Source organism: Anolis sagrei, chromosome 6, assembly GCF_037176765.1.
Source record: "Anolis sagrei isolate rAnoSag1 chromosome 6, rAnoSag1.mat, whole genome shotgun sequence".
Taxonomy (NCBI): Eukaryota; Metazoa; Chordata; class Lepidosauria; order Squamata; family Dactyloidae; genus Anolis; species Anolis sagrei.
Window position 1 is genome coordinate 26,462,267 of NC_090026.1, and position 144,179 is coordinate 26,606,445.

Sequence of the window (144,179 nt, forward strand, 5' to 3'; positions counted from 1 at the left end):
ATAAGGAAGAAAAAAATCTCATGCAAATCATTTGCAGAAATTTCTATTACATTTACTCCACACTTACAGATTCACTCTTAATTTTTGTGATTGGGTTACAGGTACACCCAAAAGTAATTATAACCTGTGTTAAAATCATCCCACTGACTGCCAATTAATTTCCTGGGAAAGGCTAAAGGGTTGGTTATCACCTTTAAAACCCGACTTTTAAGTCAACGACTTAAATCTAGAAATAATTTCCTAAGATCTACAGAGACACTCACTGGAACACCTCAGCAAGTGAGAGTCCAAAAGTGGCAGGCTCAAACCCAGAACCTCAATCCATGGCTGATACCAAATGAGAAACTCCCCCCTGGACACATAGAAAACTGGGCAACTTGGAAGGCACTGAACAGACTGTGCTCTGGCACCACGAGATGCAGAGCCAACCTCAAGAAATGGGGCTACAAAGTGGAATCCACGACATGCGAGTGTGGAGAAGAGGAAACCACTGACCACCTGCTGCAATGCAACCTGAGCCCTGCCACATGCACAATGGAGGACCTTCTTGCAGCAACACCAGAAGCACTCCAAGTGGCCAGATACTGGTCAAAGGACATTTAATCAACTACCAAACTCCCAAATTTTATATTTTGTCTGTTTGTTTGCTTTGTTCTGTTAGAAATGTAATATAATTGACTGGTTGCACTGACACGACAAATAAAAATAACAAATAAACCTTTAAAACCCTACATAATTTGAGTCCTGGCTCCCTGCACAATTGCCTTCTCCTGTACAATCCATTCTGTACAGTTAGGTCCACTGAGAAAGTTATTTCACTCAGAAGTCATGAAGCAACTGTTACCCAGAGGACCTTTTCATCATCCACTCCTAGGCTACAGAATGACGTGCCAGGAGTGCTTTGACACTCTTCTCTTCTGGCAGACCTACCCAATGAATCAATAAACTATAAATCTTCAGAACCTCTGAAGATGTCAGCCACAGATGCAAGCGAAACATCAGGAGATTCCGGCCATGAAAGCCTTCGACAACACATCTGAATTTTAAATCGATATTTTATCAGTCTGAATTTTAATATGTGTTTTTATCATGTCTATGTGTTTTAAATTATTTTATCTTTTTATGTAATGTATTTTACTTACCATATTTACTCAAGTATAATGCTCACATTTTTTAGCTAAATTACATAGCAAAAAATAGACTGTGCACTAGATTCAATGGTGTGTCAGAATCACTCATGTAAATCTGTCTGCATTTCTCTGTCAACACGAGGCTGGCAAATTTGCCAGCTCCAACCTGATGGAGGGGCATGGCTTCCCAACTGGCCTCATTCATGACACCTTCAATCCCTCCCCTTCTTGGTTTTAAAGACCTCATGAATGAAACTTTAGTTTGGAAGCTACGGTTTGGCCTGATAGAGAGACATGGTTTCCCCTTGCATGTCAGCCATTCCGAGCCAAATGACCAACAGCATTAAACTCAACTTTTTTTTTTTTTGTAATACACACCTTCAAAATTGAGATATGTGTTACAATTGATGGTGCATTATACTCGAGTAAATATGGTATGTCACAACCCATCTCAAAACTTGGGGAAAGGTGAGTAAGAAAGAAATGTTAGTGATGGAGAGCCATGGAAGTTTTTGTTTATTTAGTGGTATTTTGTGATTTTTATCTTCCTGTTATTAAGAGGTTCATTGTAAATATTATAATGCTACTTAAATTCAGTCATTCTTGATTTAAGTTAATATCTCAAACAGTTGGATGGCATTAATTAGACAAAAAGAGATACAAGTAGCCTGAATGTAGTGATACCATTGAACTACTTACAATCAAATGGATTAAATCCGCATAGTCCTTTTCCTCCTCTTTGTATTTCTTTTATAATAATAGAAAAAGCAAAATAAAGACAGAAAACTGTGAATATTCAATACCCAAACTGCACTTTACAGATTTTACATGGAAATGACACATTCACTGTCTACACACATATAAAAGAAGTAGTTGATCAGTAGTAAGACCAAAGGAGTGGCATTAAGATATAAGATAGACCTCTTCACTTCATCACACAAATGCCACACTCTAAAGCAGGGGTCCTCAAACTGTTGGAGGGCCAGATTATAATTTGAAAAAACATGAATGAATTCCTATGCACACTTACTTACTTAGGTGATCCCTCATTGGCCGAGTAGGATAGTCTTCCAGGATCAATATTCTGGTGGGTCTGTAGGTGGCTGTGGAGCCCTATTCTTGATAAGCATCTTCTCCCGCAGTGAGGGCATTGATTTCCAGGTGGAAGGTGGTCTCGGTCAGTGTTGGCTTGACGCGCCTTCCTCTTGGCACATTTCTTTCTTTCACCCTCCATTCGTGCCTTTTCGAATTCTGCAGCACTGCTGGTCACAGCTGACCTCCAGCTGCAGAGCACAAGGGCCAGGGCTTCCCAGTTCTCAGTGTCTATGCCAGAGTTTTTAAGGTTGGCTTTGAGCCCATCTTTAAATCTCTTTTCCTGTCCACCAACATTGCGTTTTCTATTCTTGAGTTCGAAGTAGAACAACTGCTTTGGGAGACGGTGGTCAGGCATTCGGACAACGTGGCCAGTCCAGCAGAGTTGATGGTGGAGAACCACCACTTCAATGCTGGTGGTCTTTGCTTCTTCCAGCACGCTGACGTTTGTCCGCCTGTCTTCCCAAGAGATTTGCAGGATTTTCCGGAGGCAGCACTGATGGAATCATTCCAGGAGTTGCATGTGACGTCTGTATACAGTCCGTTTCGCAGGCATATACCAGGGTTGGGAGGACAATAGCTTTATAAACAAGCACCATGGTATCCCTACGGATGTCCCAGTCCTTAAACACTCTCTGCTTCATTCGGAAAAATGCTGCGCTCGCAGAGCTCAGGCGGTGTTGTATTTCGGTGTCAATGTTGACTTTGGTGGAGAGATGGCTGCCAAGGTAGCGGAAATGATCAACGTTTTCTAATGTTATACCATTAAGCTGTATCTCCGGCATTGGAAAGGGGTTGGCTGGTGACTGCTGGAACAACACTTTGGTTTTTCGATGTTCAGTGACAGGCCGAGCTTCTCGTATGCTTCTGCGAAGGTGTTTAGAGTGGCTTGTAGATCATCTTCTGAATGAGCACAGACAACATTGTCATCAGCATACTGGAGTTCTATAACAGATGTTGTTGTAACCTTGGTTTTGGCTTTCAGGCTGATGAGGTTGAATAGCTTGCCATCTGTCCGATAGATGATTTCCACTCTGGTGGGAAGCTTCCCATCAACAAGGGTGTCATAGTATACCCATAGTATACACAAAGTATCATAGTGATGAAGATGGAGAATACAGTTGGGGCTTTCTATGCACTTTCTATGCACATTGCACATACCTTATTTGTAGTGCAAAAAACACTTAAAAACAATACAATAATTAAAATAAATACTACACTTATTGGTATTTCAATGGGAAGTATGGGTCTGCTTTTGGCTGATGAGATAGGATTGTTGTCATTTCGGACTTAGGTTGACCCTGAGCGAGGGCAGGGTAAATGAACTTAGAGAGCCCTATCAGGCCCCTGGGCCTTAGTTTGAGGACCCCTGCTCTAAGGATTCATACTTAAGGTTGCCAGACTGAAAACTGGAAAATAAATGATTGTATAGAAGAGAGAACCTCAGCAGTTATTTGTTATGAACCAGGATAGGTTCACCAGTTTTCACTCTGGCAAATGCATTCAAATAAAAGTTCCTTGTGATCTGCGGCCTATCTGTCAGTCTCAATCTGTGACACAGAGACACATCTGCTCATTGAAAGTACAACACACTCTTGTAATAATGGAAATTTCATTTGTTTCCTCTCAAGCTGTTAGTGTACTCTGTTGTATCAGCCAATGCAAGATTTTTCACATTATGCAAGAGCAATAGGACGTAAGTGCTAATTTTAAGTAGTAGCAACATGAGCACAGAACATCTACATTCTGTGATTTAAGAATTCATAGATAGCTAGAAAGGTCTTGAAAGTTTCTGAAGTTGCTTGTGTATAATGTCTTGTGAGCTCTAAAACTTTACTTCTTTTATCTGAAAATAAAATAACCCACCGGTTATTTTAACCCATGGTGGCTCAGTGGGTTAAACCGGTGAGCTGCTGAACTTGCTGACTGAAAGGTTGGTGGTTTGAATCTGGGGGGCGGTATGAGCTCCCGCTGTTAGCCCCAGCATCTGCCAACCTAGCAGTTCAAAAACACACAAATGTGAGTAGGCACTGCATCTGCAGGAAGGTAACTGCGCTCCATGCAGTCATGCTTGCTATGTGACCTTGGAGGCGTCTACGGACAACATCAGCTCTTCGGCTTAGAAATTGAGATTAGCACCACCAGCACCACCCAGATTTCGACACAACTCAACTTAATGTCAGGGAAAACCTTAACCTTTACTTTATTTGCATCCTTATTAGATTGCAATCTGGCATAGTACCTTTTAACTTTCTGCAGCAAGTTCATAGTGCAGAACTTTTCAAGTTTTTATATCATTATTTGACTGAAGTTTGACATAGAACCACTGTCTTTTTATACATGTTTGTAGTAGAATGGCCAACCGCAAAAGCAGTCGGAACCCACTTGCCTTCAAGCTCTCTGTCCAGAGATTCATACAGCTTTATAAATGTTTCCTCTCTTGTTTTTGCATCTCCAGACAACCAGGCTTTGTCCAGTTTTCTGAAAAGCTCATAACTTTCACTGCTCCCGTATCCTTCATTAAAGAGATAAAGAAAAGATGAAAAATAATAAAATAAAATAATAGAATTTTACTTATATTCCACCCTCTCTCTCCGAGGGGACTCAAACAAAGAATCAATGTGAATTTTCAAAATGAAGTAAGACTGTGATGCATTACATGTAAGAAATAGGACTGGTTTGGGTTCTTCTTTGTGTTTTTTTCTAACTGTATTTACGGCAAGAGGCAGAGACTCATGAGGTTCTCTTAGAAAACTATAAAGCATTGAAAGTAGAGATTAATAAACACCTTTTAAAAAAAACCTTTCCTAGCCTGAGTTGTTTCAACGGCATGTATTATAACTCCTATCAAACTTGGAAATATTAACTATCAGTGATGGCTGGGACTGAAGTTCATCGAGATTTGGCTGTTTTTCCCAAGGGATTATGTGAAAAGCTGCAGAAGAAGATAACTTTTAAAAGGTCTGGGCATAGTAGATAAAGCCCTATGGCAACCTAGCTATGGATGGCACCTGTATATATGTTGTTAGGAGACCTCTTCTTGCTCTTCCCTCAAATCAGTAAACAGCTCAGCTTAACAATGAATAAATCAGAATCATTTTTGTTTCCCAGATCTATTTGCATAGGATAAAGCAATGGGCCACATTTCATCCAACTAATCATATCTTGATAACAGATGGATTGTAGGAACCAGTTATGGTGACAGTGTTCATTAAAAGTGTAGCATATTCCAAGCAAGTAACTAATGCAAACAGAATCCCAAAAGGCCACTCTTCTCTGCTTTGTGATTAATATTAAACCTAATAAATCAAGGTGAGGATGTCATATAGAATGCAGTCCTGGTGTCCTGTAATACATTGTAATCATCGGGGTGGTATGTAGTACTCATAGAGGAAAAACAATCAGATGTTCAGATTTCACTTACTTTGTAAAATGTTTCCAATGAAATCAACAACCTCTCTTTCCACTGTTGTTTTGTCTTCTAATGCAAGAAACTGCAGTTCAACAAGGTACTTGTAAACCTGTTTAAGCTCCTCACATTTCATGGTATCTTGATAATGAGACAAAATGAGAAGAGTAACCCAACATTATCTTATTTATTTACTGTATTTATACTCCACCCTTCTCAACCCCGTAGGGGACTCAAGGTGGCTTACATATATAGGCCACAATTAGATGCCAAAAACGCACATAATAAAAATATAAGTACTAAAACAATCATTAAAACACCATAAAACTTTAAAACCAATTATTTAAAATCATGCAATCCAATATCGTAGTCAGTGGCTGATCCAATTTGTCACTGCACTATTTCATCTTTTCTCATTTCACTGATAGATTACTAATTGAATGCTTGTTTGAACATCCACGTTCTTAGCCTTTTTCCTAAAGGGATGGGGCTGATCTAATTTTACTCAGAAGGGAATTCCATAGCTGAGGGGCCATCACTGAGAAGGCCCTGTCTCTCATCCACTCCAATGAGGCGGGATCTTAATCTCCTTGCCGGCTCATAGAGGGAGATAGATTGAGACAGGTAAACTGGGCCAGAACTATTTAGGACTTTATAGACTAAAGTCAGCACTTCGAATTGTGCTCAGTAGCAGACTGGCAGCCAGTGGAGCTGATGCAACAGGAGGGTTGTGTGCTCCCTGTACATTGCTCCAGTGAGCAGCCTGAATGCCTCCCGTTGGACAACTTAAAGCTCCCAAAAAATCCAAATACATGATCATCATTCTTCAAATTTCAGTAGTTCAATAGGTGATAAATACAAAAAAGCACAGTAGGAACTTGGAATTAACTATAACTGAATAGTTATTAATTCTTCACTTATATGAAGAAATCCAATCTAATCCTATGGGGGAAAGTAGCATGAAAGTGCCTGTATCAGAAAGTATCAGCGTAATTTTGTTGCTGCCTTATGCTAATATAACAAAACACCAGCATAAGGCAGAAAGAGGTAGAGAGGGGTGACAATGAGAGACAAAGAAAGATGTTACCTTCTGAATTGTATGAGAGTCAAACGAAGCCTTTATCAGGTTGTTATAGGTTTTTTGGGGCTATGTGGCCATGTTCTAGAGGCATTCTCTCCTGACGTCTCGCCTGCATCTATGGCAAGCATCCTCAGAGGCAGTGAGGTCACAGATGCAGGTGAAATGTCAGAAGAGAATGCCTCTAGAACATGGCCATATAGCCCGAAAAAAACTATATCAACCCAGTGATTCCAGCCATGAAAGCCTTTGACAATACAAAGCATTTATCTTTGGGCACATGGTTTGAAACCTTTTTGTCTAATTTCCCCATCTCAAAGCCTCATCAAGATTTTAAGTTGCTTCCTTCATCTTTCCCTTCCTCAGCTTCTCACTATGAAGCCTCAAGTGAATTTTACACCCCTTCTTTCATCACTTACGGCAAGAGACAGAGGAAGGAGAGGAAATGAAAGACAAGAGAAGGGGTTTAAAATCCTTATGAGTTTTCATGGAGTTAAGGTGGAGAAAGGAGTGTGGGGATGGCACTGTTGGCAGGATAGCAATGGAGAGGAATAGGAACAGCATGTGGAGTGGGGTGAGGAGGTGAATAAGAGGTAAATGGATTTAAAATTTGGTGTGGTGGGCTGGGGCAGTTGCTGGGAAAGACTATTGAGTCTTGAAATGTTTGTGTGAGAGAAGGTGTGTTTGCAAAGCTTATTTTTGCAGGGGTTCTGAGTCACTCTAATCCCAACACATGTACAGGGCTGATTGAACCAACAGTGTCCTTCCCTTCCTCTTTTTCTATACCTACTCATTATCCTATATTAATTAGTTCAGGGGGAAATCCCACGTACACAAAGGACATCTAAACTTTGGACTGTGTGGCAGAACATATTCAGGTGAGGTGTTCCTCTTGAACCAGGTTGAGTTGATACCTCTGGATAGACATCCAACTATAAATGCCCATATTGCTTCTATTCCTGCCACCCTGTCAGAGGGAACTAGAGAAAGCACTGTTTGAATTTGTCCATGACTAATACTGTATATTTTCCATACTTGCTACAGACTCCCAGGCATCAAAAGACAAGAGATATGTTTGACTTACTTGTGATGCTGCCATGATGAGAGTATGCTTTCTTCTGAATGCTATTTTTCATTGCCTCATTCATTCTGATCACTTTCAGATCACCTGCAAAATCATCCAAAATGTTAGCCTTGATTTTAGTGAAGTTATCTACTTTTCTCTATCTTGCTGATACTTTATCGAGGCCTTTAGCTTTTTCAAGAGCACTTAATTGACTAATTAAACATTGATAACTGAGGGCTTGTCTACACTGTCTCAGAACTCCATTTTGAACCAGAAGTCACTCCAAAACGTTCTTAAAGCCTCTATGCTACCTAATATCAGGAAGCATTTTTCTCTCCAAAGCCTGGCCTGTGCAGTCTTTATGGACTCCAGTGACACTCCTCCACTCTGTTTTACTTTCAGTTGTCCCAGCATGTTGGTAAATGGAAAGGTAAAAACAGCAATACCTGACAATCCTACCATTCTAGACACAACCAGACCATGTGCCTATAATAGCCGAAGGCTCATGGTAAAGATGCAAATAAATATTTTAAATTTTCATTCATAGAATCATGGGTTTGGAAGATACCACAAAACCCATTCAGTCCAAACAGTCTAATCACCTATCATGCAGAAATAGTCAGTCAAAGCCAGAACAGGCAGGACAAATATTTTACTATTTTTTCTATCCACCATGTGAAATAATTTCAAAACTGCAATTTTTGAGGGCTATCTGCTGTATCAGGACTTATTTTGCCAAAACACACACATATACACAAACATGTGGAATTTGTACATAAAACATGATTGTCAGTGCAGAAATGCACACACTAAACACCCAAAGCCCCTCAATCCTTATATTTGGGGAGAAGCACTTTTCAAAATTTTGATTGGACAAAAATATAAATTATTTTCAGTTTTACTTTCAGCAGGTTTTGATGGTGGCCTGTATACTCCACAACTCTATATCAAAGAAGAAAGAAAAGTGTGTTAGGGAGTCAAAACATATATAAAATATCCTAACCAAATAACTTACCTACATTTGTGGTAGAATAAGTAAAAGGTCTTCCTAGCTTTTCTTCTATAAATTTCCATAGAGTATCTAAAAAATAAATGCAAACTTCAATGTGAGGATTTAGTTCCAAATTACAAAAAAAAACAGGCAAATTACACATAGCATGGCATTTTCTCTTCATGTTATATCCGGATATCACACTTAATTGGCCAATTATATAGTCAAAAATCATCAGTTGTGTCTACTGATATCATCCTTTCACGATATAGGGATACTGTATCACAGGAGAAACCAAACTGCCACTTCATTGTATATACGTTATTTTTTAAATCATGATAACAGTCTAGCTTTCACAATAAGCAAAATTCTCATGTACCAGCAAAAAGTGGCATTGATAGAGCTGAGTACTCTAGTTATGAATCAAAACTTTACTTACAATTGATTTCCCCATCTACCAGATAAATGTCAAATCAGACCAAATGGAAAATCAAAGTTCTCATTTTGGTGATTTCTGTGCACCACCATTTGGAATCCTGTGTTGAGCACATCCCAACATGTCATGTATGCACAATGCCTCCTTGTATAGATAACACTTGACACTGCATGATACTCATGAGCCAGCAGAGTGTAGTGTAGCAGTTTAGTATGGAAGAAGAAGCCCAGGAGACCAGCCCAGCCTACTCAGTGATGGATGACTATGGACAACTCATTGGGTGCCCATGGGCAAGTCACAGTCCCTTAACCTCAGAAGAGAAATGGCAAAGCCTAAGTCAAAACCAACTTGAAAGCAGCAACAAAAACAACAATGGGGTCTCTTGCTAGATCTACTTGTAACACCAGACTTCATAGAAACAGATCCATTGCAACACTCATGGCAAATACATCTAGAGCACACATATCAAATGCAAGACCCTGGGGGCAAGTCCAAATGTAAGTCCAGTCCCTTGCATTGTTTTATGTGGACCATGAGACTTTCAATGCCAGGGCAACATAGGTAGTTTTGTACGGTTTTACAATTACAAATGGCCCTTTTAAGGCAACCATAAGGGTGATTCGCTCCTTGGTGAAAATGAATTTGACACACCGGATCTAGAGAAATCTGCTCTCTCTTCATCATTCATCTCAAACTTTGCAATAAAATAATTTAAAACAAATAAATAATCCTAAAAAGAGTAATACCCCATGCAGTCTTCATAATTTCTTTTTTACTTCCAAGAGCACTTCCCCACAGACCTGAAAATAAGAAAGAAACTATGTTAAAAACTGTTTGTGTTGGCAAAAGGCTACATTTTCTTTATCATTTGACATACTCTTGGCATGGATGAGGTGACAATTAGTGACAATGATGGACAGTGGAGAAGACTTAACATTACATATCCGTTCTTTTGTAGTCAGAATACCCTGTGGGGTTTTTCTCTTATCAGATATGTTGATATTTATTTATTTATCTATTTACCCTATTTATACCCCACCTTTCTCTACCCTGAAGGGGACTCAAGACGGCTTACATATAGGCAATTATTCAATGCCTCAAAATACATAAAATTCCAATAACATTAAAAATAAATTTAAATTAATACATATTAAATATTTTAAATATTTTAAACATTTCATTCAATATAAAATCATGCCATCCATAATCTTATTCCAAAGATAATCCATAGTCATTACACATATTCCAAATCTGGTATTGCACTGCACTATTATCTGAAAGCCTGATCCCAAAGCCAAGTTTTTACTTTCCTTCTGAAGGCCAGGAGGTAAGGAGCTGATCTAATGTCACTCTCGGGGGAGTTCCATAGTTAAGGGGTCACCACTGAGAAGGCCATGTCCCTTGTCCCACCAGTCACGCTTGTGAAGAAGACGGGACCAAGAGCAGGGCCTCCCCAGACGATCTTAATCTCCAAAGTGGTTCATAACAGGAGATACGTTCAGACAGGTAAGCTGGGCCAGAACTGTTTAGGGCTTTATAAGCCAAAGCCAGCACTTTGAATTGTGCTCGATAGCAGACTGGCAGCCAGTGGAGCAAGCACAACAGGTGGGGTGTCCTCTCTCTGTATTCTGCTCCGGTGATAAATCTGGCTGCTGCCCATTGGGCCAATTGTAGCTTCCGAACAGTCTCCAAGGGCAATACCAAGTACAGCATGTTGCAATAATCTATACAGGATGTAACAAGAGCATGGACCACCGTGGTCAAGTCTGACTTCCCAATGGGTGCAGCTGGCACACAAGTTTTAATTGTGCAAAAGCTCCCCTGGCCACAATCAAAATCTGGGATTACAGGTTCAGTAATGAATCCAGGATCACTCCCAAGCTGCAAACCTATGTCTTCAACCCCATCCAACACAGGATAAACACCTGGAGTTGCAAGTCCATCACACATTCCAAGACTTTGCTCAAAAGGGGGATATTGAAAACTGGCCGAAAGTTGTTCAATTGAGGGGGGTCCAGTGATGGTTTCTTCAACAGCGGTTTTATTATAGCCTCTTTTAGGCTGGCTGGAATCTTGCCTTCCTGTAAGGAGGCACTAACCACCACCTTCACCCCTTCTGGCCTCCTTTACCACCCAGGATGGACAGGGGTCCAGGACACATGTGATTTCTCTTGCTTCCCTGGGGATCTTGTCTACATCCTTGAGCTGCACCAATTGGAATGAATCCATCAAAGCTGGACAAGCAGGTGCTCATGTTACATCTTCCGAGACTGCCATTAACATGATGTCCAGGCCAAAGCAAATCAGAGCGAATGCTTTACAGTGAGTTGTCAAATGGCCAAGGGTCCTGTCTTGAGAGACAGGATTTAACAACCCTCTGACCACTTGAAACAACTCAGCTGGATGGTTCCTTGCAGACACAATATTGGCCGCAAACAGGGGTTTTCTTTGCAGCATCTATTGCCATGGCGTATGCCTTTGGATAGGCACGCAACCGTGTTTGGTCTGACTCCTTACGCTTGGTATGTCGCACGCACTCTAATTCCCTTCGCTTTATCACTACCCGCTCCTCATTGAACCAAGGGAGAAACAGGAAGAATGAAGGAGATATTGATAAGAAGAAAAGGGGAAAGGGTTTGGAGAGATCACTAGGAAGAAAAGGGGAAGGGGGGTTGGAGAGATATGGATAGGAAGAAAAGGGAAGTGGGGGTTTGGAGGGATATAGGTAAGAAGAAAGAAGAATAGGTTTGGAGATATATTGATAGAAAGAACAAGAAAGTGGGGTGGAGAGATACAGACACACTTTGGCTCAGTGCTTTCATGGCAGGAGGTGAGGCCTCTTTGTAACAATCAGTTCATAAGTTGGCTGTTCGGAATTTAGGGACCGCCTGTTTATATATAATAGGTGCTTGTATATAGTGTTGTTTTAGTCAAATGCCTAATATTCATTCACAACAATGCAGAGTAAAGGACCACAGAAGAGTGTAGCAGAGAGTATTCTTTTCATGCAAAAGGTACTAAATTTACCTGTTGCTATCATTGGTACAGTGTAGAAGACAATGCAAAGAAACTAGCAACACAAGAAGCCTTTTCTTGTGGCAGACTTTTGCAATTAATATTATTGCACACATCAGTTCAGCGATCTTGGTCCTAATGACCATGGTTAGATCTTTCATTTGAAATGTCCGATGTTCTGTATTTTAGCTGGAAAATATTTCCATCTGTATCACTAAAGAGCTGTTTCCAATCAGCAGACACATTAATGATGTAGGGTGCACCTACACTACTGAATAAATGCAGTTTTGCACCACTTTAACTGCCATGGCTCAATGCTTTTGGAAACAGGGGGATTGATCTTTTCAAGATCTTTAGCCTTCTCTGCCAAGGAGAACTGGTGCCTCACTGTAAACCTCAGGATTCTACAGCAATGAACCATAGAAGTTAAACAAGTGCCAAACTGCAGGAATTCTTCAGGATAGATGCACCCAAACATGCATGTACCCCAACATATATCAATGATTCGAGTCAATGTAACTGTGGGCCCATCCAAAGAGGATCTAAAACATGTGAGCTTGCATGCTTTTACTGGAGGTGTCCAAATGATGCCTCTGGTAAAAGCAAATTAATTTGGGACAAAGCAGGAAAACCCTGCTTTATTCCAAATTAATTAGGTACTGGATTAGACCCAGGTCTTCCTGAAAGACCTGAGTCTAATCCAGTATGGGCCCTATGTGGACTGCCTCCTCGGTAGTCCTGGGACTACCTAGGGGTCAGTTTGCACATTCATCTCTGGTTTTATGGGCCTGGAAAATCCAGAGGTTTGTAAGCTCCTCCCCAAAACCCCTTATTTATTTTATTTTTATTTATTTATTTGGAGTGCTTCTACCCCGCCCTTCTCAACCCCCTAGGGGAGACACAGGGTGGCTTACAAAAGGCACAATTCGATGCCCAACAATTCACAAAATACAATTTACAATTTAACATCAACAGTTATTACTAGTTAAAACAATCAAATCAATACAATAACAGCAATAAAATCATTTTGTCATCAATGTTTGCCGATTTATAAATCCATAATCCATCCAGCATTGTCATTGTCCTTTCCTACTCTGGTCGTCATTGTCTTTTGTCCATCTGCCAGCTTACCCAAAGGCCTGGTCCCAAATCCAGGTTTTTAACTTCCTCCTGAAGGAGAGGAGGGATGTTGATGACCTAATTTCCCCGGGGAGCGCATTCTACAGGCGAGGGGCCACCACCGAGAAGGCTCTGTCCCTCGTCCCCACCAATCTCACTTGTGATAAAGGTGGGGCCGAGAGCAGGGCCTACCCGGAAGATCTTAAACTCCGAGGTGGGACGTAGAAGGAGATACGTTCGGACAGGTACGCTGGGCCGGAGCCGTAAAGGGTTTTGTAGGTCAAAACCAGCACTTTGAATTGTGCTTGGAACTCGATCGGCAGCCAGTGGAGCTGACATAACAGGGGGGTGGTGTGCTCCCAGTATGATGCTCCAGTGAGTAATCTAGCCACCGCCCGTTGAAGTAATTGAAGTTTCCGAACAGTCTTCAAAGGCAACCCCACGTAGAGCGCGTTGCAGTAATCTATTTGGGATGTAACAAGAGCATGGACCACCGTGGCCAGATTCAACTTCCCAAGGTACGGGCGCAGTTGGCGCACAAGTTTTAATTGTGCAAAAGCTCTCCCAGCCACCGTCGAGACCTGGGGTTCCAGGCTCAGCGATGAGTCCAGGATCACTCCCAAGCTGCGAACCTGCGTCTTCAGGGGGAGTGTAACCCCATCTAACACAGGCTGTAACCCTATGCCCTGTTCGGTCTTACGACTGACCAGTAAAACCTCTGTCTTCTCTGGATTCAGTTTCAATTTGTTAGCACTCATCCAGTCCAACACAGCAGCCAAGCACCAGTTTAAGGTCTGGACAGCTTCCTTGGTAATAGGTGAGAAGGAGTGACAGATTTGGACATCATCTGCATAGAGATAACACCTCAATCCGAAACTCCAGATGATCTCTCCCAGCGGCTTCATGTAGATGTTAAACAACATCGGGGTCAGAATTGAACCCTGAGGGACTCCACACAACAACGGTTGTGGGGCCAAATAGGTGTCACCCAGTAACACCTTCTGGGACCGTCCCTCAAGAAAGGACCGGAGCCACTGCAAAGCAGTACCCCCAAGTCCCATATCCTCGAGGCGTCCCAGAAGGATACCGTGGTCAACGGTATTGAAGGCCGCTGAGAGGTCCAGCGGAACTAACAGGGACTCACTCCCCCTGTCAAGCTCCCGGCGAAGATCATCTACCAAGGCGACCAAGGCTGTCTCAGTTCCATGTCCCGGCCTAAAGCCAGACTGTGCTGGATCTAGATAATCAGTGTCTCCCAGAAATCCCTGGAGTTGTGTTGCCACCACACATTCCACGACTTTGCCCAAGTAGGGGAGATTGGAAACTGGCCGATAGTTGTCAAATTGAGTGGGGTCCAGTGATGGTTTTTTCAACAGCGGTTTTATAACAGCTTGTTTTAAGCTCACTGGAAACTTTCCTTCCTTTAAGGAGGCATTAACCACCACCTTTACCCACTCCGCCAATCTCCCTTTGGCTTCTTTTATCAGCCAGGATGGGCAGGGGTCTAGGATGCATGTGGTGGGTCTCACTTCTCCAAGGATCCTGTCCACATCCTCAAGCTGAACCAATTGAAATGAATCCAATAAAACCGGACAAGCAGGTGCTCGTGTTACATCCTCAGAGACCGCTGTTAACATGGCATCGAAGTCAGACTGGATCAATGCAACTTTATCCGCAAAGAAACGACCAAATGCTTCACAGTGAGCCGCCAAGTCATCAGGGATCTTGCTCTTAGGCGGATTTAATAGTCCTCTGACGACTCGGAATAGTTCAGCTGGACGGTTCTTTGCGGATGCAATATTGGCAGCAAGAAATAGTTTCTGTGTCGCCGTTATTGCCATGTCGTAAAACCTTAAAAAGGATTTCACACATGTTTGGGTTGATTTGGTAGGCCTCTGACGCCACACGCACTCTAGCCTCCTCTTCTCTTGCTTCATCTCCGCCAGCTCCTCAGTGAACCAAGGAGCCGGTTTAGCTCTATTGCTCGAGAGGGGGCGCTCCTGAGCGATTCTATCAATTGCCCGAGTCATCTCACTATCCCAGCGAGAGACCAGAGTATCGACAGAGTCACTAGCCAAGGAGGTGGGAAACTCCCCAAGAGCTATCAAGAAGCCATTTGGATCTATAAGTCTCTTGGGGCGGACCATTCTAATGGGTCCACCACCCTTGTTGAGAGTAAGAGGCACAGTGAGTCTAAACCTGATCAGGTGGTGATCGGTCCATAGCAATGGAGCGATGGTCAGCTCCTCCACCCTGTCACCTTCATCCCATCCCTGGCAAAAAAATAACCAAGTCCAGTGTGTGCCCGGCACTATGGGTGGGACCAGATACTAATTGGGACAGGCCCATGGTTGCCATGGCAGCCATAAAGTCCTGAGCCGCACCTGATGGGGGAGCCTCGGCATGAACATTGAAATCTCCCAGGACTAAAAGCCATTGGGAGTTCAAAACCATGTCCGAGACCACCCCTGCTAGCTCAGGTAGGGAGATTGCTGTGCAGCGGGGTGGTTGGTACACTAACAAAATCCCTATCCTGTCCCGGTCACCAATCCTAATGCTGATACACTCAAAAGAGAATGACTGTGGGATGGGGCACCTGATCAGGGCGATAAAATCCTTATAGACTACCGCGACTCCGCCTTCCCGCCCTCCAGGTCTTGGTTGGTGCTGCACAGAGTAACCTGGTGGACAGAGTTGAGTGAGGTTCACCCCTCCCCCCTCGTCCAGCCAGGTCTCTGTGATACAAGCAGGGTCAGCTTGTTCTTCTAGGATTAGATCTTGAATGATAGGAGTTTTCCCATTTACTGACCTTGCATCGAACAGCACAACTTTTAACCTTAAACCCCTTAAAACCCCTTAAAAAGAAAATAACTTAATTGTCCTCCTCACTCCGCCCCCATCTCCTGGCACATCATTTCTATGCAACAGGACGACTCCAGCGCCAAGTTACTGTCAGCCAGGTAAGTTATTTTCTTTTTTATAGGGTTTTTAAGGGATTTTGGGGTGGGAGTTGCAGCTGGATGTCTGAGTGTTCTCCCGGAAGGTTCTCCCGGAAGGTTCCAGGAGTGCATCTAGACACTCAGTACCAAAAGCACAGGCTTTTAGGGCAGTGTGGGGACAGTGGGCCGGCCACCCCAACCTGGGTTTTTTAACCCAGGTCAGCACGGACTTCTTCTCTGTCTCGAATCAACCTGTGTTTCAAACAATCTGCTTTTAAGATTCTCACAGGAGCATGAATCTTGCATAAAATTTGACATTAGGAAAATGAAGTTTGGATGCTGTACCTTGAAGGAATGAAATATCTCTTTCTTTCTTTTTTTCAATCATTTTTCCTTCATTAAATTTGCTCCCAAAATTTTCGGTGGCAATGTATGCTCCAATGCCGGGATGGTTATGTACTTCAATAACTCCTACTTCATGTGGTGTAAATTCAAACCAGCTGCCTGTGTGGAAACAATAATGATTTAAAACAAATGAGTAAATCCCTAATAATGACTGAGATCCCAAGAAACCAATGAATAAAGAAGATTTCAGGAACTGCTGCCAGCAAATTCTCTCATACAGGAGAAACTTTAAAAAAAATTCAATAAGATAAATAGAATGTCTAGTCTAATGAGCTCCACTGATTTTTGCTATTATGGTTGTCTCATTCAAGTTCCTGAAGTTGAAATACTTGTGCTGAATATTTCTGCAATTCAAAAGGATTAAATAGGGTTAGTAGACTTTGAAAAAGCAAAAAAGGACACATTTTGACTCTCACTTTCTACTAGACTCAGGCACCTTCCACACAGCTGAATAAAATCCCAAATTATCTGCTTTGAACTAGAATGTATGGCAGTGTGGACTCAGATAACCCAGTTCAAAACAGATATTGTGGGATTTTCTGCCTTGATATTCTGGGTTATATGGCTGTGTGCAGGCCCGTAGCCAGGATTTTGTTTCGGGAGGGGCTGAGTTTGGTTCGGGGGGGGGGGGGCTGAGTCTGAGTGAAAGAGGGTCTACCCTAGCAAACCTTTTGTATCGTTACCCCAATACCCCCATGCATATGGGATATATTGAGCATGGTGATCAGATCATGATATGAATAAACATAGCAGTTTAAATAATGTACCAGTAAGGCCTTCTCGCGGACCACCATCAGAATTTCGGGGGGGGGGGCTGAAGCCCCCCAATCCCCCAACCCTCCCCCCCCCCCCGGCTACATGCCTGGTTGTGTAGAAGGATCCATATTCTACTAGAAATATTCCAAACCTTTGTGGTGTTTGAATAACAATGATTTCATAGATTATTTGGTAATACTTACTAATACCAACAATTACAAGCCTAACATTTGGAACATTTGAAAAATCTGCATGGACTTAAATTTTAGCTCTGACAAAGAGGACATGCGCTGGAAAAGGGAGGCAATTATAAAGCCTAATACATTAGGCTGGCACTTTTTAATTCAACCTGAAAAAAACTGGTAGCCAGTGCAGATATTGGATTAGTACGATTTCATTACAGACTTACTTGCTTTGTGTTCTTGGTAGGTGTGTTTGTCCACTGCAGCATAGATGGGATAAGGATTTTCCCCATTCGCGCAAGCTTTTTGTTGGTCAGACAGTGTACTTTCATGAAACTGAAAAGGAGTATGCTGATTTCATTTATCTTTATTTTGCTCACCAGGAATGCTTTAGTATAGGAATGCCCTACTACTGGCCCATAGGGTTTGTCTAGCCCATTGATTCTCAACCTGTGAGTCCCCACATGTTTTTGCTTTCAACTCACAGAAATCCTAACAGCTCGTAAACTGGCTGGGATTTCTGGGACTTGTAGCCCAAAACACCTGGGGACTCACAGGTTGAGGATCACTGATCTAGTCCATGAAAAAATAATACCCTTCATGACTGGTTTTTCTTTTTCCTGAAATTATGCAGTTTCATCACCCCAAAATACTGTATATTGGTTCTCATTTCCACAGCAATTGTGCATAAGGAACACAGAATAATTACTGTATTTCTTTTATTCTAAGACACACTCCCTCCCCGATAAACATCTCTAAAAACAGGTTGTGTCTTAGAATCATGAGTGTACCACATATTTTTGTAGGTGCTAGATGTATCTGAAATTCTCCCTCCACCTGGTACAGTCTAATGATAATCTAATGAATGTTATTTTCTTTCTTCTTGGCATGGGATTGGACTGGATGGTCCACGAGGTCTCTTCTAACTCTATGATTCTAATGCTTGCACTTCTAATGCTTGCACTTCTCTCTCTTCCATTTCATCTTTCTGTTCTGACTGTGGGCTTATCCACACTAGCCAGTTGATGGACAACCAGACCAGAATAGCAATGCACTAGACTAGACCATGTCCTTATCTTTCCTACAGGTGTCACCCCAAAGCCCTGGGAAAGCTCCTGGCAAACTAATCTGTTGCCTACATTCTGCCTAAAAGTCTGTCAATATTCAAGATATTTCAGTAAAACTCCAGAGCATTCCCCAACATTCTTTAATACAAGGAAATCCAGTTCACCTTGGTTTACCCTGCATTAAGGACTTGAAATCCCTGGATGTCATGTGGACTTCCAAAAGCAACTTTTGATCCATTTTTGGATTTAGGGGCTTGTGTAGATTTCAATATCAAATCAACCTCTCCCATCACTCTCCCTTTTCAAAATCCTGAGTATATTGAGAGATCTAGAAATCTGAAAACGTATACATTTCTCAAGAATGCTTAATTGGCCTAGTAAAAATATTACTGTAGTCTGGATTTGGAAGCATTTCATCAGATGAACTGGAAGTTATAATAGAACTTGCTGAGTCATCGCTGTGTGGGATCTTTTTATTAATTGGAAATCTGGTTTACATTCAAATTCAGCTTTTGCCTCCTTTAACTTGATTTTTTTTACCTCTTTCAACATGTCAGACACAACTAAATAGGCCCAGAAATCAGTTAGTGAATAACATTCATCTTCCGCGCTCTCCATTAAAGCTTTTATTGCCTTTCTTAAGTCCCAATGTGAAGTGAGGATTTTATATGGAAGTGTTGCCAAATCCTCAGTATTTTTTGCCCAGTCTTCATTTTTGTAGAGAGCTGACATGCACCTTTAATGAAAAAGGACAAAACAGTGAGAAAGAACAAGGGGGTTCAGCCAGTATCTTAATTTGAGACAGAATAGGGATGGAAAATCTACCAAATTCACTTTTTATATTCAGATTCATTAAAACTCAAATTCTTTCCATCCATGCACAAATCAGTGAATTGTTGGGGTTTTTAAAAAAGAAAGAAAGACAATTCCTCTCATGTGTCAAATCTAAATTTATTAGATACAGCTGTTAAGAATTTTATCTAGATCAGACCTGCACAACTTGCACCGCCACACCCCCCGATGTTTTGGACTTCAGTTCTCAGAATTCCTGACCATTGGACAAACTGGCTAGGGGGGCGCAGATTTGCCAGCTAGCGTAGCGAATCCGCAGACATCGAAGCAATCCTGTCACTCCACACCCCGCCTTTCCTGCAATTATGATTTCCCATCTCATGTGGAGAAGTGCTGTCACGCAGTATCCCCCCATGCTGTCCCCATTGCTACCTGCTGAACACAGGAAGCCTCCTGTGTTCTGGACAAAGCATCCTAGGATGCTTGTGGCACAGTTAATCTACTTAGCCCTGCTGGAATTGAATGCTTGTCATGTGATGGGCAGCATGGGGATCCATTGATGAACTGTGCTGCAAGCATTCTAGTACGTGAAGACCCATGTGATGAAGTTGTAATTCTTACATATAGCTTATAAAAAAGAGAAGGCTTTTGTTTTGTTTTTAAAAGAAAGCAAGGACAACCCAAATTTCTTGCCAAAAAAAGACTCAGTATTCAGCTAGGCTTTTAATAGTTCAGGATTATTAATCATCCTCATTGTGGATAGGTGGGCTATATAAAATAGATTGGCCAATTTCCTTTTCTCCAATGCTCAGGGGGTTTAAATCTCAAATTCCTTCCATCCTGTTCATGGAAATATTTCAAAATTCTGGAAAATTGAAAAATTGAAATTATAAAAATGAAAAACAAATCTCACCCATCCGTAACTGATTTCAGTTTCTGAGAACATGGAATCTGAAAACTGGGATTAAAGACTTTACTATTTCACTTTCATTTCAGCTCAGGGTTCACTGATAATAAACACATAGAGACCATTTTGCTCAGCACACTGGGTAAGAGTCAGTTCTAGTGACTTCAGCCTTATCTCGTAATGTGTGCATGTGATACAGAGAAAAAGCTTATTATGTTACTGCATTGAGTCTCTTCCCACATATGATCTAGTTATCTCACTAGAATTTGAGAAAGGTGGAATATAAATACTGTAAATAAATAAATAAATGCATTTTACAATTTTAATACATTATGATTTTTAACACTTATAAAAAGAAAGGAGGGATGTTGTGGCCATTTTCCATTGCATAAATCAATTGTATGCAAGAAAGCCTATGCTGAAATAAACTTGTTAAACTCTCCAGGTTGGTGTTGTGTGCCGTTGTTTCTGGCTTCTGATACCTCTAAGGTGCACCTATCATTTGAGTTTCATGGCAAGATTTGTTCATAGATTTGCTTTTGCCTTTTCTGAGGCTGAGAATGTATTTTGACAAAGGCTCCTTCTTAGATTTCTTTAGCTAAGCAGAGAAATCCTTGTCTCCAATTTTATAACAGCTTTAAAAAAAAAGAGTAGTTGAAGACTGCTCCATATATGCTAAAAATAAAAAGTACAAAATTGGGAATTAATCCACACTAAGAATGGGTGAAGTTTTCAGTTTAGTCCATCATTTCTTTTTATAAATGGTGAAGGAAGAGAAAATGTTGATAGCAGACCAAGCAGAATTGGCAGTTTTTCAAGTCAAGCAGACCTCAGCTTTGAAGAACTCAGGTCTTAAACAATCAGGTTTTGAATATCTTGACATTCAGGCATGTTTATGATTATTGCTATTTCTTTTTAATGATATTTTTCTAACAAGAATAGATATATAGTTGCAGCAGTGTTTTCTATGCTGAGAATTGTTGTAATGGTTTAATTTACCAAAAACCGATATTTTATTTGTTTTATTTGTCACTTCTGCTAAGGACTTAACCAAACTTTCAAATGTAGTCACAAATAGAATTGAAAAACTTGAAATCAAATTTGAGAGAAAGCAAAAATACTTTCTACATCTATTCTTGGTCAACTTAATATACATTTTTTGCTTAAAAATAGATATTGTGTTGTATTTTTCAAGAAGCTGTCTTGGTTCTTTTTCTCTTTTTTTAATTGAGCCTAAAATTGATCTTTAGGTATCACAGTACTTGAATTAGCCCCCTTTTCCATGATAATTTTGACTAGTGTTTTTGCCAAGAATGGTTATCTCACTATTTGTCACTGAATGTGTACAGTTATATTAATATTAATGGCAAATGAGAAAATCTGATGCTGGCAGATTGGTTTGTGCCATCAGCCAACAGGAGACAAATATAAAGACTGCTTTTGGCATATGCCATTGTAACATTGGTATTCATATTAAGAGTTCGTCTCTACTTACCAGGTAGAAGCTGACACTCCACATAAGTACATGACACAATCCAAGAGGCCGCATTTCTTTAGTTGTGCTAGTGTGCCATAGAGTGCAATCATGGCCCGGAGGCCGCCTCCTGATCCTAAGATAGCAATATTGGGGATTTTAGCCTAATTGATGAAAAAAAAGGGACATAGTGAGAAATTTCTCTTTTGTCTCTGGCAGATGTGAAGAAAGTGTAATGCTCCAGATACTTATAGTTAAACTCACCCGTAGACATAGCTAGCACACTTAACAGTTTGGAATTATGGAAGCTATATTCTAACATCGTTCTAATACCTTTTCATTTGCTGAACCCAGTTTGGACATCAGATACTTTTAAGCATTACTTTACTTGCATGGGAAATTAATGCAATCATCCTGCAATCGCACCGGTGTATCTTTTCTTTGGGATTGGAGTGCATATTGAGATTTCCAATCTATTGAACATTCTTTTGTCAAACTTGTTGACAGATTTAAACTACAGTACTAGAATTGTCTGGAAGAGAAATCAATATACTTCTGAAACAAACATTCCAAGGTTCCATAGGATGTTTCCAAAGCAGTCTAGTGGGCATCAAACATCTATAACTGTGCAGTCAATGGAAAGGTTCACAATGAATATATAAGGCAGAAAACAGAGAAGAAGGAAACCAGTGACATGAACAAATAATCATAAACAAACCTCAAGATCAAGGAGTAATTAGGGTTGTTGAACCCAGTCAATCACTGTTTAATGAAAATAACTACTAGCAATAGTTCACAACTGTTTAATGAAAAGGGATGTCCCAGGCCTGTGATATATAATCACATCAGTGCACTTAAAGAAATACAGCAGAAAAGGTAGGGATAGCACATCCCCAGGGATATGGTCTAGAACAATGGTTCTCAGCCTGTGGGTCCCCAGAAATTTTGACCTTCAGCTCCCAGAAATCCTAACAATTGGTAAACTGGCTGGGATTTCTGGTAGTTGTAGGCTAAAATACCTGGGGACCCACAGGTTAAGAACCACTGGTCTAGAAGGTGGCAAGAAGTATCTTCTTAGCCATTCCTCTCACACGTAGTAAGGGGAATTAACAACATAGGGGAAGGGAGGGAACAGTTGAGCACAACTTCAATATAAGAAGAATTGATATCATGAAGAGTTCAAAAACCAAACAATTAAAGATATATGGGTGAACTAAACATTATGTCAGTTAATCTTAATGGTCTGGAGTCATCATTTAAAAGGCATAGGCTATGTAGACTCCTAATGGAAAATTGTGGTGATGTACAACAAAACACAGACAATAAGATCCTTATGTTTATTAGAGCTCCTCTGCTGGTGTTCCAATGCACAATGGGACTGGTGCACATCAGTCACTTTCCTGGCTCCCCTACTTAGTAATGTAGCAGCAGCCCCTTCACTATGGATATGGAATGGACAACTTCTAATTTCCACAGACATAAGTGAGAATACAAGTCCACAACATGATTCAGAACATTGTGTTCTCTTTGAAACAGACACATTGAGGGAATTCTACCTCATCAAGTTTAAGTTTAATGCCATCTTTGGCCAGGACTTCCTCTATCTTCTTCGTTATTTCCTCCTTTCGAGAAGCAGTAGCTTTCTGTTCACCTTCTGAGAGCTCTTTAGAGATACGGACATTTTCCTGCAAAAACCAGACAGAAAACAAAAATGGGAAAAATGTAAATCACATACTAGTAGGTCAGGAAACAGCACACTAGAAAATATGTTGTGGCATCCAGCCATGGAAACTAAACTATGGAAGCTAAAGCATAACATAATTTATTACTATAATTACTGATTCTGCTTCACATGACACATGAAGACAACCTTGCAATATCGCGCAAGATTCAGTATTGTACATTTCCTCCTCTGTCTTCATTGCACACTCTCTATGACTTCATTTTCACATAAAACCACAGTTTGCTCTTACATATTAAATGAATAAGCTATGACTTGCATACAACCCATTTCTTCAATGAGTCAAAAATGTTGCTTTAATTTTTTTAATTGTTCCAAAATAGGTTCAAAGGAAGCCTATCTGAAACCAGAAGTAAATGCCATTTCTTTTTTCCTTTAAAGCATCTCTTGGGCCCAGAATGATCTCAGGTGGCTAAAAACTTTGCAGAAACACAGCAATTCCCTCATATTTGGGAACAAAAAGCAGTTTTGGCAGTAGGCAGATGAGGTGGAGGTGGCCCTCTGCTCTCAATCCCTTTATTCTTCTCAAATATAAAGTGAGTCTGAATGTGGTACTTTCCTCCCTCCCTCCTTCTCTTCCTTCTCCCTCCCTCCCTCCCGCCCTTCCTTCCTCCCTCCCGCCCTCCCTCCCTTCCTTCCGACCTCAACTATGGACAGGCTGAGTGTCTATACATAGAAGAAAATCCTCTGTTCAGACTGTCAATTTCTACTGTGGTTCTTTATTTGCTTATGATTGAATGAACCTCAGCAAAAAAATTACATAGGGATAAATTTTCAACAATATATTTTCTCATACAACACAAACAATAGGCCCATTAACAGTAACAAACTGGAACTCTTCTTGCTTTACCCACTTATCTCGCTCTGGTTGTGGAACAATTAGATTATCAAGAAGGAGAATAAGAGTTTGCCTATTCTAGCAAGAAAAAAAAACCAGGTGAAAGGATGACTTACCCCAGCAACTTCCATTAATATCCCAGGGCTTTTGTTTATTTGTTTGTTTGTTTTTGCTTTTGCTTTAAACCAAGTTTTTCGTGCAATCAACAAAGCCATAGGATAATTCTGGAAACTGGAGTACACCACAATTTCAGGGCAGTCTGGACAGTGGGATTGCATCTAATTTGGCCTGTTCTATTCTCAAGACTAGACATTGGTGCTGTCACTCTTTTCCTGCACTCATCAACACAGGGAAGGAGATGGATCATGCTCAGGTCACCAGCACTACCACTCCTATTAAATAGGTGGATGTCTGTTTAATATGATAAATTTTATTGTTGTCCAGAGACCCTTATTATGCTGTAGCATACAAGTAATGCAGGTAATGAGAATTAAGACTATCCAGAGGATAAAATTTGCAAACAGTAACAGCTGCTTAAAATACATGTTGGCTAAAAACAAGGAGAAAAAACTACAAGAAGTGTTGGCGTGTTTCAGCCGCAATAAGATTAAGAACAACCAGTTGATTGGGTGATCTGGCTGCGACATCTGTCACCCCATTGATTGCCAGGGTTGATTCGGCTGATCTGGCTGGCTAGGCGGGTGTACCCTTCTTCCCTCATCGCTCCATGTGCATCCCAAAGCTGTGTGCTCAATAGAAGAAGACAACATCTCAGGTATAGAAGGAGTGTACCGAGGTCTTCATTCTGTTTAATAACAGCAATGACACAGAGGAAGCTAGATGTTGGCCACCCCAGCAGGTCACATAGCACTCTTGGACTGACTGAACAACAGAAATGTGCCAGATGTGTGGCTGCTCTGGGTCATATTTACATGCCTGGTGAAAATGAGCCCTAAATGAAGAAGGATTACTTTTGAGAAACATACTTCTTTTAGAAATAAGAAGATACTTTTTGTCTGATCCTAAAAGAAATATATTACCTTGCTTTCTGAAGCTGCCATATCTTCTTCTTTTTGCACTGTCCGTTCAATTAATACAGAAAAGGGAATCAGTAGTGAGGAGTTCTGGAGATAGCAAAATTTAAAATTCCTGTCTGTGGGTATATTTCTGTTGTTACTCAGGTCGTTTCTCCTTTTGCACACTTCGGAGAATTACAAACGTACTCTGTAAAACAAACCAGTACACCAAAGTAATTTGCTTTTCAGTATCTACACAGGCACCAAAATCAGTATTAAGTCTGAAGAGTTGCTGTTTTGGACTAGCCTCGGATTCTGCTGGTGTTTATATTTCTCCACTCATAAACTATAGTAGTGGTGAGAGCAGCAAACTGACCATCTAGTTGCTGGATGCCTATCTAGATGTCAGCAAAGGTAACCACACAACACGGAGAGAAAAAGGAGGAAAGGTCATAGTAATCCCCTTCCTACCTCCAGGTATGTGGGTTCCTTTGCTGACCTCAGCAAAAGTTCCCAGTAATGGCCAAGTTTTGTTTTTGTTTTGTTTTTTTGCAAACTTCTGCTTCTGCAGCAACAAAATTTGCAAAAGGTATGTGCCATTCCCCTTTCCTCCAGTGCCCAAGGAAAACAGGATAGTAGCATAATCCCATTTGAACAGTAGCACTGGTTCCAAATTAGAATTGGCTCAGGTGTTCACACAAACCCCGGGCAGGATTGTTCCATAGCTTTGGGGAAGTTCTGCAGAAGTCCCCAGTTTCTGGTATTACAGGATAAAGTTGGGTTAGCTTGTATTACCCTATGAAAGGAGCCAGTTATCCTTGGAGGTCATCTGGATGACCAGGAGTGCCTGATCTGGAGTTTGTGATTCATGCAGATACAATTTATAGATGCTGTTTCTGACAAAGTATGCATCTACATGGTAGAATTAATGTAATCTGGCATCACTTTAACTGCCATGGATCAATGCTGCGGTAGCCATATCATTTTGTTGGATATTAGCACTCTTTGACAGAGAAGACAAAAATTTGTAAAACTACAGTTCCCATGATTTCATAGCATTGATGAATGGCAGTTAAACTGGTGCCAAACTACATTAATTCTACAGTGTAGATGTATCATTTGACCCATATGGTCACATCGAGCCACATTCCTAATATGCTAATTGAAAACTTCTGCTGATAGTGAGTTGATAATAATGGACCAAAAACTGCAAATTTCTTTATTTTCAGTGTGGAGTGAATATGACTTTTCTTCATGAAAATGATAGAAATTGAAACCGATAGACAAATCTGTTCAGTTAGTGTTTGAGCAATGGAGTGAAAGTAAGCTTTGATTCTTTGTATATCCAAAAACTTTTATAGTAGTGTGTTAAACTTACCACTTTATATTTTCCAATGTGATCTTCAAATTAACATGCTCCTTAACTTTAACGGGTTCTTCGTTTTTAACAAAGAGTTAAAAATATAACATAGTTCCTTCCACAGATAACTTTTAATTTAGTGAATTGAATAGATGCATTAAAATGCTGTTTCAGTTTAATATAAATCAGAAATTGTCGGGGATGCAAAATTCTGAATGGCTATAGTAGAAGGAACATGAGATTTAAAACAATTCTATGAGAGAGAAAACAAAATGGACATGTCTATTTCTTTGAACATTTCCATTTCGCCTAAGGCAGAATGCAGCTGCTTGCAATGTATTTCAGGCACAAAATTAAAATACACCCAGAAAGTAACATATTGCATGCTAATTTTTCATAGTTAATTAGTTTTGACAATCCACAGTTTTGCAGTCTGTATTTATCACACTAGAATTAAAGATAGAGGGAATATGATTGCTAATGACAATTCTTTTTTAAAAAAAATATGTATTGCACTGGAGCCAACTCACAAAATGGCTCAAAGTGGATGGTAAGGGGGAAAAAACTCAGATGTAATTTACTCACCCAATGAAGACCTACAGTCATCTGCTGTTACTCGTGTCTCTTGAATGTGTTAAATCAAAGCATCACAGGATGTCAATTTATACAAACCAGTTAAAATTATTGTGGTGTGATAATGAAGTTATATGCAAATTATTACTGTGGAAGAAGAGGAGTGCAGTAACCTTGGTCGGGAACAATAAATGTTTATCTAGAAGATTAGGATAAATATTCTGAGGAACACTACAAAAGGAACTGTCATATATTTGTAGACATTATATTGCTGGACTTCAAAAAAAACCTTTTAGCAATGTGTCCACAAAATGCCTATCAGTAAACTTAGGACTCATAATAAAATAAGAGTTGTTTTATTGAATTAATGCAGCAATAAAAATAAGGAAGGAAGGACAACAAGAAGGTTGTAATCAATTATGTTATATAAATGCTATAAACTGGAATCAATGGTATTTTTTATGACACATCTCATGTTTGTGAAGTTGAAAACTCAAGAAGGCAATTTTCAAAAAATGATGGCATAAGGCAAAAGGATGGACCACCAAAGGGAACCTGTAATTCATTTTAAGTATCAAACAATCCCCATTCGGATACTAGATAGGTAGATACAGTGGTGCACATTCACACTGACTAACCAGAAAAGTTAACTTAGGTTTGGAGAACATTAGGAAAATTGTTAGGAAATTGTGGGAAATATCAATTTAATGCAATCATCAAGAAATAAATTTAAAATTAAAGCACCACCAAGTTAATTTATTGTTGTTGTTTTTCTGTAACTTTGTGTCATCTCCATCTTACAGTGACTTTATCGGGGAGGGGGGGATTTGGTAAAATTTAGGCATATGATGTTGGCTGTTTCTTTCCTCTAAGGCTGAGAGGGTGTGACTTGATAAAAGTTATCTTGTGGACATCCATGGTTGAGCAGGATTGAGACTCAGGAGTCCTCGACCAACACTCAAAGCACCACACTGAATCTCAACATCTCAAAGGGACTCTAAAGCCTTTAACAATAACAAGGTTTTGCCAGGATGTGAAGAGGGTCACATAAATGCCCTGCTCCCTAATTCCTAGAGTCCATTTAGAATACAGTCTGAGGCCCTATATCAACAAAACTTAAACAATGCAATGTAGGTACCTCTGCAACTTCTTAAACCAGGTAGTGCCCCAACCAAAGTGTTTCCAAGGCACTATAGATTGTGATTTTAAAAGAATAAATTGATCCACCTACAACCACATAGAGATCACATGGAGATCATGGAGATCATGCAGTGGCTTGTAGTGAATCAATTTTGCTATCATCTTTCTGTATTAATTATATACAAAAGCTGGCATTGCAGAAACAAAAAAAAATAAATAAAGGCTACCAGAAAGTGTGTGTAAATGATTCCACAAATGAATCTGTGTCAGAGAGAGAAAGAGAGCTCTGGTTTCCTAAAAATGAAACTTTTCAACTAGCGTATTTTCAAAACAGGCAAAAATTCAGTTAATCATTATCCAAACACACAAAACTCAACAAAACACGGATGTCTTAAAAGGATAGCATTGTGTAAAGGAGACTTTATTTTTAGGTTTTAGTTATCAGTTTATGAAGAAATTTCAAACAGAGGTACAATGTCACTCCGTATAAAGTCAAAAGATGCTTCTGTCTAGTCTTACAAAACTTTTCTTAGGATGAGCTTCAGTACAGGTTAAAAGAAACAGTAATACAACACAAAATAATACAAGGAAGGAACGGGGAATGAACAGTAAATATGGCACACAACCTAACACCTGGGAATACTGAGAATACTAATAGAAAATTGCTTTTTCTTCTTTATGAGCAGCATATTTTTTTTAAAATGATGACAAGATAGTACGTCCTGGAAACATTACCAGAATAAGAACTTTAATCCTTATCATTTGTTTTTCAAGCTGAGTTTTGCTGTTACTTTTGAGTTTTGACCAGAGGCACTGAAGTAAGTGTCTCTGAGTCCTTTTGTTTGCTTTAATAAACTTTCTTTTGGACATACTACTGAGTCTGGCTCTTTAAAGGCTTTTCTGGTAACTTTTTTTTCAAACTACTCTGTAATATTGGAAGGTACTACTATTGCGGACAGAAATCTTTAAGCAGTTATTCTAAGGGTGCAGACTTTTTCACTTACTAAATGTTTATATTCATGAAATGAAGCATTTCAAAAGTTGTCTCTCTGCTGGGTGAGTTTAAAATATTTTTGCATATATTTTTTCAAAGATTCACACTCTTCATTTTGTGATAATGTTCTGCAAAAAAGTTTGCAAACAAAAAGGGCCCCCTCAAATAGACCTGAAATAAAAGAAGTAGACTGACAAAACATCTGATAGAAATAGCCACATAGGATCACAATAGTGGATCGAAAGAGGCCCCTTCCACACAACTGAATAAAACCCACATTATCTGCTTTGAACTGGAATATATGACAGTGTGGTTTCAGATAACCCAGTTCAAAGCAGATATTGTGGGATTTTCTGCCTTGATATTCTGGGTTATATGGCTGTGTGGAAGGGCCCAGAGAGTGTTACTATTGGATCAACCTACATTATTTGAGATGCCGTATTTATTGCCAAATTCCTGGATAAAACCTGAATCACTGAGGAACCTGTCTCCAGCCAATGACTCCTCGTAGACTGTGAAACCAAGATGAGACTTTCAAGTAAATTTTGCAATTAACTATATTTTTCATATTGGTTCAGACCACTGAAAAAGCTTCTGAGTATTGTAAAGCACATGGAATCCCATTTCCTGAGATAAATGAGAGGGAAGTGGAAGACACAGATAATCCGTCTGATTGCTACATCTTCAGAGGAGAAAAGGGTCCAACCGTCATGCATTGTCCACTGTTCAACAAAGTGAACTATCCAGGTAAAAAAAAGAACAGTATTCATGTGGGAAATATTGTGTTGAGATATTTCTGATAAAAATTTGTGATTTAGTGCTGTAGATTCACTGAATCAGTGAATTGTTTCCTTCCTAATGTGTGAACAAAATTTATCTTTTTGTACCTGTTGCTTCCTTTGCTCTTCAACCTTTTATTCATCTCATTTAATCTTTTTCTCATTTGAGGCTGGTACAACATCTGGCACAGCAAACAAAAACCATTTGATAAGGTTTCGATAAATGCCTTGTCTTTTCTAACTGTGGACAATTGGTAACCAAATATTTGATAAGATGAAGTCTCCAAGTGCAGAAGTTCATATAGCAATATAAACTTATCATAGGAATGGCTTATTATGAGGTTTGGCTTCCTGAGTCAGTCTTTTATTTTATCATCTAGACTACCTAGCAAACATAGCTTTGGAACGGTTAAGAGAAATAGCGGTCGAAAAAGTTTACCAAATTAGGAAAGACTTGACAGTCTGGTATGTTCCCCCAAGCATACTCTATAGCAGTGTGTCAGGAACCGGTTTCCAGGCCTTCAGTTTTGGCGCTGAAAACCAGGGATTTACCATTTGGCGGGAAGACTGTTTTCAAATGTGGGGGTGGATATAAAGGAGATGACCAGCAGCCGCAGGTCAATCTCGGCTTTTGTTATGTCTGAGTATCCTGCAGTAAAGTTTCTAATCGATTACGGATCGGAGTCCTGTGTCGTTATTGGGGACGGCTGCTGTGAGCTGACAGCAGTGGTTTCCAAACTGCTAGGAATTACCTTTCTATGCTTCATTCAATTTGAATACATACACAGTAGTGACAACTTGGAACTGGGCCTTTCATAACATGAAGACTTCAAGCTCAGAGTTTCATACAGCATTACTGGTTTGGCTTTCTGAGTCAGACTTTTGTTTTATCTTCTAGACTACCTAGCAGACTCAACTTTCCAAGTAGTTCAAAAACTTTACAGAATCAGGAAATATTTGACAGTCTATTGCTCATTGAGATCCATATTCCTCCTAAGCATTATTTATAGTAGTGGTTCCCAGACTGTGTTCCGCAGAACATTAGGGTTCTGCAAAAGCATTGTAGAGGATATATATATATATATATATATATATATATATATATATATATATAATATAATCTTTAAATCTTTTAAAAAGTTTTTTTAAGAAGCCAGTGCTAGGGTATGGCAATCTTATTTTAATTCAGTGTATCTCTGTTTTCAAAATGAAATTTGAATATCTGTATTTTCAAATCTACTACATTATTCAAATACACAGGCAATAAGAGTATATGAAAGAAGAAATAACTTAGTAGGTTAACAATGCTTAGGGAAACAGTTAGGATTCTGTGAAAAAATCAGGAACAGAATTAGTGTTCTGTGAAGGAATAAAGTCTTCTGAATGCTTCTATGACTGAAAAAAGCTTGGGAACAGCTTTTAATGTACTTTCCTAATCTATTAATGACTAGCTGTTCCCTGCCACATGTTGCTGTGGCCCAGTCTGTTGATGTGGAAAATAAAATAACGAGAAAGTGTTGGTTTCTAATATATGTAATTTCTTTATGCTTGTGGGTAAACAGTATTTTTTGCTGTTTCTTTGTCACTGTTGATGTGGAGATTGTCTGGAACATGCAACACATCATTGTCCTTCTTTAAGGGTCCCTTTCATATCTCTCTGTGTGTGAATTATATCTATCTATCCATCTATCTATATCTATGGCTGGATGGCTCTTTGTCAGGAGGACGTTGATTACCTTTTCTTGCCCTGATGAAGGGAGTTGGACTGGATGGCCTTACGAATTTTTTGTTGGTCATGGGGGTTCTGTGTGGGAAGTTTGCCCCAATGTTGTCATTTGTGGGGTTCAGAATGCTCTTTGATTGAAGGTGAACTGTGAATCCCAGTGATTACAACTCCCAAATGCCAAGGTTTATTTTCCCCAAACTCCATCTGTGTCCATATTTGGGCGTATTGAGTGATTGTGCCAAGTTTGGTCCAGATCCATCATTGTTAGAGTCCACAGTGCTCTCTGGATGTAGGTGAACTACAACTCCCAAACTCAAGGTCAATGCCCACCAAACCCTTCCAGTATTTTCTATTAATCATGGGAGTTCTTTGTGCCAAGTTTGGTTCAATTCCATCATTGATGGAGTTCAGAATGCTCTTTGATTGTAGGTGAACTATAAATGCCAGCAACTACAACTCTCAAATGACAAAATCATAATTTTTTGAGTGATGGTCACTCCTTGTGTTGTGAGACGTTTTGTTGCCAAATTTGGTGTGATTTCGTTCATTGGTTCTTTTGTTTTTAAGGTACTCATTATGCACAGAGCATTTTTTATATATAGATTGTTCACAAAGAACACCTCAAGGAGTTAATGAGTAAGCCATGAGTAATTTTAATAGTGGCTTCCTGATGTGAAAAAAATCATGAAAACCTGTACAGTTTTCAAAGTCTATTCACAGTTCAAGATTTATCCTGAGCAAATTTTACATGTTGTTGTTTTGCACAGTAAACAGCATCTCTGCACAGTAAAATGTATTTTTATGCAGAAAAACTTGTTTACTATGCAGAAAATGCTGTCTTCTTTGCAAATCATACACATGCAAAGTATGCACAGAATAACATCCTTTTGTGTGGATAAAGTACTATTTCTATATAGAAAAATTATTTTCTCCATTGATGATATTATTTTCTACACAAAACAACACAGTATGGAATTTGGACATAAAACTTCTTGAACTTGGGAGATTCTTGCTGGTTCAAGCATATCCTCAGAGTTTTGTAACACTTTGAAGTAAATTTTAGTTGTTGGATTTTTTTACAATTTTTCAAATATTTCAAAATACTATTTTCCTTACTAATCTGCAGTATATTCATTCATGATATATCTTTTTAAAGGCAAAATTGCTGAATATAGAGAGGAATTTTCAACATTTAATATGAGCTACTCAAGTGAGGAGATTGAAAAGTTGCTCACTGCAGCAAAGAAGAATGTAGCAAATGTTCAGGAAAAGATTCTGGAAGAAATCGAGCGTATCATAGGTCCATCTTCACAGAAGGCTTAAGCAAACATTTCTGCTCTAATGGAAAATTTACATCAAAGTTATTTTCTCTACCAGAGAACACTCCTATATCATAATTATGTATCCAATTTATAACCGTTAGGTTTTAAAGGCTTTGTCCTGGAACAAAAATGATTAATTCATAATTTCCAATTTTAAAATTTCGATATTTACGAAATTTTGTAAATATACGAATCGATTAGTTAATGGCAGACACGATTGCGCAGTACGCGCAATATGCGAAAAAGACCTCCAAACGGGACAGGGGGAACTTCTGAAGCTAATGAGGGATCTCTCATTAGCTTCATTGGCACATAAATAACATGTGATGTTCCTCAAAAGGCATATGTATTTTCTTTTTCCAATATGTACAATATGCTACACATATGTGAATGATACTTTGAAGGTTTGAGTCACTAAATTGGAAAATTTCAACTCAGACATGCACCTGAGACCTTAAGCCAGAGAAGATATATATATAAAAATTTTAGATGTCTTTGTCTCCATAATTGTTGCCACTTCTGTTTCATTTATTTTTATTTCTAAATCTTCTTCCCAGACCTCCCCGAGGGTGTTATTTTTTTTCCTTTCTTTATTTCAATTATTATCTTTTATACTACTTTACTACTTAATCCTTTCAAATTTTCATGCTCCTGTACAACCCTTCTATTTTGTATTATTTGTTCAAATTGGTTAAGCTTACTTCAGTTTCCCCCCCGATTTTTAAACCATTGTTCTAATTGTATACAATGGAACCATGTCAATTTAATTTCTCTAAATTCTTCCATAATCATTTCCTTCTTCATTCTAACCTTTATTCAATCCCCTATTTTGTCTATTTTTTCCCTTAACTTTTTATCCATTATTTTTTTTTTAAAAAAAAATGGAAATTTCTTTTCCATTACAATTGGGGTTATTACTGAACCGTCCATTATTAACATTCTCCTATATTTGTTCCATACTTCTAATATATTGCTCAACATTGGGTTTCTAATTTCCCTAGTTTCTTTTCTCGTAAACTGTTTAAAAATATATTCCACTTTTTCCGAATCCTTCCTTAGCCAATCTACTCCCTCTTTTTTTTTATCATTCCTTCTATAGCCAATCTTAATCTGCTCACTTCAAAATATTTTTCAATATTAGGGAGTACTAATCCTCCCTCTTTTTGCGATCTGTACCATAGCTGTTTGTTTAATCTATTTCTTTTACTACCATTACAATATTTATTTATCATTTGTTGCCATCTATTTAGCTCTTCTTCTGTAATTTGAAGTGGCAGCATCCTAAATATAAAATTTATCTTTGGAAGTATTTTCATTTTTACTAATGCTATCTTTCCAAACCAAGATAAATGTATATTTTCATATTCTATTAATTTTTTTGAACAAATTTTCTCAATGCTACTACATTTACCTCTTCCATTTCTTTTAAATCCTTTGTTATTATTACTCCCAGGTATATTTTAATTTATTCTTAATTCTAATTCCCATTTTGCTCTATAAAGGTTTTTCTTCTTTCTTTGTATAATTAAATAGTATCATTTCTGACTTATTCCAGTTAACTTGTAGACCTGTTATTTTCCCAAATATCTCTAAATGATCCTTTATTTTTTCCATTTTACTTACTATATTTCAATAAATAACAATGTATCATCGGCAAATAAGCTCACCTTCTGCTTTTCTTTATTCCTAGCCCTTCTAAATTCTTAACTTTCCTAATGGCATTTGCAAATAATTATATCACCATGGCAAACAAAATTGGTGATAGAGGGCAACCTTGTCTTGTTCCCCTTGTCATTTTTATTTCTTTTGTCACTCCATCATTTATAGTTACTACTGGGGAGTTTCTTGAATAATATTGTTCTAATAATCCTTTTATTCTACTTCCCATTCCAAATTTGTTCATAATCTTCCTTAATGTCAACCATTCCACACAATCAAAAGCTTTAAAAATATCGAATGATAATATCCCAACTTTTATCTTCCTCTCTTGAACCACACAAATTTTATTTAATACTCTCCGTATCAAATTTGACATTTGTCTTCCTTTTACAAACCCAAACGGATCTTTTTAATATACATAATAATAATAATAATAATAATAATAATAATAATAAAAAACTTTATTTATTTATTTATTTATTTTACTTCTATACCGCTGTTCTCAGCCCGGAGGCGACTCACGGCGGTTCACAAGACACAGGACACAGCAAAATTCAACACCAATATAAAACAGTTAATAACCTAATCTAATACACAATTAATACACAATTACTATAATAACCATTCACTAAGGTCTCATCACTCATCATTTATATACCGCTCTATCTCCCCAAGGGGACTCAGAGCGGTTCCCAGGTAAATATCACAAAACATATGAAGTAAAAACAGCATAACCATAAGATTAACAAAAGAAAATGTATAAAAATTGTCACCATAACACACATATATTAAAAGTAATCCTGCCTGTTCAAGGCAATTAAAAATTTTTAATAGGCCAGGCCAAGATTTGTGCAAGCCCAAAAATTCATTAAATTGCCAGATGCAATCACTGGCTTATTATCATTTCTGTGGAAACCATGATGGGCTTTCTTAGAGTTTGCTGACTGCAGGTCAGATATGTCTGTGATAGGGCAGAGGTCTATCATTTAGCTATATTTTCAGAAATCTGTGTTAATATGTATTTATGGGGAGATTTCCCTAGGGGCTTGGAATCACAGAATCATGACGCTGGTTTCATGGGCCATCAATCCCAACAATCTGCTGAATGCCGGATCTTCAGCTAAAACATCCCAGCCTTTTTTTGATCCAGAGAAGGAAATCTCACCACCTCTTTAGGTGATTGCTAAACCATTCGTACTGTCAAGACATTCCTTCTAACGTTTAATTAAATCCTCTCCTAATAGTTGCCCATCAATCACTGCTTTCAAGAATGGAGAATTTGCATAGTTATAGCTGCTTCTAGCACTTATTTGTTTGCTTTATTTGTGTTTATACTTTTAATCAGTAAGTATTTTATGTTTACTTTTGCATGAAGATCTTAATCAGTTACATGATGCCAGACTAGGAATACTATATTTGTTCTTATGAACCTATTGCATTTTGCAATTCTTTCCGTAGCAGTGCCAACCAAATTCGATATAGTTGTTGAGACAGTTTTAACTAGTGGATTTTAATGTCAAGATAAGTGATTTTAATGCTTTTGCATGTGTATGGTCTAATATGTTTCGGCATTGAATGTTTGCCGTTTATATGTTGTGCTCCTCCCTGAGTCCCCTTCAGGGTGAGAAGAGCAGAATATAAATGCTTTAAATAAAGAAATATTAGCAATTAGAGTCATAAGCTCTTATATTGATGATTCTATTAAAGCAATTTTTAAAGAAACAAAATATTTCCACCACCACCCTCTCCCCGCTCCACCGCCCCCCCCACCAAGAAGCAGGATCTGATGTATTACGAACATGAAGCAATAAAATGGCTGCCCTTGTAATGACAAATTTTGAATGAATGCTGCCTGGCACCTTTACTAATCAGGTTGCTTATAAATAAAGATCTTGTTGGTGAGGGAAGGGGTTTGCTGGATAATAAACAAGTGTTGCATGGAACCTATACATTAATTCTGAGAAGGTAGCATAGATTTATAAAAAATGTGCAATTCTAAGAAGGAAATTGTTTATAGAGACCAATTTGCAGAAGAGAGAGGGAGCTCTGTGAAGAGCAGATAAAATAAGAGACATGTTTTAGATTTAGGTGGTTTGGCAGTTGAATCTTGAAACATTGTTTGAGGTTGCAAAATTAACCTAAAGGTTAATGTTCATGTCAATCACCCTGGCTGGGAGGGGTCTAGAACAGGCAGGGCAAACTTTTTAACATGGGGGCTGCATTGCAGGCAGGGGAGGGCTGGGGGGAGGGTTTCACACTCAGCTGCAAGAGAGCCTTGGACAGCCACATGTGTCTGCTGGGTCCTCTTGGCAGGAGGACATGGCAACTCACCATGTCCTCCTGTCAAGAGGAGGATTTGACATGCAGATGCCCAGGGCTCTCTGGAGACTGCACCTGGCCCTCCTCTTGGCACGAGGACAGTGAGAGACACTGAGACACACATGCATGTGTCTGCCACAGCCCTCCTCTCATCATGGGGATATGCTGGCTCACTGTGTCCTCAAGTTGCGATGACATGGAGATAGAGGAGGGCCAGAGAAAAGAGCCCAAGGGGCTACATCTGGTCCACGGGCCTGGGTTTACCCATGACTGGTCTAGAGGGATGCATAAAGAATGGATTGGCTGAAGGGAGGTAGCAAGAGAGGGTTGGTCAAGCCAAAAACATGTAAGTTTGTGAAGTATAAAAGGGGGACCGAGTGCCTAAATCTTGTGCAAAAGGCAAATTATAGGGCTGGGGCTGGGGATAAATTGCTGAATACAACCTTATCAGTAAGTTAGGGCTGGGCATTCAAGAACAGGGACTAAACATCACTCAAGTGCACACTGAAACATAAAGGTTTTAGCCGATGTCTAATCCTCCTTATTCCTTACTCCTTATTCGTTATATTCAAGATCAGGTTTAGAGCAGACCATTGAGGTGAAGACCAAAAACTTGCGCATTCTCTATTATGTCAACAAAGACTCTTAAAATGAATGCAAAGGTCCAGATTTGCAGAAGGTGGAAAAAAGTGTGGAAGAAGACTATGTGTCAAACATCCGAAATAACTGTTGAAAATAAAGACAACAAAAATAGATTTACTATATGTAACAAAAGTATACCGAGATGAACAACTTCATAAGAAAGCGGACACCATCTCTGGATAACTACAAAAAACTAGAATGATTGACCAGCCTCTTTCGAGGAGGATGAGCTATATTTTGGGCTGCTCTGCACTGAAGTACACAATCTCTATGTGTTTAGAAAGAAAAAAACTTGTAAACCAAGGAAATACTGTTCTGTCATGGCAGCTAAAAAAGAGGGGTATAAAATTACCGTGCAATTGTTTCCACAAACCGTATCCTGAAGTTCCAATATCATTTAATAGCCTCCTTACTTAGTCTGAAATATATGACAATGTTTGTTTACATCATTGAATTGTTCCTTAAATTTTACTCCCAATGCTTCTGTGAATTCCTTTACAAGGAAGAAGCAGCTCAGATTGGCTAGCTCCACTTATAGAAATACAGTGCCTTTCCTTCTGAAATACTTGCCATATGAATATGTGTGGGGGGAAACCACTAGTGTGTATATAAAAATGTTAAAATCTCTAAGGCATATTTAGTGTCATTAAACTTTTAATCTCATGAATGGAATTGATCTAGATGGGGTTTTTTGTGTTTTAAATCTTTTTGTCAAGGACCTTACAGCACCACAGTAGTAAGTTTAATATATAGGCTTTTCCTACCCTCTGATTGTCCTTTCATGCTCACAACCACTGTAGGCTAAAAGACAGCAATTGGTCTAAGGTTCCATGGAGAAATGTCATGACCAAGTACAATTGGGACTTGGCTTTCCTAATTACAGTCCCAATGTTCTATTCACTATACTAAATTGGCTTGTCCAAAGCACTTATTTTCACAATGTGACTCATGGAATCTCACCTTCTCTGTTTCCCTCTTCTCTTTTTTTCTCTTAGCAAAAGGAAATGGAGGATGCTATTCCTCAGGCCAGTTTTTAGGGCAGTCTGTGGGCCAGTAATTAGGCCGTCCTTCAGGTCAGTTATCAGCTCAGCCTCAAGCATCCGATCTGACACCAGAGATGTCGACACGCTCAGCAATTTTCTAGAGAGGGAATAAGGATATTGCTAAGAGAGGTTTGAGTTCCTAGAATCCGCATCTAGAAAGAATACTGGTTTGGTTTTCTTGTGTTTAAAATCTGTTTGTCAAGGACGCTCCTATGGTCCTTTCATGCTCACAACCACTATAGGCAAAAAGACAGCAATTGGCCTAAGGTTCCATGGAGAAATGTCATGACCATGTACAATTGGGACTTGGCTTTCCTAATTACAGTCCAATGTTCTATTCACTATACCAAATTGGCTTGTCCAAAACAGTCATTTTCACAATGTGACTAATGAAGTCTCCCCTTCTCTGTTTCCCTCTTCTCTTTTTTTCTCTTAGCAGGAGGAAACGGATGATACCATTCCTCAGGCCACTTTTCAGGCCGGTCTGTAGGCCTGTAATCAGGCCATCCTTCAGGTCAGCCATCAGCTCACCCTCAAGCATCTGATCCGACACCAGAGACGTCAACATTCTTGGAAATTTTCTAGAGAGGAAATAAGGATATTGCTCAGGGAGGTTTGAGTTCCTAGAATCCGCATCTAGAAAGAATACTGGTTTGATTTTCTTGTGTTTTAAATCTTTTTGTCAAGGATCCTCCAATTGTCCTTTCATGCTCACAACTACTATTGGCTAAAAAACAGTAATTGGCTTAAGGTTCCACGGAGAAATGTCATGACCAAGTACAATCGGAACTTGGCTTTCCTAATCACAGTCCCAATGTCCTATTCACTATGTCAAATTGGCTTGTCTTCAGGCCAGCTAACGGGCCAGCCAGTGGGCCAGTCTTCAAGCCAGCCAGCAGGCCCGCCAGTGAGCTGGTCATCAAGCCAACCAGTGGGCCAGTCATCAAATCTAATGAAAACTCGCCTTCTCTGTTTCCCTCTTCTCTTTTTTTCTCTTAGCAGGAAGAAACAAAGGATGCCATTCCCAAGGCCAGTCTTCAGACCAGCCTGTGGGCCGGCCAGCAGGTCAGCCAGTGGTCCAGTCTTCAAGTCAACCAATGAGCAAGTCAGCAGGCTAGACTGTGGGCCAGTCATCAGGCCAGCCAGCAAGCTGGTCATTGAGCCAGCCAGTGGGCCAGTCATCAAATGAGCCAGCAGGCCAGTCTGCATGCTAGTCATCAGGCCAATCTGCAGGCTGGTCATCAAATTTCATGAAATCTCAACTTTTCTGTTTCCCTCTTCTCTTTTTTTCTCTTCACAGGATGTTGTTCCTCAGGCCAGTCTTCGGAACAACCTACGTGTCAGTCTTCAAGCCAGTCATCAGGCCAGCCAGGAGGCCAGTCTCCAAGCCAGCCTCTGGGCCAGTCATCAGCCTGTGGGCTAATCATCAGGCTAGTCAGAGGGCCAGTCATTAGGCCAGTCTTCACGCCAGCATGTGGGACAATAATCAGATCAGCCTGCCGGCCAGTCCTCAGGCCCACCTGAGAGCCAATCTTCAAGCCAGCCTGCGGTCCAGTCATCATTCCAAGCCTGCAGGCCATTCATCAGGCCATCCTATTTATTTATTTATTTACTTTATTTGTATACCGCTGTTCTCAGCCCTTAGGCGACTCACAGCGGTTAACAACAGTAGCAGCAAAAATTCAATGCAACAACAGCAAGATATTTAAAAACAATTAAACACAATAACAGTGTGCTGTCGCACGCTGGGCCTGTGCATTAGACTGTAGACAGGACATAAATTCTCTGTGCCCAACGGGACGCCGGGGCTGCCTCAGATTAAAGGCCCTTAGATTCCCCCAAACAGAGTCTTTAGAATGCTTAAAGTAAATCCAACAAAGTTCTTTATTGATGAAAACAAACAGGTACTTTCAAGCTTTCTTAACTGTCTATTGGCTCTTGCAAACTTGTTCACTGGGAACAGGCACTGTCTTCTTAACTGTAACTAACTGATGGGGAAATCCTAGCTTCTAATCTGGGCAGTCTGTACTTGCCTCTGTTGACGTGGAGCCCCTGCACCCGGTACCAACTGCATCTGGCTTCCGCGAGCGACCCTTGCCCCAACAGAGCTTTGTAGACCTCCAGGGAAAAAGAAGGAGTTCAGGTTGCTGTGATGGCCGGCAGAAGTCCCTCAGCCAAGCTGTGGCTGAATGTCTCCCGGCCAAGCTGTAGGGCTGTATAACCCCGGCCAAGCTGTAAAAGACGAAGCTTTTCTACAGGAGCCACTTCGTTCTATGTCCTGTGCGAAAGGCTTCTCTGTGATAACTAACTCAAAATGGCTCCTGTTCCCTACAAAACTCAAAAAGGGGCGGGACCAGGGAATCTAACTATTATTTTTTTCAATATTTTTTATTGAGTTTTCATTAATTAGTGACATCGAAAGAGGGGGAACAATACGTAGATAGAAAAGCTTGGAAATATAGGATATTTGGGTTACAGTGGGTCTTGGAGGGGTGGAACATAAGGAGGGTAAGGAAGGGGGGGTGTGGGGAGAGAAGAGTGACGGAGGGATATTGGGAGGGGGGGCTAGAGAGGGGGGGAGGGGATACTTGACACTTCCGTTTGGTCCACAGATGGAATGCATATTATTAAATACATTTATTAATTCTGGTTCCATATTTTCTCTTGTTTGTTTTGCTAATAATTATTATTATTGGTCTTTTGTTTCTAGATATTCTTTAGGTATTCTTTACAGTGGCTCCAGTTGGTCTGTCTTTCCTTGTTTTGGTTCTCCATTAGGCTCGATAGTCTGTCCATATCTATAAATTCAATCACCTTTTTCATCCATTCCTCCGCCGATGGGATTTCTTCTGTTTTCCACTTTTGGGCTATAAGCGTCCTTGCCAAGGATGCAAGGTAGAAGAAGATTTTTTCCTCATTTTCCTTCAGAGCGGGGACTGTCCTGTTGAGGAGGTAGTATTCAGGCTTCATTTCCAGTTTGGATTTGGTTATTTTTTGTGCGTGTTTATGGACCGTCAGCCAAAATTGTTGGACTCTCTTACATTTCCAGAACATATGATAGTAGCTCCCTGTCTCCTTCTTACACTTCCAGCACAATTTGCTGTGATTTTTATTAATTCTAGATAGTATGGCTGGTGTTAAGTGCCATCTATAGAACATCTTATGACAGTTTTCTATAATAGATGTGGCTTTAGTAAGTTTGGTTTTCTTTTTCCAGATTTGCTCCCATTCTCTGAGCCATATAGTCTTACCTATGTCTCTCGCCCATTTGTTCATACTTTCTTTTATCAATTCCTTTTCGTTGTTCCATTCTAATAGGCTTCTATATAGTGTCGTTATCACTTTTTTTCTTTTTTCATTATCTTATCCCAAGTGGTCTCGGTCTCGGCGAATCCTTTTTTGCAATCCTCCTTATAACGTTCTTTTGCTTGCAGATAGTGGAACCAACACAGTTCTTTGTCTATTTCTCTAAGTTCATCCATTGATTTGAAGCACCATTGGGTGTTGTCTCTTATTAGAAGTTGGTTATAATTGAGCCATTTTTCCCTAGGTAATTCCTTCTTATGGAAGGCCTCTGATGGTGACACCCATTTGGGCGTTTTAGAGTAGAAGTAACCTTTATACTTTTTCCATACTTTTAAGAGTGCTGATCTAATGTAGTGGTTGTTAAATGCTCTTTCTATTTGGTCTTTCTCATACCAGAGGTATGCATGCCATCCTCTTCTTATATTCCATCCTTCTATGGTTAACATCCTTTTAGGTTCAAGATTGGCCCATGCCACTGTCCAAGATAATGCACATGCCTCAAAATAAAGACGTAGATCTGGCAATGCAAGACCTCCTCTTTCCTTCGTGTCAGTTAGGGCTTTAAATTTGACCCTCGGTTTCTTCCCATCCCAAACGAACCTCAGGATGTCCTTGTTCCATTTTCTAAAACAAGTATTGTTCTTGATAATTGGGATCGTTTGGAATAAAAAGATCATCCTCGGTAGTATACTCATTTTAATAGCCGAAATTCTTCCTAACCAGGATAGGTTGAGATATTTCCAATTTTTGAATTTCTTCTGGATGTGTTCCCATGTACGTTCATAATTGTCTTTTAATAGGTTTGCATTTGATCCCGAGATGGTTATTCCTAAATATTTTACTTTTTTAACTATTTCCAGTCCCGTCTCCTCGATGATCTTGGCTTTCTTCTCTGCATTGATGTTTTTTGTAAGTATTTTAGATTTGTTCCTGTTTATCTTGAGGCCAGCTAGTTTCCCGAACTTTTCGATCTTCAATAGCCATTTTGGGGTTAACTCCGCAGGGTTTTCCACGATGCATACAACGTCGTCTGCAAAGGCCTGGACTTTGTATTCTTCGGAGGCGATCTTTGTTCCTTTTAAATTGTCGTCCGACCTTAGATCGTTTAGGAGGATCTCCAGTATCATTATGAACAATAATGGAGACAGAGGGTATCCCTGTCTGACCCCTTTTTGTATGTTGATTTCCTCCGTAAGTTGGTCGTTTACGATTATTTTCGCCGACTGTTTGGTGTAAATGGATTGTATTGCATTTGTTATCTGGTATCCTGCGTCTCTTGTAATGTAGATATTAAGAAATCCCAGCTCGCATTGTCGAACGCCTTCTCAGCATCCACAAAGAGAAGGCCGACTTCCTTTTGTCTGTTTTGTTCGTAGTATTCGATTACGTTTAATATGCATCTTATGTTGTCCTTCATCTGCCTTCTCGGTAGAAACCCTCTTTGGTCCTCCTTTATTCTTGTTTTGAGCACTTCTTTGAGTCTGGAGGCGATGACCGTAGCGAAGATCTTGTAATCGCAGTTCAATAGCGAAATGGGGTGATAGTTTCGTACGTTCGCTGGGTCGGAGTTTTCTTTATGAAGTAGCATTATGTAGGCTTCTTTCCATGATTCCGGTATTTTACTTCCTTCTCTTATATTGTTCATGATTGTGTTTAAGTATGTTACCAATTCTTCTTTGTGAAGTTTGTAATATTGGGCCGGAAATCCGTCGGGTCCTGGTGCCTTATTGCCTGGTATGTCGGTTATCACTTTAATTATTTCTTCTTCTTTGATCTGGGCATTTAGAAGTTCTCTTTCGTTATCATTCATTCGAGGTATTTTTTGTTCTGATATGTATGCGATTATGTCTTCTTTCTGTGTCGGATCTTTTTTGTAGAGTTTTTTGTAAAATTCCCTGAATTGTCCAGCAATTTCTCTTTCCGTGGTGTAGTTTTCCCCTTCTTCTGTTATTTGTGTTATTGTCCTTCGCTGCTTCTTCTTGGCCAATTTCCTAACTATTATTGACAGGTGGCTTGCCCTATGATTGCAGCCAAAAGAAGCCACCTATTTGCAGGGTCCCTGAAACTTAGGACTGCAATAAACATTAAATGCAAAAGCAAACAGAAATGGAGCTCCTGGTACAACTGTACCAGCACAAACAGACTAATCAATTAACGACAATAACCACTCACTGGCGTCTCATAACTGATAACATGATCCAAACTCGTCATCCGTTGTTCCGTTCCTATATTCATTGCACTGCCTACAGGTCAGCCATCGGCTCAACCTCAAATATCTGATCTGACACCAGATCTGAATAATCTTGAACTTGGCTTCCCTAATTACAGTCTCAGTGTTCTATTCACTATACCAAATTGGTTGCTCCAAAGCAGTTATTTTCACAATATGACTCATGGAATCTCATGTTCTCTGTTTTTCTCTTCTCTTTTTCTCTCTCTTAGGATGCCATTACTTAGGCCATCCCACAGGTCAGCCATCGGCACAGCCTCAGCAGACGCAAGAGACATCAACATGCTTGGTATTTTTTTAAAGAGGAAATGAGGATATTGCTCAGGGAAGTTTGAGTTCCTAGAACCCAAATCTAGAAAAAATATTGGTTTAGAAACCTAATAATTTTGAAGCTCCAATGTGTAGCTTCTGCTGTAATCCTAATTTCAAACAGTGGAGCTATTTGGAACTGTCTTTTGTTAGAATAGGAAACAGGAAATGATGTTTTCTGTTTGAATCGATCTGCCTTAAGTCTAACACAGGTTTCAATGAACCTGTGGGCCAAGCCGCCAGAGTCATGTGCTCCCAGAAGGGTTTCCCTGGGCACAAGGGCCGCAGCGGAGGAACCAGGCCAAGCACAATCAGAAGTCTTCAATGGCAGAGCAAGGGGATGATAACATGGTACATGTTTTGCCTCCAGAGGCAGAATTTATAATTTGCTCTCTGTGCCTTTAAGGATATGGGAGAAGGAAGGAGCTCAAGCCTCAGCTGCTGCCTGCCTTAGAATGGCAGTTTTGACAGTTAGGAAATCAGTTAGAGCTAAGGAACAAAAGGAAACAGAGGGTTAGAAACAGAACAGGATTTCATGTCACGTCGGAGATATATTGATAGTAAAATAATATAGTCACGTCAGAGATATATTGATAGTGAAATAATATAGATAGTACAGTCAGAGATAATTAGATAGTTATAATTTAGATACGGGTTAGATATAGTTATAGACATTATAGTTATAGATAATGGAACTACTAGAAGTCACATCTAATAGCTATTTAGTAAAATAAAGGCAGTCACATTTTGGATTAAGTACAGGGCTGCAGAAGATCTCAGATTTCCTTTTCAAAAAGGTTTAAAGTGACGACCAAAGGAAAGAAAATTTGGTTTGTTTAAATAAAACATCATTTTAATTTTCATATAGCCTCCTATTTGTTCTTTGTGTTAAAATTCCTTCCAATCCAACCCAAGTAACACAGAGGCAGAACAGTACATATTACAATGCCTGTGAAGGCAGAAGAAAGCAGCAATAGAAAAGAAGCCACTTGGTTGTTGGGTTAATCATGCCACATGGTCCATGGTTGCAGTAGGATGTCGAGTCGGTCTTGCAGGCTCTGTGTGCCAAGTGTGGTCTGTATTGGTAATTTTCTGACTCAGCCCCTAGCCTTTTCCTTTCCTCTCTTTGTCATCTCGGAATCTTGGAATTGAGGCTGGCCAATCAGAGACCATATGCAAATTTCCTTCTCATGTCCCCGTTTCTGTCATGAACTCTTTTCTCCACCAGGGGCTCCTCTTGAAGCTGGCCAATCAGAGACCATATGCAAATAGCACCGCTGCCCAGCCAATCGGAATCTTGGAACTTTCAGGCTGGCCAATCAGAGACCACAGTGGCAGCCAATCAGAAAGCTAGCACATACACCACCACACTTTTGTCCTCCGCATACAAACTTTCACCTTTATTATATACTAGCTTGGGGACCCGGCGTTGCCCGGGTTATTAGAGAAAGTAGGTAATGGCTGTTCTGTATGCCAAGTTTGGTCTTTATTGGTCTTTGGATAACGGCTGCATTATTTTCAGGAAGTGAGTGAAAGTACTTGAAGTCCCATCATCCATGGGCCATCCTCCTACAAACAGCAGTAGGATATAGACTGGGTCAAGGGGGCTCTGTGTGCCAAGTTTGGTCTTTATCAGTCATTAGATGAGGGTGGCAGTGGTGTCAGTAAGTGAGTGAAGGTACTGCAAGTCCCATCATCCAAAGTCCATCCCCTTTCAAACTGCAGCAGGATGTAGAGTGGATCATGGGGGCTCTGTGTGCCAAGTGTGGTCTTGATTGGTCATTAGAAGAGGTTTGCAGCAATCTTTGGAAAGGAGTGGAGGTACTTGAAGTCCCATCATCCATGGTCTGTCCTCCTCCAAACTGCACCAGGATGTAGAGTGGGTCATTGGAGCTCCATGTGCCAAGTGTAGTCTTGATTAGTCATTGGCGAGGGTCTCAGTGGTCTTAGAAAGTGAGCCAAGGTACTGCAAGTCCCATCATCCATCTCCAAAGTTTTCCAAACAACACCAAGACGTAAAGTGGGTCATGAGAGGTCTATGTGCCAAGTTTGGTCTTGATCCGTCATTGGATGAGGTTTGCAGAGGTCTCAGAATGTGAGTAAAGGTACTGGAAGTTCCATCATCCATGGTCCACCCCTCTCCAAAACTGCAGCAGGATGTAGAGTGGGTCATGGGGGCTCTGTGTGCCAACTTTGGTCTTGATTGGTCATTAGATGAGTTTTGCAGCAGTCTTGGGAAGTGTAGGTACTTGAAGTCCCATCATCCATGGTCTGTCGTCCTCCAAACTGCTCCAGGATGTAGAGTGGGTCTTTGAAGCTCCATGTGCCAAGTTTAGTCTTGATGAGTCATTGGCGAGGGTCTCAGTGGTCTCAGGAAGTGAGTGAAGTGACTGCAAGTCCCATCATCCATTGTTAAATTCTTCCAAACTGCACTAGGATGTAGAGTGGGTCATGCTGGGTCTCTGTGTAAATTGTGGTCCTGATCCATCATCGTTGGCAGTTGTAATGGTCTTCGGAAGGGAGTGCAGGTATTGCAAGTCCCATCGTCCATGGTGCATCCTCCTTCAAACTGCACCTGGATGTAGAGTGCGTCATGGGGACTCAGTGTGCCAAGTTTGGTCTTTATCGCTAATTGGATGAGGGTTGCAGTGGTCTGAAGCAATGGTACTGCAAGTCCCATAATCCACGGTCCATCCCCGGCAAAACCACATCAGGACGTAAAGTGGGTCATGAGAGGTCTATGTGCGAAGTTTGGTCCTGATCAGTCATTGGATAAGGTTAACAGCGGTCTCAGAATGTGAGTGGTGGTACTGCAAGTCCCATCATTCATGGTTCATCCTCCTCCAAACTGCAGTAGGATGTAGAGTGTGTGATGGGGGCTCTGTGTGCCTATTTCAGTGTGTATTGGTAGTGTTCTGACCCAGCCCCCGGCCTTTCCTTTCCTCTCTTTCTCATCTCGGAATGTTGGATTTGAGGCTGACCAATCAGAGACCATATGCAAATTTCCTTCTGTCATGCCCCGTTGCTGCCATGAACCCTCTTCTCCACCAGGGGCTCCTATTGAAGCTGGCCAATCAGAGACCATATGCAAATAGCAGCACAGCGGCAGCCAATCAGAACGCTGGCACATACACCGCCCTCCCTCCGTCGCACTTCCTCTGTCCTATACAAACACTCTCTTTTATTATATACTAGATTGGGGACCCGGCGTTGCCCGGGTTATTAGAGAAAGTGGGTAATGGTGGTTCTGTATGCCAAGTTTGGTCTTTATTGGTCTTTGGATAACGGCTGCATTATTTTCAGGAAGTGAGTGAAGGTACTTGAAGTCCCATCATCCATGGGCCATCCTCCTACAAACAGCAGCAGGATATAGAGTGGGTCATGGGGGCTCTGTGTGCCAAGTTTGGTCTTTATCAGTCATTAGATGAGGGTGGCAGTGGTGTCAGTAAGTGAGTGAAGGTACTGCAAGTCCCATCATCCAAAGTCCATCCCCTTTCAAACTGCAGCAGGATGTAGAGTGGATCATGGGGGCTCAGGATTGGCTCTGAGGGCTGGGCCGGTAGGGCTGGGGCGCGAAGCGGGGCTGGGCGCGCGCCGCGGCTGGAAGAGGCGCCTGCCTCTACGCCTGCCTGCACTCTACATCCTAGTGCAGTTTGGAAGAATTTAACAATGGATGATGGGACTTGCAGTCACTTCACTCACTTCCTGAGACCACTGAGTGTGGTCTTGATTGGTCATTAGAAGAGGGTTGCAGCTATATTCGGAAGGGAGTGGAGGTACTTGAAGTCCCATCATCCATGGCCTGTCCTCCTCCAAACTGCACCAGGATGTAGAGTGGGTCATTGGAGCTCCATGTGCCATGTGTAGTCTTGATTAATCATTGGCGAGGGTCTCAGTGGTCTCAGGAAGTGAGCAAAGGTACTGCAAGTCCCATCATCCATCTCCAAAGTTTTCCAAACAACACCAGGATGTAACATGGGTCATGAGAGGTCTATGTGCCAAGTTTGGTCTTGATCCGTCATTGGATGAGGTTTGCAGAGGTCTCAGAATGTGAATGAAGGTACTGGAAGTTCCATCATCCATGGTCCACCCTTCTCCAAAACTGCAGCAGGATGTAGAGTGGGTCATGGGGGCTCTGTGTGCCAACTTTGGTCTTGATTGGTCATAAGATGAGTTTTGCAGCAGTCTTGGGTAGTGGAGGTACTTGAAGTCCCATCATCCATGGTCTGTCATCCTCCAAACTGCTCCAGGATGTAGAGTGGGTCATTGAAGCTCCATGTGCCTAGTTTAGTCTTGATGAGTCATTGGCGAGGGTCTCAGTGGTCTCGGGAAGTGAGTGAAGTGACTGCAAGTCCCATCATCCATTGTTAAATTCTTCCAAACCGCACCAGGATGTAGAGTGGGTCATGCTGGGTCTCTGTGTAAATTGTGGTCCTGATCCATCATTGTTGGCAGTTGTAATGTGTGCCAAGTCTGGTCTGTATTGGTAATTGTCTGACTTAGCCCCCTCTGGCCTTTTCCTTTCCTCTCTTTGTCATCTCGGAATCTTGGAATTGAGGCTGGCCAATCAGAGACCATATGCAAATTTCCTTCTCATGTCCCCGTTTCTGCCATGAACTCTTTTCTCCAGCAGGGGCTCCTATTGAAGCTGGCCAATCAGAGACCATATGCAAATAGCACCACTGCGGCAGCCAATCAGAATGTTGGAACTTTCAGGCTGGCCAATCAAAACGCTGGCACATACTCCTCCCGTCGCACCGCCACACTTTTGTCCGCCGCATACAAACTTTCACCTTTATTATATACACTAGCTTGGGGACCCGGCGCTGCCCGGGTTATTAGAGAAAGTGGGTAATGGCGGTTCTGTATGCCAAGTTTGGTCCTTATTGGTCATTGGATAATGGCTGCATTGTTTTCAGGAAGTGAGTGAAGGTACTTTAAGTGCCATCATCCATGGTGCACCCTCCTCCAAACAGCAGCAGGATGTAGAGTGGGTCATGGGGGCTCTGTGTGCCAAGTTTGGTCTAGATTGGTCATTAGATGAGGGTTGAGCAATCTTGGGAAGGGAGTGGATGTACTTGAAGTCCCATCATCCATGGTCTGTCCTCCTCCAAACTGCACCAAGATGTAGATTGGGTCATGGGGGCTCTGTGTGCTAAGTTTGGTCTTGATCAGTCATTGGATTAGGGTAGCAGTGGTTTCAGTAAGTGAGTAAACATACTGCAAGTCCCATAATCCATGGTCAATCCTCCTCCAAAACTGCAGCAGGATGTAGAGTGGGTCATGGGGGCTCTGTGTGCCAGGTTTGGTCTAGATTGGTCATTAGATGAGGGTTGCAGCAATCTTGGGAAGGGAGTGGAGGTACTTGAAGTCCCATCATCCATGGTCTGTCCTCCTCGAAAGTACACCAGGATGTAGAGTGGGTCATGGGGACTCTGTGTGCCAAGTTTGGTCTTGATCAGTCATTGGCGAGGGTCTCAGTGGTCTCAGTAAGTGAGTGAAGTGACTGCAAGTCCCATCATCCATTGTCAAATTCTTCCAAACCACACCAGGATGTAGAGTGGGTCATGCGGGCTCTCTGTGTTAATTGTGGTCCTGATCCATCATTGTTGGCAGTTGTAATGGTCTTAGGATGGGAGTGCAGGTATTGCAAGTCCCATCGTCCATGGTGCATTCTCTTCCAAACTGCACCAGGATGTAGAGTGCATCATGGAGACTCAGTGTGCCAAGTTTGGTCTTTATCGGTAATTGGATGTGGGTTGCAGTGGTCTCAGGAATTGAGCAAAGGTACTGCACATCCCATAATCCATAGTCCATCCCCAGCCAAACCACACCAGGGCATAAAGTGGGTCATGAGAGGTCTATGTGCCAAGTTTGGTCCTGATCAGTCATTGGATGAAGTCAACAGCGGTCTCAGAAAGTGAGTGATCCCACCGGCATCCCTGCTCGTGATCCCACCGGCATTGCAAGCGCGCTGGTGGGGACGTGGGACAGGGCATTTTCCGTGGTGGCCCCCCAACTCTGGAACACCCTCCCCAAAGACCTTAGACAGGCCCCTACATTGGCTGTCTTCAGAAAGAACTTGAAGACCTGGCTTTTCTGATGCGCCTTCCCAGATTAGGAAATCTCCACTACCAAGTCCCATAAGCACTTTATCAGAACCAATGATTGCTGCACATCGCACATCGCACTTGCCCTAGAAGTCCTTTATATACCTCCTGTCACATCAGCACTTTTAATCTTGTACCCACCTTCCGGCCCGGCCCAGTTTTACTGTGTTTAGTGTAATGTGCTTGTTGTTTATTTTGCTTTATTCTGTTTTTAATTGTTTGATTTGCTTAGATTGTATTGTTATGTTGTGTTGTTGAGGCCTCGGCCTGTGTAAGCCGCATCGAATCCTTTGGGAGATGCTAGCAGGGTACAAATAAAGTTTAATAATAATAATAATAATAATAATAATAATAATAATAGCAATGTTCCATCTCCCAAAAAGCCACGCAAAAGCACGACCCTCACTCAGTGTTGTCTCGTGTCATCTCAAGTGTGCTTCTATCGCTTTGCAGATTTCCTAGCCTTGCCAAGTAAGGATTGGGAGCGACAGGGAAATCTGCTTTATTACAGCGAAGATTTCACAACTAATTTAATCATGCTTAGATTATTAATTGACTGCTTTTGTGAAGTCTTTCATTTTACAATGTAAAGTTTTGTAAAGTGTACTCAACTCTTTACAAAATGAAACAAAGAAAGTAACGATAAGATCGGTTGCAATATGTAATTCTCCAATGTTTCCATTTAATTGGTAAGGGGAAAAATATAAACTCAAGAATGTGATTGAAACAAAAGTTTTATTGATATGCTTTCAATACAAGAATAGCAGAAAAGTAATCTTCAGGTGTACAATACATAATGAATCAGGCAGTATCAGTTGCAAACACTAAGGAATATATTTTGTTTCTCAGGACTGTTTTCCATTTAGAATTATGGGGTCACTGAGTGATTATCCACACTAAAAAATTATAGCAGTTTGACATCACTTTAATTGCCATGATTCCACTCTATTTACCTCATCACTCTAGTTTCTGCCTATTGTAGAATTCTAGGGTTTGTAGTTTAGGGAAGAGCCTTTTAACAGCCTCACTCAACTACAAACCCCAGAATTCTGCAGGAGGAAGAAACTGGATTTAAAGTGGATTCATTCTCGAGTGTGCTGAAGTCATGTGTAATCCTGAGGTTTGTAGTTTGTTGTGGCACCAGAGCTCTCTGACAAAGAAGGGTAAATTTCTCACAAAACTAGAAATCTCAGAGTTCAATACCACTGAGCTATGGTTATAACCATTAATAATTATTAATTATTAATAATAATTATTAATTATTAATTTAATAATTATTAATTTAGTGTCAATCTGCTGTGGTATTGCAGTGAGGATACAGACTGTCTTTCATGTAGAACTGCCCCAGAAATGACCTGAATGGCCATGTTAACTTTGCCGAGATCATTGCTGCTGGATAAGGACAAACCTGGCATAAACTGAAACTCTAGTGGCACTGAAAGGTATTGCAGGAAGAGTAAACATTTTCACCAATGTTTTTTCCTTCCAGCTTCAACAGTTATGAAAGTTTCTCATAAACATTCCACTTAATCAACATTGTGGTTTAAAATCCCTATGGGTTAGTCTCAACTCAAGTAATTCTGATGTTTAATGGGGAGTCATTAGAAAATTCAGTTGATTCAGTGTGTCCTTTTCAGTTAGATATAATCATAAGAATCAAGCCATCATATTTGCCCACATCATCATATAGTCCCCACAAATTGTACATCCATACGTGATTAGGAGATATGTAGTAAAAGGGAACAAACAAAAAGAAGCTGAAGATTTCTTCAGATTCTTTTACTGAGCATAGAAGTAAAAATTTATTTCTCCAGAATATTAATACAGTAGAGTCTCACTTATCCAACATAAATGGGCCAGCAGAATGCTGGAAATGCGAAAATGTTGGATAATAGGGAGGGATTAAGGAAAAGCCTATTAAACATCAAATTTACTATTTAAGCACCAAAACATGTTTTACAACAAATCGACCAAAAAAAGCAGTTGAATACACAGTAACGTTATGTAGTAATTACTGTATTTACAAATTTAACACCAAAAAGAGCTGTGGATCCCAGCAGGCGGCAGACTGCATTGGATAATACAGAACATTGGATGAGTGAAGGTTGGATAAGCGAGACTCTACTAAGAATACTTGTTTCAACCTTCTATGAAGAATGACCACATAAATGCTTTATCTCTCCCCAGATCTTCTTTTCAACTCCTTCTACATTTTTCTTTGCTGCTTCGAGTAGATCTCTGATCTCTTGCTCTGAATAGCTCATCTTGAAAGTTCCGTAAGTATTCCAATAGTCATCAATTTTACCTAAATATGAGGCATATTAGGGATGAATATAGAGAAATCAATGATTACTGTTAGCATTCCATAAACAGTTCAAGCTCTCTCATGTTAACTCAGAAAGATATTCAACTCACAAACAGGCTTTGTCCCTTTTCAGACTTTGTTTTCCAATTTCTTTCTTTAAGAGGAAGGTAGTCTATAAACATTTTTTTCACAATAGTATAAACGTTTACAAATCCAACCAGTGAAAAGTCACTTTAGTGGATAAAACTTACAAACTTTTTAAACCATGCCTGCAGCCATCAGTTATGACTGATGGATGATATTATCATACCCCTTTGAACATTTATTTAGTTGTTTGTGGAGGTGCTAAAAATGAGGATTTGCCTCATTATCTTTTTAGAAGGGAGATAAGGAGTTGCTCATTATATTCAGAGCCAAGTAACGCAGTGGGTTAAATTGCTAAGCTGCAGAACTTGCTAACCAGAAGGTTGGAGGTTTGAATCTGCAGATGGGGTGAGCTAGCCCCAGCTTTTGCCAACATAGCAGTTTGAAATCATGCAAATGTGAGTAGTTCAATAGGTACCCCTCTGGCAGGAAGGTAATGGCACTCCATTCCGGGCACAAGACCTAGGAGGCATCTATGGACAATGCCGGCTCTTCAGTTTAGAAATGGAGATGAGCACCACCCCCCAAAGTTGAACTCAACTAGATTTAGTGTCAAGGGGATACCTTTACCTTTACCTATCATCTATCACTGTCTCAGAAAAAGAAATATCCTTTGTGATACTCTGTGGAACTCAAAAGGTCTCTCTTTTTCCACATTGGCAGCAATGAAAAATTGTTTTTAGCATTGCAGCTAATTGTTCTGAGAATGATCTTATCGAATTGCACAATCATTGCTTTCGTTTGATGCATTTTAATCCTTTTTTTTAAGAAACCCATTAATTATTTTAGATCTATACGTGATATATGCCCAAATGTACTTCTTTATCGTATTAATTGGTTTTATATGTGAATAGTAATAAGTAATTGGTTTTAATTGTGAATAGTAATAGTATAAGACCCTGTAGGAAGATTTGAAAAAAAAATCTATTCCTGGTTTGAAAGTGTTAGTTCAGGATTGGAAGAATGGTAACTTGTTTAATTATTTTCTAGCATTCTCTTCCAATATCTGATTATTTATATGAATTTCACATCAATAATTAAATCTCAAGTTACCTTTGCAGTTGTCTTTGTTAAACAGTGGAAAATGCATAATGGTTAGGTCTTTTGTTTTGAATATATAGCAGTTTGATGGTTCTTTGTCCGGCAGTTCAACCTTATTGAGATCAGGAAATGTAATGTGATTGCTTTCACAGTATTTCGATGCGCTATATAAAGTCTTCATCAAATTGAAAGAGAAATCAGGACAACTGATGATTAAACTGGCAAATACACATGAAAAAGAAATCACCGACAGATTGTTGATTGGAAAGAATATTCCTTTTTTACATCACATTTATACTCATTTCAGGATTATGTCAGAATTTGATGAAATGATTTAGCCTTTCCCCTCAGATAAAGTGCTGGGTAAACAAAAGAAGCTCAGTATCATATTGTACACTATTTTCATATTGCTGCTACCCTTCCTAGAGACTGTGACAAGTTGTCAATTGAGATGGATCTATGCTATGGACATCATTGAACAACCATAGGCACTGGCATCAAGTGATTTAGTGAAGAAAAAAGCCATCAATTATATTACTGGACTACTAAATTAATGTCAGATATGTTTCACCAGAGCTTCTTTGTTGAGTTCCAGGGCCAGAGAAGAAGATGGCGGAAACAGAAGAATGGCCTGCCTCAGGGGAGCGTGCTTGCTCCATCCATGTTCAACATCTACACAAATGACCAGCCACTGCCAGAAGGGACAGAGAGTTTCATCTATGCTGATGATCGTGCCATTACCACTCGAGCAGGGAGCTTTGAGATGGTTGAAAAGAAGCTCTCCGAAGCTCTAGGTGCTCTTACTGCCTATTACAGGGAAAACCAACTGATCCCTAATCCATCTAAAACACAGACATGCGCCTTTTACCTTAAGAACAGACAAGCATCCCGAGCTCTGAGGATTACCTGGGAAGGGATCCCACTGGAGCATTGCAACACACCCAAATACCTGGGAGTCACTTTGGACCGTGCTCTGACCTACAAGAAGCACTGCCTGAACATCAAGCAAAAAGTGGGTGCTAGAAACAACATCATACGAAAGCTGACTGGCACAACCTGGGGATCACAACCAGACACAGTGAAGACATCTGCCCTTGCGCTATGCTACTCTGCTACTGAGTATGCATGCCCAGTGTGGAACACATCTCACCACACTAAAACAGTAGATGTGGCTCTTAATGAGACATGCCGCATTATCACAGGGTGTCTGCGCCCCACACCACTGGAGAAATTACACTGCTTAGCCGGTATTGCACCACCTGACATCCGCCAGGAAGTAGCAGCCAATAGTGAAAGGACCAAGGCAGAGACATCTCCAGCTCATCCCCTGTTTGGGTATCAGTCAGCACGTCAACGAATTAAATCAAGACATAGTTTTCTTAGATCTACAGAGACACTCGCTGGAACACCCCAGCAAGCGAGAGTCCAAAAGTGGCAGGCCCAAACTCAGCACCTCAATCCATGGGTGATACCAGATGAGAGACTCCCCCCTGGGCACACAGAAGACTGGGCAACTTGGAAGGTGCTGAACAGACTGCGCTCTGGCACCACGAGATGCAGAGCCAATCTTAAGACATGGGGCTACTCGGCATGCGAGTGCGGAGAAGAACAAACCACAGACCACCTGCTGCAATGCAACCTGAGCCCTGCCACATGCACAAGGGAGGACCTTCTTGCGGCAACACCAGAGGCACTCCAAGTGGCCAGCTACTGGTCAAAGGACATTTAACCAACTACCAAGTTTGCAAAATCTGTTGTTTTTTTAAAAAATCTGTGTGTTTGTTTTGTTCTGTTAGAATTGTAACACAATGATATGGTTGCTGATGACACGATAAATAAATACCAGAGCACTGCTAGTCAGAATGTCAGTTCTAAGCCACTGGAGACCTGCCCCGGTAAAGAAAGACACAATTGTACCCGATAAGCACAAAAATAGTGCTGTTTTATGGGAGGGACCACTGACTTGTGAAGCACTGCGAGGGAGAATGAAGAATAAAAATAAATTATTTGTATTCCACCCTATCTTCCTGAGGGGACTCAGGACAGATGCCAGCATAACACTGGTAAACATTCGATGCCTATATAAAACACATGATACTCACATAAAATCCCAGAAAACGCCCACATATAAAAGTAACATTAAAGCCTAACATCAAATTAAGACCTAACATCAATAAATGAAACCTGAAATCAACAAATTAAACTTCCCATTTAAATTCCTGCTGAGACTTAGATCAAAACCAAAATGAGATATCGTATTACAAGGCATAATGTAAAAGTTAACTGGTATAATTTTGCTACATCTCTTCTCTCGCCTCACTTTGACTTCATGCTTGGCCTCCACAGCTCTCCTCCACAAAATAATAATTTGATAAAATGCATAACAATGACAGCATATACTAAAAGACTATGGCAGATTTCAAAATGAGAGAGGATACCAATTCCCACAGTGGCCAAAACCAAAAGAATGAAAGAAAAATAAATAGACATCTAATTTTATATTGGCACATGTCACCAACATGATGTCAACTGTATTGTGATTACGCATGCTTTAATTCATGAGTGGACAACCATGGGAGGTCAAGGAGTCAATTTTCAGTGTAGGCTACAAAGATTTCAGAACCAACCCCCTCCCAAATTTAAATATTTAAAATAAAATAAAAACACTGAAGGGGGCCAGAAATGTGCATGTAGTTCTTGAAACTCCTCCCACCCAAAAATGCAGAAGAGCCCAGCAAGCAAATTACAGAGATATGAAAGCTGTCATGAGACTTACTCCTCCTTCTTTGTATGGGATAAACTAGGGACTCTAGAGTATCTAAATGCCGCAAAAACAAAATTAGGGCTTTATGTGGCTGTAAGGTTTGCATTTTGCTCAATCTTGAAAGATTTGAAAGACTTACCTGAAATGGACCACCTGCACTAAAGTCAAAAGAAAGGATCAGTTTCACATTTCTCTTGGGATGGAGAACAAGTGGATAAGCACTATTTATGGCTACACCAGCATCCATTAGAGAGATGTTTTTTTCCTTATTCAGATGATCTGATTTGACATCACCTAGTAAGATGTAATGAGAAAGCATTTACATGAAAACATGTACCAATATAAATGTGCTTCCGCATATGGCATTAAGGAGAGAGAGAGAGAGCTGGTGAAGAAGCAACCATCACACATTAATCCATCAGAGATGACAGTGAAATCCCATATCCTTCAACATTTCACAGGTAAAAATTGGGACACGTGTAGTTAAGTAACATCAGAGTGTGGCTAAGATTGCAACAGTTATTGCTGAAGAAGAACACACAAGCCAGGTCAGTGTAGATATGGATCAGCCAGTGGCAGCTAATTGAAGTTGAGAAAAGCCTGATCCAGGATCCAGGCTTTCCCCTGACTTTAGGCTGTGAGGACAGCTGGGCACCAGATCGGTCCTGTATCTTTTAATTAAAATAACCAAAGAAGGTGTTTGATCAAATGTGGGCTATCATGGAATTTCAGAAATTTGGGATAAAATGACCAAAATATTATAGCTTTCAGAATTCAGAACTCTCCAGATTTTTTTTTTCATGTCAGGAGCAACTTGAGAAACTGCAAGTCGCTTCTGGTGTGAGAGAATTGGTCATCTGCAAGGATGTTGCCCAGGGGATGCCCAGATGGTTTTCTTTAATGTTTTACCATCCTTGTGAGAGGCTTCTCTCCTGTCCCCACATGGGTAGCTGGAGTTGACAGAGGGAGCTCATCCACACTCGCCCCGGATTTTAAACTCAGACCTGTTGGTCTTCAGTCCTGCTGCCAAAAGGGTTTAACCCTTTGTGCCACCGGGGGCTCCTATCACCAGATTAACTATATACTAACAAAGAGAAATGAATGCAGATGCAATATAAACTTACAATTCTTCATGAAGTTATTGGTAGTTCCCCATGTCCATCCGAAAATGCATGAATTGGTCTTCCTTATGATTTTCAGCAAACTCCAAACATCTAATAATGAGTAAAAAAAAGATCACCTGAAATCTTTATCCTCACCCTTGCACCCAATTATCCTCTTTTGAAATTCAAATTTCCAATTACCACCATAGAAACTTCAAAAATGATTTTATCTGAAATTAAACAACGTATCAGAATGGTTGGTCCCCAGAATTTCCTTCTCTTACATATTATTTGCATTTTCCCACTTTATGTCTTAGATTTTATTTAAAGTCAGTTAAGAAGAAAGATTAGAGCAGTGGTTCTCAACCTGTGGGTCCCCAGGCGTTTTGGCCTTCAACTCCCAGAAATCCTAACAGCTGGTAAACTGGCTGGGATGCTGGAAGTTGTAGGACAAAACACCTGGGGACCCACAGGTTGAGCAACACTGGATTAGAGGATGGAGAAGATGATATGCTCTGTTAAAGAAATATTCAATTGTTGGGAAAGGGGAAATAAAATATCTGATGGCAAGACAGAAGGTTCTCCCTCACCCACTTCCATGGCATATTTAGGATGTTAGGGAGATAAGAGAAGATCACAGGCTCCCCATCCCCCTGTTGCCATGTGGAAGGTGGGAGGAGGACTCAAGAAAGGTTTGTGGTTGGTTATAGCCTTCCACAAACCTCTCTTGGTTTCTGCCTGCCTGTCCCCTACAGAACATTTGGAATGTAAGCAGGAGAATTCTAATAAGGAACAAGAACCTTTCTAGATGGTCTCACCACCCCCTAACTGCCAACATGGGAAATGGGTGGGAAGCTGGAAAAGGAAGCTATATCTTTCCATGATTTACTCTTGCCACCTCCTATTTGTACCCTGCATGATATCCATAAGGTGAAAGGTAGCTAAATGGGGATCAAACAAGCAATAGCTTTCTATGATGCTCTTTTGCTTCCCTCACTCTCACTTCACCCCCTACACACAGCATTAGAAGGCTAGGATGAAGGTAGGCAAGATTCAAGGAAATTATGTCTACACCATCTGTTTTCTGATGGCTAAGTCACTACAGCTGGAATTGTTGGAACATATATGAGCATATCTAAGTCTTAAGTTCTTTGGGGGAAACTTTACTTTGATCCCACTACCCAAAAAGACTCATTTATTAATTAAATTTATTTTACATTAATGAAGTAATGTAATATATATAAATTATTCCCTTTTTCTACTGTATGGGACTTAAAATAGCTTCCATTGTAAATGAAATTTTAAAGAATAAAACAATTGCTAATAGAAAAATATAAAAAACATTAACATCCCATTTAAAACCATTAACCAGGAATAGTTAAAAATACATTAAAAATCTATCACATTTTAAGAACCTGCATATATATTGAACCACTCCAACTAGTTAAAACTAGATGGCCAATTTGAATAAATAGGTCTCTACTTTTCAGTAAAAATAACAGATTCTGCTCTGGGGAAAAGATTGAGGGCCTGGGAGCAGGCAAAGTCCTCATCAGATATCCTTGTGATCATGCTGGGATCCAGAGAAAGCTCTCCCCAAAAATTGTCAAAACCTGGGCAAGTTCATTTAGGAAGATTGGGTTTAAGATAATCTGGACCTAAAGCTGTAAGATAGTTGAGGAGATGAGAACCAGACTTCACAGTGGCTTTTCCTAATCTTAGAACCTCTCTTTGTTAGCCTCATCACTTTTCCTTTTGCACTGGCAGCTTAAGGCCCTTTTAAATATGCAGTCTTTTAGCTCTTATTTTGTTGCATCAAAAGACTTTTGATGGGGGTCTGTAGTTTACCTGCTTTTAAATTATATTTTAAATATTTGTTTTAATTTGAAACATTTTCTTTAAAAATGCCCCTAAGTTACAAACAAGACAAGTTTTGTAAGTTTATTCTTTAGCTGAATTTGTATGTAACTCGGAAATGTTACTTTTAAAGTGTAACTCCATCTATATGTGATTTTTGGATAGCATAGGGAAGGGTTAACAGTACACTCCTTTGGTGTTGGTGTTTGCTCTCTGTACCCCTGTTCAGAAGATTTCGCCTCACTTTCTGTCCTTGTGGTAACTGATTTTTGAAAAAATTGACTTGTTTTGGAAATAGGTATTGGGGATAAAGCTTCAGTGGAGACACCTTTTCCCCATGATAACTTCCAGAAGCGACTCTCCATTCCAAGGGGTGGATTCCTCTCATTTCCTGTTGTCTCACCCCCGTTTTGAACTATGAGTCAGTTGTAAGTCGGATGTTTGAAACTCAGGGAGTGCCCATATGATGTTTTAACTACATTTTGTTTTAATATATACCCTTGAAAGAGAGACAGGATAACATTTAAATAAATAAATACATTTTTTAAAAAAAATTCAAAGACAGAACTTGAAATGGGAAAAAACAGACTGTGAAGATGACAATGTACTGGTGTCCTTTGTTCATATAGCCCACTATGAGTGCATTAGTACAGCTGCATTCACATTCTATACCAAATAAAACTTCTCCATATAGAATGCATGCCTTTGCAAGTATAATGCCTTGAAGCAATCCAAATGATATTATATAAAAACAAAGGAATGCATATTAACATAGTTAATATTCAGCATAAAAAGACGCTTCATGCAGTCATGTTACATCATGATTGCTGTTTTGTTCCAAGATTAATGGGTACGCACAGCCCGGTCAAATTTAAGTTGCTCAAAGATGGAGGCATAAACCCTCCTGAAGATCAGAGCAAATATTTGTCTTACACAGATAGTAAGTATGGTTTCTTATTTATCTACACAAATCAAAACTGCCAGAGTATTGGATCAATGAAGAAAGAAGAAAAAAGATTTTAAAATTTAGTTTCATGTAAATGTTAAAAAGTATTGGGGATAGAATGGTCCCTTGTTGGAGGCTACATAACTCCTTTTTTGCTATCCCCAAGCACCACCATATCGAACCTGCCTGAGAAGTACAACCAGAACTACTACAACACTGTGTCTCTGCTTCCCAATCCCTCTATGTGTTCCAGAAGAATACCATGGTTGATGATATCAAAAGCCATTGAAAGATCCAAAAGCACCCACAGGGACACACTCTCCCTGTCAGTTAAGACAGGGATCATCCACTAAGACAGTAGTTCTCAACCTGTTGATCTCCAGATGTTTTGGCCTTCAACTCCCAGAAATCCTAACAGCTGGTAAACTGCCTGGGATTTCTGGGAGTTCTAGGCCAAAACACCTGAGGACCCACAGGTTGAGAACCACTGCACTAAGCGCCCTTCCACACTGCCATATAACCCAGCATCCTGAATGTAGTGATACCATTGAACTACTTACCACCAAATGCATTAAATCTGCATTCATGTTTGTGTCGTCCTTCTCCTCCTCTTTGTGTTTCTTTTATAATAGAAAAAGCAAAATAAAGACAGAAAACTGTGAATATTCTTAAGATATAAGATATCTTCACTTCATCACACAAATGTCATACTCTAAGGCAGGGGTCCTCAAAGTGTTTAAACAGATGGCCAGGTCACAGTCCATCAAACTGTTGGAGAGCCAGATTATCATTTGAAAAAACATGAATGAGTCCCTATGCACACTGTACATACCTTATTTGTAGTTTAAAAGACACTTAAAACAATACAATAATTAAAATGAAATACTACACTTATTAGTATTTCAATGGGAAGTATGGGCCTGCTTTTGGCTGATGAGATAGGATTGTTGTTGTCGTTTCAGACTTAGGTTGACCCTGAGTGAGGGCCAGGTAAATGAACTTGGAGGGCCGTATCTGGGCCCCAGGCCTTAGTTTGAGGACCCCTGCTCTAAGGATTCATACTTAAGGTTGCCAGACTGAAAACTGGAAAATAAATGGTTGTATAGAAGAGAGAACCTCAGCAGTTGTTATTTGGTGTGAACCAGGATAGGTGACAGTGAAAACTGTCACCAGTTTTCACTCTGGCAAATGCATTTAAAGGAAAGTTCCTTGGGATCTGCTGCCTATCTGTCAGTCTCAATCTCTGACACAGGGACACATCTGCTCATTGAAAGTACAACACACTCTTGTAGTAATGGAAATTTCATTTGTTTCCTCTCAAGCTGTTAGTGTACTCTGTTGTATCACCCAATGCAAGATTTTTCACATTATGCAAGAGCAATGGGACCTAAGTGCTAATTTTAAGTAGTAGCAACAAGAGCACAGAACATCTACAATCTGTGATTTAAGAATTCATAGATAGCTAGAAAGGTCTTGAAAGTTTCTCAGGTTGCTTGTGCATAATGTCTTGTGAGCTCTTTTAATCTAAATCTTTGCTTTTTTATCTGAAAATAAAATAACCCACCGGTTATTGTAACCCACTGGTGGCTCAGTGGGTTAAACCGCTGAGCTGCTGAGCTTGCTGACTTAAAGGTTTGAATCTGGGGAGCGGGATGAGCTCCCGCTGTTAGTCCCAGCTTCTGCCAACCTAGCGGTTCAAAAACATGCAAATGTGAGTAGATCAATAGGCACTGCTTCTGCAGGAAGGTAACGGCCCTCCATGCAGTCATGCTTGCCATGTGACCTTGGAGGTGTCTATGGACAACACCAGCTCTTCAGCTTAGAAATGGAGATGAGCACCACCACCACCACCCAGATTTGGACACAATGTCAGGGAAAACCTTAACCTTTACCTTATTTGCATCCTTATTAGATTGTAATCTGGCATAGTACCTTTTAACTTTCTGCAGCAAGTTCATAGTGCAGAAATTTTCAAGTTTTTATATCATTATTTGACTGAAGTTTGACATAGAACCACTGTCTTTTGATACATGTTTGTAGTAGAATGGCCAACCGCAAAGGTAGTCAGAACCCACTTGCCTTCAAGATCTCTGTCCAGAGATTCATACAGCTTTATAAATGCTACCTCTCTTGTTTTTGCATCTCCAGACAACAAGGTTTCTTCCAGTTTTCTGAAAAGCTCATAACTTTCACTGCTCCTGTATTCTTCATTAAAGAGATAAAGAAAAGATGAAAAATAATAAAATAAGATAAAATAATAGAACTTTACTTATATTCCACCCTCTCTCCCTGAGGGGACTCAAACAAAGAATCAATTTGAATTTTCAAAATGAAGTAAGACTGTGATGCATTACATGTTAGAAATAGGACTGGTTTGGGTTCTTCTTTGTGTTTTTTCTAACTTTATTTATGCCACGAGACAGAGACTCATGGGGTTCTCTTAGAAAACTATAAAACATTGAAAGTGCAGATTAATAAAACACCTTTTAAAAGACCTTTCCTAGCCTGAGTTTTTTCAGTGGCCTGTACTATAACTCCTATCAAACTTGGAAAGATTAACTATCCGTGATGGCTGGGACTGAAGTTCATCAAGATTTTGCCGTTTTTCCCAAGGGATTCTGTGAAAAGCTGCAGAAGAAGATAACTTTTAAAAGGTCTGATCATAGTAGATAAAGTCCTATGGCAAACTAGCTACGAATGGCACCTGTATATATGTTGTTAGGAGACCTCTTATTGCTCTTCCCTCAAATCAGTAAACAGCTCAGCTTAACAATGAATAAATCAGAATCATTTTTGTTTCACAGATCTATTTGCATAGGATAAAGCAATGGGCCACATTTTATCCAACTAATCGTATCTTGATAACGATAACATAGGACCCAGTTATGGTGACAATGTTCATTAAAAGTGTAGCATATTCCAAGCAAGTAACTAACGCATACAGAATCCCAAAAGGCCACCCTTCTCTGCTTTGTGATTAATATTAAAACCTAATAAATCAAGGTGGAGATGTCATATAGAATGCAGTCCTGGTGTCCTGTAATACATTGTAATCATCAGGGTGGTATGTAGTACTCATAGAGGAAATGCAATCAGATGTTCACATTTCACTTACTTTGTAAAATGTTTCTAATGATGTCAACAACCTCTCTTTCCACTGTTGTTTTATCCTCTAATGCAAGAAACTGCAGTTCAACAAGGTACTTGTAAACCTGTATAAGCTCCTCACATTTCATAGTATCTTGATAATGAGACAAAATAAGAAGAGTAACCCAACATTATCTTATTTATTTACTTTATTTATACCCCAGCCTTCTCAACCCTGTAGGGGACTCAAGGTGGCTTACATATATAGGCCACAATTAGATGCCAAAAACACACATAATAAATATATAAGCACTAAAACAATCGTTAAAACATCATAAAACCTTAAAACCAATTATTTAAAATCACACAATCCAATATCGTAGTCCGTGGCCGTTCCAATTTGTCATTGCACTATTTCATCTTTTCTCATTTCACTGATAGTTTACTAATTGAATGCTTGTTTGAACATCCACGTTCTTAGCCTTTTTCCTAAAGGGATGGGGCTGATCTACTTCCACTCAGGAGGGAATTGCATAGCTGAGGGGCCATCACTGAGAAAGCCCTGTCTCTCATCCACTCCAAGGAGGCAGGATCAGGAGCAGGGCCTCCCCTGAAGATCTTAATCTCCTTGCCGGCTCATAGAGGGAGATACATTGAGACAGATAAACTGGGCTAGAACTGTTTAGGGCTTTATAGGCTAAAGTCAGCACTTTAGCTTATAAAGCATGTGGAGTGGGGTGAGGAGGTGAATAAGAGGTAAATGCATTTAAAATTTGGTGTGGTGGGTTGGGGCAGTTGCTGGGAAAGACTCCTGAGTCATGAATGTTTGTGTGAGGAGGGGTGTTTGCAAAGCTCATTTTTGCAGGGATTCTGAGTCACTCTAATCCCAACACATGTACAGGGCTGATTGAACCAACAGTTCCCTTCCTCTTTTTCTAAACCTATCATTATCCTAGATTAATTAGTTCAGGGGGAAATCCCACGTACACAAAGGACATCTAAACTTTGGACTATATGGCAGAACATATTCAGGTGTGGTGTTCCTCTTCAACCAGGTTGAGTTGATACCTCTGGATAGACACCCAACTATAAATGCCCATATTGCTTCTATTCCTGCCACCCTGTCAGAGGGAACTAGAGAAAGCACTGTTTGAATTTGTCCATGACTAATACTGTATACTTTCCATACTTGCTGCAGATTCCCAGGCATCAAAAGACAAGAGATAGAAAATCTCTATATGTTTGACTTACTTGTGATGCTACCATCATGAGAGTATGCTTTCGTCTGAATGCTATTTTTCATTGCCTCATTCATTCTGATCACTTTCAGATCACCTGCAAAATCATCCAAAATGTTAGCCTTGATTTTAGTGAAGTTATCTACTTTTCTCTATCTTGCTGATACTTTATCGAAGCCTTTAGCTTTTTCAAGAGCACTTAATTGATCATGAAACATTAATAACTGAGAGCTTGTCTACGCTGTCTCAGAACTCCATTTTGAACTAGAAGTCACTCTTAAAGCCTCTATGCTACCTCATATCAGGAAGCATTTTTATCTCCAAAGCCTGGCCTGTGTGGTCTATATGGCCTCCAGTGACGCTCCTCCACTTTGTTTTACTTTCACTTGTCCCAGCATGTTGGTAAATGGAAAGGTAAAAACAGCAATACCTGACAATCCCACCATTCTAGACACAACCAGACCATGTGCCAATAATAACTGAAGGCTGATGGTAAAGATGCAAATAAATATTTTAAAATTTCATTCATAGAATCATGGATTTGGAAGAGACCACAAAGCCCATTCAGTCTAATCACCCATCATGCAGAAATAGTCAGTCAAAGCCAGAACAGGCAGGACAAATATTTTACTATTTTTTTCTAACCACCATGTGAAATCCTTTCAAAACTGTGTGATTTTTGAGGGCTATGTACTGTATCAGGACTTATTTTGCTAAAACACACACATATACACAAACATGGGAAATTTGTTCATAAAACATGATTGTCAGTGCAGAAATGCACACACTAAACACCCAAAGCGCCTCAATCCTTATATTTGGGGGAAAGCACTTTTCAAAATATTGATTGGACAAAAATATAAATTACTAGCTGTCCCCTGCCATGTGTTGCTGTGGCCCAGTCCTTGTATATGTGCAATGTGTTTGTGTATATATGTGTGTTTGTGTGTGTGTATGGGGTTTGCGCATGCATTGTAATGGGGTTTTGGGGGGGGGGGGTCTTTTCAAATCTCGTTGGCCTAATACATGTAGTGTCTCCAAATTTGGTGTCAATTTGTCCAGTGGGTTTTTAGTTATGTTAATCCCACAAATGAACATTACATTTTTATTTATATAGATTTTCAGTGTTACTTTCAGCAAGTTTTGATGGTGGCCTGAATATTCCACAGCTCTATATCAAAGTAGAAAGAAAAGTGTGGTAGAGAGTCAAAACATATATAAAATATCCTAACCATATAACTTACCTACAGTTGTGGTAGAATAAGTAAAATGTCTTCCTATCTTTTCTTTTATAAATTTCTGTAGAGCATCTTAAAAATAAATGCAAACTTCAATGTGAGGGTTTAGTTCCAAATTACAAAAAAAACAGGCAAATTACACATAGCATTGCATTTTGTCTTCATGTTATATCCAGATATCACACTTAATTGGCCAATTACATAGTCAAAAATTATCAGTTGTGTCCACTGATATCATCTTTTCACGATATAGGGATACTGTATCACAGGAGAAACCAAACTGCCACTTTCTTGTATATACATTATTTTTTTAATCATGGTAACAGTCTAGCTTTCACAATAAGCAAAATTCTCATGTATCAGCAAAAAGTGGCATTGATAGCGCAGAATACTCTAGTTATTAATCAAAATGTTTCTTACAATTGTTTTCCCCATCTATCAGATAAATGTCATCTCAGACCAAATAGAAAATCAGAGTTCTCATTCTGGTGATTTCTATACATCACCATTTGGAATCTTGTGTGGAGCACATCCCAACGTGTCATGTATGCACAATGCCTCCTTGTATAGATAACACTTGACATTGCATGATACTCATGAGCCAGCAGAGTGTAGTGTAGCAGTTTAGTATTGAAAAAGAAGCCCAGGAGACCAGCCCATGAATTCCCACTCAGTGCTGGATGACTATGGACAACTCATTGGGTGGTCATGGGCAAATCACAGTCCCTTAACCTCAGAAGAGAAATGGCAAAGCCTAAGTCAAAACTAACATGAAAGCAGCAGCAACAACAGTGGTGTCTCTTGCTAGATCTACTTGTAACACAAGACTTCATAGAAACAGATCCATTGCAACACTCATGGCAAATACATACAGAGCACACATATCAAATGCAAGACCCTGGGGCCAAGTCCAGCCCATCACATTGTTTTATGTGGACCACGAGACTTTCAATGTCAGTGCAACATAGGTACTTTTATACAGATTTGCTATTACAAATGGCCCTTTGAAGGCAACCATAAGGGTGATTTGCTCCTTGGTGAAAATGAATTTGACACCCCTGATCTAGAGAAATCTGCCCTCTCTTCATCACTCATCTCAAACTATGCAATAAAATAATTTAAAACAAACAAATAATCTTAGACTATCCTAAAAAGAGTAATACCTTTTACAATTTCCATAATTTTTTTTCCACTTCCAAGAGCACTTCCCCACAAACCTGAAAATAAGAAAGAAACTATATTAAAAACTGATGCCCTGTTTGTGTTGGCAAAAGACTACATTTTCTTTATCATATGACATACTCTTGGCATGGATGAGGTGACAGTTAGTGACAATGATGGACAGTGGAGAAGACTCAACATTACATATCCATTCTTTTTGTAGTCAGAATATCCTGTGGGGGTTTTCTCTTATCAGATATGTTGATATTTATTTATTTATCTATTTACCCTATTTATGCCCCACCTTTCTCTACCCTGAAGGGGACTCAAGACGGCTTACATATAGGCAATTATTCAATGCCTCAAAACACATACAATTCCAATAACATTAAAAATAAATTTAAATTAATACATATTAAATATTTTAAATATTTTAAACATTTCATTCAATATAAAATCATGCCATGCATAATCTTATTCCAAAGATGTTCCGTAGTCATTACACATATTCCAAATCTGCTATTGCACTGCACTATTCTCTGAAAGCTTGATCCCAAAGCCAAGTTTTTACTTTCCTTCTGAAGGCCAGGAGGGAAGGGGCTGATCTAATGTCACTCTCAAGGGAGTTCCATAGTTAAGGGGCCACCACTGAGAAGGCCATGTCCCTTGTCCCCACCAGTCACGCTTGTGAAGAAGAAGGGACCGAGAGCAGGGCCTCCCCATGCACTATATAGGTGCATGTATATAGTGTTGTTTTAGTCAAATGCCTAATATTAATCTCCAAAGTGGTTCATAACAGGAGATACGTTCACACAGGTAAGCTGGGCCAGAACTGTTTAGGGCTTTATAAGCCAAAGCCAGCACTTTGAATTGTGCTCGATAGCAGACTGGCAGCCAGTGGAGCAAGCACAACAGGTGGGATGTCCTCTCTCTGTATACTGCTCCGGTGATAAACCTGGCTGCTGCCCATTGGGCCAATTGTAGCTTCTGAACAGTCTTCAAGGGCAACACCAAGTACAGCATGTTGAAGTAATCTATACAGGATGTAACAAGAGCATGGACCACCGTAGTCAAGTCTGACTTCCCAAGGTACAGGTGCAGCTGGCGCACAAGTTTTCAACCCCATCCAACACAGAATAAACACCTGAAGTTGCAAGTCCATCACACATTCCAAGACTTTGCTCAAAAAGGGGATATTGAAAACTGGCCGAAAGTTGTTCAATTGAGTGGGGTCCAGTGATGGTTTCTTCAACAGTGATTTTATTATAGCCTATATTAGGCTGGCCGGAATCTTGCCTTCCTGTAAGGAGGCACTAACCACCACCTTCACCCCTTCTGGCCTCCTTTACCAGCCAGGATGGGCAGTGGTCCAGGACACATGTGATTTCTCTTGCTTCCCTGAGGATCTTGTCTACATCCTTGAGCTGCACCAATTGGGATGACTCCATCAAAGCTAGACAAGCAGGTGCTCATGTTACATCTTCCAAGACTACCATTAACATGGTATCCAGGCCAAAGCAGATCAGAGCGAATGCTTTACAGCGAGTTGTCAAATGGCCAAGGGTCCTGTCTTGAGAGACAGGATTTAACAACCCTCTGACCACTTGAGAAACAACTCAGCTGGATGGTTCCTTGCAGACGCAATATTGGCCGCAAACAGGGGTTTTCTTTGCAGCATCTATTGCCATGGCGTATGCCTTTGGATAGGCACACAACCGTGTTTGGTCTGACTCCTTACGCTTTCTATGTCACATGCACTCTAATTCCCTCTTCCTTCGCTTTATCACTGCCCGCTCCTCATTGAACCAAGGGAGAAACAGGAAGAATGAAGGAGATATTGATAAGAAGAAGAAAAGGGGGAAAGGGTTTGGAGAGATCACTAGGAAGAAAAGTGGAAGGGGGGTTGGAGAGATATGGATAGGAAGAAAAGGGAAGTGGGGGGTTGGTAAGAATAAAGAAGAATAGGTTTGAAGATATATTGATAGAAAGAACGAGAAAAGGGGGTGGAGAGATACAGACACACTTTGTCCCAGTGCTTTCATGGCAGGAAGTGAGGCCTCTTTGTAACAATCAGTTAATAAGTTGGCTGCTCAGAATTTAGGGACTGCCTGTTTATATATAATAGGTGCATGCAGAGTAAAGGCCCACAGATAAGTGTGGCAGAGAGTATTTGTTCTGTCGCACGCTGGGCCTGTAAAGAATTGTCTTTAAAACAGGACGTTCAACCTTTGCCCAGCGGGAAGCCAGGGGGCCCAAAGAGAATTTCTCAGAGGTTTTCCACCACAAATGACTTTTAGATGGTTTGTGAAGTATAACAAAGTCTTTTATTAATGAACAATCAAACAGAAACTTATCTTGTCTTCAAAAGGTTAAACAAATGCTTCCAGGCTTTAAGCAACTGGTGCCTTCCTAATCTTACCCACGAAGGACAGGCAACTGTCTTCAATAACTTCTTCTTTACTTTAAAGTAAAATCCCTTTTTTTAACTTCTCCCAGGCTGACTGTGAACTTAAACCTAACTGATGTGGGCACCACTACCGGGTTGAACTGCATCTCAAAGCACTGAGTGGACCTACCAGCAAGGCCTGTAGTCTCTTCAGCTGGGGTTCTTTGATCTTTAGGGCTGTTCTCCCCCGGAAAGTCTTCAAAGCTTTGGGGATTCTTAAAAGTTGAAGCTTTTGTACAGGGGAAGCTTGCACACATCCTGTACATAGCTTTCCTTGCTGAGACTAACTAAAAATGGCTCCCTTCCCTTCCCAATTGCCCTGAGCAAGGGGCGGAACCAAAACTTAACAACGATGGACAGGTGACTTGCCCTATCACTGCAACCAAAGGAAGCCACCTATCTGTAGAAACCCTTGAAACCTTGGACTGTAAGCAAACATATAATACAAAGCAAATAAAGTGGGAGCTCCTGTTACAGCCATACCAGCACAGTATTCTTTTCATGCAAAAGGTACTAAATTTACCTGTTGCTATCATTGGGACAGTGGAGAAGACAATGCAAAGAAACTAGCAACACAAGAAGCCTTTTCTTGTGCCAGACTTTTGCAATGAATATTATTGCACACATCAGTTCAGCTATCTTGGTCCTAATGACCATGGTTAGATCTTTTCATTTGAAATGTCTGATGTTCTGTATTTTAGTTGGAAAAAAATTCCATCTGTATCACTAAAGAGCTGTTTCCAATCAGCAGACACATTAATGATGTAGGGTGCACCTACACTACTGAATAAATGCAGTTTTACACCACTCTAACTACCATGCCTCAATGCTTTGGAATCAGGGGGATTATCTTTTCAAGATCTTTAGCCTTCTCTGCCAAGGAGTGCTGGTGTCTCACTGTAAACCTCAGGATTCTACAGCAATGATCCATAGAAGTTAAACGGGTGCCAAACTGCAGGAATTCTTCAGGATAGATGCACGCCAACATGCATGCACCCCAACATATATCAATAATTCGAGTCAATGTAACTGTGGGCCCATCCAAAGAGGATCCAAAACATGTGAACTTGCATGCTTTTACTGGAGGTGTCCAAATGATGCCTCTGGTAAAAGCAAATTAATTTGGGACAAAGCAGGAAAACCCTGCTTTGTTCCAAATTAATTAGGTACTGGATTTGACCCAGGTCTTCCTGAAAGACCTGAGTCTAATCCAGTATGGGCCCTATGTGGACTACCTAGGGGTCAGTTTGCACAGTCATCTCTGGTTTTATGGGCCTGGAAAATCCAGAGGGCTGTAACCTCCTCCCCAAAACCACTTAAAACCCCTTAAAAAGAAAATAACTTAATTGTCCTCTTCACTCTGCCCCTGGCACGTCATTTCTATGCAACAGGAAGACTCAAGCACCAAGTTAATGTCAGCCAGGTAAGGAATTTTGGGGCGGGGGTTACAGCTGGATGTCTGAGTGTTCTCCCGGAAAGTTCTGGGAGTGCATCTAGACACTCAGCATCAAAAGTACTCAGCACCAAAAGTACTGTCCCCACACTGCTTTTAGGGCAGTGTGGAGACAGAGGGCCGCCCCAACCTGGGTTTTTTTTAAACCCGGGTCAGCACAGACTTCTTCTCTGTCTCAAACCAACCTGTGTTTCAAACATTCTGCCTTTAAGATTCTCACGAGGGCATGTATCTTGCATAGAATTTGACATTCCAAGAATGACTGTCTTTAGCAAAACGAAGTTTGGATGCTGTACCTTGAAGGAATGAAATATTTCTTTCTTTCTTTTTTTCAACCATTTTTCCTTTATTAAATTTGCTCCCAAAATTTTCGGTGGCAATGTATGCTCCATTGCCTGGATGGTCATGTCTGCTAAGAACTCCTACTTCATGTGGTGTAAATTCAAACCAGCTGCCTGTGCGGAAACAATAATGATTTAAAACAAATAAGTAAATCCCTAATAATGACTGAAATCCCAAGAAACCAATGAATAAAGAAGATTGCAGGAACTTCTACCAGCCAATTCTCTCATACAAGAGAAACCTTTTTAAAAATTCAGTAAGATAAATAGAATTTCTAGTCTAATGATCTCCACTGATCTTTGCTATTATGCTTGTCTTGTGTTGGATAGTTCTGCAATTCAAAATGATTAAATAGGGTTACTAGACTTTGAAAAAGCAAAAAAGGACACATTTTTGACTCTCACTTTCTATTAGACTCAGGCGCCTTTCACACAGCTGAATAAAATCCCAAATTATCTGCTTTGAACTGGAATGTATGGCAGTGTAGACTCAGATAACCCAGTTCAAAGCAGATATTGTGGGATTTTCTGTCTTGGTATTTTGGGTTATATGGCTGTGTGGAAGGGTCCATATTCTACTAGAAATATTCCAAACCTTTGTGGCATTTAAATAACAATGATTTAATAGATTATTTGGTAAGACTTACTAATACCAAGTATTACAAACCTAACATTTGGAACATTTGAAAAATCTGCATGGACATAAATTTTAGCTCTGACAAAGAGGACATGTTCTGGAGAAGGAAGGCAATTATAAAGCCTAATACATTAGACTGGCAATTTTTAATTCAACCTGAAAAAAACTGGTAGCCAGTGCAGATTTTGGATTCATATGATTTCATTACAGACTTACATGCTTTGTGTTCTTCGTAGTAGGTGTGTTTGTCCACTGCAGCATAGATAGGATAAGGATTTTTCCCATTCTCACAAGCTTTTTGTTGGTCAGACAGTGTACTTTCGTGAAGCTGAAAAGGAATATGCCGATTTCATTTATCCTTACTTTGCTCAACCAGGAATGCTTTAGTATAGAAATACCCTACTTCTGGCCCATAGGGTTTGTCTAGCCCACTGGTTCTCAACCTGTGAGTCCCCACATGTTTTTGCTTTCAGCTCACAGAAATCCTAACAGCTCGTAAACTGGCTGGGATTTCTGGGACTTGTAGCCCAAAACACCTGGGGACTCACAGGTTGAGGATCACTGATCAAGCCCATGAAAAAAAAATACCCTTCACAACTGGTTTTTCTTTTTCAGAACTGCCACATTTATCCTGAAATTATGCAGTTTCATCACCACAAAATACTGTATATTGGTTCTCATTTCCACAGTGATTATGCATAAGGAACACAGAATAATTACTGTATTTCTTTGATTCTAAGACACACTCCCTCCCCCTATAAACATCTCTAAAAACAGGTTGTGTCTTAGAATCAGAAGTGCACCACATTTTTTTGTAGGTGCTGGATGTACCTGAAATCCTCCCTCCACCTGGTACAGTCTAATGATAATCTAATGGGTGTTATTTTCTTTCTTCTTGGCAGGGGATTGGACTGGGCAGCCCACGAGGTCTCTTCTAACTCTATGATTCTAATGCTTGCACTTCTCTTTCTTCCATTTCATCTTTCAGCTCTGACTGTGGGCTTATCCATACTAGCCAGTTGATGGACAACCAGACCAGAATAGCAATGCACTAGACTAGACCATGACCTTGCCTTGCCTACAGGTGTCACCCCAAAGCTCTGGGAAAGCTCCTGGCAAACCAATCTGTTGCCTACATTCTGCCTAAAGTCTGTCAATATTCAGGATATTTCAGCAAAACTTCAGAGCGTCCCCCAACATTCTTTAATACAAGGAAATCCAGTTCACCTTGATTTACCCTGCATTAAAGACTTGAAATCCCTGGATGTCATGTGAACTTCCAAAAGCAACTTCTGATCCATTTTGGATTTAGGGGCCAGTGTAGATTTCAATATCAAATCAACCTCTCCCATCACTCTCCCTTTCAAAATCCTGAGTATATTGAGGGATCTAGAAATCTGAAAACTTATACATTTCTCAAGAATGCTTAATTGGCCTAGTAAAAATATTTCTGTAGTCTGGATTTGGAAGCATGTCATCAGATGAACTGGAAGTTATAATAGAACTTTCTGAGGCATCCTTGTGTGGGATCTTTTTATTAATTGGAAATCTGCTTTACATTCAAATTCAGCTTTTGTGTCCTTTAACTTCATATTTTTAAACAAAGGTTCAACTTACCTCTTTCAGCATCATATACACAACAAAATAGGCCCAGAAATCAGTTAGTGAATAGCATTCATCTTCCACACACTCCCTTAAAGCGTCTATTGCCTTTGTTAATTCCCAAGAATTTGAGGTGAAGATTTTACGTGGAAGTGTTGCAAAGTCCTCAATATTTTTTGCCCAGTCTTCGTTTTTGTAGAGAGCTGACATGCACCTTTAATGAAAAAGGACAAAACAGTGAGAAAGGACAAGGGGGTTCAGCCAAAATCTTAATATGAGACAGAATGGGGATGGAAAATCTATCAATTTCACTTTTTATATACAGATTTATTAAAACTCAAATTCTTTCCATCCATGCACAAATCAGTGAATTGTTGGGGTTTTGTTTTGGTTTTTTTTTAAAAGAAAGATAATTTCTCTCATGTGCCAAATCTAAATTTATTGGATACAGCTGTTCAGAATTTTATCTAGATCAGACCTGCACAACTTCCCCCCCCCCCAGATGTTTTGGACTTCAGTTCCCAGAATTCCTGACCATTGGACAAGTTGGCTAGGGCTTCTGGGAGTTGGAGACCCAAACAACTAAATTTACCAGATGTAGTAGTTCAGAAGATGGAAAAGATTAAGAGTAGGAACCTCATCAGATTGATGATGGCGGGGCACAGATTTGCCAGCTCCCGTAGTGAATCCACAGGCATTGGGGCAATCCCGTCACTCCACACCCTGCCTTTCCTGCAATTACGCTTTCCCATCTCACGTGGAGAAGTGTTGTCACACAGTTTCCCCCCATGCTGGCCCCATTGCTACCTGCAGAACACAGGAAGCCTCCTGTGTTCTGGGCAAAGCATCCTAGGTGGCTTGTGGCACAGTTAATCTACTTAGCCCTGCTTGTCATGTGATGGGCAGCATGGGGATCCATAGATGAACTGTGCTGCAAGCATTCTAGTACATGAAAACCCATGTGATGAAGTTTTAATTCGTACATAAAGATTATAAAAAAGAGAAGGCTTTTGTTTTGTTTTTAAAAGAAAGAAACGACAACCCAAATTTCTTGCCAAAAAAAAGACTCGGTATTCAGCTAGGCTTTTAATAGTTCAGGATTATTAATCATTCTCATTGTGGATGGATGGGCTATATCAAATAGATTGATCAGTTTCCTTTTCTCCAATGCTCAAGGGGTTTAAATCTCAAATTCTTTCCATCCTCTTCATGGAAATATTTCAAAATTCTGGAAAATTGAAAAACTGAAATTATAAAAGTGAAAAACAAATCTCACCCATTCGTAACTGATTTCAGGTTCTGAGAACATGGAATCTGAAAACTGGGATTAAAGACTACTATTTCACTTTCAGTTCAGCTCAGTGTTTACTGATAATAAACACATAGAAACCATTTTGCTCAGCACACTGGGTATGAGTCAACTCTAGTAACTTCAGCCTTATCCCGTAATGTATGCATGTGATACAGAGAAAAAGCTTATTATGTTACTGCATTGAGTCTCTTCCCACATATGATCTAGTTATCTCACTAGAATTTGAGAAAGGTGGAATATAAATACTGTAAATAAATAAATACATTTTACAATTTTTAATACATTATGATTTTTAACACTTATAAAAAGAAAGGAGAGATGTTGTGGCCATTTTCCATTTCATAAATCAATTGTATGCAAGAAAGCCTATGCTGAAATAAACTTGTTAAAGTTACTCTCCAGGTCGGTGTTGTGTTTCCAGTTTCTGATACCTCTAAGGTGGACCTATCATTTGGTTTTCATGGCAAGATTTGTTCATAGGGATTTGCTTTTGCCTTTTCTGAGGCTAAGAATGCACTTTGTCCAAGGCTCCCTCTTAGATTTTCTTAGCTAAGCAGAGAAATCCTTGTCTCCAATTTCATAAAAGCTTGAAAAAATTTGCTAGTTGAAGACTGCTCCATATATGCTAAAAATAAAAAGTACAGAATTGGGGATTAATCCACACTAAGAATGGGTGAAATTTTCAGTTTAGTCCATCTTTTTTTATATAAATGGTGAAGGGAAAGAAAAACTTTGAAGTGCTCAGGTCTTAAACAATCAGGTTTTGAATCTCTTGACATTCGGGCATGTTTGTGATTATTGCTATACCTTTTTATGATATTTTTCTAACAAGAATACATAGTTGCAGCAGTGTTTTCTATGCTGAGAATGGTTTAACTTGCCAAAAACCAATATTTAAGGATTTTATTTGTTTTTGTTTTTTTCACTTCTGCTAAGGACTTAACCAAACTTTGAAATATAATCACAAATAGAATTGAAAAACTTGAAATAAATTTGAGAGAAAGCAAAAATGCTTTCTGCATTTTCATATACATTTTTTTTATTTTGCTTTAAAATAGATAATGTGTTGTATTTTTCAAGAAGCTGTCTTGGTTCTTTTTCTCATTTTTTAATTGAGCCTAAAATTGGTCAGTTTAAGCACTATGATCTTTAGGTATCACAGTACTTGAATTAGCCTTTTTTTCCCATGATACTTTTGACTAGTGCTTTTGCCAAGAATGGTTATCTCACTATTTGTCATTGGAAGTGTGCAGTTATATGAATATTAATGGTAAATGAGAAAATCTGATGCTGGCAGTGACAAATATAACAGGAGACAAATATAAAGACTGCTTTTGGCATATGCCATTGTAACATTGGTATTCATATTAAGAGTTAGTATGTACTTACCAGGTAGAACCTGACACTCCACATAAGTACATGACACAATCCAAGAGGCCGCATTTCTTTAGTTGTGCTAGTGTGCCATAGAGTGCAATCATGGCCCGGAGGCCGCCTCCTGATCCTAAGATGGCAATATTGGGGATTTTAGCCTAATTTATATAAAAAAAGGGACATAGTGAGAAATTTCTCTTTTGTCTCTGGCAGATGTGAAGAAAGTGTAATGCTCCAGATACTTATAGTTAAACTAACCCATAGACATAGCTAGCACACTTAACAGTTTGGAATTATGGAAGCTATATTCTAACATCATTCTAATACCTTTTCATTTGCTGAACCCAGTTTGGACATCAGATACTTTTAAGCATTACTTTACTTGCATGGGAAATTAATGCAATCATCCTGCAATCGCACCGGTGTATCTTTTCTTTGGGATTGGAGTGCATATTGAGATTTCCAATCTGTGGAACATTCTTTTGTCAAACTTGTTGACAACTTGACAGATTTAAACTACAGTACTAGAATTGTCTGGAAGAGAAGTCAATATACTTCTGAAACAAGCATTCCAAGGTTCCATAGGATGTTTCCAAAGCAGTCTAGTGGGCATCAAACATCTATAACTGTGCAGTCAATGGAAAGATTCACAATGAATATATAAGGCAGAAAACAGAGAAGAAGGAGACCAGTGACATTAACAAATAATCATAAATAAACCTTAAGATCAAGGAGTAATTAGGGTTGTTGGACCCAGTAAATCACTGTTTAATGAAAATAACTACTAGCAATAGTTCACAACTGTTTAATGAAAAGGGATGTCCCAGGCCTGTGATATATAATCTGCATCAGTGCACTAAAACGAATACAGCAGAAAAGGTAGGGATAGCACATCCCCAGGGATATGGTCTAGAACAATGGTTCTCAACCTGTGGGTCCCCAGAAATTTTGACCTTCAGCTCCCAGAAATTCTAACAACTGGTAAACTGGCTGGGATTTCTGGTAGTTGTAGGCTAAAATACCTGGGGACCCACAGGTTAAGAACCACTGGTCTAGAAGGTGGCAAGAAGTATCTTCTTAGCCATTCCTCTCACACGTAGTAAGGGGAATTAACAACAGAGGGGAAGGGAGGGAACAGTTGAGCACAACTTCAATATAAGAAGAATTGATATCATGAAGAGTTCAAAAACCAATCAATTAAAGGTATATGGGTGAACTAAACATTATGTCAGTTAATCTTAATGGTCTGGAGTCATCATTTAAAAGGCATAGGCTATGTAGACTCTTAATGGAAAATTGAACACAGATCGCATTTTTGCAGGAGACCTATTAAAAGAGAGAACTAAATGGTTAAACTTTAACAATTGGGGATTACAGTTTGAATCTAGGGGATCAAATAAATGGGATAGCCATTGTAATAAAAGATGATCTGGATTTCGAATTAGAAACAATGATAACCAACATTGATGGGAGGTTTGTAACGGTAAGAGGGAAATTAAATAATTGTAGTCTCATTAATTAGTGTATTGTCAAAGGCTTTCATGGCCAGGATCACTGGGTTGTTGTAGGTTTTTTCGGGCTATATGGCCATGTTCTAGAAGCATTCTCTCCTGATGTTTTGCCTGAATCTATGGCAAGCATCCTCAGAGGTAGTGAGGAAAAAGGCAGAACTACTTAATGCCTTCTTTGCCTCGGTCTTCTCACAAAAAGAGAGTCTTCAACCTCAGCAAGATGGAGTGGATGAGGGATTGGAGGACACCCAACCCCAAATTGGGAAAGAAGTCGTCCAGGAATACCTGGCTGCTCTTAATGAGTTCAAGTCCCCAGGGCCAGATCAACTACACCCCAGAGTATTGAAGGAACTAGCGGAAGTCATTTCGGAACCATCTTTGAGAGTTCTTGGAGAACGGGAGAAGTTCCAGCAGATTGGAGGAGGGCCAATGTGGTCCCAATCTTCAAGAAGGGAAAAAAGGATGACCCAAACAACTACCGTCCGGTCAGCCTCACATCGATACTGGGCAAGATTCTGGAAAATATTGTTAAGGAAGCGGTCTGCAAACACTTAGAAACAAACGCAGTCATCGCTAATAGTCAACATGGGTTTATCAAAAACAAGTCATGCCAGACTAATCTGATCTCTTTCTTCGATAGAGCTACAAGCTGGGTAGATGCGGGGAATGCCGTGGATGTAGCGTACCTGGATTTCAGTAAGGCCTTCGACAAGGTCCCCCATGACCTTCTGGCAAGGAAACTAGTCCAATGTGGGCTAGGCAAAACTACGGTGAGGTGGATCTGTAATTGGTTAAGTGGACGAACACAGAGAGTGCTCACTAATGCTTCCTCTTCATCTTGGAAAGAAGTGACAAGTGGAGTGCCGCAGGGTTCCGTTCTGGGCCCGGTCCTGTTCAACATCTTTATTAATGACTTAGATCAGGGGTCAGGAACCTTCGGCCCTCCAGGTGTGGTGGACTTCAACTCCCACAATTCCTTGAGGCTCGGCATTCACCCCAAAGGCTTACCTTGGCCTCAAGGAATTGTGGGAGTTGAAGTCCACCACACCTGGAGGGCCGAAGGTTCCCCATGCCTGACTTAGATGAAGGGCTAGAAGGCCTAGATGACTTAGATGAAGGGCTAGAAGTTTGCAGACACCAAATTGGGAGGGATAGCCAATAGTCCAGAGGACAGGAGCAGAATTCAAAACGATCTTGACAGATTAGAGAGATGGGCCAAAACTAACAAAATGAAGTTCAACAGTGACAAATTCAAGATACTCCACTTTGGCAGAAAAAATGAAATGCAAAGATACAGAATGGGTGACGCCTGGCTCGAGAGCAGTACATGTGAAAAAGATCTTGAAGTCCTCATGGACAACAAGTTAAACATGAGCCAACAATGTGATGTGGCGGCAAAAAAAGCCAATGGGATTTTGGCCTGCATCAATAGGAGCATAGTGTCTAGATCTAAGGAAGTAATGCTACCCCTCTATTCTGCTTTGGTTAGACCACATCTGGAATATTGTGTCCAATTCTGGGCACCACAATTCAAGAGAGATATTGACAAGCTGGAATGTGTCCAGAGGAGGGCAACTAAAATGATCAAGGGTCTGGAGAACAAGCCCTATGAGGAGCGGCTTAGGGAACTGGGCATGTTTAGCCTGAAGAAGAGAAGGCTGAGAGGAGATATGATAGCCATGTATAAATATGTGAGAGGAAGCCACAGGGAGGAGGGAGCAAGCTTGTTTTCTGCTTCCTTGGAGACTAGGACGCGGAACAATGGCTTCAAACTACAAGAGAGGAGATTCCATCTGAACATGAGGAAGAACTTCCTGACTGTGAGAGCCGTTCAGCAGTGGAACTCTCTGCCCCAGAGTGTGGTGGAGGCTCCTTCTTTGGAAGCTTTTAAACAGAGGCTGGATGGCCATTTGTCAGGGGTGATTTGAATGCAATATTCCTGCTTCTTGGCAGGGGGTTGGACTGGATGGCCCATGAGGTATCTTCCAACTCTTTGATTCTATGATTCTATGATTCTATGCTTGCCATAGATGCAAGTGAAATGTCAGGAGATAATGCTTCTAGAACATGGCCATATAGCCTGAAAAAACCTACAACAACCCACTCATTAATTAGTGTTTACATCCCCAACCGGAATCAGATAAGATTCATTATCAAAACTAAAAAAAATAGAATTGCAGGCAGTAGGGGATGTAATTATTAGAGGAGATTTGAACTTTGAATTGTATAATAAAAGGAATAAAGGGGCACAGTTAATATTGTAGAGGAAAGTAAAATTAATATTTAAAAATGGAATATTCAGGAAATACATTTAAAAACTGCGGGTAGAGTCGGTCCTCCCACTTACTTTTTACCTAGATACAACAAATTTTCTGTAATAGATTATTTCTTTGTTGGTAATAACAATGCATGAAAAAGATCTAACAGTGGGAGAAAGATGGCCAGGGGACCTTGCACCTCTGTTTCCAAAACTGGGACATATCACTAGGAAGACTGATAAAAAGTGAAGGTTCGACCCACTAGTTACTTTTAGGAAACAGGATAAACAACTGTTAAAATATTAAATTAATCACTACTTTAGGAGCAATAGAACACCTGATATAAAGGTTGTCTTTTATTCTGATGTATATTGGCTGTAATCTTCTATCATATATTTTAAATATACTTAGCTAAGTAGCAGAGTCACTAAGAAGCCCTGATTGTGAATTGTGATGATGTACAACAAAACACAGACAATAAGATCCTTATGTTTATTAGAGCTCCTCTGCTGATGTTCCAATGCACCATGGGACTGGTGCACATCAGTCACTTTCCTGGCTCCCCTACTTAGTAATGTAGCAGCAGCCCCTTCACTATGGATATGGAATGGACAACTTCTAATTTCCACAGACATAAGTGAGAATGCAAGTCCACAACATGATTCAGAACATTGTGTTCTCTTTGAAACAGACACATTGAGGGAATTCTACCTCATCAAATAGAATGCCATCTTTGGTCAGGACTTTCTTTATCTCCTCCTTTATCTTCTTCTTTATTTCCTCCTTTCGAGAAGCAGTAGCTTTTTGTTCACCTTCTGAGAGCTCTTCAGGGAGACGGACATTTTTCTGCAAAAACCAGACACAAAACAAAATGGGGAAAATGTAAATCACATACCAGTGGGTCAGGAAACAGCACACTAGAATATATATTGTGGCCTCCAGCCATGGAAACTAAACTATGGAAACTAAAGCATAACAAAAATTATTAGCATAATTACTGATTCTGCTTCACATGACACATGAAGACAACCTTGCAATATCGTGCAAGATTCAGTATTGTACATTTCCTCCTCTGTCTTCACTGCACACTCTCTATGACTTCATTTTCACATAAAACCACAGTTTGCTCTTACATCTTAAACGGATAAGCTATGACTTGCATACAACACATTTCTTCAATGAGTCAAAAAAATGTTGCTTTAATTTTTATAATTGTTCCAAAATAGGTTCAAAGGAAGCCTATCTGAAACCAGAAGTAAATGCCATTTCTTTTTTCCTTTAAAGCATCTCTTGGGCCCAGAATGATCTTAGGTGGCTAAAAACTTTGCAGAAACGCAGCAATTCCCTCATATTTGGGAACAAAAAGTAGCTTTGGCAGTAGGCTGATGAGATGGAGGTGGCCCTCTGCTCTCAATCCCTTTATTCTTCTCAAATATAGGGTGAGTCTGAATGTGGTACTTTCCTCCCTTCCTCCCTCCCTCCTTCCCTTCCTTCTCCCTTCCTTCCTTCCTTCCTCCCTCCCTTTCTTCTGACCCCAACTATGGAAAGGCTGAGTGTCTATACATAGAAGAAAATCCTCTGTTCAGACTGTCACTTTCTACTATGGTTCTTTATTTACTTATGATTGAATGAAACTCAGCAAAAAATTACATAGGGATAAATTTTCAACAATATATTTTATCATACAACACAAACAATAGCCCCATTAACAGTAACAAACTGGAACTCTTGCTTTACCCACTTACCTGGCTCTGGTTGTGGAACAATTAGATTATCAAGAAGAAAGATTTGGAGTTGAAGAATTTCAAGGAGAATAAGAGTTTGCCTATTCTGGCAAAGAAAAAAAAACCCAGGTGGAAGGATGGCTTACCCCAGCAACTTACATTAATATCCCAGGGCTTTTGTTTATTTGTTTGTTTGTATTTGCTTTTGCTTTAAACCAAGTTTTTCCTGCAATCAACAAAGTCACAGGATAATTCTGGAAACTGGAGTACACCACAATTTCAGGGCAGTCTGGGCAGTGGGATTGCATCTAATTTGGCCTGTTTTATTCTCAAGACTAGACATTGGTGCTGTCACTCTTTTCCTGCACCCATCAACACAGGGAAGGAGATGGATCATGCTCAGGTCACCAGCACTACCACTCCTACTAAACAGGTGGATGTCTGTTTAATGTGATAAATTTTATTATGGTCCAGAGACCCTTATTATCCTGTAGCATGCAAGTAATACAGGTAATGAGAATTAAGACTATCCCATGGATAAAATTTGCAAACAGTAAAAGCTGCTTAAAATACATGTTGGCTAAAAACAAGGATTAAAAAAACTACAAGAAGTGTCAGCGTGTTCCAGCCTCAAGGTATGCAGGCAATGAGATTAAGAACAACCAGTTGATTGGGCGATCTGGCTGCGACATCTGTCACCCCATTGATTACCAGGGTTGATTCGGCTGATCTGGCTGGCTAGGCGGGTGTCCCCTTCCCCCCTCATCTCTCCATGTACATTCCTAAGCTGTACGCTCAATAGAAGAAGACAATGTCTCAGGTCTAGAAGGAGTGTACCAAGGTCTTCAGTCTGTTTAATAAGAGCAATGACACAAAGGAAGCCAGATGTTGGCCACCCTAGAAGGTCACATAGCACTCATGGACTGCCTGAACAACAAAAATGTGCCAGATGTGTGGCTGCTTTGGGTCATATTTACTTGCCTGGTGAAAATGAGCCCTAAATGGAGAAGGATTACTTTTGAGAAACACTTCTTTTAGAAATAAGAAGATACTTTTTGTCTGATCCTAAAAGAAATACAAATAAAGTAAATAAATAAATAATAAATAAATATGTTACCTTGCTTTCCGAAGCTGCCATATCTTCTTCTTTTTGCACTGTCCGTTCAATTAATACAGAAAAATGAGTCAGTAGTGAGGAGTTCTGGAGACAGCAAATTTAAAATTCCTGTCTGTGGGTATATTTCTGTTGTTACTTTGGTCGTTTCTCCTTTTGCACACTTCGGAGAATTACAAACGTATTCTGTAAAACAAACCAGTACACCGAAGTTATTTGCTTTTCAGTATCTACACAGGCACCAAAATCAGTATCAAGTCTGAAGGGTGCTGTTTTGGACTAGCCTCGGATTCTGCTGATGTGTTTATATTTCTCCACTCATAAACTATAGTAGTGGTGAGAGCAGCATCCAGACCATCTAGTTGCTGGATGTCAGCAAAGGTAACCATACAACACAGAAAAAGGAGGAAAGGTCATAGTAATCCCCCTCCTACCTCCAGCTATGTGGGTTCCTTTGCTGACCTCAGCAAAAGTTCCCAGCAATGGCCAAGTTTTTGGGGGTTTTTTTGCAAACTTCTGCTTCTGCAGCCACAAAAATTGCAAAAGGTATGTGCACTGGTTCCAAATTAGAATTGGCTCAGGTGTTCACACAAACCCTGGGCAAGATTGTTCCAGAGCTTTGGGGAAGTTCAGCAGATGTCCTCAGTTTCTGGTATTACAGGATAAAGTTGGATTAGCTTGTATTATCCTATGATAGGAGCCAGTTGTCCTTGGATGTCATCTGGATGACCAGGAGTGCCTGATCTGGAGTTTGTGATTCATGCAGATACAATTTATAGGTGATGTTCCTGACAAAGTATGCATCTACATCGTAGAATTAATGTCATTTGGCATCACTTTAACTGCTATGGATCAATGCTGTGGTAGCCGTATCATTTTGCTGAATATTAGCACTCTTTGACAGAGAAGACCAAAATTTGTAAAACTACAGTTCCCATGATTTCATAGCATTGATGAATGTCAGTTAAACTGGTGCCAAACTACATGAATTCTACAGTGTAGATGTATCAATTGACCCATATGGTCGCATCGAGCCACATTCCTAATATGCTAATTGAAAGCTTCTGCTGATACTGAGTTGATAATAATGGACCAAAAATGCAAATTTCTTCATTTTCAGTGTGGAGTGAATATGATTTTTCTTCATGAAAATGATAGAAATTGAAACTGATAGACAAATCTGTTCAGTTAGTGTTTGAACAATTGAGTGAAAGTAAGCTTTGATTCTTTGTATATCCAAAAACTTTTATAGTAGTGTGTTAAAGTTACCACTTTATATTTTCCAATGTGATCTTCAAGAGTCAAATTAACGTACTCCTTAACTTTAACAGGCTCTTCGTTTTTAACAAAGAGTTAAAAAATATAACATAGTTCCTTCCACAGTTATAACTTTTAATTTAGTGAATTGAATAGATGCATTAAAATGCTGTTTCAGTTTAATATAAATCAAGAAAATGACGGGGGTGCAAAATTCTGCATGGCTATAGTAGAAGGAACATGAGATTTAAAACAATTCTATGAGAGAGAAAACAAAATGGACATGTCTATTTCTTTGAACATTTCCATTTCGCCTAAGGCAGAATGCAGCTGTTTGCAATGTATTTCAGGCACAAAATTAAAATACACCCATAAAGTATCATATTGCATGCTAATTTTTCATAGTTAATTAGTTTTGACAATCCACAGTTTTGCAGTCTGTATTTATCACACTAGAATTAAAGATAGAGGGAATATGATTGCTAATGACAATTCTTTTTTTAAAAAAAAATGTATTGCACTGGAGCCAACACACAAATTGGCTCAAATTGGATGGTAAGGGGGGGGGGGGGGACTCAGATGTAATTTACTCACCCAATGAAGAGCTACAGTCATCTGCTGTTACTCGGGTCTCTTGAATGTGTTAAATCAAAGTATCACAGGATGTCAATTTATACGAACCAGTTAAAATTATTGTGGTGTGATAATGAAGTTATATGCAAATTATTACTGTGGAAGAAGAAGAGTGCAGTAACCTTGACCAGGAACAATAAATGTTTATCTAATAGATTAGGATAAATATTCTGAGGAACACTACAAAAGGAACTGTCATATATTTGTAGACATTATATTGCTGGACTTCAAAAAAAACCTTTTAGCAATGTGTCCACAAAATGCCTATCAGAAAAACTTAGGACTCATAATAAAATAAGAGTTGTTTTATTGAATTAATGCAGCAATAAAAATAAGGAAGGAAGGACAACAAGAAGGTTGTAATCAATTATGTTATATAAATGCTATAAACTGGAATCAATGGTATTTTTTATGACACATCTCATGTTTGTGAAGTTGAAAACTCAAGAAGGCAATTTTCAAAAAATGATGGCATAAGGCAAAAGGATGGACCACCAAAGGGAACCTGTAATTCATTTTAAGTATCAAACAATCCCCATTCGGATACTAGATAGGTAGATACAGTGGTGCACATTCACACTGACTAACCAGAGAAGTTAACTTAGGTTTGGAGAACATTAGGAAATTTGTTAGGAAATTGTGGGAAATATCTCTTTAATGCAATCATCAAGAAATAAATTTAAAATTAAAGGACCAACAAGTTAATTTATTGTTGTTGTTTTTATGTAACTTTGTGTCATCTCCATCTTACGGTGACTTTAAAATTTAGGCATATGATGTTGGCTGTTTCTTTCCTCTAAGGATGAGAGGGTGTTACTTGATAAAAGTTATCTTGTGGACATCCATGGTTGAGCAGGATTGAGACTCCGGAGTCCTCACTCAACAATCAAAGCACCACAATAATCTCAACATCTCAGAGGGACTCTAAAGCCAGGATGTGAAGAGGGCCACATAAATGCCCATGATGGCCTTGCTCCCTAATTCCTAGAGTCCATTTAGAATACAGTCTGAGGCCCTATATCAACAAAACTTAAACAATGCAATGTAGGTACCTTGCGACTTCTTAAACCAGGTAGTGCACCAACCAAAAGGTTTCCAAGGCACTATAGATTGAGATTTTAAAAGAATAAATTGATCCACCTACAACTACATGGAGATCACATGCAGTGGCTTGTAGTGAATCAATATTGCTATCATCTTTCTGTTTTAATTATATACCAAAGCTGGCATTGCAGAAACAAAAAAATTAAAGGTTACCAGAAAGTGTGTGTAAATGATTCCACAAATGAATCTGTGTCAGAGAGAGAAAGAGAGCTCTGGTTTCATAAAAATGAAACTTTTCAACTAGCGTATTTTCAAAACAGGCAAAAATTCAGTTAATCGTGATCCACACACACAAAACTCAACAAAACACAGATGTCTTTAAAAGGATAACATTGTATAAAGGAGACTTTATTTTTAGGTTTTAGTTATCAGTTTATGCAGAAATTTCAAACAGAGTTACAATGTCACTCCGTATAAAGTCAAAAGATGCTTCTGTCTAGTTTTCCAAAACCTTTCTTAGGATGAGCTTCAGTACAGGTTAAAAGAAACATTAATACAACACAAAATAATACAAGGAAGGAATGAGGAATGAACAGTAAATGTGGCACACAACCTAACACCTGGGAATACTGAGAATACTAATAGAAAATTGCTTTTTCTTCTTTATGAGCAGCATAAATGTTTTTAAAATGATGACAAGATAGTACATCCTGGAAACATTAGTAGAATAAGAACTTTAATGCTTATCATTTACCTTATAAACTTCAGAATGTCTTCCAATTGTACTACCGGGGGGCCCTTGCTACATATATTAGCATGTATAAAAGAGAAAACATGGGGTGGTGGCCCTCCAAATGGAGATGTGATTCAGCATTTTCCCCTCAATCTTATGAATGTTGTTTGCATTTTCTTTTGGGTAAGAGGGGACACTTTGAATAGTGAGAGATGGCTGAGCTGCTTATAATTGTAATGAAATTGAGGAGAGACTTTCCTAAAGGTGTGTTTGGGTTTTTTCTATATTCCATCATTATCGCATGTTTAATTTAATTTTAAAATTCATATTTACACTTACACACACACATCATGAGACTTAAGCGCACTGCAGTGTTACTTTTGTTGTTATACTCATTTTTAACCTAATAAGGTGACTCAAGAGCATGCACAGAATATATGTATGTATGTATGTATGTATGTATCTTCAACTTCTCTGGCTTAAGGTCTCAGGTGCATGTCTGAGTTGAAATTTTCTCTTCTGCCAATGCCAATCAAGGATTTTTGTAAGTGACTCAAACCTTCAAGGTATCATTCACATATGTGTAGCATATTGTACGTATTGGAAAAAGAAAATACATATGCCTTTTGAGGTACATCACATATTATTTATGTGCCAATGAAGCTAATGAGAGATCCCTCTGTGTCCCCTAGCTCAGCAGAAAGGGAAGAAAGGATTATGATGACTTGGTGGCAAATCATCTCTCAAAAGTAGTCGCTCAAAAATCTCCAGCTTCCACACACACGTGCACACACACACACACACACACACACACACACATATATATATATATATATGCCACATCAGAAGTTGTGATGACACTTGGTCATCAATTTGCATCTTCCATAAAGTAATCATGATCATCTTTATTTGTTGACCGCCCTATCTGCCCAAAGGGACTCAGGGCGATTTCCAGTATATATGGTAAACATTCTATGCCAAAAGGAAAAAAACATACAAACAAATTACATCAATACAAATCACATCAAACAATATATAAATGCCTTCACTTTAAACTCAATCTGTTAATTAATTAGTCTTTTCTTTTCCTCTTCATTGGCATCCTAATAGAAGAATGACAATGTTTGTGTGTGTGTGTGTGTGTGTGTGTATTTGTGATTTAGTATGAATTAATCATTTCTGTTCCAGGACAAAACCTTTAAAACCTAACAGTTATAAATTGGATACATAATTATGATATAGGAGTGTTCTCTGGTAGAGAAAATAACTTTGATGTAAATTTTCCATTAGAGCAGAAATGTTTGCTTAAGCCTTCTGTGAAGATGGACCTATGATACGTTTGATCTCCTCCAGAATCTTTTCCTGAACATTTGCTACATTCTTCTTTGCTGCAGTGAGCAACTTTTCAATCTCCTCACTTGAGTAGCTCATATTGAATGTTGAAAATTCCTCTCTATATTCAGCAATTTTGCCTTTAAAAGATATATCATGAATGAATATACTGCAGATTAGTAAGGAAAATAGTACTTTGAAATATTTGAAAAATTGTTTAAAAAAATCTAACAACTAAAATTTACTTCAAAGTGTTACACAATCCTGAGGATATGCTTGAACCAGCAAGAATCTCCCAAGTTCAAGAAGATTATGTCCATATTCCATACAGTGTTGTTTTGTGTAGAAAATAATATCATCAATGGAGAAAATAATTTTTCTATAACGGAATATTACTTTCTCCACCCAAAAGGATGTTATTCTGTGTATACTTTGCATGTGTATGATTTGCAAAGAAGACAGCATTTTCTGCATGGTAAACAAGTTTTTCTGCATAAAAATACTTTTTACTGTGCAGAAATGCTGTTTACTGTGCAAAACAAAACATGTAAAATTTGCTCAGGATAAGTCTTGAACTGTGAATAGACTTTGAAAACTGTACAGGTTTTGATTATTTTTTCACATCAGGAAGCCACTATTAAAATTACTCATGGCTTACTCATGAACTCCTTTGTGAACTATCTATCATCTATCTATCTATCTGTCTGTCTGTCTGTCTGTCTATCTATCTATCTATTATCATCTATCTATCTATATAAATGCTCTGTGCATAATGAGTGCATTAAAAACAAAAGAACCAATGAACAAAATCACACCAAATTTGGCAACAAAATGTCTCACAACACAAGGAGTGACCATCACTCAAAAAATTATGATTTTGTCATTTGGGAGTTGTAGTTGCTGGGATTTATAGTTCACCTACAGTCAAAGAGCATTCTGAACTCCATCAACGATGGAATTGAACCAAACTTGGCACACAGAACTCTCATGACCAACAGAAAATACTGGAAGGGTTTGGTGGGCATTGACCTTGAGTTTGGGAGTTGTAGTTCACCTACATCCAGAGAGCACTGTGGATTCTAACAATGATGGATCTGGACCAAACTTGGCACAAGCACTCAATACGCCCAAATATGAACACAGATGGAGTTTGGGGAAAATAAAACTTGACATTTGAGAGTTGTAGTCACTGGGATTCACAGTTCATCTATAATCAAATAGCATTCTGAACCCCACGAATGACAGAATCAGGGCAAACTTCCCACACAGAACCCATGACCAACAGAAAATACTTAAGGCCACCCAGTCCAACTCCCTTCATCAGGGCAAGAAAATGTAATCAAAGTCCTCCTGACAAAGAGCCATCCAGCCATAGATATAGATAGATGGATAGATAGATATGATTCACACAGAGAGAGATATGAAAGGGACCCTTAAAGAAGGAGAATGATATGTTGCATGTTCCAGACAATCTCCACATCAACAGTGACAAAGAAACAGCAAGAAATACTGTTTACCCACAAGCATAAAGAAACTACATATATTAGAAACCAACACTTTCTCATTATTTTATTTTCCACATCAACAAATTGGGCCACAGCAACATGTGGCAGGGGACAGCTAGTCATTAATAGATTAGGAAAGTACATTAAAAGCTGTTCCCAAGCTTTTTTTTCAGTCATAGAAGCATTCAGAAGACTTTATTCCTTCACAGAACACTAATTCTGTTCCTGATTTTTTTCACAGAATCCTAACCATTTCCCTAAGCATTGTGAACCCACTACGTTATTTCTTCTTTCATATACTCTTATTGCCTGTGTATTTGAACAATGTAGTGGATTTGTAAATACAGATATTTAAATTTCATTTTGAAAGCAGAGATACACTGAATTAAAATAAGATCACCATACCCTAGCCCTGGCTTCTTAAAAACACTTTTTAAAAGATTTAAAGATTATATATATATATATATATATATATATATATATATATATCTCCTCTACAATGCTTTTGCAGAACCCTAATGTTCTGCGGAACACAGTCTGGGAACCACTACTATAAATAATGCTTAGGAGAAATATGGGTCTCAATGAGCAATAGACTGTCAAATATTTCCTGATTCTGTAAAGTTTTTGAACTACTTGGAAAGTTAAGTCTGCTAGGTAGTCTAGAAGATAAAACAAAAGGCTGACTCAGAAAGCCAAACCTCATAATAAGTCATTCCTGTAACAAGCTTGTAATGCTGTATGAAACTCTGAGCTTGAAGTCTTCATGTTATGAAAGACCCAGTTACAAGTTGTCACTACTGTATATGTATTCAAAATGAATGAAGCATAGAAAGGTAAACATTAGGCTTGGGCGGTTTCGTTCGTTAATTTCATATTAATTCATATTTAAATTAGCTTACGATCCAATATTGAGCAATGCAGGAATAGTGTGAGGAGTAATTAAAAATCGAAACAATTTTTCCAATTTATTTCATAATTATTTCGTAATTATTTCGTAATTATTTTGTAATTATTTCGTAATTATTTTCGCATGTCTAGTGCAAGTTTTATAGTTGTTGTTTGTTTTATCACACCAACAGTCAACAACAGAGGGAGAGGGAAGCTTCAGAAGTTCCCCCTGTCCCATTTGGAGGTTTTTTTTAGCATATTGCGCAATCGCGTCCGCCATTAACGAATCGATTCGTAATTTTACGAAATTTCGTATATTTCAAAAAATTTAAAAGGAAAATTTCGGAATTCTTAAAAAAAATGAAACGCAAGGGCCCCCTAAAAACAAAACGAGTTTAGAACCAAATTTTTCCGTGGTTACCCAAGCCTAGTAAACATCCTTTAATTTCCATGGAAATTAAATAATAATTCCTAGCAGTTTGGGAACCACTACTATAGAGTATGCTTGGGGGAACATACCAGACAGGCTGTCAAGTCTTTCCTAATTTGGTAAAATTTTTCAACCACTATTTTTCTTAACTGTTCCAAAGCTATCTTTGCTAGGTAGTCTAGACGATAAAATAAAAGACTGACTCAGGAAGCTAAACCTCATAATAAGCCATTCCTATGATAAGTTTATATTGCTATATGAACTTCTGCACTTGGTGACTTCATCTTATCAAATATTTGGCTACCAATTGTCCACCCACGGTTAGAAAAGACAAGGCATTTATCGAAACCTTATCAAATGGTTTTTGTTTGCTGTGCCAGACGTTGTACCAGCCTCATATGAGAAAATGATTAAATGAGATGAATAAACGGTTGAAGAGCAAAGGAAGCAACAGGTACAAAAATATTTTTGTTCACACATTAGGAAGGAAACAATTCACTGATAAAAAAGTAAGATGGCATATCTCTATAAGATGGGAAGGGGTGAAGACATTTCTCATTCAAATAAGCATTCTGCTTTCTTCATGAAATTTTACTTCCATCCCCAAATTTCTAATATTCGAGACAATGGGAAATTGAAAATGGTTTATACCTAGATCTCTTACATTGCATAGTCTTGATTACAATGCCTGTACTTTTTCTTTGGATGCCTAAACAGTATTTCTAAACATTTAAGTTTTAAATTACAGTAGACCCTGGGTATCTGGTAGGAATTTTTTTCAAAGACCTTCAATGGATATCAAAACCCATGTATGCCCAAGTCACATTATATACAATAGCATAGTAAAATTGTGGAGCCCCCAATGGCACAATGGCTATGTCTTTGTGTAATATGTGCAGAGGCAGCTCATCCATTACGCGAAGTAAGCGGTCGCAGAACACTTTTTTTGCCAGGGGCGCAGAGGCACCTCTGTAAATGCCCCTTGACTGCCACTTGAGGAGCGCCCCCTCAGCTCACAACAGCCCTAACAGTCTGGGAGAAGCCTCGGCTTTCTTGCCTCGCTGCCGGGTGATCCTCTTCCCAAAGGGGCCGGGCCCTTGAGCCTCGCCTAGCCCCTCTTGTTCCTGCTCCACCCAGCCACCGGGTGCGCAAGTAGAGCCGGTGCTCAATCGTTCTCCGCTTTTGATCCCTTCCCCATGACCGGCTCCCTTTCCCGATCCCCCGGCTCTCCACCCGCCTCCTCTCCTCTCCTCAATCCGCGGGTGGGCCAAGGGGCGGAGCCGCCACGCCTGGCCCGCTTCAGGTCCGGAGGCGCGTCTGAAGACCCCAGCATGTGCACCAAAAGTCACCTCTTCTCCTGACTTTCTCTTCAGCCATTGGGACCAAGAGAGAGAGAGAGAGAGCCCCTCCGGCTGGAGATATCTCCCACCTCCGCTCCCTCCTTTGTTTCTGGCATACCTTCAGGAAAGGTGGGCATCTCCACCTCTGTCTCTCTCTCTCTCTCTCTCTCTCTTTCTCTCGGTCCCAATGGCTGAGGAGAAAGTCAGGAGAAGAGGTGACTTTTGGTGCACACGCCAGGGTCTTCAGGCACACCTCTGGACCCAAAGCGGGCCAGGTAAAGGAGCAATTGCGACAAGTGTAGTTACTGGGATGTATAGTTCACCTACAATCAAAGAGCATTCTGAACTCCACCAATGATGGAATTGAACCAAATATGGCACACAGGACTCCCATGACAAACAGAAAATATATATCAATTATTGGTTGGGGGGGCACCAAAATACTGTTTGCTTACTGTTGAACATTACCTAGGGCCACCTCTGGATATTAGGCCTGGGTAACAAAGGAAAAAATTTGTTTCTAAAATCGATTTGTATTTGGGGGGTTTTTTTGTTTCGATATTTAAAATAATTACAAAATTTTCCTTTTAAAAAGTTCGATATTTACGAAATTTCGTAAATGGTAAAAAATTAACTAATCGATTTCCAAAACAATAACGAATCGATTCGTTAATGGCAGACGTGACCGCGAAATACGCTAAAAAACCTCCAAAACCTTCTGAAGCTTCCCTCTCCCTCTGTTGTTGACTGTTGGTGTGATATTATAATTTTTTTTCACTAATTAAACCATAAAACTGGCCCAGACATGCGGAAATAATAACAAAACGACCTCAAAACAATAACGAAACGAATACAATATCGAAATACGAAGCATTTACAAAACGTTTTTGAAAATTTGTTTTTTTTAATAATTGCTCCAGAATGGTTCGTTATCGTTTTGTAATTGAAAAAATTAACGAATTATTAACGAATTACGAATTAACGAAACGAAACCGCCCAGCCCTACTGGATATGTGATGTTATTTTATGTGATGTGTTTAATAATGTTTAATGTTTTATCGGGGGAGGGTCTATTTTGATGTTTTATACTGTTTTTTATCAATGGCATTGAATTGTTGCCAACACTGTGTACTGCCCTAAGTCCCCTTCAGGGTTGAGAAGTGTGGTATGCAAATACTGCAAGTAAATAATAAATAAATAAACCCTTGTGCAAGCAGGACTGAAGACCGACAGGTCGGAGGTTCGAATCCGGGGATAGCGCAGATGAGCTCTTTCTGTCAGCTCTAGCTTCCCATGCGGGGACATTAGAGAAGCCTCCCACAAGGATGGTAAAAACATGAATACATCTGGGAATCCCCTGGGCAAGGTCTTTGCAGACAGCCAGTTCTCTCAAACCAGAAGTGACTTGCAATTTCTCAAGTCGCTCTTGACATGAGCCAAAAAAAAGTAAAATTGTGTCCCTTTATAAAATTGCATAATTGGGGTTAGTCCTTGGAAATTTTTTGGAGGGGTGGGGAGAATATTTTCAAGCAATACATAGACGAATCTGTGGATACAGAACCATGGATATGGGGAGCCAGCTGTGCTGCAAGGAAGAAAATGTAGGAAGTGAAAGATGGCAGGATTCTAATTTGAAGGGAACAAATTATTTTACTTTCAGTGAATCTACAGCACTAGATCACAAATTTTTATCAGCAATATCTCAACACAATATTTCCCACATGAATCCCATTCTTTTTTTTTTTTACCTGGACAGTTCACTTTGTTGAACAGTGGGCAATGCATGACGGTCGGACCCTGTTCTCCCCTGAAGATGTAGCAATTAGATGGATTATCTGTGTCTTCCACTTCCCTCTCATTTATCTCAGGAAATGGGATTCCATGTGCTTTACAATACTCAGAAGCTTTTTTAATGGTCTGAACCAATATGAAAAATATAGTTAATTGCAAAATTTACTTGAAAGTCGCATCTTGGTTTCACAGTCTCCTAGGTGTCATTGGCTGGAGACAGTGATTCAGGTTTTATCCAGGAATCTGGTAATAAATAAGGCATCTCAGATAATGTAGGTTGTTCCAATAGTATCACTCTCTCAGCCCTTCCACACAGCCATATAACTCAGAATATCTAGGCAGAAAATCCCACAATATCTGCTTTGAACTGAGTTATCTGAAACCACACTGTCATATATCCCAGTTCAAAGCAGATAGTGTGAGGTTTTATTCAGCTGTGTTGAAGGGGCCTCTGTTGTTGCACTATTATGATCCTATGTGACTATTTCTACCAGATGTTTTGTCAGCCTACTTCTTTTATTTCAGGTCTATTTGAGGGGGCCCTTTTTGTTTGCAAACTTTTTTTGCAGAAAATTATCACAAAATGAAGAGTGTGGATCATTGAAAAAATATGTGCAATTTTTTAAAAAAACACACCCAGCAGAGAGACAATTTTGGAAATGCTTCATTTCGTGTGTATAAACATTTAGTAAGTGAAAAAGTCTGCACCCTTAGAATAACTAGTTATAGATTTCCGTCAGGCTAGTAGTACCTTCCAATATTACAGAGTAGTTTGAAAAAAAAAGTTACCAGGAAAGGATCTTGAGCACTGTAATCAAAGGAGATTATCAGCTTTACTTCTCGCTCAGGCCTCAGAGCGGATGGGTAAGCAGTGTTTATGGTATTACCAGCATCGATCAGCTCAAGGACCTGTTTACTTGTCAGCTCTGGAAATTCAACATCGGCTAACCACATATAATGGAATAAAGATAAAACCTGATAAAACCAGTATAAATTTCCTAGCTATTATAAACTGACATTAATGCCACCATTGCTATGGATGATTGTGAGAATATTGTGCCAACAGTAGGATAAATGTTTTAAATAAGGGGTTGGCAATTATAGAGGTGACAGAGACCATTTCTGACCAAGCCTCCCTCCTTCCCATTCATGCTAATGTAGCTGAGACATACCTAAGAATGTCCCATAAGAGTGTTATCCTACAGCTGAAGTGTATAATATTCACACAAAGGATGTATTTATGCATATGAATATGAATATACTTTTGATGGAAACTTACAGCAGTGGTACAAGAAGTTGTATGTGGTTCCCCAAGTCCAACTCAAAAGGCACAAAAATGTCTTTTTCATTCCATTATATAAAACGTTATAGGAATGATTTGCAAATCCTGCAAGAAATGATATGTAGAGCTAAGAATGGCAAGGTAATTAAAAACCATAATTGAAAAATACATCTCCAAATTACTTTTCAAAGTGCTTCAGACTTAAGGAATGACCAATCAGACCAGGGTATAGGGTGGCAACCTGTGCTGGACGGGGTTGCACTCCCCCTGAAGTCACAGATCCGCAGTTTGGGTGTCCTGGACTTTTCACTTACGTTTCAGGCTCAGGCATCGGTGGTGGCCGGGAGGGCCTTTGCACAATTAAGACTCGTGCGCCAACTGCAACCGTACCACAGGAAGGCGGATCTGGCCAAGGTGGTCCACGCCTTAGTCACCTCTAGATTGGATTACTGCAATGCACTCTACGTGGGGCTGCCCTTGAAGACGGCTCGGAAATTTCAGATGATCCAACGGGCGGCAGCCAGGTTGTTAACTGGGGCTCCTTTCAGAGAGGTCATCCCTCCTGTTCAAGGAGCTCCACTGGCTGCCATTCATCTACCGGACCCAATTCAAGGTGCAGGTTCTTACCTACAAAGCCCTGAATGGTTTGGGACCCGCCTACCTGGTTGATCGCATCTCTGTATACGAACCCACACAATCCCTTCGATCATCCGGGGAGGCCCTGCTCTCAATCCCACCAGCTTTGCAGGCGCGATTGGTGGGGACGAGAGAGAGGGCCTTTTTGGTGGTGACCCCTGGACTCTGGAACTCCCTCCCTAAAGACATCAGACAGGCCCCAACTTTGGCAGTCTTCAGGAGGAGCTTGAAGATGTGGCTGTTCCAGTGTGCCTTCCCGGAATAATGATCCCATTGCACTTTGTCCTCCAAAACACTTTACATTTTTTAGGTCTGCTCGTATGCCCTTCCACAAACTCCATTTTACCTTTTTGGCCATGTCCCAGCATTATTTCCAATTTTAATCTCTACATTTGGCCATCCCACTGTTTTTAATTGTGTGTTGTCTTATTGATAATGTTGTATATTTTATTGTCTATGTTTTTATTTTATTTGCTTGTATTGTTGTTATTATTGCTTGTATTGTTGTGTTTGGGCTTGGCCTCATGTAAGCCACACCGAGTCCCATGGGGAGATGGTAGTGGGGTACAAATAAAGTGTTATTATTATCATCATCATCATCATCATCATCATCATCATCATCATCATCTATTCTATTTGGACAGTAACCATATAAAAGCCCATAATCAGGATATAATTCCAGCTGCACAGTCTCAAAGATGGTTTTCAGGTTATGCTAATTTTGATAATTGGATATAATCTACAGCCACCGTGACTAGTAGCCTTTTCTCCATTAAATTTTAACAGAAAGTATATGTAATAATTCCTGTATTTGCTATCTCCACAGATGTAGGCATTTTACTTCTCTAGTTTTGAGTGGGAGCAGCACCGATGAACTTCTTCCCAGACCAGACCAAGTAGAATCCTTAGGAATGTGTTTGTGCTAGTGTTACTCATGCATCTTTACTCATAAATTTGACAGAATCTGTGACTATTAAAAAAAACAGCAACATTGCAAACAACGTGTACTATTAGCATGTACAGACAAAATGAAGTGATTAAAAGAACTACTGGAATAAACCGCCATTCAAAGCAAAATCTGGCCACTACAATACTTACCCCCATAATCTTCATCCATAGCTTGACTCAGATTAATGCATTCTTCTTTTTTTCTTTCTGAATCTGCATTAGTCCAGGTCTGGCGAATGCTTTTGAGCAACTTGCAACTTTTGCTGAAAGCTTTGTGAAAGGTGGGGGGGAAATATGGTAGATTAAGACAGAGGAAAAATAGATTTTCCAGGCACCTAAGGAAATAGAATGATAAGCATGAAATGTTCAAGAAGATGACGTTAACAGGGAGGGTTAATTTTCAGATCAATTCGGCTTACTCACAAGTAAGTAGGCATAAGATAGCAGCTTAATTAAAATCAATTTTGCTTTTTTGTTATTGTTGCCCTGGTTTGTTTAATTCATTATACAGAATAGAAATGGAACCATTATATTCTCAAAACCTTGCAAGCTTTTATCAGCTTAAGTCAACAAAAAATGTCGGAATGTATATCAATGGCTTAAGGAATAAAGACCAATTTTACCGTGAGAGCAAATTTTATTCCATGACAGTAAGCCTTAAGAATGCATGTGTTGATTTTATTTATTTATGTGTTGATTTGAGCTTTGGACTATAACTCCGGAGAATAGAATTCAAATCCTTATTCATGGATGACCTTGGGCAAGTCACGTTGGCAAGGGCCAACCCTTCCAAAGAAATCTTACCAATAAAACCCTATGATAGATTAATCTTGGGGCATCATATCTCACAATCACTTGAAAGCACACACATTTGTGGAAGGGGAAATAATGATAATAACACCACCTGCCCAAGTAACAGGAAATTCCCCAAGAGCCATCAGGAATCCATCCAGATTCATAAGCCTCCTAGGGCAAACAATTTTAATGGGTCCTCCATCCCTGCAAAGTTACTGAGTCCTATTCAGTCTAAATCTAGTTAGATAGTGACCTGTCCATGACAACAATGCCATAGGGAGCTCCTCCATTGCCAGTTCATCATCATCCCACCCTCTGTTCAAAATACAAGGTCTAGAGTGTGTCCAGCAGCATGTGCTGGACTAACTGGGAGAAACCCATCGTTCTCATGGTAGACATGAAGTTCTGAGCCACTCCCGACAGAGCAGTCCCAGCATAACAGTCTGTGAATGCATAGAGTGAACACAAGAAATGTGTTTAAAATCCATGATTAAAACTGACTGGATAAGCTTGCCAGAAAAGATAGGGCTTCAAATGTATTTTAAATTTCAACAGATCATTTAACTGTCAGAGCTCTTCTGGCAGGTCAATCCACAGTCTTGGGGTGGCCGATGAAAAGGTCCTCTGGGTGGTGGTCGCCAGCCAGGTTCTGGAAGGCAGGAGTAGTGTGTCATCCCGTGCCCCCCCCCCCCCAGGACCTAAGTGTTTGGGGTGGATTGTACAAGGGAAAGTTAGCCTGTAGGAAAACTGGACCCAAACCATGTAGGGTCTTAAAGCTCAAAACCAACACTTTGTACTTTGCTGAGAAACAAATTGGCAGCAAGTGAAGTGACTTTAGTATAGGGATGATATGCTCACTCCTAGATGTTCCTGTAACCAATGTGCGACAAGTGGGAAGGCACAGAAAACAACAAAACCTATTAAGGAAATAACATTTATGAGCAGAAATGTTATTTCTCACACAGAAAAGGTTGTTTTCTGTGCAGAAAATACCATATGCTGAATTTGCCCAGAATAAGTCTCGAACTGCAAATCATCTTCAAAAACTGACCAATTATTGAAGAATTTCTCAAGGGAAGAAGAAAAATCGCTAAAATTAGTCATTGCTTCCTTTCAGAAGACAGTTAGTAAAGAATAGCATCCCTACTTTGTGATGAACAGTGACTGAAATCCTGTCCATGCATTATGCTGACAGATTTGTTTTTTGCAATGTTATGTAGCAGGAGCAAGAGAAGGCAGACACAATCTGCTCACTCCAAGCAGTCTATTTGTCCAAGGCCTTATTTCTTCACAGCCACGGATATTCTTTTTCCTCCAACTGCCACCACCTAAGTTTGAAAGTGTATGACTGCTTAGTGCACCAATAAGATTTTGGACTCTGGGCCTTTCCAGACAGGGCTTTATCCCTGGAGCATCTGCATTTAAAAATCGCAGATGTTCCTGGGGCCCTATCCACACACACCACAGAAAGCACATGCTCTTCTGGGACTGTTCTTCTGGGACTGGCCTGGGAGAACACCTAGAGAATCTATCCCCCTCCCCAAAAGCCCTAAAACCTCCTTTAAAAAATAAAAGTACTTACCCAACCTTCATATCCCCCCCCCCCCCGTTTTCCCGGTGCATCATTTCTATGCACCAGTAGAGCTGCCACAGCTCTCCAATAGAAGTTAGGTAATGGTGCCTGGACTGCAGTCTACACACTGGCAGTAGTGGGTTTATCCCACGCCTTCCAAGAAGGCACGGAATAAACCCTCTATCAAATTAATTTTCTTGGTTTTCTGGCAAATTAATTGAAGTTTCCACAATAAAGGGTCTGTCTAGATCCACCCTCCATTTCACTGCTATTCTTGTAGTTTTGTGGTGTTGTTGATTGTTCAGCTCCTTCTTATGATTTTATTGGTGCATCCATTCAGATGACTGCATTCATTGAACACAAGCTTGGATCTTAGTGAGAAAAGAGCTTTTAATTAAAGAAACATAACTCATAAAGAAAATCTTGGGGCTGAAGTTTACATACCGTCCAGGATAGTCTCTAGGTGGTCAAACTGTTTATCTGCTTCAGTGCCCTTAGACAGTTTAAGTTCCAGAACAGACTGATAAGCCTTGAAGAGTTTATTGAGTTTCTTATCATCTTTGTCTAAGAATGAAACACAGCAGGAAACAGAGTTGTAAATAGTATCCTAGTGTCCTCTTTTCAGCTCATTTAAAGCTCTTTAAAAAAAAAATCAAGACTACAGACCAGAAGCAAACAGAAACTGCCTCCATAAGATGGGAAATCAAAGTCCTTAGTATAATAATTCCAAAATTTGGGCTGTAAACCATTTTGCCCTTTGGTTGAAGTCACGCTATTCAAAAGCATACAGGACAAAGGTATTGGCAGATTTGAAGGAACCCAAAGTTAGCAAAAGTATCAAAAAATGGAGGAAAGGCTAAGAGGAAGAAGCTATAAAAAAAAAGTCCAATGAGGACTGGATATGAAGAGTGAAACCAGCTGGCTTTTAATCAGGAAGAACTTCATACTGCAACATTCAGTTATAATCCTCAACCTGTATTGATTCTGCCACTGCTGGTGTCTATTCATTTTTCTTGGATTAATGTAGATGTATGACTACTTGTTCTGATGTCATTTTGCTATATTATACAGAAAATTTGCAGTCCCTATAAATGAATTAGATGACCAATTTGATATGGACCTTATTATTATTGTTATTATTATTATTATTATTATTATTATTATTTACCATCTGTCAGCTGTAAAATGCCACCCTACTCAGATCTGCACACATTATTTGCCGATACTTCACACAGCCCTAGACACTTTAGTAACGTCTGACGTGTGATTGAATACAAAAGCCAGCATAGCGCCAAACTCCATTGCTCCTCCCTTCCAGGCTCCTCTCTTATAAATGCACTTTTTATCCCTATCTCACACAGGGTTTTGACCTTTTAACACTTTACCTCACACATCTGGCCCGCCCTCTGTGTTCGATTTTATTATGCTATTTTATATTGTTTATTTTATTTGTTATTTATATATTTTGTTATGATGGGGTTTGTTTTTTTATTTGTTTTGTGTTTAATTATGTTGTATTATTTTCGACTTGGCCTCATGTTAGCCACCCCGAGTCCCCTTTGGGGAGATGGTGGCGGGTTAATATTATTATTATTATTATTATTATTATTATTATTATTATAGTGAACTTGTTTGCTGTGTACTAATCTTGTTGTGTATCAAATAACAAATATTTTATTTTTTACCTGCCTCTCCCTGTGGCTCAAGGTGGGTAACAAAACAATTAAAAAAAACACAAACAATGCAAAAATTCAACAAATATACATATTTCTCCAGTCTCTGCCCTTTATCTTATCAATCGTTAGATGGGTGCTTTTTTGGGGCTGCAACTTTTTATCCAGTCTTTTAACATTTTCTTTAACCAATTGCTCTTTCTCAGCACACTGGACAGAAATATGAGGCTAGAGCACATCTGTTTCACAAGTAATGCAGGTATTAGTAAAAGGAAGAGAGTCAAGTTTTTGCAGAAGGGTCTCCATATCACCTTTTAGCTCATTTAGCTTATCTTTTATATCTTTTATATATTTATTTACCATAAATTCTGTTGAGTTTTCCTATGTCAGTGTCTCCACCTTCTGGTTTTGTTGTTTAATTGACATTTTAGTTTTAGACTTCATTTCAGGATTCCTGCAGCAAGTATCTGGGCTAAATGCATACAGTAGCAACACCTGTGAGGATCCCAATTCATGACCCTGGTCTTCTTCCAGCTCCTCTCTGGTAGGCAAGGGAGAATCCAGTATCTGTTGTATTCCCTGCTCTATCTGAGTTTTCCTTCCAGGATTTCAGACATATTAGAGATAGGAGTAAGGTTTGTTTTACTTACATTTCCTTTCCATGCAAAAAAAATCTTCAATTCTTGGCTGTTCGGCATGTTTGGGCTGAGCGAGTGAACCTGAGCTAATGCCAAGCTACTTCCTTCTTATAATAATAATAATAATAATAATAATAATAATAATAATAATCTTTATTTAATACCCTGCCACCATTACTTGGGGCAACTTACATGAGGCCAAGCCCAACAGCATATTACAATAAAATAAAAACCAAAACACGACAACAAACACAGTAAAATACATAAAACATGTGAATATAATAAACAATATAAAATGCAAAACAAAATAGCTCACAATCACAATGACAATGAGTGGGCCGCATGTACAAGATAAAATACTAAGAACTCAGGATGAGATAGAAATGGACCAGATTGTTTGGGAGGGAGAAACTCATAAAGGAATGGGGTCGTAAAAATAGGCCTTCATACAAATGGGAAATATACTCTGGGGACAAGACGTTGGGGGGGGGGGGGGTAACTGTGTGTGGTTGTATGGCTACTCTCCAAAAGCGCAACGGAAAAGCCAGGTTTTGAGATCCCTCTTGAAGGTTTCTAAGGTGGGGGCTTTCTTTTCCTTTTCCCCATTGCCCAGTTTAGAAACCTTTCATGGGCTTTTATTTAAGCCTTTATCTTATTGAGGTAAATTTGATAAAATAAAAATAGGGCTATTTAATAAAAATAAATCCTTAAAACCTGCAATCCTCAGGAGCTCTCTCCCTGCTCCTCAGCTCAGCTCTAGTTCAATACTCTATAAATATTTCTATAAAAGACCCATATTAAGACTGCATATCTATACATGTTAAATTACACAAAACAGACATCACACAAAGGGCCTGAGTTTAAGATTCATAGTTAAAAACTGTTCTGGTAGGCCTGCCGGAAGAGATGTGTCATTAGATGGTTTTCAAATTCTACCAGCAGGTCATTCCAGAGTATTGGGGCGGCCAATGAAAAGGTTATCTGAGTGTTGGTTGCTAGTTGGGTTCTGGGAGGCTGGGCAGAGGCCCCATCAGAGGACCTAAGTATTTTGGGGAGGATTACACAAGTGAAGGCGATCCTGAAGGTAACCTGGTATGTACTGGACTCAGATCATTTGCTGGCTTCAATTTTTATTTACAGTTTATTGTCACATTTCAAAAGCCTAGATTTGGTGTTTTTTTTTAAAAAAAAAAAACTACAATCATCACCCTAGATTGGTTACAACAAGCTAGCAATTTTGGAGGTCCAACCCAGCTGGGAGCAGAATAAATAGTATAGATTTGGGGGACAGAAAGTCAATTAACTTTCACAGTTGAGAGACAAACGTAACTGGACATATTCTAGGAACCCTTCTACACAGGCCCAAAACCCATGATGGGTTTCGGATTAACCTGAGGAGTCCAAACGACATCTCTATTTAAAATGAATTAATTCAGAAAAAGCCAAGGTTTCCCTGGTTTGTTCTGAATTAATTTGATACCCCATTAGATCCAGATCTTCCTGAAAGACCTGGGTCTAATGGGGTATTAGGCCTGTAGAGACTCACTTTCAAGTAGTCTCGTCTCAGGACAAGACGAGACTACTCCATTGTCTCCATTGCCATCACACTCCTTTTGGGCTTCTGGAGCCCAAAGGTGCAGGATGGTGACCATCTCCTCCCCCAAACGCCCTAAAAGTCAAGTAAAAAGTACTTGACCTCCATAACTTGCTTCCTCACATCATCCTGGTGTAAGGAGACCGGGAGGGGGGTTGGAGGAGGTATTTTCCTCCTCAGCCCTCCCGTCTCCTCAGGTATAATTTCCTTGCACCAGAAGGACATGGGGAGAGAAGTTATGGTATGCAGATACCTTTTACTTGACTTTTAGGGAAAAATTCAGTCCTGCCAGCCCTAGGATTTAACCCATTGCGCCACCAGGGGCTCCACTCCTTAAGAGTGGTTTCCTGAAGGGAGAGTATAACCTGACTTCCTTTGTGTCCCCATGGGGAGAATCCCAAGGTCTAGTTGAATGATATTAGAGGAAAGGACCCCAGAAAAAGTAGTTCCTCTAGTAGGTGCTCTAACCCAGATCTAGTTGAAGGATATTAGAGGAAAAGACCCCAGAAAAAGTGGTTTCTTAAGCCTGATGCCTTCACCCAGGTATAGTTGAAGAATATTAGGGGGAAATGACCCTAGATCCTTTGACTCTCTATCGTATTTTTCTTGTGGCTTCTGTGTGTGTGCGCACTCCTTTTCTCACACAAAAAGCCTGAGACTATCCTCCCAAATACACACACACACACTTTATATATATAGGTGTGACCATAGTGTGGGTGCTGCTGGGTCAAGTTGCCAGGATTTCAGGGGAGTGAAAGCCAGTGAGGACCCTTCCACACAGCCCTATATCCCAGAATATCAAGGCAGAAAATCCCACATTATCTGAGTGTGGACTCAGATAACCCAGTTCAAAGCAAATATTGTGGGATTTTCTGCCTTGATATTCAGCAGTATAGAGCTGTGTGAAAGGGCCCAGAGAGGTACTACTGAATCTCAATCAGATCACCCCATGGGATACCTGCTTGGTTTTTTTTCCCCTAGAAACTTTAAGAATTCCCTAGAAAATCGGAGGATGACCCAGATGTTCTGAAACATTCTGGAGGGCTGGCAGTGGTAAATATGCCCTCCAAGTGTGGCCGTTTTCATCCCAATTGCCCTAAGTACGAAGGAAAGGGGAGCCTTGGAAGTTCCCTCATTGCTGCCAATGGGCCAGATCTTCCCGGAGCAAAAATTGATCTTTCAGCTGCCAGATTGAAAAGGCATTTTGCCCTCCCAAATTTGGGAAGCTCCCCAAAAAAATGAAACAGGGGCAGGGGGGCACCAAAATCAGGACACCAAAAATGGCATGGGTTTACCTGAATTGCACACCCCTAGTTGCAAACAAGGTCACCATAAATTAATAAACAGATATGTATCAAACAAATAACAGAAATGCTGATTGAGGTATATTAATATGGTATATTAAAAGTTAATATCAACAGCCCAAGAGGTGAGAAAATATAAAAATACATGCCTCAATGGAATTCCTGAAATTCTCAATACAGAATATAAACGTACATGGAATGAATCAGGAGCTGGCACTCTAATGGGTAAAATAAATTCAACCTTTGGCCCCTTCCACACAGCTGAATGAAATCCCACATTATCTGCTTTGAACTGGAATACATGGCAGTGAGGACTCAGATAACCCAGTTCAAAGCAGATATTGTAGGATTTTCTGCCTTGATATTGTGGGTTATATGGCTGTGTGGAAAGGCCCTGAAACTGTTTGAAATAAATGCAACTTCTATTGCTAGCAGGGCAGTCACTCCTAGGAATGATGGAGTGGTTTCATATATCCTCCATGAAATGTTTTTCATTGCCATACAACCTTCATATCCATGTTCCTGGACTTACTGTGGAAACATGAAGTGGTGGATCTTAGCAAAACCTCTTGAAATTAATGACTTCCAGCAGAAACATACTATAGAATTATGCAGAGGAAAATAAGACCATCCCAAACCTAAGGAAATTGAGCCACATTGCAAACTTTACTGATAATTCTATAAACAGCCTGTTTTACTTCTTTGTTTCTCAAACTGTATATAAGAGGATTGGCCATAGGGGTTAAAACAGTATAAGAGAGAGAAAAAATCTGATGAAGCCTCTTCAGTGTATTTGTTTTTGGAACAATATAGACACCAATCAAGGAGCCAAAAAAGAGTGTTACTACAATGAGATGGGATGAGCAAGTGGAGAAGGCTTTCTGTCTCATAACTTTGGACTGTATCTTGAAAATGTTGATGATGATAAATACGTATGAGATCAAGGTAAGCAAGAAAGGACCCAGGGTATCCATAGAGGCCAAGATTAAAGTTATAAGTTCCACCGTGTGTACGTTGCTACAGGAAAGCTTTAAAACCGGGGCAAGATCACAAAAGAAATGCTCAATTTCATAGGGGCCACAAAACGATAGCTGCATCTCTAAAGATGCTATAATTGTGTTACTTAGAAAACCACTTATCCAAGAACCAATAATAAGCCAGAAACAAAGTCTGCTATTCATCAGAGTGGTGTAGTGCAATGGTTGACATATTGCCAAATAGCGATCATATGACATCACAGCCAGGAGATAACATTCTGTAGATGCTAAGACACCAAAGAAATAGTATTGCACAAGGCAGCCATTAATAGAAATAGACCTATCTCCAGTCCAAAGACTGAAGAACAATCTGGGCAAGATAGTTGAGGTGTAGCAGATCTCCAAGCAGGACAGATTCACTAGGAAGAAGTACATGGAAGTCTGGAGGTGCAAATCAACTACAACAAGCACAATTAGGAGGGAATTCCCAGCCATGGTGATAATGTAGATTATTAGCAATGTCAGGGAGAGAAGAGTTTGCAGTTCTGGGATATCACCAAATCCAAGAAGAATAAAGCATCCAATAGTTGTTTGATTTGTCTGGATTTGAATTTGCTGTAGGAAATAACAGAATTTATGAAATATTATGTTATATGGATATATGCAGGCATATTTATTTATTTATTTATTTATTTATTTATTTAAAACATTTATATTCCACCCTTCTCACCCTAAAGGGGACTCAGGGTGGAGCACAACATATATACGGCAAACATTCAATGCCAGGACATAAAACTGTAAACATATACAAACATTAAAATCCCATATACACACATACTACTGATAGCTTCTGGTTCCACCTGGATTTAAAAACCATTATGCCAACTCTCAGCTCTCTTTTTCTCACTTCTTGCCAACATCCCAGGTAGTCATTTCAAATTGTCTTTTGCTGTCCCTCCTTTCCTCTTGGTCCTGGTAATCATAACATCTGTACCAGCTTCACTTGCATTGTATACTCCATCTTCCCTCTCTCCATGTTGTTTGTCTTCTCCTCTATCCTTTTTTCTTTCTAGTCCCCCGCCCCATCTCCTCACATGTCATTCCCTCCCCTGAGGACAACATAAGGAGAGGCTTCATGGCTGCCAGGGACCTTTTTCATTAAGTTTTAGGGGGTAAATTTAGAGTTGGAGGGAGAATGGGGGTGCTATATTGCTCCTCTGGGCTTTTCAAAACCAAAGAAGCGAGATGACTGTGTGGACTCACCCCCGGTGTCGCGGAACCCGACCCTAGATGTCAGTTTCCACAGGCCTAATACGGAAAGGCCCGGATCTAATGAGTTATTTAATATGGAAAAAACAGGGAAACCTTGGTTTTCTCCACACTAATTCGCTTTTACTGTAGGTGTCGTTTGGATGCATCCAGTAAAACTGAGACAGGTCCCACATTTTGGGCATGTATGGATGAGTCCTTAGTGTGGAATATTCCTAATCTCTAACAGTGGATCTTGCCCACACCACATGTAATTCATTTCCTTACTAAAATTACAAAGGTCTGTCCTAATACCTCATCAGACAGGCCATTTTCCCTATCCTAGCATGCTGCTGGCATGCTGCTGGAATAGGGTCTGCCAGAGTCCATCATATGACACAGGCTGGGCTCTGTTCCAGAAGAATGCCAACAGCTCACTAAAGGGGAGCCCTGAGGAGATAAATGAATACCTGTCTCCTCTCTGAAGAAGCTGGGGACAGCGATGAAACATCATGGGATAGCAGCCCATGACCAACCAAAGTAAGAGGACAAAGCTGGGCACTAGCTCATGGTTTCCCACACTGTCTCCCACTGTCCCCAGGCTTTTGGACGTTGATGTGATGAGGTTCTTAAAGTACACATGAATGGCAGAAAACTCAACAAGTGCATTAACTTGTTAATCTTTCAATTCACATCTTTTTGGTTTCTGTTGTTCTCAGATGCAGTAAACAGTATTGTCAATTTGTAAAATTGGTCCACTGCCTGTGTGTGTTCCTACAGGGGATTTGTTGTTTGCAAAATTCTAATTTTGACCATTTTTCAAACTGAATACATTTTTAAATAAGCTTGCATTCATATTTTCATAACAGAAAGGTTTTTGTTTCCCCTTTGTTGTAAGTCCCTTGGCAACAATCACAGACATATCCTCCTCTCATTAGTGTTGTCTAATTTGCTAAAGCTGTCTGGATGCATAACCATCACTTGGATCCATCATTTAATAATTATACATCATGTGAAGAAATACTTTCAGATTGCCATAGCAGCTTATCCATTGGAATGCTTCTGCGTGTCCATAGAAAGGCAGGCTATCAGACAAACACAATGACTGGGCATCTTTTCTGACATGCTAATTCCTTACATACCAAGATATTTCTACTAGAGAAGATGTCATTCAAGGAAAGTCTTATTACTAATTGTGCCATATAAACTGGTTTATCTTCAAACTAAATTGGATGGAGGAAAATAAATCTTCCAGATGGGACCACAAGAAACACCGGTTGTTGCTGGTGGGCAAGATGTAGCCTGATGCTTGGGCAAGATGCCATGACTATACACCATTACATTATTTACAGCTGGTTTGGGGCCAACAGGTGAGTGAGATAAGCAAATTTTGCACAACTGTTCCAGGAATTATGGCTTTTGCAATATGGAACAGGGTGAAAATAGTTTCTATTCATTTTAAAATACATATGTTTAAATGCTTTATCAAAATCCACAGCTTTCAAATATGAGAGAAACCTAAATTGATTGGCCCATGATTGGACAAAGATAGAAACAGACTTGTCAGTTTAACTCCTCCCTTATTTCAATAGTTTGAGCTAAATTTCCATAAATTCTTATCATATGGTTGCAAAAAAATAATCTGCTGAAGCCTACAAATGTCATCGTCATTGCACTTTCTTAAAATTGTAGTTACCTTCCTGGAGATAGTTCTGCTTTTTAAATCTTGCAATCAGTATAGAATGCAAACAATCTCTATGCAAGACATCCCATAAAAGACAAAGAAACCACATTGCGAATAGATGTGATATTCTCATCTCTTCCATTTGCTTTATATATTCCAGATCAGTGTTTTTCGACCTCTGACCTTCCAGGTGTTTTGGACTTCAAGCTTCTGGAATCCCCGACATTTAACCAAATTAGCTGAAATGCCTAGGAACTGAAGTCATAACACTTAGAAGACTAGAATTTGAGAATCACTATTCTAGTAAAGGGGTTCAAAAGTGTGTTTTGCACTGTAATTTGATCTGTTTTGTAGATGTTCAAACTCCATAATAAATAGTTTTCCCCTCCCCATGCAGTGGGGAGAGGAGAAAACACTTTGTCGGCCTCCCACGAGGGAGGGAGGGGTTCAAATGGAACCCTCCAGAAGCAGGGGGCGTGGCCTGCTTGCCGGCCAAACCCCGGCAGGCGCATTCCGCGCCTGGAGACTGGAAGAGGAGGACGTGCGGCGAAGTGCGGAGAGGACGAAGAAAGAGAAGTAAAAAGAGAGGTGATAAGGAGCTGAGAAGAAGGAGAAGAGTTTCAAGAAGACCAGAGAAGAAAGAGGAGAGTGAGTTAGTTGCAGCGAAGGAAGAAGAGAAGTGAGAAGAGCGAAAAGGAAGAGGAGACGACGCCAGGTGCTGCGTGGGCCCCATTCAGGTCTGTATGGGGGAATTTGGGGGGGGGGGGTTTGTCAGCACAACCCCCAATCAACACACCCCTTGAGGCCGGGTGGCGGGGATAAGCGCAAGTTCAGGAAGGTGGTTCAATTGAGACCGCCAGACGTCTGCGCGCCTTCCCCACCTTTTTGGATGGCGAATTTGTGCGTCGCCACCGGCCCTTGCGGCCCCGCGGTCCTTCCTTTTTCGGTTTTTTCACGGCACGCAGGATCGCACAAACCCCCCCCCCCCCTCCCACGCCCCTCGGGCGCCGCGGGCCGCCGCCGGCGGGCTGCAAACGCCGATGCGGTGGCGGTAGATTGGAGGCCCTGGGGCGTTTTTGGAACGCGGGTAAAGAGGCGTTTAGATCATGGCTACTCCGTTAACAAAATATGATGATTGGGGCTGGATGGGGCACGCTGTGGGCCTCTCTCGGTCCGGGGCCTCAGCGGCAAGGCTGGGAGCACGTGGCGCCAGCAACTGGGCTACGCAAGTCAGGCCGCGTAGCAGTCAGAGGACGGGGGGGTCCGTTCAGGTGCGAGCCGCCTCGCGAGTTATACACGCCGCGGTAGCGCTTCAGATAAAAGGGCTAATTTTTGCATGCTAGGCCAGGCAGGCTTGTGTGCCACGTGGAGGTGGGCTTGCAATGCATTATGGCGGCCATCTTAGATTTTGAGCCCATGGCGCCATTTTGAACAAGCCCCAAAAAACAAAAAAAAAAAAAAAATTGTTATAAATTGTATCGGAGCGAGTTATCCGGGGCTTGCTTCCTTGAGATATACATGAGAGGTGGCTATTTCAGGTGTTATACTTGCGAGGGTCTTGCTATATTTGACGTGTTAGACAAACTTATATAACACGGTGTTTATGGAGAATTAGTGTATATAATATAAAAAAAAAAAAAAAAAAAAGGAAAGGAGGCTGGAGTTTCAGCAGTAGCCTTAGCTGCTGCCAACCTAGCATGCAAAGGTTTAGCTAAATTAAACTATAAGATAAGATTTAATATAAAATGAATTTTTATTAAACAAAGTGGGAGTGTTGTGGCTCCCAGGAGACATAAGAGTTGTGGGTGCCGGAGCTGCCGGGAGTGGCCACCAAAAGGTGGAGGGGCGGTACGTTAAGCAGTTTGAGCTTCAGCAGTCCCCCCAGCTCCTGCCAACCTAGCAGTTGGATAAAAATAATATTAAAAAAAAAAAAAAAAAACCAATCACTAAAATGATCTGCTAATGAATATATATATATATATATATATATATATATATATATGTACATATATAAAAAAAAAAATTAAATAAAATAAAAAAAAAAAGGGGGTTAATGATTTCTAAAGGCGATAAAGGTGGCATATATTTAATAGCATGCAAATATGAGTAGATCAATGGGCTTGAACGTCCAACAGGTCACAATCACCCCCCCTTTCGCGTTAGCTTATGCATGGTGATCTGATAAGGCATTGTTAATTTTTATTACAGGATGGCGCCAAAGAAGAATGTGGGCGGCCCTAAGGGGAAAGGCCCCGCCAAGAAGACCCAGACTAAGCGCCCCCTCTCTCCGCGGGCGTCATCATCCGAGGATGATGATATTTCAGCTGCAGATTTAGATGCATTGATAGCGAGAATGGATAGCTTCGAAAGGGATAGAGGGTTGCCGGTGCGGGAGGCGGGGCCGCGCCCGACAAGGCGGGCTAGTAGGAAGTTGGTTTTTAAAAATCTTCTTTCCCGTATGTCCGTTTTAGAGGCCTCCAGAGGGGCGGTAAGTCAGGAGCGGGAAGGTGCTGCCAGGACGGAGCTCGACCCGGAGGATCAGGCCTCCTTGGCCCCAGCGTCGCAGCCGCAAGCTGGTTCTGGTCATCCGTCCGTGGCCAGTCCGGCCACGGCCTCGGATGGCCCAGCCAAGGAGTTGACTCGACCTCAGGAGGCGAGGTCAGTTCAACAGCCTGCAACGTCAACACCTAGAGCGACTTCCGGGGTCAGCGATCAGGTGGTGACAACCAGTCGGACGCCTGCCGAGGGGACGCAGCCGGCGACGTCCAGTCTACCATCTCAGCAAGACGCGGCCGTGGAGAAACCATCGACATCAGCAGGTAATAGCACCTCACTGGTTTGGCCTTGGGCTCAAGACCAGACACAAAGCACACCACACACCCACTCAGACTTGGCGCCAACAACAACAGTGGCGCAAGCCGCAAAGGCGGGCCTCCAGGAAGCTACTATACAGCCAATTTCACTGGAAATGGCGAGAACAGGGGACGCTAATCAATACTGGGGAACGGACAAATGGGTGTTGCCAGTAATTTCTACAGCTGCCTCGGCTTCTTTGGGATCTCATTTGTCACAGAAGACAATAGATAGGATCCTTAGAAACGAATACGTCGATATTTTCTCATTATACTTTAGAGAGCTGGAAAAAAAGGAAAAAGACGATTTGGATGAGGAGCGTAAGGAAAAGTTAAAGAAAAGGAGGGTAGAACACAACTGGAAAAATTGGATAGCCTGTTATACCATTTACGCTTCACTGCTGGTGGAGGCTCATCCTTACAGAGCTAAGTCCCTGTTTAAGTATCAGAACATAATATATGGGGCTTATGTCAATTATACAGGGCAGGCATGGCTAGTATACGATAGCCGCTTTCGGGCAGAGGCCGCCACGAAGCCCAACAAGCGTTGGGATCTTATTGACAGTCAGCTTTGGATGGAAGTGATGAATTCGACCAGGTCGGTGGCTGGCGAAAAGGCCGATAGCGGCCACACTATCCAAAATGTCAAAGGGAGTCAGCCCTTTCGGCTGGGGGGCCCACCACTGCAGGCCCCAAAGCAGAGGAATATGTGCTGGGAATATGCAGCCCAGGGAGCCTGCGCCCGAAAAAATTGCAAGTTCCAACACGCATGTACCATTTGTCAAGGTAACCACTCAGCTAGAAGCTGTTTCAAAGGAAAGCCCGCGAAACCTGGGCCTAGGGAGTCTCAGTTTGCCCGAAAAAGCCCAGCCCAGCCTGCCGTTCCAAAAGGGCCCCAGTCCAATTAAGGTTGGCCCGCTTAGTTGGTGGCTAAAGAGATATCCCGATAAAGCGGCAGCAATTTATCTGCTGCGCGGCTTTTTGGAGGGATTCAGAATCCCGGCACTAGGCCCGCGTTCACCTTCTTTAGCTCCCAACTTAAAGTCGGTGCTTGGTTTTGAAAATGTGGTCAAGCAAAAAATTAATAAGGAAGTTAACGAAGGCAGGGTTTTGGGTCCATTTACGACACCCCCCACGCCTCAATTCAGGGTTTCACCACTAGGAATCGTCCCCAAAAAAGCCATCGGTGAATTCAGGCTCATTCACCATTTGTCTTACCCCAAAGGAGGATCAGTGAACGACGCCATTCCCGATGAGCAATGCTCTGTTAGCTACACATCATTTGATGCGGCAGTGAGATTGGTAAGGCGTTTCGGGCCAGGAGCGGAGTTAGCCAAGTGCGACATTAAATCGGCTTTTAGGCTACTCCCAGTACACCCGGCTGATTTTGAGTTGTTAGGGTTTCAGTTTCAAGGTCTATTTTATTGCGACCGAGCGTTGCCCATGGGGTGCGCCGTTTCTTGCGCCACATTTGAGATGTTTAGTACGTTTCTCGAATGGGCGGTAAAATTTAAGTCAGGCCTTAGCGGGGTCGTACATTATTTGGACGACTTTCTGTTCGTAGGGGAGGGCAATTCTGGGGACTGCTTTACCCTTCTGTGTGCCTTTCAACAGTTGGCGCACTCATTAGGGGTGCCTTTAGCAGAAGAAAAGACTGAGGGTCCCCTTACAGCGCTGACATTTTTAGGGATAGAATTAGACACTGTGAATCAGTTTTCCAGGTTGCCAGATGAAAAGGTTGAGGGTTTGATTGAAAGGCTTGAGCAATTTTTGTCACGACGTAAGGCCACACTTAGGGAATTCCAGCAAATAATTGGACACCTAAATTTCGCATGCAAGGTAGTGGCGCCGGGGAGAGCTTTCCTTCGTAGATTGTGCGATGCCATTTCCGGAGTGACACTGCCACATCATCACATCAGATTGACTTTAGAAATAAAGGCAGATTTGGGTGTTTGGCTGCAGTTTCTGCGCCAATTTAATGGAATTTCTTTCTGGCGTCAAGAGTTATTGATACGAAATGCTTTGCAAGTGGCCTCAGACGCGGCAGGTTCTATAGGTTTTGGGGTCTATTTTGAGGGACACTGGTGCGCTGAGAAGTGGCCCGAGGAATGGCATAATCAAGGCATTACATCGGATTTGACCTTCTTAGAGTTTTTCCCCATCTTGGTGTCAGTTTACCTTTGGGTTGATAGATTTGCCAACTCCACGATCCACTTCTGGTGCGACAACATGGCCACAGTGCAGGTTATCAACACGCTCACGTCAAAGTCACGTAGGGTCATGGGCGCTATTCGCCTATTCGTGCTGCACTGTCTCAGATTTAATGTTTTGTTTCGTGCATTCCACGTGGCGGGTCTTAACAACGCCTTGGCTGACGCTCTGTCTCGCATGCAGATGGAGCGGTTCAGACGGCTGGCACCCGCCGCGGACGCCTATCCGGAACGCATGCCAGACCATCTCTGGAAGGTTGGAGTGACGAGGCGACATTGGGTATGAGATGGGCATTAGCCCCTAGTTCTCAAAAATCTTACTCCAGGACAGTCCATGAGTTCACAGAGTTTAGGAAACACTATGGGTTACCAGAAATAATGCCAGTACCTTACGAACACTTGATCCAGTTTTGCGTTTACCACAAGAGAAGGGGCCTTGCAGCGCAATCTATTAGGTCTAAACTGTCGGCGCTCGCATACTGGCTCAAGGCACAGGGCGTTCGAGACACCACTGATGATTTTCGCCTTCAGAAAATAATAACAGGGTGGGCTAGGCAGCGCGGACATCTCAGGGACGTCCGTCAGCCCCTTACGCCAACGATTCTGAGAGGTATTAAACAATTATGGCCTAGCTTATGCACAACACTTTATGAGCAGTTGCTTTTTCATGCGGCGGCGTTGACTGCATTTTTCGCAGCTCTTCGGGTGAGTGAATTGGTAGCTTTATCCAAGAACGATACCTCACACCGCGCGCTTTTAGTTTCAGACGTTAGGGTTTTTCAGGGATGGATGGAAATCACAATTAGGTCATCCAAGACGGACCAAGGCTCAAAAGGACATGTGCTCAAGCTGTTTAAATGCAGTGAGGAGGAGATATGTCCCGTTATGGCTATGGCGCAATTCACGACACTTAGGGGCGTCGGCGCTGGTTACTTGTTCTGTCACCAGGACGGTAAGCCGCTGACAAAATTTCAGTTTTGGGCTATCACAACGAAGGCCCTTAAGCTCCTGGGGCTGGGTCACCTCAAATTTGGGACTCATTCATTCAGGATTGGAGCAGCCTCAACAGCAGCGGCTATGGGATACGAGAGCGAGGAAATAAAAGCCTTAGGCAGATGGAAGTCTGGTGCATTTAGAGGCTATATACGGGATGTTTCCTCATGATGTGTCGTTATCGTTGCAGGTCACGTAGGGCTGGCTCATAGATGGAAGGTCCTGGTCTGCGGGCACAGTTTTGTTTTCTGGGCGAAGAGAGAGGCGCACAGGACTGCCTATGGCCAGCACTTGGGCCTTGCGGCTACGGCAACAGTTGAGTGGAAAGGCATAAGAGGCCTTCGATGGGACGGGCTTCGTCCCTTGTTGTTTAATGCCAGGAGCGGGCCCCCTCCTGATGTTCTGGTTATCCACTTAGGTGGTAACGATTTGGGCCTGTTAACAGGCAAAGCCCTCTTTATGCAGGCGAGGGCTGACATTCGGAAAATTTGGAGAACATGGCCCAGGGTACACGTCGTATGGTCCGCCATTATACCGCGTCGCAGATGGCTGGGAGGCGGCGACGAGCGGAGGCTGGAAAAAGCCAGAAAGCGAGTGAACCGGGCCATGCGACTTTTCATGATCCATTTGAGGGGTCATTACATTGAACATCCAGGCATCACACGTGATGACGAAACGTTATATCGCGGTGATGGGGTACATCTTTCTGAATTGGGCAACCAACAGTTTTTGTTCAATTTAAGGGAGGGTATTAGTGGAGTGTTAGAGGAATTGGTGGGGGATGGGGTCGAAATAGACATTTGACCCCAATCCGTGGCATAAATAGTTAGAAAATTCCTGCTAATCGGTGTGCACCTAGGGCACCCCTTTAAGGGGTGAAAGGCCATTAAGTTAAGCATTCACCTAGTTAAAGGGTGAAGTGTAGTTAAATGGCCTCAAATGAAAGGAGTCGGGAGGCAATAGCTGGAAAACAGACTCCGCATTCATTTTCCCTTCTTGGTATCTGGTTCTGGATACCAGAAAACACAGGTGCTTCGCCCGGAAATTATTGTTATCGGGTAGTACGACTACCTGGGTTAGGTTTCACCAATTCTTGGCACTATTAAGTTAGTTAAGAAAGTTAAATAGGTAACGTTAAAATAAAAGTTGCCCAATTTTAATCCAAAATATTGGTGTCGTGTCCGTTATTCTCTTGTGTCTTACTTCGGGGGTTGGCAGACAATAGTTTTCCCCTCCCCATGCAGTGGGGAGAGGAGAAAACACTTTGTCGGCCTCCCACGAGGGAGGGAGGGGTTCAAATGGAACCCTCCAGAAGCAGGGGGCGTGGCCTGCTTGCCGGCCAAACCCCGGCAGGCGCATTCCGCGCCTGGAGACTGGCCCACCACTCCCGCCCATTAACAGTATAAATTACGGTTGCCTTTGGAACCGGGTAGGAATTTTTTCCCCCTCACTGATTTTAAGGGGGGGGGGGTTTTTGCCTACCCTATACTGTTTAGGGGCTAGATAGAGAGGTGCGGTTTGTGCTAAATAGGCTAGCATAAATAGTTAGAAAATTCCTGCTAATCGGTGTGCACCTAGGGCACCCCTTTAAGGGGTGAAAGGCCATTAAGTTAAGCATTCACCTAGTTAAAGGGTGAAGTGTAGTTAAATGGCCTCAAATGAAAGGAGTCGGGAGGCAATAGCTGGAAAACAGACTCCGCATTCATTTTCCCTTCTTGGTATCTGGTTCTGGATACCAGAAAACACAGGTGCTTCGCCCGGAAATTATTGTTATCGGGTAGTACGACTACCTGGGTTAGGTTTCACCAATTCTTGGCACTATTAAGTTAGTTAAGAAAGTTAAATAGGTAACGTTAAAATAAAAGTTGCCCAATTTTAATCCAAAATATTGGTGTCGTGTCCGTTATTCTCTTGTGTCTTACTTCGGGGGTTGGCAGACAAATCAATGTATGTTAATAGTTAGTGGTTTGAACTCCTTAGGAAACCCAGGTTCAAATCCACATAATCCAGATTATCAAAGCAGATAATCCACATTATCTGCTTTGAACTGGATTATATGAGTCTACACTGCCATATAATCAAGTTCAAAACTGATAATCTGGATTTTATATGGCAGTGTAGAAGGGGTCTCAGTCCTAAAATAGAGGCCCCTTCTATACTGCCATATTATCCAGATTATCAAAGTGAATAATCCATATTATCTCCTTTGAACTGGATTATATGAGTCTACACTGCCATATAATCCAGTTCAAAGCAGATAATCTGAAATTATTATTTTTTTGGAATGTAGAAGGGCCATAGTGGGCCAGTCATTCTGTCATGGTTTGACCTTTCTCATGGGTTTGCTATGAAGCTAAGGTGGAGAAGAAGAGTAGGCTCCTTCTGGGCCACTTCTATGCTGCCATGTAATCCAGGTAATCAAAGCAAATAATCCACATTATCTGCTTTGGACTGGATTATATGAGTTTACACTGCAAGATAATCCAGTTCAAAGCAGATAATCTGGATTTTATATGGCAATGTAGATGGGGTTCCAGAGTTCAATGGAAGAAAGTTATACTACTAACAGAATTGATATCATTCAACTACAGAAATGGCTAAAATGGCCAAGAAAAAGATGTAGTATAAATAAGTGCCAACTCTCTTTCTTAGGATGAAAGGAGACAATGGTCATTTCCTTTTTATTGTTCATCTTTCTGTGACAAGAAATAAAGATAAAGATTCTAGATTGTTTACATCTTTTAATTTCATTATGAGTCAGGTATCTAACAAAAAACCTGTCACTGTTTTGGAAAAATAAAACAACAGCAGCCATTACATTCTAACTGTACAGAAAAGAGTGAGCACCACTTATTCTGAATTCTGGAATCTGGAATATTACAAATTCACCCACACAGGTAGCTGAGATACTGACACTTTTGATTTCTGGTGGTTTAATGTACTCTTTTATGCATAAAATTATTTAAAATATTGTATAAAAACACTTTCAGGCTATGTGTAAAAACATAAAAGAATTTCTTGTTTAGTGTTGGGTCCCATCGCCAAAATATCTCTTTACGTGCACAAAATATCCAAAATCTGTAAAAAGCTGAAATCCCAAAACACTTCTGCTCCCAAGCATTTTAGACAAGGGATACTCAATCTGTATTTGAATGTACTACTTCCAAAGCAAAGGGTATTCTAGCAATATATTATAATTTTTATCTTTCCAAGGATGTAATATAGCATCCAACATAAAGAGAATATGGTTTCTTATAAAGGCCCACATTATCATTCTTCAAATGTGTAGAGATGAAAATCTGTTACATGAAATAACTTTACCTTAAAGTCATTTTCATATGGAGGATGAGTATCAGGTGCACTTCTTTCATTCCCCATTTCTGGATTTGGGAATCACCACAAACTTGTCCTCGGGTGTTCTTTGTCTGCTGTCTCACATCCCAAAGAGTTCTCTGTATAGTGTGCCAAGATCTGGGAATCTTAGCTGATGAGTACTGAATCATCACCATTACTTGGACATCTTTTAATCTTGTTCTTAGTTTAATAACTATTGCAAGTTCTGTCAGTAGGATGGAGAAATTAATACGTGGACAGGGTACCATGTTAAGGGAAGAGGAAGGGAGGGAAAAGAAGCCAAGGGAGAAAAGAAATCAAGACAATTGCTATCTCTAAGGAAAATTATGTCTGCAACCAATGTAATAATTTTGTGTGTTAATTAGTGCAAAGAGCTAATCACCAATTTGAGCTATCAAAATGTATCTATAACACTATGTAACAAAATTTGAAAAAAATATGTTCCTGGTATGAAAGTTTAGGTTTTGAAAGTCATTGTTATACTCCAGAAACTTCATTTTTTGCAACTGCCACAAACTAAATTGAATTGGTTGAGACTCTATGAGACATTCATTAAAAAACTAGAGCAAAATGTGCTGCAGGGTGTGTTGCAAAAACAAAGTTTATGCAATTTAATAAATTTTCCATATTTTTATGATAGAAGCAATTAAAAATGACATTTATGTGATATTGTAATCTAATGTCAATAATATTAAATGAAATGGCTATTTGTACTTTAGATTTTTTTATATCTCTCCAGGAGCCACAATTATGAGGAAAAGATATTCTAAAGTCTCTCCTTTGAATCTAAGAAGAGAGAGCATTGTATAGAAGGAAGGAAGGAATCATACTTGAGAGATGCCCTGCATCTTGTTATTCCTGCTTATACAAAGTAGGACATGTTTTCATCTTTGATTAACCATCTCTTTTAGAGATATGTGCCATACTCATACCGGCAACCAGAACCAAAGTGCTATCTGAGGCTTTCATTGTGATTTGAACTTTATGACCTCATCAGATGAGCTGATTTTCCCATCGTATGCCCTTTCACCTTGGATCTCATTACACGGCACACAGGAACTTCCAATCATGTTCCATAGTGAAATAGGATGGGAAGCTTCCAGTGTTGCCTATGAAACAATTGGGGGAAGTCGGGTAGTGATGCTTCCCCAGTGTGATGGGGTCAAGGTAAGTCGGGTGGTGAGGGCGTGGTGTAGCTGGTCCTCCATGCCCCCCACCAGGACCTCATGGATTTGCCCTATTATATGGCGAGTCCTCATTCTAATGTGATAAGGTCCTTAGGCTCACAAGTATTAGTGGTTTCTTCACACATTCCACATTATTTATACTCTGGTTTAAGGGGGATTCCCTACCATAGATATTTGAAAGTTCAATAGGTGGATCACTTCCTGAAAGCCAACTTCTTTTTCATGGGCATTCCTGTTTTGGCCACCATCTCTAATGTTTTGCTGTTGTTCTGGCACTATCCATTCATGGTTATTTAAATTTGGTTAAAATAAATATTTGTCTTCATACTTGCTCTCCTGGGATGGGACCTAGCACACACTCTACCATTTAATACATAGTGCTTGCTCACCATAAGAAGATTGTATCTGTTTGATGAGTGCATTGTTACCTAGTTGCCAAAAGCATCTTCTGTTGGCTTGTCTAGTGTCAACTTCTCATTCTCTACCACTATCAATAACATATTCTGCTTGGTTCTGCCCTTTGCTACACTAGTAGCTACTAGAATTCTTCATGCCTTCTGCTGTACTACAGATGTACAACTGTGGGAGGAAACCAATTTTCATCTCCTCGCCATCCCTCAATAAAGGGATGCATCAATGCATTTTGACATACCAGATATTTAGCTGAAATAGAGATAAAATTTAAGATAAAATCAATTTTGAATTGCTTTGTTTGAAATACATCCTTTTAAAAATTTTGAAATGTGCAAAGCTTTTACAAGGAAGGCTATGTGAAGGAAGAGAAATGTTTTTGAACTGTGTTGCTGGAGGAAAATTCTGAGAGTGCCTTGGACCACAAGATCAGTCCATACTCCAGGAAATAAAGCCTGACTGCTCAAGGGAGAGAAGGGTATTAGAGACAAAGATGAAGTACTTTGGCCACATAATGAGAAGACAGGAAAACTTGGAGAAGATAATGATGCTGGGGAAAATGGAAGGAGAAAGGAAGAGGGGCTGATCAAGGGCAAGATGGAGGGGCAGCATCCTTGAAGTGACTGGCTTGACCCTGAAGGAACTGGGGTGGCAACAGCCGACAGGGAACTCTGGCGTGGACTTGTCCATGAGGTCACGAAGAGTTGAAAACCACTAAACGAATAAACAAAAACAACAACCAGATTGGAAATTACTTTGTTGCTATAAAGACATTACATGTGTAACACATGTGGCTTTTTGTTTGTTTGTTTATTTGTTTGTTTGTTTTGCATACATTTATGATGTTTGGTATAAATGTAGACATAAAAACAGGCAACAACCATCATGTACATTCTTATTCATTTTTTTAAAAAAGTAATGCTGAAATTACAATGATTTTAGAAATAGTTGCAAGCACATTTTCTCACATCTCAAAATACATTGTTCCTGCTATTGTGTGCCTTCAAGTAGTTTCTTTCCAATTGCTTCTCTATCCTTAGCATCTAAAAGCGTCCACAAAGTAAGCCTTCGACAACACAACTCCACCAAGTAATTTGTAATGCTGTACTATAAGTGTTGGTTTTGACCTATAAAGCCCTATAAAGGTTAACACCCCTGTGGTGTTCGTTATTCTGTCTGTGCCCCTGTTCAGAAGATTTCACCCCACTTTCTGTCCCTGTGATAATTGGATTTTGAAAAATACGGCTTGTTGTGGAAATGAGGATCGAGGGTAAAGCTTGTTCCTCATGATAATTCTTTCAGGAGTGCATTTCCCTTACTAAGGGTAGATTTCTCTCACTTCCTATTGTCTCACCACCATTCTTAACTATGAGTGAAATGCCTGTATTTTAACTTTATACCTACCCATGATAATTTGTTCTTTTGATTTTGTATTTGTATTTCTACTATTTTAAATTTTATTAGGTTGTGTTATTTATGTAATCATTAGCCATCTTGAGTCCCTATGGGGAGAAAGGTGGAATGCAAATAAAGCTCATGCACATTCAATGTATTTTTAAATTGGCATTTTATCTCTAAAATATTTTAATATCTGATTTGTTGTCCTTAACCCATTGAAAACCCATTGGCAATATTAAAAGTGTGAAATGTAATAGATAGTTAAAAGTCAGTACACATTACTAGAAGGGAAATTGACCCAATCACTCCATGTAGAAAACTGGAAAAGTTCCTCAAGCATTCCTTGTCCTTTGCTGATGTATAGAAATGATTCTGACTATTATTATTATTATTAGTAGTAGTAGTAGTAGTAGTAGTAGTATTAATGATATTTCTATCCTGCCTTTCTCAGCCCAAAGGCAACTCAGGGCAGCTTATCAATTGGCAGCAATTTGGTGACATAATAGTCATAAAATACAATTGAAAACATTTAGAACAACATCATAAAAATCCATACAAAAACCATTAGAAACATATAATCGCCAATGTCTTCCTGTTAATCTCATTTTCCAGTAGAATCATCTAAGCCGTTCCATGTATCACTCTTTCGTAATTCCATTTTTATCTATTACACTGCACTTCCAAAGGCTTGTTCAAAGAGCCAGGTTTTTACTTTTTTTCAGAAAGTCAGGAGGGAGGGGGGTGATCTAATATTCCTAGGGAGGGAGTTCCACTGCTGAGGGGCCACCACTGAGAAGGCCCTGTCTCTCGTCCCCACCAGAGGCACCTGTGAATCCTTTCTCCACATATCAATGAGGACATCACGAAGCTATGAAACTCTATTGCTGTATTTCCTGAAACACCTGAAGAAAGCATTCTTCACTGCTCTGTTTCTCAAACTGTATATGAGAGGATTGAGAATAGGAGTCAGGACAGTGTAGAAAAGAGAGAATATCTTGCGAAGTTCTTTCAGTGTTTCTGTCTCAGGGACTATGTAAATAAGAAATATTAATCCATAGTAGAGTGTCACAACAATAAGATGGGATGAACAAATAGAGAACGTCTTCCGTTGAGCAGCTTTAGATTCAAATTTCAAGATGGCACAGAGAATGCAGACATAGGATGACAAAGTTAGGAGAAAAGGTGGTCCTGTTCCCATGAGGCCCAGAATTAAAGTTACAAGTTTTACTAAGTAGTTATTGCTGCAGGACAAGTTCACCACTGGGTATATATCACAAAAGAAATGGTCAATTTCTTTGGGCCCACAGAATGCAAGTTCTAGCATACAAGCTGTAATTATAGTGTTGGTCAAGAAGCCGCTCATCCAAGATGTGAATGCCAACTGAAGGCAGTGTCTACTATTCATAAGAGATGCATAATGCAGTGGTTTGCATATGGCCAGGTAGCGATCATAAGACATTACTGCCAAAAGGTAGCATTCAGTAGCTGCAAAGAAGCCAAAGAAATAGTACTGTGTAATGCATCCTTCAATGGATATGGCTCTGTCCCCAGTCAAGAAACTAGCCAACATTTTAGGTAAAATGGTTGAAATGTAGCAGGTCTCCAAACAGGACAGGTTCGCAAGGAAAAAATACATCGGAGTATGAAGATGCCGGTCAAGCATTACCAGGAAAACAACGAAGAGGTTTCCACCTATGGACAAAGTGTAGATGGCTAGAAATAGTATAAAAAAGGAAACCCGTACTTCAAAGCGATTACCAAATCCCAACAGGATGAATGTTGTAATGCCTGACTGATTTCGATCCATTTCAGTTGATAAATGTTGAGGTCATTCTGAAATATAATCAGAAGAAGATGAGTAAACTGGGGTTTCCTCTGTCCACTCCTATGGATAGTTAAGTGTAACACCGATTAGTAATCTGTGACATACACTGTAGCTTCTCGTGTGGCAATACTTCAGAACAATGGTTCTCAACCTGTGGGTCCCCGGTTGCTGTGGCCTACAACTCCCAGAAATCCCAACCGGTTTACCAGCTTTTAGGATATCTAGGAGTTGAAAGCCAAAACATCTGGGGGCCCACAGATTGAGAACCGCTACCCTAAACAGTTCTGTTCCATGTGTTGTTGAAGGCTTTCATGGCCGGAATCACTGGGTTGCTGTGAGTTTTCCAGGCTGTATGGTCATGTTCCAGAAGCATTCTCTCCTGACATTTCACCCACATTTATGGCAGGCATCATCAGAAGTTGAGGGTTCTGTTAGAAACTAAGTAAGTGAAGTTTATATATCTGTGGAATGTCCAGAATGGAGAAAGAACTTCTGTCTACCTAAGGCACGCATGAATGTTTCAATATGCCACCTTGATTAGCATTTAATGGCCTTGCAATTCCAAGGCTTGGCCAGTTGCTGCCTGGGAGAATCATTTGTTGGAAGCTGACCCTGATTGATTCTTGTCTGGAATTCCCCTGCTTTATGATTGTTGCACTTTATGTACTGTCCTGATTTTATTTAAGCATACTATCTGAGAACACAGACCACTCTAGCAGCTACCATGTCAAACTACACAGAGAAGCCATTGAAATCCACAGGCATGTGGGCAATTTCAACAGAAATGAGAAACCCATGAAAATGAACAAGATCTGGCTACTAGTATTAAAAAAAAAAACTAAAACCAAGACAGTAAATAAAGAGCAGGGGAATTCCAGACAAGAATCAATCAGAGCCAGCTAACATCTCCCAGCTTTAGAATAAAGATGTGGCACCATGGTTTTTATTCTAGCACACTTCTATTTTAAATCCAAACATTTCTATTTATCAAGGCTAGGGAATTATGCAGCCATCCCAAGTGTTGTTGGGCCAGCATTGCCAATGTTGATAATTGATATTTCCTATTAGCCACCCCCTATTTTAGACTCATACATGCACCTTAAACTGTAAGTTTAGTTTTTTAATCTGTCTCTTTTATAACATGTTTTTAATCTGCTTTTTTATCTGACCTATTTGGGAACTGCAATTCCCTTCCTTGGATACCTGTGCCCCATTCTATAGTGTGCTGGTCAAAGACTGTAATAAATCATTGATTGATTGATTGATTGATTGATAATTGATAAGATTTTCAGTCTGTATGTGAAGGGCGACACATCTTTTAGTCCTACTTTACAAAGGAAAGTACCAAAAAATGAGACAAGCACATTCATCCACTTTTAAAAATGTGTTTCAGTGCATATTAGTATATTTAAAGAGGAACTTAAGGGTTTAGTTCAATAATCCACGGCAGGCATCATTATATTCGACAGCATTTTCAGAAAAGCTGTCAGCTAGTATAAGACTTGTGGTTAAAAAAAATAATTTTTCCAAATTCTATATTTATCTATTCTCTCATTATATACTTGTTCTCTTTTTCAGCTCCATGCCTTGTTAACCACTTTTCTCCTCAGTCTTGAGTCTTTTCTGCCTATTTTTTCTATATAGATTTTCCCCTTCTGTCCTATCTTTTGGTCATCCCAAGGGACAAGCTGTTTTGTGTAGACATGTGATAGTTGTTTTAAAAGATGACTAGTTTTGAATTTTAAAAAATCCAGCAGAGTTTCCTCTGACTAATTTTCCACTTTCCTCAAAAATACACAGAGTGATGGATAAATGAAGAACAGGAGCATTGCCTCTGTGAGATTGAAAATCCATATTTGTGAGGGGAACATCTTTTGGGGGAGCACAAATGTCAGAAATAGGAAATGCATCAGCCCTTCTCTAATCAAAATCCCAACCTTGCCATTTTTCACTAAGAATTCACTTGAAGAGTATTTTCTGATGTATGTTTCTCAAGCAATATAACATTTATTTGAGAAAGCAGGTTCAAATTTGCCTGAAGGGAAGGATATGAGAGTGGGTTTATATTTTGTTGTTTAGATGTCTTCTTACCTTTTCCTAAATGTCTCTTCTCAGCCCCTCTAACACTTAAGAATCCATACCTTAAGAAGAGTTGCATATCCCCTCATATATACTTCCTTCCAAGCAAATTGGAATCTGCTTTCTCAAGCAAGTGTTATGTTTAGCTAATGTTTTACAGCACTAACAAAATTCAGTGAATATTATATGCATCCTAGAAACATTGGCTTGCAAATGCAGAAAAATGTGATACCGGTATCATGACATAATATTGTTTTGGAGCGATCATATTTTTACTTACACTAAGAAACCTATAAAAGTAAAATCAATACATCAGAAAATACAATTTTGACTGAGGGTAGTCAGACTACTTATTTCCAAGCTAATCCAGAATGGTAAATGTTGAATCAGCTCTGGGATAGTTTAAACCTCCAACAACCCACAGCTACTGTAGAGTCAAGAAAAATTAATGAAGGCCCAATGGTACCGATCCCAGTTCGGTATTGCTGGATGTCCACCCTTATTGTCCCCCACCATTCTCATCATTGAGGTGGCCAGCAGGTGTGACATGCCTAATGTTGGTCATGCATCATCTCATGTGACATTGGGTGGAGTGACAGAAGGGAGAGAAGGAACTGTTTTTCCTTTCCTCACTTCCCGTGGATGCCTCATAGTTCTGGCTGGTGTCATTCCAGGCAACTAGTGATGGTCACTAGCTGCCAGGGATGGTGTAATCCCATATCCCTGGGCTGCCTTAACCCAAGGAACATCGTATGGACATGTAAACTGTTGTGAATGGTTTCGTCTTGGAACTGACCCAACTGCGTACATGGCCCAATGTCATGGTTTTCTCCAATTTTCAGAGCATCTCACAACTTGGTTAATGTAGTTCAAGGCTGCTTAAGCAGCTAGTTTTCTCCCATATTACAATACCTGGATCATCTCCATGTGTTGTTCAGTCATCATGGATCTGATTCACCCTTCCTTTGAGATAATTCATCAGTGTAGATGTGCCCTGAACTATCTTCCTATTCTAGTTTGTGATTTGCAAAGATTTTTAAAGTGTAGGGCATTTTAAAAATATCTGTTTTGCAATTAGTTGCATTCTATCTCATTATCTTTTTCACATCATACTGTTCCATGTATATATTCAATCAAACTACTAATGTATACCAGACATACAAACACAGTGAGAGAGAGATGAATGAAGTAAGTGACTAGCCTTCTCACTACCACCTTTGGCAATCCATAGAAAATTATTATTATTTCCTGCTTGAAACAGCAAAGAAAGAGTAATAAAATGGAAAATCACAGGTCAGAGTTTCAGTAGAAAGGCTAAGTCCACCTGTTGGGGCAGGAATGCATGTCTCTCCTGAGTTATATCATAAGAATGATATAAGACAACACACTGGAGACAGAATTAAAAGGATAATATGAAAAATTACCAGTTTGTGCCTCTGCTCATTGAAAATTCTTCCATGAAAACCAGTATGTGGTACCCAATATTCCAAAACATCTTAAACTGATTGACATGTGAGTGACTCATTTTGATTTTTGTATGCCTGCATGCCAGATCTATTATTCCATTAAACTTTGATAGGTCTATATAAAGATGAAGGCAAAGTTTATAAATTTCATTGATCTGCTAATTCCTAACACAAATGTGGGCATCCAAATTTACGAAAAGTGTCAATGCCATTTACAAACAGCCAGTTCTAAAGGCTAGCTACACAATAGTACAGTGAATGTGCATATGGATGGATCATTTAAAACATTCATATATGAACAGAAATAGCCTATTAAGAATGCAGCATACACATAAAATACCCCCCTCCTAATTGCAAGCAGGCAAATACACAGTTCTAAATAGAATGAAATGTCTTGTAATTGAACATCCTTTCCAAAGTACAATGAAATGCCTACCATCCCAACATGAAATATAAGAACAATATCATAAAGTAGCAGAATAGAGATGTAAAAATTTACCTTCAATGTAAATGTTGGTATTTGTAGGTACAGGTGTCCCTTTCTTTCATGTCTTCATTGTGCTCCAGGTCTTTGTTTTAAAATGAATAGAGTTTTTGGCCTTTTCCATTCAGTAGTAAAATGCCACTATGTACAAATATTAAAAACACTGAAGGATCAAATAAGATTGTTCTAACAGTTGCTTATTGGCAGTGACCAAAAGAACAGCATTTGTTTTCCTTAGTTCACAAATCCGTATCTCATAAAGTTCATGTAACCATTTGGACACATCTTACCAGGTCTTGCACTTTCTAACATCTTTCTACCTTTTGTCAATTTCATTCATGTATATACATTTCAATATTTACAAGTGATGTACCTCTCTGTACATGAGGAAACATGACTCATGCTGGCAAAACACATCTTGTTATAGCTTACAGGCAGAGTCAAATGTGTTTCCCACAAATGTATTAACGAGGGAATCTTTTCAGTTATTCTCTGTCCTCTAAAAAAATAACCTGCACACTTCAAGGTAAACATGAAAAGAAGATGCCAAGAAAGTTGGGAGTACTGCCAAGTATCTTAAAGTATTCTGGGCATATCAAAATTCATATTGTCAATAATATTACAAAGATCTAGGAGGAAAACAAATTCACAATCAAAGAAAGTAACATACTTCTGATTGATCTATGCTTGTTAAAAGCCAAGTCTGTTAACTGACACTGATATTAAAGTAATCACGCATTCCCTAAACGAGGAATGCAATTTGCATTTGGTGACAATTTATTTTCTAACTATTTTTGTTTTTAAAAAAGACGAAGACGAGGAGATGGTGGAACAGGAGAATAAGATATGTTTGATAGAATCACAGGCAACATGTCCTCTAAATGTGCAGCGATGAATCTGCAACATTTCAGTTGTTGGATTACAATTCCATTAGCCCCATCCAGCATAGCGATTTTGGCTAGAATGATGGAAATCCTATTCCAACAATTTCTGGAGGGCTGTAGATTCTCCGCCCAGCTGACCTCAAATTGCCTCCGACTTGAGGAGGATACCTTTCTTGCTCAGAATCAAATACACTACAAATCTTTGAGCTCCAAAAGCAGTCACAGGTCATTTTGCCCCACAAGATTTCCTTTCAAAGAGTAACGGTAGTATGACAATGTCTCATCACCTGGTGCTGGGGGATATACTTCAATGTTACCTATCACACCATATCACCATGGCATGTTTTGGCCACCAACTTAACAAGTAGATGGCCAGATTCTATGGGGAGTTTCTGGGAAAGATGATTATGGAGATCCCCCATGACAATGTATCACTTCTCCTAATATAGCTTGCTTTGCAGACATGGCATTTTGAACTTGCATGCTGTCTGTAGAATTCAGTTAGGTGAGTGACTCATGAGACGACTCAATGGGGAAAGTTAGAAATAGGAATTAATGGTAAAGAAGGTAAAAGGAGAAATCATGCATCCTACACAGGAAGGCTCTCCCTGGTGCTTTCCCCCAGCAGGTGAAATTTAAATGTTCAATCCGCTCTTGAAATTCCTTAAGGGTGTCTCTCATAAAATGAAACCTTGGATTCTAACAATCAAGTCCTTCACCTCAGACCGTGGGAGCCTTAGACTGTGGACAGGACCCTCTGTCTTCTCCTGGGCCAAGGGTACCCCAATTAATCTGTTAGTACTCAGAAAGCTTAAAGGAGTATTGCCCATTGCCCACTACCTAGTCTACCAATGAAAAGGAAATCATCAAGGTAATGGACCATGCCCTGAAAGCCATATTCAGGCTTGAGGGTCCATTCCAAGAATGTGCTAAATGTCTCAAATGCTACACACGATACTGTGTATTCCATGGGAAGAGCCTTATTCATATAAAATGAGACCTTAAATGAAAAATCCAGAAGCTCAAAATCCTTGGGATGAATGGAGAGCAAGCAAAAGGGCATTTTTATGTCACGTTTTGTCAACTCAGCCATCACCCCATATCGTACCCCCAGCAGGTGAAACGGACAGCAGCATCAAAAGATGTGTAGTGCACTGTGCAGCTCTCCTCTGGGATAGTGTCATTCACTGAATATCCCTTTGGTTATGACAAGTGGTGAATAAGACAAAATTCCATGAGGCCTTTTTGGGTACTATACCCAGTGGCAAAACCCTAAAATCTCCGAACGTATTCTCCCCTACGAACCATCAAGATTACTAAGATCATCTGGAGAGGCCCTGCTCTCGGTCCCACCAGCCTCGCAAGCGCGCCTGGTGAGGACGAGGGACAGGGCCTTCTCAGTGGTGGCCCCGCGACTCTGGAACTCTCTCCCTCTGGAGGCCAGAACCGCCCCATCCATCCTAACATTTAGGAAACGGGTGAAGACGTGGCTGTGGAGTCAGACCTTCGAGGAATGAGACAACACCATAGGACTCTGGGTGGAAGTGGATATAGATCCATCTTAATAGGACGACTGACCACTGTAGTTTTATATTTAGTGTATTTTAAAGTTGATGTGTAATTTGTGATATATGATATTTTAATGAATGTATATGTTTTTATGGCTGTAAACCGGGCTGAGTCCCTCAACGAGGTTGAGAAGCTCAGTATACAAAACTGTGAAATAAATAAATAAATAATAAAATAAATAAAATCGGGGTGTGGGCTGAAAAGAATGGACCTACCACCCTACCCTCCTCAACCTTTTGAATCCTGCCCTGCACTATCAATTCATTCCGCTTGAAAAGGAATGTGTAGACCATAAGTGAACCATAAATATTGGACCATGGCAATGTTGGGGTATTCGTTTAGCCACTGCCCCAGTCCCTGCAAGTTAATAGAACTGCAACCCTTTTGGAGTCATGAAGGCCCCTGGGCTTTGTTTTGGTATTGTGAAATCCTCTGGGCTAGCCCTTGGAGGCCAGCCCTTGGCACAGTTCTTAGCCAAGTGATTACCATTGCAGATTGAGCAGAAGTACTGAAATTTGCATAGCTTTGTTAGAATATGCTCCTTGTGCCAAAAATTCCCAACAGAACAGCCTCTGATGCTGCTGTTGCTTCTGAGAGGCTGCTTGCTACTGAAATGACCAGTTCCTATGACGAACGGTCTGCTACCCATGGTGGTCACCTCTATCCCTTTTTCCCTGCACAAACCCTTTGAAATCAATGAACTTAACTGTAACAAATGTAAGTCCCATTGATTTCAGAGCTCTTCTCTGGATGTGACCATATCTTGATCCAGACTAAGACATGTAGAAGTAGCTCTTATCTGCAGATATTGCTGTTGCCTGGAGTGATATTCCTATAATCTATAGGTAGATTCCAACTGACATAAGGGAACCATGTAGTTTATAAAAGTTTGGATTCTTGAAACCATTTCTTGCCCAAACTTTAAAGAAGTGTGTCAAGGAGGTTATGTAAGCCTATTATTTCAAGAAGTGAAGCAACCCACTGAAATAATTCTTAAAATAGTCATTATTAGTGAAAGCAGCATTGATTTTAATAGGTCCTCTTTAAGAGCATGTCAATGGCAATTTGTTGGAGTCTACAACAGCACGCAGCATCCCATTTAGTAATTTATTAGTAATCTCTGATCTCTATAGTCACCATCAACTATGTCTCTTTTTCCTTATGACAGTTTCTAGCTGGTAGATGTATTTTTTTCCTTCCATGAAAAGACAATGGCCCCATATACACTGTCATATAATTCAATTTGAAAATGCATTATATTGTCACTGTAAAACATTTTGGGAGATGGACTGTTTAATGGAATTCAGTGTCTCTTGGGATATAAGAACTGAGAGAAGCTTAAACTAAGAATGACAACTAACACATTTCTGATCAGAGCTCAAAGGTGACCCAATATGTGAAAGAGAACAGAAACCTGACCTAGAAGTGGCAGAATATGGATAAGGACTTTAATGATGTATTATGAACTTTGCTTATGGGTCAGAACAGTCTGTCATGAGTGAATATTCTGTAAGCCAGTGTTTTCTATTCTTCCATTACTTTTTCTAATAATTGAAGCATGTGCAAAGTCTATTCCAATACTATACTCTTCTGAGGCTTCTATATACAATACATTTCTTGAATTTCTCACTTAATTCCATTATGAAATGTTAACTACATTTCACTGTAAAGTTATCCATAAGAGCAACTATTCAGTCCCATTATTTTCCCACTCAGTGACATTTTCCCCAAAGCCAGATACAAATCTAAGAAAGGAATAGTTTTAATTGCCTACAGTGAGACCTTTTCTCCAGGGATTTTTCTCCAACTTAGTATCCCACAAGGAAAAAATAACACTGTAATAAGTTTAAGATATTTTTCATAATGGAGACATTGTTTGGGGAAAAACAATTGTAACAACAACAAAAAACAAGATAGCTACTTCTTCATTGTCAAGTACATATTTTGTATATACTATAAATCCATTGTACATTGTAAATTGGGGTTCAAACCTCCTAAAGGGATGACTCGAGATAGCTTTATGAAGCCTTCTGACTGTGTTCAACCAGTTGAAAAGCCCTGGGCTACTTGAATATTGTACTAAGCATATATGAGAATCCACCTTGTCTCAAATTCCGGGCAAAATGCTAGTCCATTTTGATCAGAATTATAAACCCAAATTGGCCGAACTTTTCTGGAGTCATAGACTGAAGTGAGGGAGGTTAAATTATTTTCCTCACAGCCCTTTAGTTTTGATACCTAAGAGCCACTATTGCCCAGATCCTCCAATTGAAAAATTACAATAACAACAGACAGAAACCTTGACCATGATAAAGATGTAGTAGTTTGGCTGGTTCCCAGGACCATTATTGACATATCATTTCCAGCTCTGTGGCTACCATGAGATCACCACTCTGCAGCTGCCCACAACTACTTTAACTGAAGGTGCTAAGGTTCGAATTTGGAGCTAAAGTTCTTACGTACTTGGCAAGGGCTCCACACTAAGGGGCTCATCACACTAGAGAAAAAATCCACTTAAAATTTGGTTTCTGCCTTCAGAATTCTGAGGTTGATAGTTTAGGGAGGAGCCTTTAACAGCCTCATTAAACTATAAACGCAAGATGAAGATGGAAGATGCAGCCATGATCCTGCATTGGAAAACATTCATGTCTCACATAGACGCATCTCTGTAGTTATGCTTGCTAGAGTTACCACCACAAAAATCCACCATATAATACACCTCCTTGGAGTGCCTGAAAGTGAGGAGATCAACAGTGACATATCCAGCTATTTTCCTTTAATGCAACATTCAGTGCCAGACATCTGCAAGGGTCTTCAAGTGTTCTTGGGATATCTCTGCTGGGAACATTGGCAGTGCCTCCACCTAAAAGAAAACAGCTAGATACATCACTCCCCAATTCACCTGCTGACTGAAAACTTGGAAACAGATGTCTTACATGGCTTGTAATGTGGGATGGGACTGGAAACATTGGACTGTTGCAAGATAAAAACAGAATTCCAACATACATAATTACAAAAGAAGTGACTGGTGATGTCATAAGGCATATTTACAACATCCTAGCTTGCTGATATGATGACAACCCTGATTTGGTTTTAAGGTGAACTGGAGTGGGCAAACCAATCTATTTTCATAGTTATGAAGATCTCTCATGGCAACATTAATAAATTCCTCAGTCTATCTACTATCTTGAAGACATAGTTTTGGGGCTAACTGAATCAGTGATCTGCCTAGTATTGCATTACCAAATGGCTTGTCTACATAATTCCTTTATCCCAAAGTGGTCTAGAAGTCAAACCTGAATGTCCAGACAATGTCCAGGGACTTCTGAAACTTAACTCAGAACAACCTTGTTTAACCCTGTTCAACCCTGCATTAAGCAAAGTTGGGGAATGTCCTGCAATGTCAGGGTGAATGTGCACAGCACACTTGGCCCCAATCTGAACCCGGCCATTGTCCACATGGCCAGCACCACCATCCTACCCTCCCCCCATTGCTAAAGTACCTGGAGATCTCCTGACCATCATCAAATACCTTTGCTGACATCAGCAAAAGCCCCCGGTGGTGCAGTGGGTTAAACCCTTGTGCTTGCAGGACTGAAGGTCACAGGTTCGAATCCGGGGAGAGCGCAGATGAGCTCCCTCTATCAGCTCCAGCTCTTCATGCCGGGACATGAGAGAAGCCTCCCACAAGGATGGTAACACATCAAAACATCCGGGCGTCCCCTGGGCAACGTCCTTGCAGACAGCCAATTCTCTCATACCAGAAGCAACTTGCAGTTTCTCAAGTCACTTCTGACACAACAAAAAAGCAAAAGCATTGACAAAGCCAATATAAAGGAAGGGAATTGCCTCCTAGTTGGCTACACTCTCCATGTCTATCCTTCAATGGAGCACAGACAGTCCAGTGGGGTTATAATGGTTTGGGTCCACTGAATCATCACCTTAGGTTTCCTGTCTCTGTCACCATAAAGCTCTCCCAGCAGGGGTGACAGGGACAGCAAAGCTAAGGTGATACTCCTGTAAGCCTAAAGCATTTTCAACAACAATGGACTATCTTACTACTAATGTGAAACAGATACAGAGCTTGAAGCCAACCTGGAGTGTTGCTTCTCTGGACTGGCCCCAGATTTCATTGTATGTATAGAAAATCTTTATTAATGCCCCATTCTTAGTTGGCAGTTGCAAAAAGATTTATCCCAATAACTAACAGTTAATATATAGGGAAATCCAGGTTTTGAAGTTATGTTCATACCCATTCCTTTGTAACCTGTGTTATGGTTTCAGAATACGTCACAATTATGATGCAGCCATTAGTGTTATGGTTTAAGAGTATGTCACCACTATGATGCAAGTAATATCTTCTGTGTGGATAACTAAAGGCCAGAAGGATAAAAAGACATAGTAAACAGGATTATAAAGAAGACATGATTGGGTCCAAGGGCTTTTGAGTATCTCACTCATTTTGCTATTTAGACTGAAACTCTCAAAATCTCACAACCACGGTAATCAGTGGCAATGCTTCCAAAATAAGTTTTGATAATTTTTGATAATTTTTTTAATGAAAAGAGATACTAAAATGATAAGTGTACATATTTCCATTTCATTGGTCTTCAGCTGTAGACGTTTCTCCCCTTTCTTCTTTTCCTTTTCTGTTCTCTGTCATTACTCCCCTCTCTCTTTTTAAAAAGATAACTGGATTCAATTGCTAACTTCCACATTTTGAATAGCACTATACATTTTCTGGAAAATATTATTAAATCAATAACAGGTATGGTGGTCATATTGCCCTTTCTGTAAGACATAGGAAGAAATTGTACCTGCACAATCCCAATGTACTACTTTGTCAAAGTCATAGTTCTTCATCCATGTCTTCTAATGGATCGTGCCATTTACTTTAAACTGTTCTAAGCTATTGTGCAATATTTAGCTGTCTTCATGTTTTTATGCTTGTTTGCTTTTATGGCCTGCTCCATTCTCTATGACTACATCACTAACTGGATTTCAGGTAAGAAAATTCAGTAGTTATAACTATGAAGATACAAGGACTCATAGAAGCAGTAGTAATAAACAAGTCCCACTGTATTAGTATTTTTCATCATAATCTCTTCCCCACTTACCACAAGAAGCTTCATTGTTTATCATTATGGCAAAAAAGGTTAAATAGAAATATCCAAACCATTAATTCATATTATCAAATCAACAGTTGTGGATTCCTGATTCCAGTAAGAAATGCAAGTTTTGAAGGAATTTTTTTTAGTGCTTCCTGAACATCTTTGTTTCTTAGACTATACACAAGAGGGTTGACAAGAGGAGTCAACATAGTGTACAAAAGAGAAAAAACTTTGTTTAGTTCTCTCAGGGTGCTTGTTTTTGGTACAACATAGACAATAATCAGAGTTCCATAAAAAACTGTCACCACAACCAGGTGAGAAGAACAAGTAGAGAAAGCTTTCTGCCTTCCAGAGGTTGATGGGACTCTCAAAACTGAGGTAATGATACAAACATAAGACACCCAAGTCAATAGAAAAGGTGGAAATGCACACAAAAAAGACATTATGAAAACCAAGGTGCCAATTATTCTGGTGTTGCTGCAAGACAGATTGATCACTGGGCCAAAATCACAAAAGAAGTGGTCTATCTCATTCATGCCACAGAAGACTAACTGTGACATAAAAGATATTGTTATGGTGATTGCTAGACCCCCACCTAACCAGGAGCCAACAGCCAGTTGGATACACAATTTGTCATTCATGTAGTTAGTATAGTGCAATGGTTTGCATATGGCGAGATAGCGATCAAAGGACATGGCAGCTAAGAGAAAGCATTCTGTAGTGACGAGGATGCCAAAAATATAAAATTGTGTGATGCAACCTATCAAGGAAATAGACCTGTCTCCTGTTAAAAGGCTATATAGCATTCTGGGCAGGATGACTGAGCTATAAAAAGTTTCCAAGCAAGACAGGTTTCCCAAGAAGTAATACATGGGGGTGTGAAGGTGCTGATCAGACACAATTAGAAGAATTATCAGGAGGTTCCCGCTGATGGTCAACATGTAAATCACCAAAAATAGCAGCAGTAACAGAATCTGTACTCCTTGGCCACCACTAAACCCCAGGAGAATGAATTCTGTGGTCATGGTTTTATTTACTCCATGTAGGTTTTGGTAGGGAGACATGTAGGCAAGATCTGAAATGCTGGGGGAAAAAACAAAGAATAGGAAGAGATTAATTAAAATCAGAATTGACTCAATCTGAGACATTCATAATTCATAGTCTTGGAACTGTGTGGAATGATACATTTAATCTTTGGAGTGATACTTATATACTAAAATTCAGTTAGGGTAGGGACACCTGCACATGTACCTGTGAGTATCTCTCAAATGTGTCCTTTTTTGAGGAGCTGCAGAGGATAGATATCGTCTTCCTCCCCAGGTAGTGCTCAAAACCCCTCCTTCCTTACGTTAAGGATTCCAAACTGCCTTGAATAGCTATTCTCATATGCTTCATGATAAGCAGAAAGGATCGAAGAAGCGCCTGTAACACATACCGCCATCGCCAGATGCACAATGAGTACAAAAGTGCAGATCTCAACATGGTTATCATCATTGTATGCCTAGCTATTGGGTGGGAATAGGTGCACAATCCTCCCAATAAAACTGCTTGCCACGAAACATGGGATTTCTGTTTAAGGAAGCTTTGGGGTTTTGCAGTAAGTCAGGGGTAACATTTGACTCAGCATAAAGTTCACATGTGGATATTTACACTATCCTATTGAAATGAGTTTTCAGATTAGTATTGTTAACAAATTCAGGTTTTGCACACACAAGCTTAGCTAAAGATATCTCTACACTATAGAATTCATACAGTTTGTCACCATTTTAGCTGCCATGATTCAATGCTAAGAATCATGAGAGTTATTGTTTTTAATGGTCTATTATCTCACAAAATGGGTGGTAGACTCTTGCTTGCTTGTTCACTCACCTGCCCTCAGTATATATTATTAAAACTGTTTGTTCTGGGATACCATAATACTTCCTTGTTTTTGAAAAGCGTTAGGAATACAGTTGTGATGGGGTGTGTTTTGGGTTTTTTTCCCCCAATTCAATTCAATTCAGATTTTAGTGCATCTCTGCTCCATTAGTGTAAGGCTGTGTGAATAGAGAGTGCAGTATGTTATGATCTAGATCAGATTATAAAGACCCAGGAAAGGACCCTAAAGAAACATCCAAATGTTTTGGTGTTCTTATTTCTTACAGTCAACCCTTTCTATCTATTTGTCCCGAATAAATGCACTAAAAGATTAACATTCTGTGAGTTATTCCCAAAGAGAGTAGATCCACTGACTCAACAATTGAATGATGAGTCATTACACCATGGCTTCTAAAATGTCCAGGGCACACTGAAAAATACTACTCCACCCTACTGCTTTCATACTGTAGTACTACAATAACTTACAGTGTTATTAAGTTTTGCGCTGAAGCACTTAAAATTAGATGGGTGATGGAGGACCCTGCAAGATAACCTGTTGGGAACGTAGTTAGAGCAACCTGTTACAGCTGAAATACCACCAGACTTGTAATGTTCACTTTAGTGCCCCCCTCCTATCTTTTCCCCTTCACTTCCATATCTGTTATATTAACCTGGGTTTTTAAACTTTGATTTTAAACTGTTTTCTAATCTGTTTTTTAATAACTGCTTCACTGGGGCACTGTGTTTCCCCTTCCCAGGACGCTTATGCCTTGTTTTGTGCTGGTCAGTGACCATAATAAACTTTTGTATTGTATTGTATTAGGTCAACAGAAAGGCAAATCTTGTTAATGCAATGGGTCTTCTATGCTTGGGACTAACAATGAGACACAATGTAAAATGGAGAAAAGGGGGGGGGGGAGTCAAGGATCCAAAGTAGTAGACTGACTAAGGAAAAGTCCCACTTGTAAAAAGATTTTTTTCAAAAAGAAATCACATCATTGTCAAAGGCTTTCATGGCTGGAATCACTAGGTTCTTGTGGGGGGTTTTTTCGGGCTATAGAGCCATGTTCTAGAGGCATTTCTCCTGACGTTTCGCCTGCATCTATGGCAAGCATCCTCAGAGGTAGTGAGGTCTGTTGGAATTAGGACAATCATTGTCCTAATTCCAACAGACCTCACTACCTCTGAGGATGCTTGCCATAGATGCAGGCGAAACGTCAGGAGAAATGCCTCTAGAACATGGCTCTATAGCCCGAAAAAACCCACAAGAACCTAGAAATCACATCCTTTGCTTTTTATGAAAATGACAAGGACAATGTCGATAAGTTTGAGCAATATGGTTCAAGACATGCCTTATAGATCTCACTTGTTATCACAACTTTAGGTTAAGTAGATAGCAAAACTGTATGTAGCAAAACATTAAAATCATATGATCAGAAAATTGATCCTGTTCTATAAATGTAAGTGGGGGGGGGGGGGAACTTACCTTTCAGAAGTCTCCTCAATAATAAGCAGTGTTGTAATCTTTGTCAGCAAAAATGCTGGTAGGTATTCTGTTTACATAGCTATATATTCAATCTAACAACATTTGTATTTTATATTTATATTCTCAGGGACTAAAGGTCCGCTCTGTAACCTGTTTCATCTTGGAGGAATACATAATTTCCTTTGATATTTTAGCACAGGGGAACTGTGTACTCTTTTTAACACTGTTTTTAAACTATAGCAAGAGTGCCCCTGTGAGAGACAGAATGAAAGCATTGCTTCCCCATAAGAACTTTGCCTCTCTCCCCAACCCCATTAATTTTGGTGGAACTAGATTTTCTGTGTAATAATGAGGGGAGTTATTATATTGTTCTGTAGTCTTTGATTGTTTTTTCTCTCTACTCTCTACTTACCAATAATTCCCGAAGTGGAAAGCAACAACAGTGGAGAACAACAAGATAAAGTGACAGAAGAAGTATATTCTGTCATCCTCTCCCCAACTTATGTAAAAAATAAAGAAAGGTTTATCCTCTTCTCCAGCATAGTGTTGGAACCAGTTAGATATTGTGGTTTGAGTGTGATATCAGCATTCTGGGAGAGCAGAATTTGCATCTTTATTCAGTAGGCTTGGTTGATAAAAAAAATGGTTCAAAACTCATTTCAGATGTAGGGGGCACTAGTGGTTCAATTCTAGTCACTTATGATTTTTTTTAAAAAAAATTCTAAACTTTCCAAAACTTCCAAAACTTCCAAATCACTTCATTAATGTGGATGTGCATGCTCAGTAGGGAAAAACAGCACTGGCCCTGGGGAAAATTCAGTGGATTCTCCCTCCCTCATTTTTAGATGAATCCTGATTAATCTTGCTACAGTGGTAGAACACATGAACCACTGTTAACTCACCAAATTTCATAACTTTTGACTTATCCATGGGTTTTTGATGAATTTTCAAAAATTTTATAAAAGACTTGTTTTAATAATAGAGAAAATCTGTTCCTGGTTTGAAAGTGTAATTTCCTGTTTCGTTGGCCGGTCTTTACTTTACTTTTATTTTATCATTGCTTACTGACTGTAAAGGTCTGGCTGGCTAGCTGTGCTTTGTTCATAGCAATCAGGCAAAATTAAAATGATTGGTTTTTTAAGCAGTTTATGTTCTCTTGGCTTTGCAAAAGTTGCATATTGCTTTGCTGCCTTCTTTAGACTCCTTTGTAGATTCAATCAGTTTATTTTATATTTAGATGATGACTGTTACAGGCAGCTATTTTTGGGTCCTTCAGACATTTTGGCTTATTAGCAGGTGTGCATTGTAGAACAGGTGTGCATTGTAGTTTAACAGCAAGGTCTTTTGCAATCTCTACCATTGGGGGTCTGGCCTTCCCAAACTACAGTTAAAGATGGCTTTGATTAGCCACACCCACTGCTTCCCTTTTTGCAGTGCTGGCAGAAAGAATGAGATTTTAAAATTCCTTTGCCTTTACCAAAGTGCCTTAATGGTTATGAAAATAAAAATAAACTAGGGAGACATCCAAATATTTCAAAAAAAAAAAGGTAAGTGGTTCAAATTCAGATTCCCCCTCCTCCCCCCCCCCCCCCCCCCCCCACACACACACCTTTCCGTAATGGTTGAAAACCCATATCGGATGTCCAAGTTCGTATGTTTTTTTCTGAATTTCAGTCATTGCTGAACGAACCTATCCAACCCTACTATTCAGGCAATAAAAATCCATTGGATGACCTTAAGGAAATCACATTCTCAGCCTCAGAGGAAAGCAATGACAGACCAGCTTTGGACAAATCTTGGCAAGAAAACCCCTATGATAGATTTGTCATTAATTGGATTTGACATGACCGCACTGAGTCCCTCTGGGGAGAGAGAGCAGGGTATGAAAGTTTTATTACTATTACAATGCAAACAAATTCCTTCTGGTTGGTATGAAAATTTGACATGTGATGAATACCTGTAAATTGTCTATTAAAAAGAAAACAAAATTAAATGTTGATATAAATTGGACCCTTTTAGAAAATAATATCTCCCCATTTTCCAAATGTGAATTCTAGCACAATGAAATTGAATCACAGTTTCAGCTCAAGTCTATGCAAATATTTATTAAAGCAGAATATATGAAATCTGAAGGAGAAAGGGAACCTCTTTTCCAAAAAAGAAAAGACAATATAAATATATTTTGGAAATCACAGTAGTCTCTCAAGCATACACACAAGGAAAAAAACATGCAGTGGGAACAAAGCTGGAACTAAATAAAAAAGTGTATTAACATACAGCCCTGCATGCATTCAAATGCACACAATTTAACGACAACTTTCTTGAGGGCCTCCTTAACTTCCCTATTTCTCAAACTGTATATCAGGGGGTTGAACAAAGGTGTCAGGACTGTGTAAAAAAGAGAGAAGATTTTGTTGAGGTCTCGCAGTGCATCAGTTTTGGGCAACATGTAGACAATCATTATGGTGCCGTAAAAGGTAGATACCACAATCAAGTGTGAGGAGCAGGTTGAAAAGGCTTTTTGCCTCCCACTTATGGATGGGATACTCATGATGGTAGATATGATATAAACATAAGATGCCAAAGTCAACAAGAAAGGAGGTAGAGAACATACAGCTGCTAGAAAAGTAGTTAAAAGCTTAATCATGTGTGTGTCACTGCAGGACACCTTTAATATTGGGTTGAAATCACAAAAGAAATGGTTGATTTTACCAGAGTCACAGAATTGTAACTGGCTCATTAAATATATAGTTATATTAATAGCCAATGAACCACAGATCCAAGATCCAGCTACCAGCTGGAAGCAAACTCTGTGGCTCATTAGTGCTGAATAGAGCAATGGCTTACATATAGCCACATATCTATCATAGGACATTGCCGCTAGAAGATAGCATTCAGAAGCTGCCAAGAAACCAAAAAAGTAGTATTGGGTCATGCAGGTAGTGACTGAGATGGTTCCTTGACCTCCATTGAGAAGGTTAACCAGCATCAGAGGAAGGATATTGGAGCTGTAGCAAGTCTCCAGACAGGACAGGTTACCCAGGAAGAAGTACATAGGAGTGTGGAGGTGCCGATCAACCACAACCAGCACAATAATGAGAATATTGCCAATTGTGGTCACAATATAAATCAGGAGGAAGAGGAAGAAGAGAAGAAGCCACAAGTTTCCAATATCTCCAAATCCCAGCAGTAAAAATTCAGTGAGTGCTGTTTGATTTTCCTGTTCTTTTTCGACCATAGTGGCAGTTCACACCTGCAAAGATAAATTATGTTACAAATGAATAAGAATAATTTTAATTAATTTCCCATTAATATTTTATGTTACTTAGAAAAAAGATTGAATTAAGCTGAAAGGTAGGAAAGCCCACAGTGAAAGAGGTACCCCCACACAAAGAACTTAAAAGTAATATAAAGTTGCAATCTTTGAAATAAGCTGTGGTGAACTTAGTGGGGCTTACTTTCAGAACAGATGTGCTTAGGATGGCACTGCCATTCTGTTCACTGGTCTTCTTTACCAGTGATAGCTAAGGTGCTTTGTTGTTAAAATGTAGTTACATGACTTCACTACCCACTCTTTTCTTCTTTTCATCTGCACTGAGAAAAATTAAAGCATTTTGTTGTACCCCATGAAGACCCTTACTGTTTACCCCTAGTTAAGCCTGTACAAGAGTTGATTATAAATTGTATGATTTTAACTGTATTTGTGTTTAGATTGGCTGCAGTAATGCTGGAGCAGCCTAAGTCAGAGGAGTCCTCCATGTGCGTTGCCATGGAGACTGATGCAGGAGAGAGGGAGGTGGAAGGAGCTTAGAGAGGAGAGTTTGAAAAAATGACAGTTAAAAATCAGTTAGGATTTAGGTTTAGAGGTGTGAGTAGTCCAGGTTTAGTTTCACTAGAGTCAGGAGTTAGGTTCAGAGGAGTGAGGAGTTAGGAGTTGTGAGAGAAGGAAAGGAAAGGTGGTGGAGTGACTTGTGAAGCAAAGCTTTGAGGCTTTGAAAAGCTGGGTTTGGCTATTGGAAGTTTCTCAGGCTAGTGCAGCCGAATGGTGAAACAGAGCTGGTATTCTTTTAGTCTAAGGAGAGGCTAAAGAATAGTTTACTTAGTATTTGATCTAGGGAGGATCAAACAAGGGAAACATCCCTGTATTGAAACTTTGTCTGAAACAAGTGCTCTATGTCAGAAAGATACTGTGTTACTTGAAAGAATGAACTGTTAAAGTTACAAGTATTATTCCAAGTGCAACAAGGAAAAGTTACATCTTGCAACCACACGCTGTGTACTTAATAAAATTGTTAACTTTTATATGAAGATTGCCTCAGCTCCGTCTATTCTGTGTCTAAAGTGCCATTTCTCACAATATTACAACTTACCTCACGTGGTGGCAGAAACACAGGGAAAAGTAACCAAATAAATCTACATTCTTCCCTCCAGTCACTCTACAGTATATACAGTGTAATTACTACTAAGTTATTACTTTCTTAATAAAGGAGGAGGTGCAATTGAACAGCCTCCCTTCCAACTTGATGGTAAATTTGGTTCCTAATCGGCAACCTCCATTGCAAATCGGCCAGTTCTTTTTAAAATTGGGAACTGGGGTAAAATCTCCTGAATACTGGTTCCTTTCAAATTGGTGGCAACAATAAATCATCCCTCCGCTCCCTTGCTTCTTTTCAAAGCCCTTTTTAATTAATTAATATTTTATGTACAGTTTTGGGGGGTCAAATAGCCTCTTTGCATTTGAAGCCTTGGTCACACTGCCCCTTTAAGAATTCCTTCAGGAGCGGAGCCTCAGGCAAGGCACTTTCTGTTCTTGGAAGAGTCAGCCTTTTTATGACTCGAAAATGAAGAAAAAGGAAGGCCACAAGATCTACAAAATAACATGTCCAGTCAGAGCCATATTCAAGTCCAGTTGAAGCTATATTCAAATTCAGTTGGATCTATATTCAAGTCCAGACAGAGTTAAATATTGAAACCATCTTAGAGACAGTTGACCACCATACAAGAAAGAGACAATAAGAAGAAATAAAAATTCAAGAGCCTCAGTTCATCCAGAACTGTGTGTATCTCTCAAAGGCTTTACCTCTCCTCATAAAGACTTTGTAGTGAGACTCAGGAGAAGAGAAAGTCTAAAATTCTTATTAGTTAATAAACTCTTGTTTGATTCAACTATATAGTCTCCAATCTGTTCTGTGTGCTGCCAGTTTACCTTCCAAGCAGTTAAAATAGTGTGGGGGCAGGTTGGATCCATGATTGATTTGTTGTCTTGACTTTACTGTGGTCTATATTCTACTAGGTTAAAAGAAAATCTGGTCATAATATTTCATTGGTAGAATGCATAACTGGAAAGGAAAAATACATGCTCCCTTTCCTATGTAACTCTGGTTTTCATGGCACAATCAGTGGAAAACAAATATATATATTCCTATAGCATTCTCAGTGGAATACTGGATTTTGCCCATTTTCTAGTAAAAAAATAATGTGCAAAAATAAGGGACTATATTTAGAACTTTTACCCTAGAAATACCTTAGTACTAGTAATGCAGAAATCTAATGTAAATACATGTAGAAATTCACATTGACATAGAAATTAAGCTATTTGTCTTTCCCCTCTTCCTGTTTTTAACAGCTAGATACAAAACTGCAATTAAAATGAAAATGGGAATCACACCTTGTAATTTGTATTTCATATCATTGAAACTTTCAGGTACATTGGGACATAACTACCCCAGATTGGAACTAGTTGGTGCTACTAGGTATTATTATTATTATTATTATTATTATTATTATTATTATTTCAAACATTTGTACCCCATCCTTCTCAATCCCCAAGAGGGGTCTCAGGGTGGCTTACAATGGCAGCAATTTGATGCCAACAATATACAAACACGTTACAATACAACATGACATAGTAGATAAAACATTAAGTTAACCTTGTCAATGTGCTAGACCAATAATTATGTTTTTTCAAAGATCAATCAGAGTTGGCCAGGCAAGGTTGACAAATCTGAAATACAGCAGCCAGTTTCTGTGGTATCTTATTTCTTTCACTTGGCTTTTTCCATTCTGTTTCCATTATCTATATCA

At 40.0% G+C, this 144,179-nt stretch overlaps 6 protein-coding genes across 6 annotated transcripts in view; all 6 read right to left on the reverse strand.

Moving 5' to 3' along the window:
• Positions 1–45,282: 45,282 nt before the first annotated feature.
• LOC132779609 (cytosolic phospholipase A2 gamma-like) lies at positions 45,283–83,645 on the reverse strand. Its single transcript, XM_067470534.1, has 8 exons — positions 83,625–83,645; positions 81,495–81,629; positions 77,030–77,172; positions 74,344–74,542; positions 72,943–73,054; positions 72,045–72,203; positions 67,852–67,905; positions 45,283–45,344 (listed from the first exon to the last, which is right to left on the reverse strand). Exons 1-8 carry the CDS (start codon positions 83,643–83,645, stop codon positions 45,283–45,285), a joined length of 885 nt encoding a protein of 294 aa, XP_067326635.1.
• Positions 83,646–88,593: 4,948 nt separating this feature from the next.
• On the reverse strand, positions 88,594–102,182 carry LOC132778048 (cytosolic phospholipase A2 gamma-like). Its single transcript, XM_067470535.1, has 7 exons — positions 102,135–102,182; positions 100,256–100,418; positions 97,594–97,713; positions 95,857–95,964; positions 95,367–95,521; positions 94,535–94,703; positions 88,594–88,760 (listed from the first exon to the last, which is right to left on the reverse strand). The coding sequence occupies exons 1-7, from the start codon at positions 102,180–102,182 to the stop codon at positions 88,594–88,596; spliced, it is 930 nt and encodes a 309-aa protein (XP_067326636.1).
• Positions 102,183–105,658: 3,476 nt separating this feature from the next.
• On the reverse strand, positions 105,659–107,018 carry LOC132779610 (olfactory receptor 10A7-like). Its single transcript, XM_067470537.1, has 2 exons — positions 106,992–107,018; positions 105,659–106,612 (listed from the first exon to the last, which is right to left on the reverse strand). Exons 1-2 carry the CDS (start codon positions 107,016–107,018, stop codon positions 105,659–105,661), a joined length of 981 nt encoding a protein of 326 aa, XP_067326638.1.
• Positions 107,019–122,202: 15,184 nt separating this feature from the next.
• Positions 122,203–123,141, reverse strand: LOC132779426 (olfactory receptor 10A7-like). The gene has a single exon (XM_060783122.2). It carries the CDS (start codon positions 123,139–123,141, stop codon positions 122,203–122,205), a length of 939 nt encoding a protein of 312 aa, XP_060639105.2.
• An 11,691-nt stretch (positions 123,142–134,832) lies between these two features.
• On the reverse strand, positions 134,833–135,816 carry LOC132779611 (olfactory receptor 2AP1-like). Its single transcript, XM_060783292.2, has one exon. The coding sequence runs from the start codon at positions 135,814–135,816 to the stop codon at positions 134,833–134,835; it is 984 nt and encodes a 327-aa protein (XP_060639275.2).
• A 4,369-nt stretch (positions 135,817–140,185) lies between these two features.
• Positions 140,186–144,179, reverse strand: part of LOC132778051 (olfactory receptor 2AP1-like) — an 8,847-nt gene continuing 4,853 nt past the window's right edge. Inside the window, exon 2 of the mRNA XM_060780664.2 lies at positions 140,186–141,348. Coding sequence (XP_060636647.2) covers positions 140,347–141,333 — 987 coding nt within the window. The 5' untranslated portion in view covers positions 141,334–141,348 and the 3' untranslated portion in view covers positions 140,186–140,346. The remainder of the gene's footprint in view (positions 141,349–144,179) is intronic.

Bases quoted from the DNA above. Each gene is read 5' to 3' on its own strand.
- LOC132779609 (XM_067470534.1), bottom strand. From the start codon at position 83,645: ATGGCAGCTTCGGAAAGCAAG. The intron at 72,204-72,942 runs GTAAGTCTGTAA...GTTTCCGCACAG, and splicing joins CTACGAAGAACACAAAGCAT to GCAGCTGGTTTGAATTTACA. The intron at 45,345-67,851 runs GTATTACTCTTT...TTTGTTCCTTAG, and splicing joins AATTATGGAAATTGTAAAAG to CTCTAACTGATTTCCTAACT.
- LOC132779611 (XM_060783292.2), bottom strand. From the start codon at position 135,816: ATGTCTCCCTACCAAAACCTACATGGAGTAAATAAAACCATGACCACA.
- LOC132779426 (XM_060783122.2), bottom strand. From the start codon at position 123,141: ATGGATCGAAATCAGTCAGGCATTACAACATTCATCCTGTTGGGATTT.
- LOC132778048 (XM_067470535.1), bottom strand. From the start codon at position 102,182: ATGCCGAACAGCCAAGAATTGAAGATTTTTTTTGCATGGAAAGGAAAT. The intron at 95,965-97,593 runs GTAAGTATTGTA...CATTTCTTGCAG, and splicing joins TATGGATGAAGATTATGGGG to GATTTGCAAATCATTCCTAT. The intron at 88,761-94,534 runs GTAAAAAAAAAA...TATCTTTTAAAG, and splicing joins CAACAAAGTGAACTGTCCAG to GCAAAATTGCTGAATATAGA.
- LOC132779610 (XM_067470537.1), bottom strand. From the start codon at position 107,018: ATGGAGTATACAATGCAAGTGAAGCTG. The intron at 106,613-106,991 runs GTACAGATGTTA...TATTTCCTACAG, and splicing joins ATACAATGCAAGTGAAGCTG to CAAATTCAAATCCAGACAAA.